This window comes from Salvia splendens, chromosome 9 (assembly GCF_004379255.2).
Source record: "Salvia splendens isolate huo1 chromosome 9, SspV2, whole genome shotgun sequence".
Classification (NCBI taxonomy): domain Eukaryota; kingdom Viridiplantae; phylum Streptophyta; class Magnoliopsida; order Lamiales; family Lamiaceae; genus Salvia; species Salvia splendens.
Window position 1 is genome coordinate 29653309 of NC_056040.1, and position 144179 is coordinate 29797487.

At 40.1% G+C, this 144179-nt stretch overlaps 4 protein-coding genes, 1 long non-coding RNA gene, 1 other non-coding gene and 1 pseudogene across 6 annotated transcripts; 3 read left to right on the forward strand and 4 right to left on the reverse strand.

Annotated features, from left to right (window-relative positions):
* Positions 1–1555: 1555 nt before the first annotated feature.
* Positions 1556–4948, reverse strand: LOC121749397 (protein BIG GRAIN 1-like B). Its single transcript, XM_042143970.1, has 3 exons — positions 4858–4948; positions 4305–4612; positions 1556–2059 (listed from the first exon to the last, which is right to left on the reverse strand). Exons 1-3 carry the CDS (start codon positions 4946–4948, stop codon positions 1556–1558), a joined length of 903 nt encoding a protein of 300 aa, XP_041999904.1.
* A 6537-nt stretch (positions 4949–11485) lies between these two features.
* Positions 11486–14074, forward strand: LOC121746595 (NADH--cytochrome b5 reductase 1-like). Its single transcript, XM_042140487.1, has 9 exons — positions 11486–11642; positions 11917–12058; positions 12135–12225; positions 12321–12398; positions 12687–12767; positions 12908–12997; positions 13459–13524; positions 13639–13725; positions 13812–14074. The coding sequence occupies exons 1-9, from the start codon at positions 11537–11539 to the stop codon at positions 13902–13904; spliced, it is 834 nt and encodes a 277-aa protein (XP_041996421.1). The 5' UTR covers positions 11486–11536; the 3' UTR covers positions 13905–14074.
* Positions 14075–51251: 37177 nt separating this feature from the next.
* Positions 51252–52855, reverse strand: LOC121747465 (LOB domain-containing protein 20-like). Its single transcript, XM_042141498.1, has 2 exons — positions 52481–52855; positions 51252–51674 (listed from the first exon to the last, which is right to left on the reverse strand). Exons 1-2 carry the CDS (start codon positions 52835–52837, stop codon positions 51420–51422), a joined length of 612 nt encoding a protein of 203 aa, XP_041997432.1. The 5' UTR covers positions 52838–52855; the 3' UTR covers positions 51252–51419.
* A 9470-nt stretch (positions 52856–62325) lies between these two features.
* On the forward strand, positions 62326–62673 carry LOC121748004. Its single transcript, XR_006039392.1, has 3 exons — positions 62326–62404; positions 62490–62555; positions 62635–62673. It is a non-coding gene; the product is annotated as an uncharacterized LOC121748004 (long non-coding RNA).
* Positions 62674–67323: 4650 nt separating this feature from the next.
* LOC121746801 (proteasome activator subunit 4-like) lies at positions 67324–87176 on the forward strand. Its single transcript, XM_042140731.1, has 36 exons — positions 67324–67342; positions 67435–67644; positions 68637–68739; positions 68821–68933; positions 70329–70451; positions 71034–71135; positions 71231–71396; positions 72065–72181; positions 72271–72338; positions 72464–72565; positions 72633–72849; positions 72942–73163; positions 73242–73369; positions 73508–73625; positions 73730–73948; positions 74026–74181; positions 74734–74810; positions 74947–75155; positions 76250–76466; positions 76542–76621; positions 76699–76816; positions 76899–77069; positions 77231–77399; positions 77487–77530; positions 77628–77670; positions 77781–77923; positions 78014–78108; positions 78254–79137; positions 80956–81234; positions 81342–81437; positions 83216–83394; positions 83752–83833; positions 83948–84072; positions 85292–85384; positions 86748–86901; positions 86981–87176. Exons 2-36 carry the CDS (start codon positions 67484–67486, stop codon positions 87020–87022), a joined length of 5415 nt encoding a protein of 1804 aa, XP_041996665.1. The 5' UTR covers positions 67324–67342; positions 67435–67483; the 3' UTR covers positions 87023–87176.
* Positions 87177–89960: 2784 nt separating this feature from the next.
* LOC121749944 lies at positions 89961–90055 on the reverse strand. The gene has a single exon (XR_006039746.1). It is a non-coding gene; the product is annotated as a small nucleolar RNA R11/Z151 (small nucleolar RNA).
* A 4179-nt stretch (positions 90056–94234) lies between these two features.
* LOC121749398 lies at positions 94235–96838 on the reverse strand (annotated as a pseudogene).
* Positions 96839–144179: the final 47341 nt, after the last annotated feature.

Here is a 144179-nt window from a genome sequence, read left to right on the forward strand (position 1 = left end):
GGCAGGATTTACCTTTTTGTAAATTATTTACCTTTTTTTATGCATTATTTATCATGTGTTAGGCATTATAAACCTGTTGTTTTACATGGGTCAATGGGTCAATGCAATAATTGCATGTTCATTATTAGATTGAATTTGTACATAATGTTGATATTTCGATGCATTATTTATCATGGTTTAGCCATTATGTGACTGCTGTTCTACATGGTGCAAAGAGTGAATGCATTATTTGTATGTTCATTACTTGATTGAATCTGTACATTATTTGGCTTTTTCTATGCATTATTTATTAGTACATCATGTATTAGTTTTTAGACATTATGTTGTATCGCTATTACATACAACATAATACCATGTTGTAACATTGTCCACCTTCCGCATCCTTTGTTTGCTTATATGAAAAACAACAGCGACGCCATATAATCAAAACCAGACAAAACGGCTAAGAAGATCAATACATGGCAGTTAACATATCATGCATTATATATTCAATACCATGCATTATCTATAAACAGTTGGTGCATTAAGTGTTGCTTACAATATGTAAACCCTTAAGGACGGACTAATACTCGCGGTCTTTCGTAGAGGTTGTGTTGCTTACAATATACTACACCCTAGCCCCCGAAATTGGGCAACCCTAGGGGAATGAATGAACCCTAAACCCCAAATAATCAAAACCAGACTAAACGACTAAAAGATCAATACATTGCAGTTAACATATCATGCATTATATATTCAATAACATGCATTATCTATTAATAATTGGTGCATTATGTGTGTCGGCTTAAACTACTACCCTAGCCACGCCAAAATCTAAACCCTTAAGGACGGACTAATACTCGCGGCCTTTCGTAGAGGTTGTGTTGCTTACACTATACTACACCCTAGCCCCCGGAATTGGGCAACCCTAGGGGAGTGAATGAACCCTAAACCCTTAACGATTGACCTATTCATGAAATTCTATAGCATATACAAACAAACCCGCTCATAAAACCTATACATTGGCGTTCGCATATCATGCATTATATAATCAATACCATCCACTATCTAATAACATTTGACGCATTACTTGTAGCGGTTTAAACTACTAACCTAGCCATACCGAAAATTAAATCGTAAAGGAATGCCTCATACTCGCAGTCCTTCGTAGAGGTTGTGTTTCTCTCAGTATACTACACACCTAGCCCCCATAATTGGGCAACCCTAGGGGAATGAATGAACCATAAACCCCACATTCAAAAACTGGCAATCATGTTTCAATATAAAGCTACGCGCTATGAATGTGCAACCCCAGATGAATTACTGCAGCTCGTGTATTTGGACAACGTTAATTAGACTTAGAACATACTACACCCTAGCCTCTAGGCTTGTTAAACCCCTAGAGAAAACAAGGCACGTGCGCTAAACATCAAAACACGGCATAAGTTAAATTAAACGGGTCAAGATAAATGTTCATTGCATATCACATATAATGCATTACAGAAACTACACTCTGCATTATACTATACAATATGTAGATTATGCATATCACATATAATGCATCGTCGTCTTCGTCTTAATCGAAATTTCGATCGACAACCTCGTGTTTGACGTGAGGATTTTGATTTTTCCTCTGATTATTCCTCAGCAGATCTCTCGCCACCTCCTCGACGCGGCGGTTTTGATCCATGACGGGCACCATGAGCTCTTCGTTGATCACGCTTCTGATGATGTTCATGTTGTTGTGATTCTTCGTGGTAACGTCGCGATTTGGTGATGATTTGTTGTTGATTTCTGATTGTAGTGATTTGTGGCGGCAATCGTCGTCGACAATCACGCTGACCGGAGATAATCTCACGGATCTCTTTGCACCGGCGGAGTGGTTGCCTCTAGACGACGGCGTTTTGCTGAGGCAGGATCGGGAGAACGACGAAGCGGAGGAGCACGTCGATGCGTTTGTGGATTTCAGCGACGGTGACAAGTCACCGCCGATTTTGCTCTTCTTCATGTTTCCGCCGGCGAAGACCGAGTTCAGGAATTCGGCGAGTTTGCCACCGGGGGAAATCGGCTGCTTCACCTTCTTCAATTAAACCCGGACGAATGGAGTAACGATTCAACGAAATCTGCAAAAAATATTTTGCTAAACTGCTGGAATACTCTACCGCTGAAATCATGGAGCATTCCATAACTAACTCCAAATGCTAATGTCTATTAAGCCCTTTACACGTTAAATATTAAGAGAATTAACTAATTTCAGCCAAATATTTTAACCATCCGATCACTACAAATCCATGGATGATATTAAGAAGGAGATTGGATTAATAAGGGGAAAAGGATTTGAATACAATCATATATATATATATATATATATATATATATATATATATATATATGAATGTGTTCATATCCTTTTTCTAATTATTGTTCAACATTCTCCTTAAATCTCAACCCCACGATTTTGTGATCTGATGGCCGAGATACATGCTCCTTTTATGAAATATATATATATAGGAATGTATTCATATCCTTTTTCTAATTATTGGTCAACATTCTCCTTAAATCTCAGCCCCACGATTTTGTGATCTGATGGCTGAGATACATGCTCCTTTTATTAATAAAATTATTATTTTAATTCAAAAAAGGGCAGATTTGGTATGAGAAATTAAGTCAGTTTCCTTCCATGTTTTACGTTATATACTGTTCCTAAATTAAAGGCTCCCATGATTTGATTTCCTTAATTAATTATCTTAATCTAAACTACATCTTTCTACAATTAAATTTTTATAGCATATTATAATTATATAGCACGTAAATCGCTGAAATTGAAAGCGTAACAAATATTAATTTTTGAGATATACTACATACTTTCTTTAATTTAGCAATCCATCATCAAAATTCGTTTAGATATCATCTCAGCTAGGGAGTAGTTTTAACTAATAAACATAATGTACATATATTACTCTGTAATGGTTTTTTTTTACTCAGTTTATGATCTGTAATGTATATGTTTGCTGAGCCGTTTTTTTTGTGATTGATCGTGTTTGATTGTTCGTCGTACGTTTCATGTATTCCCCAAGGGTTTAGCAATCCTTGGAACTAGGGTGTAGTATGGAATAAGTTACAAAATCGTCACCAATGTCCACGAGTTTCAGTCATTCATCTAGGGTTTAGATATCATCTCGGATAGGGTGTAGTTTTAATTGATAAACATAATGTACATATATTACTCTGTAATGGTTTTTTTTAATCAGTAATGGACGATTTATGATCTGTAATGTATATGTTTGCTGAGCCATTTTTTGTATTTGGCCGTGTTTGATTGTTCGGCACACGTTTCATGTATTCCTCAAGGGTTTAGCAATCCTTGGGGCTAGGGTGTAGTATGTAGTAATTAACAAAACCGTCGCCAATGTCCACGAGTTTCAGTCATTCATCGAGGGTTTAGATATTATCTCGGCTATGGAGCATGTATTCCTCAAGGGTTTAGCAATCCTTGGGGCTAGGGTGTAGTATGTAGTAATTAACAAAACCGTCGCCAATGTCCACGAGTTTCAGTCATTCATCGAGGGTTTAGATATTATCTCGGCTATGGAGTAGTTTTAATTGATAAACATATTGTACATATATTACTCTATAATGGTTATTTTTTACTCAGTAATGGACGATTTATGATCTGTAATGTATATGTTTGCTGAGCTGTTTTTTTGTGTTTGGTCGTGTTCGATTGTTCGGCGCACGTTGCATGTATTCCCCAAGGGTTTAACAATCCTTGGGGCTAGAGTGTAGTATGTAGTAAGTAACAAAACCGTCGCCAATGTCCACGAGTTTCAGTCATTCATCTCGGGTTTAAATATCATCTCGGCTAGGGAGTAGTTTTAATTGAAAAACATAATGTACATATATTACTCTGTAATGGTTTTTTTTACTCAGTAATGGAGGATTTAATTATTATTCACAAGCACTTAACTTACTGTACATTATTATTACAGTTACATTCATTAATCAGCATATTCTGTACATTATTCGGTTAATTACATCCATTATGTTTTTTAGAGTCTATGATCGCATAACTCTGTATACAATATCTATTCAGTTTGTTGTACATTATTATTAAAATCCAGTTAACTTGTTCTACACTATTTTCTACCTACATTACATTATTAAGGAGTGACGTGTCATTATTCGGTAATTTACATCAATTATAGATTTTGAGTTGACGAAATCATACACTAATACCAAAATATGATTTTGTTTGTAAGAAGCACACTACATATTGTTCAAAACATACCAAGCCACAAGTCGGCTAGATTAAATGTGTTTAGAACCCAGTAGGCTAGGTATCCCGGAATTTCCTTTATATTGAAATGCAGGATAGCTCCGAAACCTAGTTCTCGAACAGCTTCCTTCTGCCGTGGAGTTAGGCTTTTTAAACAATTAAGGAACTCGGATTGGGTCCGTCGACAATAGAGATGGTTGACTTTCTTCCCCCTTGGTTTCCTCTGCTCTGCCTCTTCATGAGCGGTACTCGTCTCGGCCCTTTGCTCAGCCAATCTCTCCCGGAATATATGCACAATCGCAATTGGAATGACATCATCGACCGCTTCGTCAATGTCCAATCTAGGCTGCTTCGCTGCTGTCCAACATACGACATCAGAACATGATTATAATCGAAGTTATCAACATTGTATCGCATTTATATTAGATAATGCATAATACTTGATAAAAAATGTACACAAGCAATCAAATAATGCACAACGGAATATTACATTCACCCATTTACAACCTCTCTATTAAACCAGCAAGCCACTGCTTACAATAATTCAAAAATGCACGTCACTACTCCAGGAATTCTAAATGCAAATGCAATAGATTGCTCACCTGCAGCCTGGGTTGGTTGGCTTTTAAAGGTCGGCCTCTCTTCGCCATACTGGATCTGTGAGACGAACCAAAAATCAAAACCCGATAACATTTCCTCCACATAATCGCCCAATACATAATTGTAAACCAGTAAATAACTACAAATTCAATAATAGACAGAACCCTAACAAAAATTAACTCGATTTTATGATTAAAGAAAATATCGAACAAAACAAGTTTGAAGACCGTGATTTTTTTGGGAGAAATTATTGAATCGACGAGTAGGTGATGTGTAGGCGGTGAAAATCGGCGATTAACAGTGGGTATTACCAAATAATTAACCATTTAAACCCTACCTTGTCGTCGCCTTCAACTGGATGGTCGCGCGCGAAGGGAGTGAGGTTTCGACTGTGAAACTGTACTGGAGGTTGATTTAGGGCGAAAATTGACGGTGTTGTTGATTTCCGGTGGCTTGTAGTTGCGGCTAGGGTTTGGAAATTAGGGTGAATTAGGGGAGACGAATTTCAGTCGTGGATTGAGGGGTGAGACGGTTGGAGTGAGAGAGAGAGTGAGTAGATGGAAGGTCTATTGAAAATTCCGCTTAATTTGCGCTCCTTCCGTTTTGAAACGTCTATGATTCAATGTTGTTTTACAATTATACCCATATAATGTACAGATTATGCATAATAATGCAACACGGATTCATTTATCAAATTTTCATTTATTCCGTCCATCCACCTAATCTAAAGGTTGATTTTAAGTAGGAGCTTAACATTAAGGGAGCAATAGGACCTTAATGCTCCCCTATATATATATATATAGATTTTGATCTATGCAAAACAATATCATACGTAGGGCACTTTTAGGTCATAGTTAGTTAATTTTTAGGTCATGCTAACAAAGCATGACCTAAAATAATCTTAGCATGACATTAAACCCAAATATTATAATATGACCTAAAATTGCTTAATTATGACCTTCCGTGTTTTTGGTTAATTATTGATCATTAGATCATCTAATCCTAGGGCCAAGAGTTGGGCTGCATTTCTGGATTTAAATACATTTTTATTTTGATCATCTCCCTATATATATATATATATATATATTCTATTAATTTTATATTTTATATTTTATAATATATATTCTATTATATAAAATAAAATATGTTATATATAGTAATATACATACTTTTATTTTGGTTTTTCGATTTTTTTTGGTTTTGTTCGGTTTTTGAAGTTCGGTTTCGGTTTTTCGGTTTCGGTTTTTTAGGTTTGGTTCGGTTCGGGTTTTGAACTAAATTTAGTTTTTCAGTTTTAGTTCGGTTTAGGTAAAAAAACCGAACCGAAACCCGATTGCTCACCTCTAATCTATATGTACAAATCCTTACATAAGATGTATCGAAATGCATAAAAATATTAAAAATAATTTCCGGGCACTTGCATTCCTTCGTTACAGAATAAGTCCACATTAACGCAGTCCAAGTAGGGCGGCATTGTTGCATGCTCATTGCTGCCATGCAATTGATTTTTAATATCTCCCTTTACTCTTATTAAGTACTATTAGTAATTGATGGCTGCATTGTTATTAATTGTAGTTGATGCTTACTAATTAATGGACGACTAACATCTGTAACTGCTTTAACACTATTAAACTAAGATATACAAATATTAAACTGCTTTAACACTATTAAAAACTAAGATATACAAATATTAACACTATTAAACCCATACCTAATCAAAAGTTCATACTATTATGGAACTAAGGACGTAGTAATAAGATCAAAAGTTTATATTATTATGGGACGGAGGAAGTAGTAATAAGAAGTTGAATAACCGAAGCTATAATTAATTACATATGCATATTTTTTAATTTACAGCACCTTTTTACTTTAGTGTTACTCGTCAATTTATTATAAGAGTAATTTAAATTTTGCAAAGTTATTTATAATTTATAAAATAAAGCGTAACATATGCTGCAACATTTACATATATACACTTTCTCAATATAGAACACTTACATATATAATCAAAATATACTTTCTATTAGTATCAATTACTTGTTCGAACCATTACTATCCATTTCGATATTTTTCGACTGACCGATAGTCACATCTTTCCATTTCGATTTATCCACAATAATAGTTTTATCAAAAAATGAAAATTATTCTTCTTACTTTATTTATTTATTTATTTTCATCTAATTTATCCACCTTTTCGAATTCTCTCCCAATTAAAAAATCAAATATGCAAATGGGAGATTATTGCAGGTTTATGATAAAACCAGGGAGACCTCAGCTTAGGTTGGTAGGTAGGTGATAAATTTCTCTCACTCGCAATTTCATTATCGCCACCTGCTCCCATGGCTATTTCATAATATTCTCATACTGTTGCATTCACACCTATTTTCATATTGTTGATTTGTTAATTCTTTTAATTGGACCGATTGAAACATTATTATCCGATTGAAACATTATTATCCGATTGAAACATTATTATTCCTCTCTGTGGCCTCAAGTCTGGTATATCTCTCCCTCTCTGCTCTAAGATAGAGATGCCCACCAGTTCCGGTTCCGGCGGTTTACGATAGAGATGCCCACCGGTTCCGGTTTTGAACCGGAACCGTGGCAATTTTCCCGAACTGGAATCGTCGCAATTCGGGTCGCGGTCCGGTTCAGGTTCAAGATATTTCGAACCGGAACCGTCACCGAACCGGCGGTTCGGGACGGTTCGGAACCGGCGGTTAACCGGCGGAACCACCGGTTCGGGCGCGTATATCAAGGCATCGGGGATGGGGCCGACGGCGGCAGCTTTTCAGCCGCAATCGGCCGGTTTTGGCGGTTTTTTTGGCGGTTAACCGCCGGTTCAGTGGTTTCCGGTGGCGACGCGAGACACGAGGAGACAAGGCGCAGCTTTTGCAGACGGTTTTGTCCCGGGAACCGGCGGTTTTTGCCCGGAAACCGGCGGTTCCGGCGGTTTTCCGCCAAAACCGCCGGTTTTTCCGAAAATTCAAAATTTTTTTTTTTTCAAATTTCAAATTCGAATTCTTCCATTTCCCCCCCCCCCCCCCATTTTTTATCTATAAATACCCCCCCTCTATCCTCATTTACATTCACCTCACTCTTGTGTTAATAAGAGTTTCTCTCTTCAATCTCTCAATTCTCTCTCTTTGTCTCCAATTTCTCATTTGTGCTATTGTGCTTCCATTTAATTACGCAAGTGCTACTCTTATTACGCATTGTTATACACTTATACTTGTTCCCGTAGTTCTATAAGTTGTCTTTCTTTCTCAATTGCTAAAAAAATATATATATATATTATTCCATATTTCTACATTTCTACATAGCAATATGTCTTCATCCCGAGAAGGTCGTGTTGATAAGGGAAAGGGAAAGTCCAAGAGGCCATCTCGGAGATCCGTTATTGATGAAATTTCTCAAATGAACATGGATGCGTGGCAGGTTAATATTTATTATCTACTAATTTAATTAGTTTTGAATTACATTACATTATTGTTCATAATTTTATTTGAAATTTACAATACAAATATTATTTTGTAGACTCGAGAAGAGCAAGATGTGGCACATGCTATTGCTCTCTCTCGCTCTCAATCCCAAGGCGATGCTTATGTTGGTACCGGTATTGGTGCTCCCGGTTGCGGTGCCTATTCTCAACAAATTCCAACCCTGTGAATGTTGATGAAGACGACGATGATGATGATGACGACGAGGAGGGGGAGGAGGTAGAAGAGGTTCAAGAAATGCCACCCCCACCACCACCAAGGAGTCGTCGTGGCCGTAGTCGTGGTCGTGGACACCCTCCTCAACCTCCTAGACCAGCTGAAAGGTCTTTAACCTCAAACATCATGGTGAAACATTTCAAGAAGGTACAAGATAGTAACGATCCTGACACTTATAATGTGTATTGCAATTAATGCGAAAACGTATACACATTCCGAAGGGGTAGAGGATACGGTACATTTACCCGTCACATGGAGAAAGCGCATCCGGTCGAGTTTGGTATCGCTCCAACCCAAACTCAACTCAACTTTCAACATGGAGTCGGGACCGGGAGTGGGACGGGTTCATCCCAAACATCAGGTATGTGTAGCAATACTCTTTTGAAATATGATCACAAAAATCCTCTTAATGTGATGTCAAGATTTGCCGTTATGAAACATTTTCCATTCAATGCTTTTGATAACGATGCTTTTGAGTCGAGTATGCGGCAAGTTTATAATGCCGCTGCAAGAAAATTGAGTCGAACTTCAATGACTCGAGCCGTTGTTCGACAATGCATGGAAAAGAAGGCGCAATTAGGTACGTTTATTATTAACTTAGGGCATAAAGTTTCTATTTGTTCTGATGTGTGGACTGATTGTTTTTGCAAAAATTCGTATATGGGCATCACTGTGCATTTCGTTGATCACTGTTGGACTTTAAACAAACGTTTGATTGCATTTCGGGAATTTCCCGCACCACACACTGCACAAGCAATTACTCAATTGATCATTCAAGTTTTGAATGAATTTCAATTGATCAATAAAATTTTTTCCATTGGTTTTGACAATGCTAGCGCTAACACTGCTAGCATAGATGAACTAATCAGTGCATGTTCTCCTGTTATTGATAGCAAATATTTTCATGTGCAATGTATTGCCCATATTTTGAATTTGTGTGTTCAAGATGCGATTGATTTGTGGCAAAAATATGTTGATCCTATTAGAACTGTTGTGAAGTTGATTCATAACAAAGCTCATATTGGTAGAGCTTGGAAGAGATATTGTCATAGTAAGCAATGCAGGTACACCAACTTTCGTTTGGATGTTTCAACTCGTTGGAACTCGACGTATGATATGTTGGAGTCGACTTTGAACCACATTGAGTATTTATGTGATTTTTTTAGAAGTTGTCCTCATGTTCCTTCTGATTTGGTTTTGATACCCGCTTGTTGGGACCACAGCATGGATTTGTTTCGATTATTCCGCGCTTTCAAAAATGCCACTGTTGAGTTATCCGGTGTTTATTATCCTACTTCTGTGCGCGTTTTGGAGCATTGCATGTATGTGGGAATTGGTTTTAAAACATGTGTGAAAAATACTCAATTCATTGAGTTGAGGGCAATTTTGTTTTATATGGTTGAAAAGTGGTTAAAATATTTTGCCCGTATTCCAAATGTGTTTTTGATTGCAAAATGCTTGGATCCAAAGTGGAAGTTGCATGGTGTTTATAAAATTTTAGACATGTACTATGGTTGTTTGTACAATTTAGATTTTTCTCAACTCCGCGAAATGGGCTTGACAAGAGGAGAATGCTTCGAACTAAGTATTCCGGATGTTGATGAAATCAAACTAAGGTTAGATAGTGCACTTCGTGCTCTCTATGCGGAATATGAAATGCGCTATAACACCGCTCACCAGGTACGTGCTCCTCCTAGTCCTTCCACATTTGATTTTGGTGGCGGGGAGTTTAGCAATGTCATGATTGACCCAGACGTAGTATCACAATTGCAAGATCTATACGGTACTACAACCAATAGGACTAGAGCGACTAGTGAGTTAGATATATATTTGGAATCGCGCTCTATTTTTCAAGATGCAGGTCCTCTTACTCAACAAATTGACGTCCTTAATTGGTGGGGAACACATGACAAAGAGTTTCCGATACTATCCATCATGGCTAAGGAGATTTTCGCCGTTCCCGCTTCCACCGTCGCCATTGAGCAAGCTTTTAGTGTCGGCGGTTGTGTCATAGACGACAAAAGGAGCAATCTCTCCGCCAAGAACCTGGAAGTCACTATGCTACTTGATGATTGGGCAAAGGCGGACATGAGAGCACAAGAGCCGGATTTCGACTTCCGTGTAGAGAGTGATGGTGAAGAATTTTCCTCCGATGGCGATGACGAGGTCAGAAGCGAGAGCACTCAACAATAGCAATGACGGGGGGCGGTGAACGGCGAGAACGGCCGACCAAATAGGTAAGCAAGGTAAGAGAACTACGTGAGCTTTGATTCCTCAATAAAATTGTGGATACGTAGGCAACTCAACTTAAATTTGAAAAGTTTAACTTTGAAAGTTTAAGTTGAGCTCAAGCCCCTTTTCAATTCCCCCCCCCTATTTCATGTTTTTTTTATTTACGTTCACGAGTCCGACGACACTTGTAAATTATATTACATTGTTGTATGTTGTATACTTGTAGTTGTAGTTGTAGATGTATATGTATTGTAAATTATAATGTATCGTTGTCCGTTACAACTCAAACTCAATAAAATTGATATCATTTTCTCCTTATTCGTGGTATTTCTATTTGAATTATACATTGTCTTGTACTCTTGTTCCAAATTGTTGTATAAATCCAAATTTCAAATTTAAAAAATAAAAAAAATAATTCGAACCGCGAAACCGCCGGTTCCGAACCGGAACCGCCTAAACCGCCGGAAAAACCGGCGGTTCCGAACCGGAACCGGAACCGCCGGTTTTCGAACCGGAACCGGAACCGGAACCGTGAAATAGCCTCACGGTCCGGTTCCAGTTCCGCCTTCGACCAAACCGGAACCGGCGGTTCCGAACCTTGGGCAACACTACTCTACGACATTTTCTGGCATCTCAATAATCAACAACCCATTTGCTTTTCTTGGTCATCTTGTATATATATGGTTCTAACTTCTAACCTTATAAGTTCTCCCCACTTTTGAAAATTGGAGCTATGGACTTCTTGGCAACATCCGAAGGACAACTAGTAGTTGGAGTTGCTGTCGGTCTCATAGCTATTGCTGCTGCCTATTTCTTGCTTTCCTCCAACAAGCCCAAAGGTTTGGTCATTCCATTTCTGTATGTGAGTGAGTGGTGTCTGCTAATTTGCATGTAGCTTAGGCCTTGGAGAAAGTAAATTTTTTTATTCCATCTAAATTATGGGTTAAAGATTCAATCTTGCCTAGTTTTAGGGGTTCAAATTTACAAATTTCTGTTTGGATTAAGGGGTTTCTGCACTTATCCACCTAATTTCTCCCTAAAGATTCTAGAATGATGTCTTCATTTACATTCAAGATTTTACACACTATTATACTGTTGTTGGGCAATTGGCAGTGTGCTTGGATGCTGAGAATTTCAAGGAATTTAAACTTGTGAAGAAAACACAAATAAGCCATAATGTGGCCAAGTTCAGATTTTCTCTCCCTACCCCAGCATTTGTATTGGGCCTTCCTATTGGACAGCACATTAGCTGCAGGTTGAATATTGTGTCGTATTGGAAGAGAAGGCATACTTAGGCTTGATTGATAATTTTGATTGCTTGTATCACACAGGGGTAAGGATAGTCAAGGTGAAGAGGTCATTAAACCATACACACCAACTACTTTGGATTCTGATGTTGGATACTTTGAATTAGTTATAAAGGTGCATTTAGGATTTTTTTTTTGTTTATTAGAGTATCATACTTATGCTTTTCTTGGGTCTCATTTGGTTTACTTTGTGATATTTTGCAATTACAGATGTATCCACAAGGGAGAATGTCTCATCATTTTAGAGAAATGAAGGAAGGTGATTTTATGGCTGTCAAAGGACCAAAGGTACATGCTTTGTATTAATAAGACAATGTGATTTCTAATTTTATCGGTGTCAACTCCCTCTGATTTCCTTTGTTACTTTTGAAACAATAAAAAGTTGAATAATTTTAGGACTCCGGTGTGTACTATGACCTATATCTTGCTAGCCAATCTATTGAGAGTTGAGCAAGTGACTGGTTATTCATTTACATTTGCTAGTGGCATTGAGTGAAATTCTGGTTATTTTATGCAATTTATTTGGTAATGCATCTGGAAGTCTACTCATACTTTTGCTTACTTTGTTGAAACTAGGGCCGTTTTAGGTATCAACCAGGCCAAGTGAGAGCATTTGGCATGCTTGCTGGAGGCTCTGGGATTACACCAATGTTCCAGGTTTGTAATATCTACATTTATATTAATATATGGGTTCAGATATGGTATCTATAGACCGATTCTTCTTTCAAATTGATGAATGTTTTTAATAACCAAATTATGATCAGTACATTTTATACATTTTTGGCTTTTCTGTATAGGTTGCTAGATCAATCCTGGAGAACCCTAATGACAAAACAAAGCTGCATCTGATCTATGCTAATGTTACGTTGGATGACATTCTACTAAAGGTAATTTGTGTAACTTTTTCTCTGTGTTAATAAAAAGCAGCCTTGGTGTGGCAGAGTTTTGGCTAAACGCCACAGGAACGACATGTTGTGTCAGTTTCCAGTGGCAGAGTGACGCCATGGCGGTTTTGATGGCCATTATCTCATATTCTACCCATAACCCGCAACCTGACCCATTAACCCAAATTCTATCTATGATCAAATCCAATTTGAGCTTCCATTATCTCACTTGCATATGGACTAAGGATGTTTCATGAATCTCTGTCGGATAAATTTGGCGAACAAAAATCTTGTTCAGGTAGCTGCTGCAGAACAGCAATATAAGGGAGAACTTAGTTGAATCATTATTGTTCTAGGTTTGGGGGATTTTCATTTTACAGATATTTGAGGGTTGTATGAAATAACATAACTTAGTTATGTACGTATTTTAACATCCATTAACAATTGTTGTTTCTTTGCTGCAGGATGAAATCAATGGTCTTGCCAAAACTTATCCTGATCAATTCCAAGTTTACTATGTGCTGAACCAGGCAAGTTTACCCTCTAAATCCTAGCAACGATACTTTTATTTATATCAATTTCTGCACTTCTCCATACTATCCCAATTAATAATGGTTATTGCTTGTCCAAAAATAATTCTTTAGCCTCCTGAAGTATGGAACGGTGGAGTCGGTTTTGTGTCGAAAGAAATGATCCAGGCTCACTGCCCTCCTCCAGCCTCCGACATTAAGGTTTGAATTTAGTTGCACAAATATATTAGAAAAGGAAAAATAGGTATCAACTTTGAAGCGCCATTTTCGTTACTGCGATTATGCAGATTCTGAGATGTGGTCCGCCTCCAATGAACAAGGCCATGGCTGCTCATCTCGAGGCACTTGAATACTCGGCTGAGATGCAGTTCCAGTTCTAACTTTCCCCCCCGGTTTTGTTGAAACATGATTTTGTCTTCTTCTTGGGGGAAATTACTTCCGATTTGCTCCTTGTAAAGATTTCCCACTAATTTTCGATTTAAAAGCTGAGAACTTGTAAGCCGTTTTTCCTTGCATTGAAATAAGATGAGCAAGTCATTAGGTCGATTCATCTGAAGTATTTTCCTATGTGAGCCTCGTTACGACAAGAACTCAGAGCCCAGGATACTAATTATAACCCGCGAGCAACACACTCAAAGTTGAATAATGAGTTGATCACAAATTATTTGCAATAGTTTCTCAAAATGATTACCAGAAATTAGTTCGAACAATAAGTTAGTGGATTGAGCATCATGACTTCGGCCATGTTGCTCTTCCGACATGGCATAGATGGGAGGGCCTTCAAGTATGTCAGTACTTGGAACAATGTTCAGGGTCTCTATGTGGGTGGCGTATCCACCCCCAAAATGGAGTACTAATACTATGTATTGAGATGATTTTGACAGAAAGCCTCTTTGGTCCAGTGGTTGTGCTACCCAACTTCATAGCTGAGGTTCCGAGTGTATGTTTAGATTTCTTTACCTTTCTTTTGCTTTGTTTTATTGTAACACACATAAAAAAGTTCTACGTATATCATCATATTACTTATTTCAATTATTTTTTGTTTTAGTTTTGTTAATACAGTTTGTTTACTTATTTCATATTTTATTTTATTCAGACAATTAAAAGTTCTATAGCCTTTTACTTCTTTTTCTATCTTTTTTATCAGAATAATGAATTTTTTTATTTACTTTTATTCAAACAATTAAAAGAGTAGGTGTTATTATCATTTTTATTTGTTAAAACAGTTGAAAAAAATAAATTTATATACTTCTTCATCAATTTCTCAAATAATCAAAAAATATACTTTAAACCTATTTTATCTATTTTGCAGCAATTATGCGCACATGTATATAAAACATTTACAACTAATAAAATATCTATAATTTTTTTAAAATAATTGACATTTTGCTTAAATTATTTATACCCACAAGTTTCAACTCTAAGATCTGTTAATCTATTAAAAAATAATTAAAAATTTTACTCAAATATTTTATGCCAAATCAAATTTATTTCCAATTTATATAATTTATGTCTATATAAGACATTTGTATTTAAGAGAACAAAAAGGATTGTTTGGATTTTTAAACTTCCATAACTGTTTTCCGTACCCCCGAATCAAAAATCTTGGATCCGCCACTGGTGGCACCCATAGCCAGTTCGTGACGTCATCCAATTACGACGAAGGCAGTGAAAGTTAGCCGCAGAAGACAGAGCAGCCAAGTGGAGCCCCAAGCTCCCCATGACGATGTGGATGCCCTAACTGCTGGGGTTTGGTGCCCCTTGCACAGCGGGAGACTTGTAAAAAACAAATAAATCAGACGTAGGATCTATTTGACAGATTATGGGATTAATCTATTCACATGTTAACACATAATTGCATGCTAGAATGCAAATAATTCATGCTTAAAGAATATAAATCCTAAAACATGAATTCTATGGTTTAGAGTTACCAATTTGATTCTCCAAATAATCGGCAATTGCTCGCGCCTTCTCCACGATGATCTTCAATACTAGACCACAGATCTTCTGACTGGTTCCCACCCTGTATCTCGATATCAGGGTGGACTGATCTTATCAAAATACTATGACTCGAATAAAGAATACACAAATTCCTCACGAAGGAGGAGAGAGAAAATTTCGTCCACTTCAGAGAGAGAAGAAGTGGACGAAAATTCCTTGCAAAATTAATTGTCTTTTCTGTCTCATTTATTCTCCTATTTATATTAAGTTCATATTGGGTCCAGTCAGTGATCTATGGAAGGTTTTGGATATGGGCTCACCCCAATTAGCTTTTTACTAATTAAATTGAACCCACAAATTAATACTCCCTCCGTCCCATGCTACTCGCACTTTTCATTTTAGGCCGTAAATTTGGGATTGATTTTTTAGTGTGATTAAATTAGAATTTTAAGTGTAATGAGACATCACTTAATAAAGGAGCTCTTAACTTAATCTAACATATTAATTAAATGCATTAATTCTAACTTAAACTATAAATAGTGTAAGGAGTTTGTGACGAGCCGAAAAGCAAAAGTGCAAGTAGCATGGGACGGAGGGAGTACAAGCTTATATTAGAATATTACGAATAGCCACTACAGAAGTAATATTGACATCCCCATCCAAATCCGAAATTACAAGTAATCCGGGTTTCCGTTTTGTTTATTATTTATTTACCGCGCTTAAGATATAAATATCCATTAATTAATTAAAGTCTGCTATGGACTCAATTAATTAACATCTTATTAATTCCAAGAGTGGACTTAGCAAGAAACACTTATTTATTATTCATGGAATAATTAAATTCCAACTGGTCAGTTTCCGAATAATAAAAACCTTGTCCAAGCTCCTCTTGAGGACATTATCAAACGAGACTCACATCGCGCACGATTCAACATAATAGCAATCCTAGCATCGCTAGATATTAATAACCACTACCCAATATATCAGGATTATTGGGTTGCGAAAAACCCGCACCTTTTGATAAGTCAAAGTAGTGCATAATCAATACCATATGCTCAATGCTAACATATGTAGATTAAGAAATAGTATTTTATCAAGACCTAGTCTTTCAGTAGATAGCATAAAGACACGTCTTGCTGTTAGATCCATTCAGTGCTCTACCACACCAACGTCATCTTATTTCAGAAAGGCTTAGAAATAATCGGACTGACATTGCAACCTTTCACGATAGGTAGTCTAAGCTTATCTGGGTTGTGAAATTCTTCTTTTTCTTTTGCAAAGCATTACAAAGAACCGGCTGTGTTACCTTAAAGTAGACGACACTCACAATCAGTCTACTAAGCAAAAGACTTAGACTATGTTTGCTTCTTATACATTTAAATGTTTATAAAATATCTTATAAATGCACAAGCAAACACAATGTAATAATATATTGATCCTATTCGTGCGATACTGCTCGAATAATACTAAATCGGGTTAAAAGTGGATTGTAGAGTTTTCCGTATACAAGCAAGATTATATTCGCGCGAACTTGCTTGAAACATGCTTTTCAGTATACCAAACCTAACAATCTCCCACTTATACTTAAAACATGCTTTCGAGTATACCCACTGCCAAAAACTCTCCTACTTATACACAAAACAGGTATTGGAGCTAGATATATCGAACTATCATTCATTTCACATCATGTTTGAAACATGTTGCCACAAAGGCATTTTCTGTGAAAAAATCTGCTTGGTTGTTCTCTGATCATATCTTTGTCACCACTATCCATGTCTTTGCTGCGTACTTAATCTTTAATTAATTTCATTTCTCTATGTGATTGCTTAGCTTATGATCTCGTGTGTCCCTTGAGTTAGCATTTGCTAGAGTAATTAAAAAAATACTCATATGCATACTCAAACTTATGATCAAAGCTACTAGGAATATACTCCTAAGGTAAACACATATAATGATGATGACTTACTCGATCACTGATTAGCCATAAGACTTAGTCAGTGTAACCCCAAGGACATTACATGAATGACTGGTAAACTAGAATATAGTGATTAGTCTTTCTCAAGTACTATGGTATATTCATTACCTCAATCAAAGTCCTTTGCTATGGTTAATATGATTTATATTTGTTATGCAAAAGCACAACTAATATCAAACTTAGTACACATCATAGCATATATGAGACATCTATCTCCGAAACTAGTCTCGTCATTCTTGATCTCACTAAGTGTCAAACGACACTTACTAGAGACAAGACAACTCCATCTTGAATGGTAAAAACCTTTTTCATGGAATTTATAATGCTAAAATGTTCCAAGCAATGTATAGATATAGGATTCCTAAGAGAATCTCAACATTCTTTCTAGCAATCTTAAAGAGTTAGATGCTTAGAATGTAATTAGTTTCTTTTAAATCCTTTATCTTAAACTGGGTAGACAATCAGTTTCCTACGCTAGATGTCAATCTTAGTTGTTTGCAACTTTTGTAGATTTCATCATCGTAGAGTACCAATAATACCATATTTAATGCACTTTCAACTTCATTGTGCTTACAACACTGTGAAGGGCACAAGTCAAATTCAAAACATTTGACAATCTTGATAAAACACATATACTTTTATTTAGATGCATGCCTAAGACCACAAAGGTCTTCATAAGCTTTTAATAATGTGTTTCTTGCCCTCTATTACATACCCATTAGGATGTTCCATGTAGATGATTTCCTCAAGACTTTTATTAATAGAAAGATGTCTTGACAATCATAATACATACATTCTAATTTATGTAAGTTCTGATAGACAGTAGGATCGGATCAATCCTGGCACAACGACAGAAGAGAGGATGATGTTTCTCTTTGGGCATAACCCATTGTCATTGTCTAGCCATTTGAGATCCACATTTACACTTGCAAATATACTAGCTCCCACTAACTGACACAGCCTGTAGGTAGTATTGCAAGTCTTGTAAAACATGTTGTCTATCTTAGATTGTAGTTTGGAATCTATCACCTTTTTAAGGATGAATATCCAAATGAATCAATGCTACATTGTAGTTAATGGGATTATATTCAAGTTAATCTAAGACCGAGTCTTGCGACACTTTTAGACCCATGAACTTGTTATGTTCCAAGGAACGCTCCCACTACGACATGGTTCTTACAATCTTAGGCACTGAAGTAGATTTTATTAGTGCAAAAGTTTCTAAAGGTATGACTCCTTGGTAATGTGGAAAATCTGATATCTCTCTTTATCTTGAGAGTTATCACGTTGTTAAGCTTGTAGTTCATCTCTTGATCTTCTTACAAGAATTCTATCTTTGAAGATTACAGAACTTATAACCTTAATCATTTGGGACAACCTTAAAACATACCACAGTACTGAACTCCAATTACTTGGAGACCTTTCCAACATGCAATGGAACAACATTACACCTTGAGATGTGCTAGACTAGAGTCGCTCTAGTCCACAAGTCGTGTTTTGTAGAAGGTACTGATGTTGGTAGTTTCTTTAAGGTGTATCTCATTGTATCTGACACTTATCCCATCAATGATAAGATTTTCATGGATACAACTCATCACTTAATCAAACTTGTCTTAGAAAGACTTTGATTCCTTCTTACATAACTATCCCATTCTTTAGAAGAATGCTTGGATTTGTCAATGGAGATTAGACTCTCACTACTGATCATAACTCATTTCTCGTCTCCTTATGGTGTAAACCATTGAGACTTGCTAGTCTTTCTATGTTGCACTTCTGTAAGCGATGCACTTCTGTAAGCGATCTGAATCAAATGATTCTAACTTATAGTGCATCAAACAGACATTCTCGACCCTCAAGCTATTTAACAAATAAATTGTTAAAATCTTGATAGTTTAGATTAGTTTGAACAATTAATAAGTATTTTCTTGGCCTTAATACTAAGAGCTATAATACTTTATCATTCATTATTTAAGAAGTTGATGTGTTGTTTGATACTTAATCTTGTTGCATTTATATTGTTTCAATACTATGATGCCTTAAACATCAACCATAAAACAATAATTGAGCATTAATAGCTCCCACTGCAACAAAAGCCTAACTGGATCAAGATCTCTTACTTAGAAGTTGCATTGTCATGTAAGTCATTGTCCTTCTCTAAAAGAAGTCAACCCAACTTACAAATCATCTTCACTTCGCTTTTAAACAAACATTGATGACAATTCAGGCTCTCCCATTTCCATATCTAGTCTTTTGTTCAAATGAACTAGGACTTAGGAAAAATGTAGCCTTTATGAATTCGTCATCTATCATGTTACTTTCCTCTAACAGTAATATAACGACTAATATTCTGAAGGTTTTCTACTTTTCAGTTAAACCTTCTTGTAGTCATTTCTTATTACTTTAGGCATTGACTTGAGTCAGAAAACTATTTGAGTGATCAAAAGATTCCTCAAAACATTATGTCCCTCTAGGATATTCCAATCGTATCATCTGGACATATTCTATCGATATCCATCTTTTATCGTTACTAACCAAGACTTGTCTCACTACTTAAAAGAAAATAGCTTGACCTTATTCCTCAAAGAGCTTGTCAAGTACATGCATAATGCATTCTCGAACAATCTTCGTGGAATTATGTCGAGGAAATGGAGGACATGAATCATTGAGTATAAACTCTAAGTTTTCAGCGATGAGAATATTAGCCATTTACGTTTCCAGTCTACATAATTTTGGCATTCGAGTTTATTTCTTTAATGATCGCAGACAAAATATTGAATGACATAATGAAGATTTGGCAAATTAACTTATTATCACATACTTATGCTCAACACATAATCGCAAATAACCACAAAACAATTATGTATCTTGCAACTGTAAAATCGAAGACAAGTACCCTCCATAAGAGGTCAATACTCATTCACAACTTTAACATTTTTACTGGTCACAACACCGACGAATAGTCCAGAGACCGCAGCACGGCATGGCCGCCAAATGTTGCCTAAGCACGACCATCAGATTTAGCATTACTTAATTTTGTTTCTACAACACACTCCCATAACAATGCTCATGTGTTGATAACAAAATCAAACTATCTCATAAATTCTGTTTGAACTTCTGAAAATTTGTAATTTCTTAAGATTATTGTCCCCACATAATTGGTGGCGATAATATTAGAAACTAATTTCTAGTTCACAGTATTTATATTTGAGAAGTCTGCTCATATGAACTTGTTATTTCTAGGATTATTGTCCCCACATAATGGGTAGCGATATTATTATAAACTGACTTCATAAAATTTGCAAATCAATCGATGGAGACCATATACAACGCACTTGTTGTAATTATCGCTTAGATATTTTATATGGTTTTTGCATAATTATCACATAAGCAGATAAGGCAGATAATCCACTTAAAAAGATAAACACCAAATAAACAGATAAATCCATTTAATGCTCAGCATTTAAACACACTGGATAATTAACGATAATTATTTAATCTAGTCAAGGGAGAATCAATTAAATAATTAAGTTTTTATCTTGGACAATGATTATCCAAATTCATTTATGATTTATCAAGATTGTGTTAACTATCTAAATCCATTTACGATTATTCTAGATTTTATTTTGATAAGATCAAATCCTACAATTCAAGATAACATTGATCTAGGATTATCATTATTTAAATCGTACTAGGATATTACTAGATAGAAACAATTCCATCAAAATCCATAAGATAAAAATAAAATTCAATCAACCAAGATTTATACAAATCTTAATTCTATTTAGAATGGACATCTAGAATACATCAGATATTACTTAGGATTTCTTAGATAAATAAATTTATCTAAATCCAATTAAATAAGGATTTTCTTATATATCATCTTTATCCTAATCTATCTAGGATATAAATCCAAAAGATAAGGATAACTTGGATTAATATTTATTTTAATCCATCTAGGATTTGTCTTAATAGAACTAAATCTATTCAAATCCAGAGGATAAAAATAAATTAATATAAATATTAATCCTAATCCATCTAGGATTTTTCTTGGAGAGTAAATCCATATAAAAATCCATAGAATTAGATAATATTATATTAACATCATTCAAATTCATCTAGAACTCATATATGAATAAACTCATATAAACTCATACGATAAGAATAAAATATTATATTATTACAATCCAAATCCGTCTAGAACTCATATATGAATAAATTCATATAAATTCATCGGATAAGAATAAAATAATATTATCATTATCTAAATCCAACTAGGATTTTTCTAGGAATAAATCCATAGAAATCCATAGGATATAGATAAAAATTAGATTGTCATTTTCCAAATATAACTAGGATTCATCTAGGAATTAAATCCATATAAATCCATAAATAAGGAAAAAATCTAATTAATTCATGATTTAAATCATAAAATAAATCTCATATAATATATAAAATCCATAAAAGATATATTCAAATCTTATTTCCAAATTCATCTTTGAATTATTTCCAAAATTGAATCCAAGGAAAAACCCTAATCAATTTTTAGAAAGTGAAGTCACGGAACGAGGCCAAGCGACGTAGAACTCGAGTATGGGAAACTGCCCGTGAAGGGCTCCCACTCGAATCACAGCCGCTGCTCTCCGTAGCCGCCGGCGCCGCTCATGGCAGACCGCCGTCCTCGGCTGCTGGAGCGCGTCATCGTCGGATCGATGGCGCTGCACAGCAGGATACTGACGCTGCTATCGTTGCGTCGTCGCACCCGCCGCTGCCCGATCGCCACTGCATCATCTCCGGCGCTGCTGCTGAGTCGTCGTCGCTACTGAGACGTCGACTTTGCCACCGCCTCGCTGCTGCGTTGCTGTCCGTCTGCTCGCGAGGATGCACCTGACGCTACGTCGTCTCTACGTTGACAACGCTGCTGCATCATCGCCCCGAGCCGGATCACCGGTGGTCTCCACTGCCGTTCCTGCCGTATCTGCAGCCGTCGGTGATGCACATGTGCAAACTACCGTCCTCGGCCACACGATGATTTGATTCATGATCATGCAATTATTATTCTTTTGAATTACATAAAATAATCAAGACTTAGTAATCATTATCTGCATGAATTTGGGAATTAGTTGATGAAGCGGCGAATTTCTGATGTTAGTGAATGCAGGAAGATGCAGATCACGACACAGAGATTTTTACGTGGTTCGATTTACTGAGGTAAATCTACGTCCACGGGAAGAAATGAGGGCAGAGTTGTATTGCTTGATCTGTTTTCTTACAGCTTACAATACAGACTTGCTATTTTGTATTTTATCTCTAGGGATCGAGAGAATGTAACCCTATCTATCTGATCTAGGTTCTATTTATACAAAGGACCAAGATCGTGGCATGCAGCTATTTACTAGGTAGTGGATGTCGTGGAGATCGTGGCGACCTTGCATGGGTCCACTATCCTGCATGAGTTAATGACTGCTTGACACCACTAAATAGATCGTGGGTGTAGTGGAGGTCGTGGAGGTTCTGCATGAGTCCACTATCTCCCAGTTCGGTCGAATACTGAGACCGAACTGCTGAATTATTGCCGAGCAGCTTTTGCCGATCTGAGAGTAGAGCTTGATGCCGACCTGAGAGCAGAGTTTGATTGGTTGGCTTTTACCGAGCTGTAGGCTGAGGCCGAACTCTTTGGTTGTGCCGAACTGAACTCTTTAGTCATGCCGAACTGATACTCTTTCTTGGGCTTTACTGCTGTTGGGCTTGTTTAGTACGTACTCCATCACTACCCCCCCCGGAAAGCGAAGTGAATCACTTCGGCATTCTGGATAAAGGTACGGGGTAAGTTGATGTTTGTCCTCGGTCTGATGAAGTGAACTCTTCTTTGACCGGACTTGGTTTGCGTCCTAATTTGGCGAGGTTTATCGCTCGGATCGAACTTTCCGTTGTCCTAATTTGGGGATCGGACTTTCCCTTGTCCTAATTCGGCGAGTTTTATCGCGTGGATCGGACTTTCCCTTGTCCTAATTCAGGCAAGTTTTATCGCGAGAATCGGACTTTCGTTGCAGTTCGTTTCAGACGAAGTGCTTGATTTTTAAGCCGAATTGTGGTCTTGTATCCTCTTTAGAAGCTTTGACTTCACAATCGTTGGCTTATTGCAGCTCGTTTCAGACGAACTGCTTGTTTAAGCTGAATTGTGGTCTTGTATCTTCTGTAGAAGCTTTGACTCACAATCGTTGGCTTGTTGCAGCTCGTTTCAGACGAACTGCTTGTTTAAGCTGAATTGTGGTCTTGTATCTTCTGTAGAAGCTTTGACTCACAATCGTTGGCTTGTTGCAGCTCGTTTCAGACGAACTGCTTGTTTAAGCTGAATTGTGGTCTTGTATCCTCTTTAGAAGCTTTGACTTCACAATCGTTGGCTTATTGCAGCTCGTTTCAGACGAACTGCTTGTTTAAGCTGAATTGTGGTCTTGTATCTTCTGTAGAAGCTTTGACTCACAATCGTTGGCTTGTATATGTTCTAAGAAGGGGATCAGCCTTCGAAGAACAAGATACTCCAGTAACATTTGTAAGAGACGACACGCACAGAGACAGACAAAACGCATATAGACAAAACGCACAGAGACAAATAAAGACCAAGTAAACCAAATAAAGCACATTGACTGAACAAGACTCAAGACTGACTGACCGGACTGTCTCTTACAAATGGAACTTTTGAGGTTGGAAATGTGCCATGTTCGGGGTACCTGTTCTCCTGACATGTGAGCCAATTTGTAAGACCCTTTGCCGAGGACTTCTGACACCCGATACGGACCTTCCCATGTGGGTTCGAGCTTGCCCAGCTTTTCTGCTCGGCTTACTTCGTTGTTTCTCAAGACGAGATCTCCCACTTGAAATTGTAGCTTCTTCACCCTTTGGTTGTAATACCGGGCTACTTGCTCCTTGTACTTGGCTGCTTTTATGCATGCCAATTCTCTTCTTTCTTCGGCAAGATCTAGCTCGGCTCTCAGTCCGTCGTCATTCATTTCTGAGGAGAAATTTAGAGTTCGGGGACTGGGTACGCCGATCTCCACCGGAATCACGGCTTCAGTGCCGTACACAAGACTGTACGGAGTTTCACCGTTGGAGGTTGTGGGTGTAGTTCGGTAGGACCATAGGACTTGAGGGAGATTTTCTACCCATTGTCCTTTGGCTTGTTCTAACCGAGCTTTTAACCCTTTCACCAGGATACGATTTGTTACCTCCGTTTGTCCGTTTGCTTGTGGATGAGAGACCGAAGTGAACCGTTGTTGAATATTCAGCTCTTGGCACCAATTCTTGAACGTCTTGTTGGTGAACTGAGTCCCGTTATCCGAGATGAGGATGTGGGGTATGCCAAATCGGCACACTATGTTCTTCCAGACGAAGTCCAATGCCTTCGAGCTCGTTATCGTAGCTAATGGTTCAGCTTCCACCCACTTCGTAAAGTAGTCCACGGCAACGATTAGGAATTTCATTTGCCGAGGAGCTTGAGGAAGTGGTCCTACTATGTCTATGCCCCATTGCATGAAAGGCCAAGGGCTTTGCATAGTGAATAGATCGGTCTGCGGCATCCTTGGGATATTTGCATGGATTTGGCACTTCGGGCATGTCTTGACGAGCTGCACTGCTTCTTGTACCAAGGTTGGCCAATAATATCCCCATCTTAGAACTTTTTTAGCTAAAGCTCTAGCTCCGATGTGGCTGCCGCACGATCCTTCATGAACTTCTCTGAGGATGTAGTCCGTCTCTTCTGGTCCTACGCACCGCAATAACGGCTGGAGGTAAGACTTTCTAAAGAGGACTCCTTCATGAAGTTCGTACCGAAGTGCTCGGCATGTGATCTTCCGAGCTTCTCTCTTATCCTCGGGCAATTGTCCTTGATCCAGATACTGCAAGATCGGCGTCATCCAGTTCGGCGAGCTGGATACTGAATGTACCTCGGCTTCATCAATGCTTCGATGCATTAATTCTTCCGCCCTTGAGCTCGGATCTGAGGCCAACTTACTTAAGGTATCTGCTCGGCTATTTTCCGCTCTGGGAACGCGGATTATCCGAAAATAGGAGAAACTTCGGCTGAGGTTTTGCGCTTTGTCCAAATACTTCTTCATTCTCTCGTCACGGGCTTCACTTGTACCCAACATGTGATTTACTATGACTTGTGAATCACAATGGACTTTGAGAGATTTGACGAGCAGACTTTGCGCTAACTGGAGTCCGGCCAGGAGGGCTTCGTACTCGGCCTCATTATTAGTAGTGGGGAATAGGAACCGAAGTGAGTAGGTTACCTCGTGTCCGTCGGGAGCGATGAGTAAAATACCAGCTCCACTTCCCATCTTGTTTGAAGCTCCATCTACGAATCCGCTCCAGCAGTCTGGCGGCTCTTCTTCGGATTCCAAGGGCTGTGCTAGTTCGGCATTGGCAGAATTTTTCTGTTCGGCAATGACAGGGATTGCTTGATCGAACTTGGCCTCTGCAAGAAAATCTGCCAAGGCTTGTCCCTTGATGGCTTTTCGAGGTAGGTACTCGATTGAGTGTTCTCCCAGCTCTATGGCCCATTTGGCGATTCTGCCTGATGCTTCTGGCTTGGTCAAAACTTGCCGAAGAGGCAGATCGGTTAAGACGCATATCTTGTGAGCATAGAAGTACGGCCGCAGTCTCCTTGCTGCATTTACTAGCGCCAGAGCAATTTTTTCCAGAGGTTGATACCTTGTTTCTGGACCTCTTAATGCTCGGCTTGTAAAGTAGATGGGAAACTGCTTTAGGCCTTCTTCTCGTACAAGCACCGCGCTGATGGTTTGATCTGAAGCCGCTAAGTATAAGAATATTACTTCGGCTTCGGTTGGAGCAGAGAGAATAGGAAGCTCGGCTAGATAACTTTTGAGCTCGTCAAAGGCCTTTTTCTGCTCGGCTCCCCACTCGAACTTTGGTGCCTTTTTCAACACCTTGAAGAACGGCAGTTGCTTTTCGGCTGCTTGGGAAAGGAATCGATTCAGTGCGGCTAGACATCCGGTTAGCCTTTGCACGTCATGTATGGACTTCGGCATTGCCATGTTCTGAACGACTTGAACTTTTGAGGGGTTTGCCTTGAGTCCGTCCTTTGAAACCCAACAACCCAGAAACTTTCCCGAATCTACCAAAAAGGTACACTTTTGGGGATTAAGTTTGAGGTTGGCTTTCTTGAGCACGTTGAGAGTGGACTTGAGGTTGTGCTCGTACTCCGAAGTGCTTTTGCTTTTGACGACGATATCGTCAACATACACTTCGACCTCCTTTCCGATCAGGTGCCGAAAAAGCTTGTCTACCATCCTTTGATAAGTGGCTCCGGCATTCTTTAAACCGAATGGCATCTTTTTATAAGCGAAAATGCCGAAATCGGTAATGAAAGCTGTTTTCGGAGCGTCACTCTCATCCATCAATACTTGGTGATATCCTTTGTACAAATCAAGAAAACAGAAAATTTCGAAGCCGATCAAAGCTTCTACTTTTTTATCTATATTCGGGAGGGGATAGCAATCTTTAGGACAGTGCTTGTTTAGATCGGTAAAATCTATGCACATCCGCCATCCTCCTTCTTTTTTCTTGATCATCACAGGATTGGCCACCCAGGAAGGATATTTCACCTCGAATAGTACATCCGCTTTTAGTAATTGGCGGACTTCGTCATGGATGACTTGGCTTCTTTCTGCCGCAAAGAGTCTTTGCTTCTGTTTTATCGGCCGGACTGAAGGATCAATATTTAACCGATGAGTGATTACCTCGGGGGGCACTCCGGTCATGTCCAACGGAGACCATGCAAAAACGTCTTTATACTCCTTGAGGAGCTGGATGGTTTTTTCCCGGAGTAGAGGCGTTCCTGCGAAGCCGATCTTGACCGCTCTGGATGGATCATCTTCGTATAACTGAACGGTCATTGAGTTCGGCTCTGAAGTGACTTCGGTCATCTTGCTTGCCTCTGACTCCGGTTGCTGTGATTGCTATGCTTGATGGTGCCGAACTGATTGCTCGGCACTTTTAAGCGCAACCTGCAGACATTCTTTTGCTCTCTTTTGATCACCTCGGATGACCGCTATCCCACCTTTAGTGGGGATCTTGATGGTGAGGTGATAAGTAGAGCAAACGGCCCGAACTGTGTTGAGCCAGTCTCTCCCCAGGATGATGTTGTACGGGGACCGAGCTTTCACCACAAAGAACTCGATCATCGTATTGGAGCTTGTAGGCGCTTTTCCCACCGTGATCGGAAGGCTGATAATACCTTCAGGGCGGGTGTCCTCCTGGGCGAAACTTTTCAGAGGAAGTGGAGCCGGACTGAGTCGAGCTGGATCCACTTCCATTTTATCGAAACATTCTTTAAAAAGAATGCTGACTGACGCTCCTGTATCCACAAATACTCTGTGGATCAGTTTGTTTGCCACTCCGGCTTGAATGACAATAGCGTCTTGGTGAGGAGAGATGGCTGGGACGGGATCGGCATCTGAAAATGTAATCACTTCGTCTTTCTTTAGCCTTTTATGTGTTGGCTCCTCTTGATTGGAACCTCTGCGTTCTGCTTTTAGGGACGACTTAGTCTTCCCGGCAGGGAGAGCATCAATAGTCAGGATTACTCCATCATATTGCGGCTCGTCGTCGTCTTCGGGATCCTCATGCCTTTTCGGATCCTGAGGATTGCAGTTCGCACCTCTCTGCCTTTTGTTCTTTTTCGGCTGCTTGCTTTGGTATTTTTTTAACGTTCCTGTTTTCACAAGAACATCAATACCTGCAGCCAAATCTCGGCACTCCTCGGTATCGTGACCGTGGGTTTGATGGAAGGAGCAATATTGATCCTGAGGTCGCCGCGCGGCTGATTTCGTCATCCGCTTTGGTCTTTCGAACATATCGGAATGTAGTTCGAAAATTTCCGCTCTTGACTTGTTCAGCGGTACGAACTGAGCGGGCGGCTTCTCGGGATTGAGACGGGGTCCCAATCTGTCTTGCACCGGAGCCCTTTGAATTCTTTCAAATGGAGTCCGGCGAGGATGCCCCTGATCGCTATGACCGGGCTTCCTTCTGTCTCCTCGGGACGATGAGCTGTCTAACGACCGTTTGCGACGGTCTGCCTCATCGGCCCGGGAGTACTGGTCCGCAATGTCCCACATCTCTTGAGCTGTTTGCGGACTGCATTCCACGAGCTTTCTGTAGAGAGCTCCGGGCTGGATTCCATTTTGGAATGCCGAAATGACAAGTAGATCGTTGAGATCATCTACTTGTAGGCATTCCTTGTGGAATCTCGTCAAGAAGTCGCTGATCTTTTCGTCGCGACCTTGACGTATAGAAAGCAGCTGAGCCGAAGTAATTCGGGCTTCCGCTTTCTGAAAGAACCTCCTGTGGAAAGCATCCATTAGATCTCGGTAGGATCTAATGCTGCCTTGAGGAAGGCTGTCGAACCACCTTCTGGCGTTCCCGATGAGCAGTTCGGGGAACAGCTTGCACATGTGGACCTCGTTGAGACCCTGGTTCGCCATGTTATATTGATAGCGTCCCAAGAAATCATGAGGATCCACGAGTCCGTCATAGGTTATCGACGGAGTTCGGTAGTTCCGCGGCAAAGGAGTTCGGGTGATATCGTCCGAGAACGGAGTCTTTAATGCTCCGTACATGGCGAACCCGACATCTCTTCGGTACGGAGGAGATGAAGTTCTCCTGTGGTTCCGGTACCGAGGAGGAACAGGAACATGTCGGGGTTGAGGATTCTTTCTCCTGGAAGACACGTCACTACTGCGGGTAGTGACTTTCATGCCTAGATGAGGAGGGAGAATCCGTCGTTGTCTTCTCCGGCTGTTGGCTCTTCTGCAGGAAGGTTAAGAACTCCTCCTGCTTCTCGGCCAAGAACAGCTTGACAGCTTCATTTAAATCGGGCTGCTGGGAAGACTCGGTGCGATGACTCCTGGAGGGGCTTGTTCCTTCTTCGTGAGAACCGGAGGTAGATGTCTCCCGAGGCCGTTTTTCAGACCTGCGAGCTGGACTAGCTTCCTCACGGTTATCACGAACGGTATTACGGGTAGTGTGTGATCTGGTATGCATTTTTTTTTTTTTTTTGGGGTGGAAAAAGGGTCAAAAATTCGCTTTTATCACAAATTTGGTTCTCTGTTTCCCACAGACGGCGCCAGTGATGAAGCGGCGAATTTCTGATGTTAGTGAATGCAGGAAGATGCAGATCACGACACAGAGATTTTTACGTGGTTCGATTTACTGAGGTAAATCTACGTCCACGGGAAGAAATGAGGGCAGAGTTGTATTGCTTGATCTGTTTTCTTACAGCTTACAATACAGACTTGCTATTTTGTATTTTATCTCTAGGGATCGAGAGAATGTAACCCTATCTATCTGATCTAGGTTCTATTTATACAAAGGACCAAGATCGTGGCATGCAGCTATTTACTAGGTAGTGGATGTCGTGGAGATCGTGGCGACCTTGCATGGGTCCACTATCCTGCATGAGTTAATGACTGCTTGACACCACTAAATAGATCGTGGGTGTAGTGGAGGTCGTGGAGGTTCTGCATGAGTCCACTATCTCCCAGTTCGGTCGAATACTGAGACCGAACTGCTGAATTATTGCCGAGCAGCTTTTGCCGATCTGAGAGTAGAGCTTGATGCCGACCTGAGAGCAGAGTTTGATTGGTTGGCTTTTACCGAGCTGTAGGCTGAGGCCGAACTCTTTGGTTGTGCCGAACTGAACTCTTTAGTCATGCCGAACTGATACTCTTTCTTGGGCTTTACTGCTGTTGGGCTTGTTTAGTACGTACTCCATCATTAGTCTATGATCAATAGACATGCCAGCTACTCTTCTTTACGAAACAAGCCCCCATAGTTGTTCAAACTTCTTCGTTCTTACATTATGATAATTTAATCGAAAATTAACAACCACGCAACGAAGAAAAACATGCATTCAAGCAATTCACATAACATGAAATTAATCCACATAATCAGAGCCAAAAATTGGCTCTGATACCAATTGCTGGGGTTAGGTGCCCCTTGCACAGCGGAAGACTTGTACAAAACAAATAAATCAAACATAGAATCTATTTGACATATTATGGGATTAATCTATTCACATGTTAACACAGAATTGCATGCTAGAATGCAAATAATTCATGCTTAAAGAATATAAATCCTAAAACACGAATTCTATGGTTTAGAGTTACCGATTTGATTCTCCAAAGAATCGACGATTGCTCGCGCCTTCTCCACAATGATCTTCAATACTAGACCACGGATCTTCTGACTGGTTCCCGAACTGTATCTCGATATTAAAATACTAGGACTCGAATAAAGAAGACATAAATTCCTCACGAAGGAGGAGAGAGAAAATTTCGTCCACTTCAGAGAGAAGAGGGGGACGAAAATTCCTTGCAAAATTAATTGTCTTTTCTGTCTCTTTTATTCTCTTATATATATTAAGCTCATATTGGGCCCAGTCAGAGATCTATGGAAGGTTTTAGATATGGGCTCACCCCAATTAGCTTTTTACTAATTAAATTGAACCCACAATTTAATACAAAATTATATTGGAATATTACGAGCAGGCACTACAGAAGTAATATTGACCTCCTCATCCAAATCCGAAATTACAAGTAATCCAGGTTTTCGTTTTGTTTATTATTATATATTTCTCGCGCTTAAGATATAAATGTCCATTAATTAATTAAAGTCAGCTATGGACTTCATTAATTAACATCCTATTAATTTCAAGAGTGGATGATAAGGCTAATTTCATGCATTAGTTAAAGGGTGGAATTCATGCATTTACGGGGTCTAACGCATTTTTTAAGCTAGGTGTGTAGAAGGTTTCGCCAGGTCCAGGAAGAAAAGAGGACAATTGCATGGCGGAAGAAAATTGGCGATAAAGTAAGCAGTATGAAGAAAAAATGAGCTGACGGAGGAGATCGCAAAGCTGAAGGGCAGAATTGAGATTTCTGCGAAGGCTTCTAGAAGATCACCTCCGCACCTATAAAAACTAAGAGAGAGGATTTTGACGAAGAGCACACATATACACTTCTACATACTTGAGAATTCCGGGGAATAGGCAGGGGTTTCGGGTTTTACTTTCCGTTAGTTGTTGCGTAACACCGTCCCCACGTGGGGCGAAGATACAATTTACTGTTTTAATTTCATTTTGCTGCTGTGAATTTCACTGAGCTTCGCTGTTCGAAGCTCGGCTCTGTTTTCCGTCGAACTATCGTGATCTATGCAATCCCTGTTTTCTGTTTTGATGCTGTTGATTTCGAGTATGGATGGTATTTGTTTTGAGTTTGTCGTTGTTTACTGATCTGGATGCTTTTCGCGCTGATCTGTAGAGTCAGAGTAGAGCAATGGTTAGTTGTTGTGATCGGAACATATTAGTAAAATAGGAGTTTATGGAGTTGATTTTGTTTGTGGTTGGGTCCGGATTGCTTGGATCCGGAGTGGATTAAGCATCCGGCAGGTGGATCTGAAACAAAGTTGATTGTAGTGATGTCTCGTTTCCGTGTTTTTGTTTCCCTTCGTCTAGTATATGTAGATCTGTTTTATTTCCGGCTAATCGCAAGTTTCCGACGTCCGAACTTTTACATTCTGTTTGAATCTGAATATTTACTATGTTTGCTTCATGTTCGCGTTTAAATCAGGTAATGAGGTGTACGCCGTTGTTAGTTAAATCCTTAGTTTGTTATCTGCAGCTTTATTTCCGTACTTGCTGTTTCTGGAAGATGGTCCCCACTGCATGTTACTTTCTGTTTAGCTAAATTAGGTAGCCGTTTACTAGGTCAAGGAAGTTCGTTGCCTGCATGATGTTTTCAATTTCCTAGGTCTAGTGTTAGATTTTATCCCTAGGTCTAGTAATAGTTGCCTTAACCCAAATTTGCGTGGCAGCAGCCATTCACCTTTCCAGAGTCTTTTGAATGCATTCTTACGCGTCCATCTTCGTGGGATCGATCCCTACTTCCCTGTACTAATTCATAGTATAGCGGGTTGAGGGTTTTTGAACGCGGAATTAGTGTGTCCGACGACCGAGACTTCCAGAATCCTCTGAGTTCCTAGACCTTGTGATCTAGCGGATTCTCTGGATCTGAGAGCTTGACCTAGCACAAAAGCACACACTGATTCCTTTGGCAGGTTTCAAATGGTGCCGTTACCGGGGATGGATGGCGTAATTTACGAGTGTGTTTAGAAGATTTTGGCGTACATATTTTTTATTTTTTTTCCTTTTTTCTTTATTTTCAGTTTATGAGCAGGGGCTCACGGTTTGGACACTGGGGTAACTCATCTGGGTGGAGGAACGATCAGTTTATTTGGCAAGTCAGAGACACAGCATCTACGGTCACCACCAGTTCGGGATTATCTACGGGAGATCCATTTCCGTTTGGTTCAGAAAGTGACGAGGATTGGAGTTCGTCAGGAAAGGAAGATCCCACGTCGTCTTCAGAAACAGAAACAGAGGAGGTGAGGATTAGAGACATGGCACACGTAGTCGATCCAGATCCATAAATCGGTTCGCTCACTGCCCATCTAGATGGTGAGCCAGCCCAGGCTATAGTTATGAATCCGCATCAGAGGGCCATCGATATTAAAACAAATGTGCTAGGCATCCTACCGACGTTCTCTGGGCGTAGGAATGAGTGTCCATATGAGTTCTTGAATGAGTTCAGCAAGCTGTGCAGCATTCAGAAAAGGCCCAACGATACAATAGAAGAGGATTATCGCCTACGTGCAATTCCATTTGCCCTCAAGAGAGAGGCTAATACATGGCTGCTGAGACTGCCTCAGGATTCCATTCGTACATGGAGAGATTTCAAGTTGGAGTTCCTGGATTACTTTTTCCCTTCGAACAAGACGAACGCCCTCAAGAAGGAAATCGTGGAGTGTAAGCAGGAGTACAACGAGTCTCTAGGTCAATATTGGTCGCGGTTTAAAGGATTGCTAGATGCTTGCCCGAATCATAGGATGATTGAGGCAGAGATTTATTATCTGTTCTATGAAGGAGCAAACCCCGAGTCAAAGGATCTGATAAATTCCTCGAGCGGGGGAAATTTTACAAACAAAAAGGGAAGTGAAGCAAGAGAGATCTTGGGAAAGCTGATAGAGGCCAAAAAGGCGTACGACAGCCCAAGCAATATTATGAGGAGAGGGTCAACAAATGCTCTGAGGGAGCAAGATGACGAAAGAATCGAGGCGAGGATAGATAGGCTCGAGAAACCACTTTTGAATGCAATCGAGAAAACCATTCCGCCAGCCTCACAAGAGAAAGAGAAATCTCCTAGCCCAGGAGATATTCCATCCCAGCAATACTACGGCCCTCAAGAAGGAGTTTACCAGACCCAGGTGAATGCGATGGGGAGTTGAAATCCAGATGGGAGTTGGAACCCCGGGAAACAGAGGGATGCACCATGGAGAAACCATCCAAATTTTAGATAGTCTGATAGCGATCCGGCCCAACCACCTCCACAACAGAACGCCCAGTTTACACATCAACCAGAGAGGCAGACTAACTGGTCTAGAAGAAATCAGGAGGGGCAGAACAATTGGAACAACCGGAACCAGGGAGATCATTCTAATTAGGGGAACAGGAATCAGAATCACCAGGGGAACCCTTATGTACCGCCGAACCAAAGAAATTATCCCGGAAATTATCAGAATCCCCAAACCAATTACCAGGGGAACCAGGGGCCAGGAAATCATTACAACAATAGTTCAGGAGGTCAGGGAAACTTTCGTCAGAACCAAGGAAGTGGACCAAATCTGGGTTCAGGATCAAGTGCGGGCCAATCAAATTCTAAGCCCCAAGGAATCTAGATGATATGGTAAATGATCTAGTCAGTTCTCAGCAACATATGCAAAACAACTTGCGGTCCAACAATGACGTGGTGCATAAGCTTCAGGACGCTCAGTTGGAGCAGAAGGCAGCGATGGACAATCTGGCCAAGCAATTGTCCCAGATTGCAACTTCCTTGAGCGAGATACGAGGAAATGAAGGAAAGATTCCTGCCTCAGTAAGGCCACCGGATAGGGCTAATATCAGTCAAATCACTTTAAGATCTGGGCGAGGTTACGAAGGTCCAGTGATGAGGAAGATTGAAGAAACACCTCCCGCGGAAGGCAAGGAAGGGAGAGACTCGGTTCCTGAATCTGAAAATTCGAAGATAGGAAGTTCCGTGCGAGGAGATTACCTTTGGGAAGGTGATCTGGGGAGACCGCTACCAAAAATAGTTGAACCATTTTTCCAAGACTCAGAGCCGGAAGTGGAAAATAAAGTAGTGAGGAAGGAATCGAGCAAACTTTTAGCTGGAGGTTCTACAAGTGCAGAGAAATAATTGAAACCGTTCCCGCACCGAGGAGAGTCTAAGAAAAAGAAGGATGAACCGGTCGATTTTATGGATATCTTTGGGAAGTTGGAGATAAACCTACCGTTCTTACAGGCTTTGAAATTGTCGGTATTCAGCAAGTTCATCAAAGAGTTTATAGCTGGAAAGACAAGGCCCCGTGGGAAGATTTTGATTGGGGAAAATGCGTCCGCGGTGATTCAGGATCGGAGGATGCCTTCGAAATGCACTGACCCAGGTATGTTCACCGTACCCATTTCCATCGGTGATGTCAGAATTGAGCATGCTATGTGTGATTTAGGGGCGTCAATAAATGTTTTACCGCTTTCCATATACAAAAAGTTGGTAGGAGTAGGGATGGTAGATACAAAAGTGGTAATCCAATTGGCGGATAGGTCGTGCATTTTTCCTGAGAGAGTATTAGAAAATGTTATCGTCAAGGTACATGATTTTCTGTATCCAGCCGATATCCATGTTATCAAAATGAGTGACAATGAATCTGCTGAGTCTAGCGGTGTACTTTTAGGAAGACCTTTCCTGCGAACCGCTAAGACCATTATCGATGTTTTTTATGGGACCATATGTCTGGATTATAATGGGGAAAAATATACATCTAGCATAGATGAGGCAATGAAGAAACCATTAGATGTTGAGAATTTGCATGCTATCGATGTTATTAATCCCCTGGTCCAGGAATATCTTGAGACCGAATTGATGCAGGAGCAGATTGACAATTCAGAGTTGAGTCACTCTATCGACAAAGAGGTAGATGGATGGTGTAAGGCAATGCACACAAGGGAATTATCGGATGAAGAGCTATCGAAGCTATTTTGGAATTCTGTGCGAATCCAGAGTCAGCCAGGTCAAGGGGATTAGTCCATGTGGCTAGTATAGAAAATTCTTCCAGATCTGGAAAGGGAATGACAACTGATGTGAAAGAGAAAAATCCCTTGCCCCAGGAAGCAAGTACCCCCGAGAAGGAATTGAAAACGCTTCCGCCAGGACTCAAGTACGCCTACCAGAAAGAAAATAAGACATTTCCAGTAATCATCAACAGCGACTTGCCCGAGGAACATGAAGGGGAGTTACTAGAGGTAATCAGAAGGAACAAGAAGGCAATAGAATGGACTCTCTCAGACCTAGTATGAATCACTCCTGATCTTTGCATGCACCACATCAGGTTGGAGGAAGGTGCGAAGGCTTATAGGGACCCGCAATGCAAGCTGAATCCAAACATGAGGGAGAAAGTTCTGAAGGAAGTCTTGAAGTTGCTATCCCTGGGTATCATCTACTCCATCCCAGATAGTGAATGGGTTAGTACGGTTCACATGGTACCCAAAAAGTCAGGAATTCAGGTAGTTAAAAATGATAACAATGAATTGGTGCCCACTCGACTTGTCACTGGGTGGAGGATGTGTATTGACTACAGGAAATTGAATGAAGCAACCAGGAAAGATCATTTTCCATTACCCTTCATTGATCAGATGCTAGAAAGGCTGGCTGGAAAACAATATTTTTGTTTCCTTGACGGATACAGTGGGTACTTTCAGACACTTTTCAACGCTGCATGATGAGTATCTTTTCAGATCAACTAGAGGATTGTATTGAGATTTTCATGGATGACTTCACCGTATATGGGAACTCTTTCGATTCTTGTTTAGCTAGCCTGGACGTAGTGTTGAGAAGATGCCAGGAGAAGAATTTGGTCCTTAACTTCGAAAAATGTCACTTCATGGTACCCAAGGGAATCGTCCTAGGGCATGTAGTCTCGGAGAAGGGCATACAGGTGGACCAAGCAAAGGTCGATATGATTTCAAAATTTCCTTACCCTACGAATCAGAACGAAGTCAGGGGATTCCTAGGGCATGCAGGTTTTTATAGGAGATTCATAAAGGACTTCGCGAAGATTGCTCAGCCGCTCACCCACTTGTTGCACAAGGATGTTGATTTCGTCTTAGACGAAGAGTGTAAGAAGGCTTTTCAATTATTGAAGGATAAACTAGTATCTGCCCCTATCAACAGGACACCCGATTGGAGTCTGCCGTTTGAAATAATGTGTGATGCAAGCGACTTCGCCGTGGGGGCGGTACTAGGCCAAAGGATCGATGGAAAAAGTTACGTGATTTTCTATGCCTCGAAGACACTCAACCAAGCTCAGAAAAACTATGACACCATGGAAAAGGAAATGTTAGCAGTCGTGTATTCATTTGAGAAATTCCGACCATACTTATTGGGGTCGAGGGTGATAGTCTTTACCGATCACGCAGCTATCAAGTACTTGCTGGCAAAGAAAGAATCCAAGCCAAGGTTAATCCGTTGGGTGTTACTCTTGCAAGAATTTGATTGGGAAGTGAGAGACAAAAAGGGGACAGAGAATAAAGTGGCCGACCATCTGAGTCGGATTTTTCAGGGAGAGACGGAGGAAGCTATACCTGACGCATTCCCGGAGGAACATCTGTACTACATAGGAAAATCTCCTAGACCTATCAGTTGGGAGGAAATAATGGCGATAACAGGTCCAGGAGATGCTGAGAAAGGAAAGTGTCAGTTGAACGCTGAACCATGGTTCGCAGACCTGGCAAATTACTTGGTCACAGGAGAGGTGCCCAGTTCACAAGAAATTTCCCGTGCCCAGAAGATGAAGCTTAAAAGCGAGGCAAAGTATTATTTTTGGGACGATCCTTACTTGTGGAGGATGGGAGCTGACCAGGTAATCAGGAGATGTATTCCCGAATGGGAGCAAAGGGATGTGCTTAATCATTGCCATGCGTTGGCGTGTGGAGGTCATTTTGGGCCAAGGAAGACTGCGAGGAAAGTCCTAGACAGTGGATTCTATTGGCCTACATTACACAATGACTCTTTTGAATTTTGTCAAAACTGCGAGAGATGCCAGCAAACTGGGGGAATTTCAAAGAGAGATGAGATGCCACAAGTCCCAGTAATCGTCTGCGAAATCTTCGACGTCTGGGGGATGGATTTCATGGGCCAATTCCCATCTTCATACGGGATTACATACATCATTGTGGCTGTAGATTATGTTTTAAAGTGGATAGAAGCCAATGCTACCATGTCTTGTGAAGCCAATGAGGTGGCTAAGTTTCTTAGAGCCAACATTTTCAACAGGTACGGTGTGCCCCAAACTATTATATCTGACCAAGGGACGCATTTTCATAACCGAACCATAGAAGCTCTCATGAGGAAATACGGAGTCCACCACAGGTTTTCTACCCCGTATCACCCTCAGTCTAATGGACAGAAGGAGATCTCAAACAGGGAGATCAAGGCAATATTGGAGAAGACGGTGAATCCGTAAAGGAATGATTGGAGCAAGAGGCTCGGCGACGCATTGTGGGCATGCAAGACAGCATACAAAACACCTATTGGAATGTCGCCCTACAGGCTGGTATTTGGCAAGATGTGTCATCTGCCCGTAGGAGTGGAGCATAGAGCGTACTGGGCGGTAAAGGAGATCAATATGAAACCCCAATCTTGCGAGGAAGAGAGGAAACTGCAGCTTCAGGAGCTGGAGGAGTTGAGGCTTGAGTCGTATGAGTCCGCGAAGTAGTATAAGGAGAAGACAAAGCTTTAGCATGACAAAAACCTCCAGTTCAAGGAACTACAAGTGGGTCAGAAGGTGCTCCTTTTTCAATCTAGGCTCAAGCTGATGCCTGGTAAGCTGAAGTCCAAGTGGATTGGGCCGTACACAATTGTTGGCCTTCGAGCGAATGGAGCTGTGGAAATCTAGGGAAGTACCTCAAACTCTATTCATTTCCTTATTAATGGTCATCGAGTGAAAGTTTTTAGGGATAATTCTAAGTTGTGTGTGGTGGAGGAAGTGCCACTACGCGCACTCTCTATTATCGCCTAATCGGTCGAGTGAGTAGTGCTCTCGACGAATTCCTGGGTTAGGTAAATGAGAATGCATTTTGAATCTATACACTGAACCAGAGGATCTCGAGATTACTCAATTGAAAATGTAAATAGGTTAATTGCTTTTCAAAAAGTAAAAAATTACCAAACAAAGAAAAAAAATCTAATCTTCCAAAAATATTTTCGAAACACCAGACTTCTTAGGGAAATTGTTTTGTCACATGTGAATCCTTGACCTGGGAGTCTGGCGTTTCATTTTTTGTTTTCTTTTCTAAGTGTGGTATTGCGGAGAGTAGCGTTTACACGGTGAGATTTTCGGTTTAGAATGTTTGGGATGGAAGTTGTGAAATTTCGAATTTCAAATTTTCACTTAAATGGGTAGGCGTACGGTTGCTTACATCACGCCTGCAACCGTTCCCATCCCTACCTAAAATATCAATTTCCCTTCTTTTCTTTTATTTTCCAAAACCCGAACTCTCTCTCTCTAACTCTAAAAATCCTCCAATTGCTCTCTCGCAATACCCACAGTTGTCTAACCCTAATCGGAAAATCCTTCCAAGTTTTGTGAAATTTACAGATTCTGAACATGGAGAACACACCGGAAACTGGACACCCCATCACCACCGCAAGTTCCGACGTTGCGGCGTTTATGGCAGATTTGACGAAGAAGTTTGGCAGTGCAGAGGAGACGATGAAAGCCTTCGGTCTCTTCACGACAATGATGGAACGGCCAAACCTTCCACAACAACAACCGCACCACCACCACCGCCGACGATTCCAGAAGAGTCGACGGCCAAACCTGCGATTTTGCAACCACCAGCGCGCCGGAGAAGGATGCAGCGGTAGGCGGAGACGAGGGGGTTGAGGCCGATCTGGCAGAGGATCTTGTGCAAATGGTGGTTGGTGACCAGAGGACAACACTGGTGTTGGAGGGGGAAACCCCTTTTTTTGCAGAAGGTGTTGATGAGGGGGAAACCCTAGTTTGTGATGATGAGGCTGTTGGGGGGAAACCCCTATTGTCGACAGAGTAGTTGCTGAGGTGGAAACCCCTGAAAAGTTTGTGGGCAGTGAAGCCCGTGTTTCTGACCAGTTAGTTGCTGAGGGAGAAACCCCTGCTTACATTGAGGGGGGACCTCTAGTCTGTCTGAGGGGGGGAGGCCCCCGTTACTGGTGCGATTTCGGTGCCCGAAGAAAGTGGGCTAAATTTGGTGGTAGATCTGGTGGAGAATCAGGAGGACGCAGACTCGCCGGTGGATAAAATGGAGGCCAGGCGTAGAGCCCGTAGGAGCTTGAGGGACGAGATCGATGTTCTCGCCCTACCCACGGAAGAGGAGTGCCTAGTCCCGGGAACAGAGGGAGAACAAGTGGAGGAAGCCCCTGGGTCTAGCGGGGAGGAGAACGAAGTAGAAGAACGCCGCCTGGCGGAGGAACGCAAAAGGAAAGGAAATCATGCAGCTACCTCCCAGACCAAGAAGCCCAAGAAGACTGCAGTGGGAAAATCTATTGAAACTCTACTCCCATCCCCTACCAAGGTTCCCTTTGCCAAGGAACAGGTCGGCCCTGCTCCGGCTACCGAGTCAGAGGAAGAAGAGATAGAGGAACAAGATGAAGAGTTGAATTTCGAGCCAGCGGAGGTCTGACTGACAAAAGGGCTGTTGGAAGCAATGGGGAAGTTTGAAGATCCGAAGAGGACAGCAACCTACAAAGAGCGGTGTGGTTCTGGCAAGCTAGCAAAATCTGGGAAACGATACGATTGTGATGAGTTACGGGAGATAGACTCAGATGAGGAGTTCCGTCAATACATCGGTGCCATTGAGTTTGATTGGCTTTTAAAACATAGTGACGCGGAGGTGCCAACAGCATTGGCACGGGAGTTTTTCTCGACTTTCCGAATGAAACCCACCACCGATCTTGACGCGGACTCGATCACCTTCCGGCTGTTTACTGAGGAGCACGAGATGAGTATTAGAGACTGGTCCCTACGGATGGGGTTGTTCACTCGCACAGAGGATGACGATGGCATTTGGAACGAGAGCGTTGTAGGAGCTCCGAAGTACACTCCAGGGTTCAAGCCGCAGTCCACTTGGGAATTTGTCACCCATCCCAAGGTGGGGCAATTCAAGACCAGCTATTCAAAAGGATTCCATATTTAAAACCGCATCCTACAATTTACCCAGACGTTTATAAGCTATAACCTGATGGGGACATCCAATTCTGCTTTGACCACGGCCGACCTCTATTTTACATGGTGCATGGCAAAAGAAGTAAAGGTACACTTGGGCTATTGGCTAGCTCAGGCTTGTCACCAGATGGCTGCCAATCCCTCCCGCCACATGTACACGTGCCACCTTCTCGGAGCTTACCTCCAGCGCAACACGATAATGAAGATAGCCAAATCCACGCCCGAGATAGTCATGTGCGAGCCCCCAGAGATCTTCAGCGTTGATTATTTCTTCAACAAGGGCCTGCTCTACATGCACGGGAAGGATGTGTGTTTCTATAAGGTGGGCAGGATGGAACCCCAAGTGAAGCCGGAGCAGGATGGTGTCGAAGTAGTGAACAGCGAAGAGTATGAAGAGATGAAAAAGGAAATGGGAAAGATGCAGAAGGAGCTCAGTGAAGTCCGGAATGAGATGGGCGAGATGAGGAAGGAACTCGGCGGAGTCCGAGAGGAGATGATGGCCCTCAGGGGCAGTATTACCGAGCTTGTAGGGAGGTCATACGCTCAGAATTAGCATATAACGGAAGCCGTAAAATTGATGATGATGATGACCCAGTGGCTGAAGGAGAAGTTTCCCGAGCCCCAGAGGAAATTGCCCTTTGGACCCAGCAGCGTGTCCAAGCAGCTAGGGCAGGGAAGCTCATCCATCCAGCAGCCCCCACCAGCGTCAAAGCCCCCGATGGCCCTGTCTGCATCGAAGCCCTTGTCTGTGAAGAAGAATGTATCGAGCCAGAGTGAGAAGGAAGAGGAGAAGCCGGCATCACCAGCCAGGAAGAAAGCGAAGGTGACCCGCCCCTATGTTCCACCCCGGTTTGGCTCCCGCGGGGGCCAACCCCCGAATTGAGACCCCCAATGACCAAGTAACTTTTACCTTTCAGTTTTTCTTTTCATTTTTTTATGTTTTTATATGTTTGCCGTTTGTGTTTATCTTTTATGTTTGTCACTCCAGCATGGTTTGTGAATGTATATATGTGTCTTCTCCCACTTAGCCCAATCTTTGGTCTAAGTGTGAGAAGTTTGTGCTTCTTTTGAGCAAGTTTTAGCTTTTGTTCTGTAGTAATTTCTCCCACTTAGCCCGTTGCTCGGTCTAAGTGTGAGAAGTTTGTTTTACTTGTGCTTGTTTGTTGTTTTGTGTTGTGTTTTTTGTGTTTGTTTAGGTCTGTTATTCCTTCCCTGTTTCCCCCCTTCACTAGGATAGCTTGGGGACAAGCTTGAGTGAAGTGGCAGGGGGGAGTTAGCGGAGTTTTTGTTGAGTTTTTGTTAATGTGAATAGGAGTCTTTAGGTCTAGGTCTTTGTGTGTCGCATGTGCTAGTGAATACAATACGGCAAGATTCCCTTAGTAAGAGCAATTGAAGATAGGATGCATGTCAACTTTGAGGCCTTTTTCCTTAATAAGTTGAATTCGGTTTGAATGAAGTAAGGACAATAGAGGATGCCTTAGATAACCTAGTTGTGAAGCTCTGCTATAAATGTGAGTTAAAAGCCTATACACTTAGAGCTAACTTGTATAAAAAGGGGCCACCACTTGATTGCTTAGAGAGAAGAGTCCGAAGAAAGAAAAAATAATAGAGGGTTTCTGGAGGTATAAGCTGGACGAAGTCAAGGGAAAGGAGGTACAAGCTGGACGAAGTCCGGGGGGAATGAAAAATATATAAAGGGAAATTCGGAGGTACAAGCTGGACGAAGTCCAGGGAAAAATATATATAAAAGGGGAATAGAAGGAAAAAATCTAAGGGCAGGAGGCAATAGTAACCTGACCCAGGAAAAAAAATAATAATAAAAGAAGGAAAAAAGGGGGACTGTTGGAAAGAGAAACTCTCATAACCCGAAGCATCAGTGGTGTGTCGTTGACTTAAGAGTGAATCGATCCTAACATCTCTGGTGAGGAATGAGCGATCGAGTGAATCCAACAATTGGGAAGTCATAGGCTATCTTGACGAACTGACAGACCAATTAGGTAGAAGAAGGAAATGGGAGGATTTTGAGACTGTAGACGAATCGGATAGACCTTAAGCTTGTGGGAACGGCTGCTTAAAAGTTGAAACTAGTTCATGCTTTTGTGAGTCTGTTAGTGTGTCTAGGTCTAGGAGTTTGTATCTTGTTTGTGTCTGTAGAGTCGGTCATAGGCTAACCATGCATTGAAATTCGTCTTATTTCTTTTTCTTGTTTTTATACTTGAGGACAAGTATGGTTTAAGTGTGAGCAGTTTGATAAGGCCAATTTCATGCATTAGTTAAAGGGTGGAATTCATGCATTTACGGGGTCTAACGCATTTTTTAAGCCAGATGTGTAGAAGGTTTCGCCAGGTCCAGGAAGAAAAGAGGACAATTGCATGGCGGAAGGAAATTGGCGATAAAGTGACCAATATGAAGGAAAAATGACCTGGCGGAGGAGATCGCAAAGCTGAAGGGAAGAATTGAGATTTCTGCGAAGGCTTCTAAAAGATCACCTCCGCACCTATAAAAACTAAGAGATAGGTTTTCGACGAAGAGCACACATATACACTTCTACATACTTGAGAATTCCGGGGAATAGGCAGGGGTTTCGGGTTTTACTTTCCGTTAGTTGTTGTGTAACACCGTCCCCACGTGGGGCGAAGATACAATTTACTGTTTTAATTTCATTTTGCTGCTGTGAATTTCACCGAGCTTCGCTGTTCGAAGCTCGGCTCTGTTTTCCGTCGAACTATCGTGATCTATGCAATCCCTGTTTTCTGTTTTGATGCTGTTGATTTCGAGTATGGATGGTATTTGTTTTGAGTTTGTCGTTGTTTACTGATCTGGATGCTTTTCGCGTTGATCTGTAGAGTCGGAGTAGAGCAATGGTTAGTTGTTGTGATCGGAACATATTAGTAAAATCGGAGTTTATGGAGTTGATTTTGTTTGTGGTTGGGTTCGGATTGCTTGGATCCGGAGTGGATTAAGCATCCGGCAGGTGGATCTGAAACAGAGTTGATCGTAGTGATGTCTCGTTTCCGTGTTTTTGTTTCTCTTCGTCTAGTATATGTAGATCTGTTTTATTTCCGGCTAATCGCAAGTTTCTGACGTCCGAACTTTTACATTCTGTTCGAATCTGAATATTTACTATGTTTGCTTCATGTTCGCGTTTAAATCAGGTAATGAGGTGTACGTCGTTGTTAGTTAAATCCTTAGTTTGATATCTGCAGCTTTATTTTCGTACTTGTTGTTTCTGGAATATGGTCCCCACTGCACGTTACTTTCTGTTTAGCTAAATTAGGTAGCCGTTTACTAGGTCAAGGAAGTTCGTTTGAGTTATTGCTATTTAAATGATAATCTGTGTCTGCATGATGTTTTCAATTTCCTAGGTCTAGTGTTAGATTTTATCCCTAGGTCTAGTAATAGTTGCCTCAACCCAAATTTGCGTGGCAGCAGCCATTTACCTTTCTAGAGTCTTTTGAATGCATTCTTACGCGTCCATCTTCGTGGGATCGATCCCTACTTCCCTGTACTAATTCATACTATAGCGGGTTGAGGGTTTTTGAACGCAGAATTAGTGTGTCCGACGACCGAGACTTCCAGAATCCTCAGGGTTCCTATACCTTGTGATCTAGCGGATTCTCTGGATCTGAGAGCTTGACCTAGCACAAAAGCACACATTGTTTCCTTAGGCATGTTTCAGTGGACTTAGCAAGAAATACTTATTTATTATTCATGGAATAATTAAATTCCAACTGGCCAGTTTCCGAATAATAAAAACCTTGTTCAAGCTCCTCTTGAGGACATTATCAAACGAGACTCACCTCGCGCACGATTCAACATAATAGCAATCCTAGCACCGCTATATATTAATCACCACTCAACATAATATCAATGCTAGCACCGCTAGATATTAATCACCACTACCCAATATATTAGGATTATTGGGTTGTGAAAAACCCGCACCTTTCGATAAGTCAAAGTAGTGCATAATCAATACCGTATGCTCGATGCTAACGTATGTAGATTAAGAAATACTCCCTCCGTCCCGCACTACTCGCACGTTTCATTTTCGGCACGGAGATTAAGGAATGAGTGTATAGCAAAGTCAAATATTACGGCTGTAGGTGAAAATTTTTACTAAAAATGAAAATAGTGCAAATTACTTGGGACGCCCAGAAAGGAAATAAGTGCAAGTAGTCCGGGACGGAGGGAGTAGTATTTTATCAAGACCTATTCTTTCAGTAGATAGCATAAAGACACGTCTTGCTGTTAGATTCATTCAGTGCTCTACCACACCAACGTCATCTTATTTCAGAAAAGCTTAGAAATAATCGGACTGACATTGCAACCTTTCACGATAGGTAGTCTAAGCCTATCTGGGTTGTGAAATTCTTCTTTTTCTTTTGCAAAGCATTACATAGAAACGACTGTGTTACCTTAAAGTGGACGACGCCCACAACCAGTCTACTAAGCAAAAGACATAGACTTTGTTTGTTTCTTATACATTTAAATGTTTATAAAACATCTTATAAATGCACAAGCAAACACAATGTAATAAGATACTGATCCTATTCATGCGATACTGCTCGAATAATACTGAATCGGGTTAAAAGTGGATTGTAGAGTTTTCCGTATACAAACAAGATTATATGTGCACGAACTTCCTCGAAACATGCTTTTTAGTATACCAAACCTAACACTAACACTTTCCCCTGACTTGGGTTGGAAGATTCAGATATTCCACGAAATTTAAATGGGCTTAGTTCTATTGAAAAACAAAACAAGTTTCTTTAGAATTGGCTTAGGCTAATTAATGCTGTAGAAATTTTTTCGAATTTATTTGTCGTCAAAAGATATCATTATGAAATTCAGTTAATAGGATTACTAACATAATTTCATTTCAATTAGTTCGTGAATGATAAATTTTCTTAATATATGTATATTTATCAGTTTGTATTCGATTTAGTGGTACTATTTTTTTGAGCGAACAAGTAATGTATACACTTCCTCTGTTCCATAAAAATATGAACATTTGAGATGACACATAAATTAATGTATAATTGGTAAAGTTAGATAGATGAGAATAGTTTAAATAATATTAGTAGATAGTGAGACTCACATTATTATTAGTGTTGAATGGTAAACCCTTTACGTTGTAAGTAAATTGATGAAGTATATGGATAATGAATTGGGGTGAACTTTTCATAAATGAAAATGAGCTATTTTATGGGACGGAAGGAAAAATAAAGTGACCATATTTTTATGGGATGTAGGAAGTATTATTAGAACTAATTATGTCATTATCTATAGATTGCAGCACCGCTGATATATATAGGCCTGCTTATTCGGCCGGTTCCGGTTCTACCCGGTCCGGTTGACCGGGTACCCAGTTGCTAATTTTCATGAATCTTGGACCCGGAACCGGAACCGGAATTGAACGGTTCCGGTTTGGAACCGGACGGGTAAGAACCGATCGATTCCAATTCCGAACCGGAACCGATTTGTAGTTTTAATATTACGTATAATAATTAAAGGTAAGTTTTTTTCTTATTTACCCTAATTTTAATCTAACACCACCGGATTTAGCTTTGTCAACAAAAATCACACCATCTCCACTAGGTAATAGTAGTATAAAGAATTTGATCCTCCTGTTAGCTCACGAGTTGCCTGTGATGTCAAACCAGAGATATGGTATTTCCTTCACATGTTTCATCGATGAGTATAATGGTATATAATAGAAGTCTTAAATGAAGTATAATATCCAAACACATAAATTGGAAAATCATATGGTCACCCCAAGCTAGCATGAATTTTAAGCAATATCAAGTGCTACCTCCGTCCCACATTCCACCAACCAATTCTACTCACATTTTATTATAAAACTAATATATATATAAGTGGGACTCATAATCCACTAACTTATTCAACCCACGTTTTTTTGCATTTCTTAATACTCGTGCCCGCACTAAATATGACACTTAATGTGGGACGGAGGTAGTAGCAGAAGAATGCATCCAGTAAAACTTAGGCATGCACACGGGTCGAAACCGGCGGTTCACGGTTCATCATCCCCATGAACCGGAACCGGCCAGCCAAGGGTCCCGGCGGTTCCAGTTCAAAAAACCGCCGGTTTACGGGGCGGTTCAAAACCGCCGGTTTTTGGCCTGAACCGCCGGTTCGGCGGTTCGTCAAAATTTTTTTTTTTTGCATTTTTTTTATTTGTTTATCTATGAAATGTGCGTAAATAAAACTAAAAAAACACGATGAAAGTTGCAATTTTATTGAGATTACAAGTTACAACAATTACAAATCACAAAAACCTTGAAGTCTTAAATAAAAATTTAAATACAACGAGACTACTAGTCAACACGGAGCTAATTACAAATTACAAAAAAGACTTAGAAGTTCTGAACAATAATTTTATAAGTATATATACTCTTAGTCGGCAAAGGAGATCTTTCTACATAACTAAATTGAGGACACCTTTAGCAATTCAACTTTAAATGTTGAGTTTAGTCTAACATTCAACAATTATAGTAGAATTGTCAAAAGTTTCTCGGATTTAGCCTTATAGAGAAATCTATTTCATCGACTAGAGTATATACAAATACAATTATTTAATTGTATTTGCATATTTTTAAAGTAGAAACAAATGGGGAAAAAAAGAAATAAAGGAAAAAGGACTTGAGCTCAACTTAAATTTAAAATTTAAGTTGAGGTGCCTACGTATCCTCAATGCTCATTTGCATTAGGAAATCAAAGCCCACGTAGTTCTCTTACCTTACTTACCTATTTGGCTTGGTCGGCGGTTGATGGTTGGCCTACGATTCATCCCCGGTGAATTCTTCTTGTGATCCCTCCTGACGATCATCCCAATCATTTTCTTGTTCTCTGACATCAGCTTTGGCCCAATCATCAAGTAACATCACAGCTTCCATATTTTTCACGGAGAGCTTACTTCTTGATTCATCTAACATACGCGAGCCAACACTAAAAGTGGACTCGACGGCGACAGTGGAAGCCGGAACAGAAAAAATCTCCTTGGCCATTGACGCAAGTATGGGAAAATCTTTCTCGTGTGTTCCCCACCAATCGAGGACGTCGATTTGGGCGGGAGGAGTAGGACATTCATCACCAAAGAAAAAGAGTGAATCGAAATATAAATCTAACTCACTTACCATACCTGAGGACCTTCCGCCGGTGTTGTAGCTGTATAGGTCGGCTAATTGGGATTGCACATCGGGGTCATCATAATCGGCTTGAAATGCGAAGCCAAAGTTATGTTGTTGAGGAGGGGGAGGTCTTCTGACTTGGTGGGTACTGTTATACTTGGTTTCATATTCGGTGTAGAGAGCACGCAAGTTAAACTCGAAGGTTTATTGGATAATTGACCGGTTCGGGAGGTTTATTTGAAATGTTTCTGAGAGGTCTACTCCGAATTCGTCACTAGTATCCGATTGCAATGCTTTAAGTGGATCAAGATCAATAGAACTCAAATTGTTATAATAAAAATCTAAAATCTTGGAGGTACCGGCTAATTTCCATTTTGGATCCAAGACCTTTGCAATCAAAAATACCGTTGGAATCTCACTGAAATACTTAAGCCATTTCTCAATCATATAATATAAAACACACATCAATTCAGGTGAAGAGTAAGCATTTTTCATTGCAGTTTTAAAACCAAGTGTTATATACATGCAATGCTCTAAAACACGAACAACGGTGCAATATTAAACACCCGATAATTCAATAGTTGCATTTTTGAAATATTTGAACAATTTAAATAAAGCCACGCTATGTTCCCAACAACTATGCGAAAGATATAAATCATGAACGGGATAGGTTCTAAAAAAATCACATAAATTATCTTTATGCGTCAAAGTAGAATTCAGACAATCATATGTCGAATTCCATCTATGAGACACATCCATAGTAAAATTCGTATATCTTACATTCTTTTGATGGCAATATTTCTTCCAAACTTTGTCAATAGCTGGCTTTTGATGGATTAATCTAACTGCCGTTCTAATAGGACTAACATGCTTTTGCCATAATTCAAGAGCATCTTGTACACATAAATTTAAAATATGACATATGCATCTTTGATGAAAATACTTACCTCCAATAACCGGAGCACAAGCCGCAATCAAATCACTAATACTTGCAGTGTTAGAAGTTGCATTATCAAAACCAACAGAAAATATCTTATTGCATAATTGAAACTCATTCAAAACTTGAATAATTAAATGAGCAATTTCGGGTGTAGTGTGTGGTGTCTCAAATTCTCTAAAACCAATTAAACGCTTGTTCAAAGTCCAACTATTGTCCACAAAGCCCATGTATGAATGCCGGTTAAAACAATCAGTCCATACATTTGAGCAAATGTTCACTTTGTGGCCAAGTTAAGTAAATAACGTGATAATTCAACTTTTTTTTCTAAACATTGTTTAACGGTAGATCGTTGAACGGTCATTCGACCTACCCTTTTGATAGCTACGTTTAAACCACTTTGCATAGTAACCTCAAATTTTTTATCATCATAAACATTAAAAGGAAAATGCTTCATTGCAGCCCATCTAGTCATAACATCAGCAAAAAAAATTTAATCATATTTAAAAAGAGGCGTACCTGACGAACCTGAGCCACCAGGTTGGAAGTTTAGTTAGGTTTGGGTAGAGGTAGTGCCACATTCTACTGGATGCTTTGTCACCAAATGACGACGGAGGGTGCCATATCCCCCACCACTCGCAAATTTGTAGACTTTATCACAATAGCTACAATATGCATGAAACGGAGATGTCTCTTCTTGAGAGTGCGGATCATGAGGACTTGGAATCACCATCGGGACCTTCTTGTAGTGTTTAACAAAATATCAGATTTCAAAGCTTTTGTAGTGTTAGTGAGTGGAGGGGGAGGAGACATCTCCTCATTTTCGCTGGTGCTAGACGGAATACGAGAATGAGATCTAACATCATTGTTGTCCGAGTCCGACGATATAGACACGTCGTACTCGTCATCTTGTTGTTGGGAACCACCGCCCCCGCCCCGGCCCCCACCTTGATGCATTTCAGCGAGTAGCATGACCATCCTATGATCTTCTTCTATCTATAAATATTATATAAGTTGAAGTTATAAGTAGGAACACAAAAAAATTTAAAAACTCAATCTTATGAAATTATGAATTGTAAAAATAATTTTTTAAAACTTACTTGCATGCGTTTAGCCGCCACTCGGGAAACCTCTTCCATAACTTCTCGACGACTAGGTCGCCTTGATTTTGAGGGACGACTACTTTGATCTTGGGCAATTCCTTTGCCCCGATCACCACGAGAAGAAGATATAGTGATAAATGAAAGTAGTATGGATGAAATATGGAGTATTGAATAAATGGTAAATTACGAACACAACAACAAATATAGTAGTAAGTAGTAACTAGTAAACAACTTTAGCAATTAGAGAGAATGAGGAGAGAATAGAGAAATGTAGATTGAGAAGGAAATCCTTGTTAACACAAGAATGGGGTGGGTAAAAATGATGGGAGAAGTGGGGTATTTATAGGAGTAAAATTGGAAGAAATTTTTTTTTCAAATTTCAAATTCGACCGGCGGTTTCTGGCCAAAAATCGGCAGTTTCTGACCGGTTTTCAGGCCTATACACTGCCACCTACGCTCTGCCACCTGAAAAAGCATCGGAACCGTCGGAAACGGGCGGTTCAAACCGGCTGTTTCTGACGAAAACCGGCGGTTAACGTCAGAAACCGCCGGTTTTTCTGCACACCTCGCCTGCAACCCTACGCCCTAGCCGGAATCTGCCTGTTGGGACCGTTGAACCGCCGGTTCAAACCGGCGAACCGCCGGTTACGGTTGGTCATATTCTCGAATCTGAACCGGCCCTCTTGAACCGCCGGTGCAGGTTCCGATTCCGGTTCATGAACCGGCGGTTCCGAACTGCCGATTAACCGCCGGGCCGGTTCGGTTTGTGCATACTTAGTAAAACTAAAGAATTAAAACCAAGCTTGACAAATATTAATAAATAATTTAGCGTTAATTACTATATTTCAATTTTAGTAAAAAAATTTAATTTTATAAAATCTAAAATGATATATTATTAGGTTTCGGGTAGAACCGGAACCATAATTTTTAAAAACATTAGAACCGGTACCGGAACCGGAAGCGGCTCTCCGGTTCCCGGTTCCTCAATTACCCGGTCGGTTCCGGTTCCGATTCCTGGTACCCGAGAACCGGAGAACCAATTAAGCGGCCTATATACACAGAAGAATTAAACTTAACATGTTTACTAGCTCTTTATTTTGTGATTTCAACCTCTTATGTTGTTTCTCTAATCTCATTTAGAAAGAAGATTAACCAACTTATTCAGTTGCACCTTATTAAACTTTATCTCAAATAATTTAAGAAAAATACAAAAAGTAAGGAAACAACTCTTTAGTGTAGTTTCGTTGACATCTAATTTGGTAGTGGCATATTAGTACAACCAGAAAAATATATAACTAATTAAAATGAGGTTACACGCATTGTAATTATTTTTGGAGGGCACAAAGATTATTGGCGATGGAGGAGTCATGGAAAGAACATTTAATTTATTTGTTACAAAATCATTGAAAAATGTTATTAGCAAATGCAATTGCAGGATCATTGCTCTCTTCCTCCTCTTCGTGGATTTCGCCAAAGTTAGGGCTGAAACTGTGCAGGCTAATGAGGTTGTTCGAAGCCGAAGAAGTGTTGGAATAACAAATATTCTGCTGCTGCTGTTGCTGTTGTGTTGAATTGTGAAATGCATTTGCCATCACATATCTGCTGTTCATTACCTGAGTTTGCACCACTGATAGCTCTGCTTGAAGTGATGCCACCTGCACTTGTATATATTTCCATTTCCATTAAGGAGATCATATTTTTTTGATCTTGTACCCCACTTATTCTTATAAAAAAAGGAAAGGATATAAAGAGACAAAATTTGCTAGTCACCAGGTCACTGAAATTATGTATGCTGATATAAAGAGAAATTAAATACTATTGTTAATAATAAACCCATCCTACAATATGTCAATATCCGATCTACAAATACGAATCTTTATCAGCTTTTCGATTTATCTGTATAAAAATCAGGTGTTTCATTAAAAATATTGATAATAATTACGATGTGCTGTATATTAGATGAGATCTTCACTAAGTTGATGTGAGACAAGATTTAGATATTTATCACACTTAGATGAGATCTTCATTAAGTTGATGTGAGACAAGATTTAGATATTTATCACACTTATAAGTTGACGTGAAACAAGATTTAGATATTTATCACACTTATATAGGTTAAATGAGATCTTCACCAAATCGATGTGGGACAAAATTTAGACATTTAACACGCCTCTGCACGTGTGAGCCGGAATGACACATCGGTCTTTCACTCATGATGTAAATAAGAAATAAGAAATATAGAAATCCATCATCGACTTGGGCCTGGTCTGATACCATATTAGAAATGGGTCACTAACCCCTTAAAATGCCTCATCATAAGGGGGAGAGTTATTCACACTTATATAGATCAGATGAGATCTTCACAGTCTAGATGTGGGACAGGATTTAGACATTTAACATTTTTTGGTGTTACTACATTAATTTAGCAAACATAAATTAAGTTAGAATAAAATGAATGAACCTGCTGCTGTAGAGCTATAATAGTGGAGACGCAGCCGTAGACGGGGTCGGAGAGCCTGGCCTGAGCCTCGTAGGAAATGGTGACGACGGCATCGTGCCTTCGGTTGGGCGGGATGTGCAGCAGAAGTTTGGACACGTTGCTGGCCCCGAACACCTTATGAACGGCCGCGAATCGGGCAGCGCCCTGGTCCGACCCGAAGTGGGGAGCAAATATGCATCCGCTTATGCACTTCCTTCTCAAGAATTTGCACGCGCCACATGGCGCGTTGGGGGCCGGGACTGCCTCCGAGTGGCTCCTCTTCCCCGGCCCCTTGCGACGGCTCTCGGATGTGCCGTCATCTTGAGCTGGCACATCCATGCAGGCTTATGGTTTGAAAGGATTAGTTTGGATGGAAAATATTAAGAATTGTGTTTATAGAAGAAAGAAAAGGGCCACGTAACTTTCGTGAAGGGTGGGCAAGATTAGAGAGAGAGAGAGATGGAAAGGTTCTAGTGTGTGAGTTGCATGCATGTGCAAAGGGAGTGTTTAGGAGAGTATCAATTGATGATTATAAATATAATTAATTAGTGGTGGGGTTTGCTAACTAATTTATTTTGTCTGATTTATATTCATATTGTGAGAAAATAAAATTAATACTCTTCAATAAGGAGTAATAATTTCATCTTAATAACCGTTTTTCTAATAATGGAGGATCTAATTACTTATATCTCGATACAAATCGTTTTTCATAGAGATAGTACTAAAAAATAAATACTTACTGTAATGACTATATAATACTAGTACTATTGCTATATAAAAGACTCACATCAATTTCCAATTAGGTACGAATCATTGGTGAAGATAACATCATTTTCCCCTTTTAAGATCTAAACAAAACTAAATATTACAAGTCCGTTAATTAATGAAGACAACGTTTTTTTGTTTTATTCCAGATCAGAAACAATCTCGGTATCTTTGATACAAAATCACTATTAATGAAAACTAATACTACTATCATTTTTTTCCCTTTTAATAGTAGTAGTACTTAGTCACCAATATATTACAATTATACGTAGATATATATGGGTGTGATGGTGTTTGTTGGGAAGGCACAACATATGTGCTGGGCGTAGCGTGTGGAATGGTGGGAGGCAGACGTATTCAGGTGTCATATCATGCACATTCTCACTCTTGTTTTCAATTCAATCTAAAGCTTACACAAATTGTGCGATCGACACATTTTTCTTGTTACAGCTGATTTTGGGACAATAATATTAATTTATTAATTACTTTAGAAGTGCTTCATTGCTCTCACGCGCTCATCAAATTGTAACGTACTGACTAGGGATGAATAGGTACGGTATACCTTATCAAAACCATCATACTAATATCTTATCGGAAATTCGGTATGCGAAAAAATCATACTTTTACCTTACCAAAATTTTCGGTGTTCCGAACTCCGGTATACCTTATTTTTGGTATGGCGAATTTTCATACCGATACCATGATCATTTTCGGTATACCGTACCGAAGTTCGCTATACCGTACTTTTGTGTTATACCTCCTTTCAACATCAATGATAATAGATAATTTGAGTTTTTAGAATATTATTTATATTTTATAATTTAAAAAATATATTAAATATATTTTATTCATAATTATATTTATATTTCACAATTGAATTTATAATTTAAAAATATATAAAATATATTTTATACTTCCTCCATCCCTTAAATTTTGTCACATTTTTCCATTTCCGTCTGTTCCACAAAATTTGTCACATTTCACTTTTTTACCATTTTTTGTAGTGGACCACATATTCCACTAACTCATTCCAACTCACATTTTATTATAAAATGAATATATAAAAGAAGGATCCACTCTCCACTAACTTTTTCAATCCACTTTCCATTACATTTCTTAAAACCCGTGCCCGGTCAAAGTGTGACAAAATTTTAAGGAACGGATGGAGTATATAATTATATTTATATTTTACGGGATCTTAATTTATGGTATATACCGAATTTCGGTATGCAACGGTATACCACAATAAATGAAAATTCATATTGTTACCTTACCAAAATCTTTCGGTAGGGTATCATATTGTACTGAAAATCACGGTATACCAAAAATTCGATAATTTCGGTATTTTTTCTATACAATAAGGCCAGTATTACGATATTTCGGTATTTTTCCCCGCCCTAGTCTAAACTTTGATTTCAATTTTATTCTAGTAACTTAGGCGGATCAATCACAGTTACATGCATGACACGATCTCAGATAAATTTAATATTTCCTCCGTCCCAAGATAGTTGAGGCATTTCTTTCGAGCACGAGATTTAAAAAATTAATGTGTTAAAAGTTAAAATGGATAGAGTAAAATAAGATATGGAATAAAGTAAGAAATATGAATGAAGTTTTTACCAAAAAGGAAAATAACTCAACTACCTTTAGATAATTCAAAAAGAAATATAACACAATAACCTTTTATTGAAATATTATTTCATGATGTTAACTATTTAATTAAGACTAGCCTATATGTCGATACAAATATAATAAGTGTTTCTTCAGTATTAAAATTAAATTAATCTAATAGTCATTATCATTTAATTAATTAATTTTAAATAAATCTTTAAATTGAGTGACACGTGATTTTAGAAGAGATGTTAGGTGGAATAAGAACATTCACAATAGGGAGTCGTCCCACTGCCGAGCGGGACGGCTCCTATTGCGAGCCTTCAGCTGTGGGACGGGCATAGCCATGGGCGGACGGCGGTCGGGAGGGCGCTCTCTCGGCGCCTATTGCGCACCGAGCGTGAGCCTTCCCAATTTTTTTATTTTTTAACTTTTTTATTTGAACTCTATATATAGAACTCATTGCACTTCATATTTTTAATATTTGATAAACGCCAACAATTAAAATGAATTAAATTGGAGGGCTTTTGGAAGGATTGTTGGGAGGGTAGTGAGAGAACGGGAGGGCTATGAGGTTGGCTGCAGTGGGCCAGTGGCACATCCAGACCTTGGAAATGGAGGGGGTGAAATTTAATATTCCATCTGTCTCACAATAAGAGTTACATTTTGTCATTTCGACTTGTCCCACAATAAGAGTCACATTTTATTTTTACCACAATAAGCCTCATTCCACTAACTCACTTCATTCACATTTAATTATCAAATCAATATAAAAAGTGGGCTTCATAGTTCACTAATTTTTACAACCCACTATTTTTTACATTTCTTAAAACCCGTGCCCACACTAAATGTGACTCCTATTGTGAGACGAATGAAGCATTTTAAATATTAATATAATTTAATATTAATTTTAATAATAAAATAAATAACATTATAGTAATATTCAAAGTATCACTAGCTTCGTTAATAAAATATAAACATGCATTAGCTTGCATATATGTATTATTCATCTAAAATATAAAATCATTATAAATATTATATACACAAGTGATATAAGTAGATAAGTAGAATTCATAAATATTTAAAATATTTATTTTGTTACATAGAGAATAAGATAATATGGATCCCAAATTGTAAATACTTTGGGGGAAAAATAAACACAATATTAAAAATGATTTTAACTAAAAAATAAATATAGCAAAAATAATATATGAAAATTAGTGAAATTTTGATTTCATAAAGTATTTGAAGGTTTTATTCTGATAATAAGAAGAAATCTGAATTGATAAAAAAAAAGTAAAGAATGAAAAAAATATGATCTTGTTGAGTATTGAACCCTAGACCTATTAGTTAAAAACCTTATAACTAAAACATTGGACTACTAGATTTTGTATGATATTTACTAAAACAAATATACTTCTATCCTCCAAAACCTTCCATAGATCCATGTCTGGGCCCAAAAGGAATTTAATATAAATAGGAGGATAAATGAGACAGAAAATATATTTTATTTTACCAAAAATTTTCGTCACCCTCTCCTACTTTGAAGAGGACGATTTTCCTCCTTCAGCTTTCCTCCGTGAGATCGATTTTTCTGTCCTATTTATTCAAGTCCTAGTATCCCGGTGAGATCAGCCCACACTGATATCAGAATACAGTTCGGCAACCAGCCAGAAGATCCGTGGTCTAGTACTCGACATCTTCACGAGGAGAAGTAGTGAGCTATCTCGATTCTTTGGAGAATCATCAAAGTATTTTTCCTACTCCGTAGAAAAGCATGTTTTAGGTTTCAATTATACTTAAGCATGTTTAATTCAAGTTAGGAGCATGATACATGTGATAATTACGTGAATAGATTTTGTCTAAATAATCTGCTAAATAGATTGCTGCTGCCAACCCCTTCAGTGATTTGATTTATCCCATCTTTAATACGTCCAGTCTTGTGGAGCATGAGTTCTTGATTCATAGTGGATTGGCTTCTCCTGTTCTGTAGGAACGGGCCATTGTGGTTTCTTTGGTTCACACTAGCACTGGAAAAATTCCTATTTGATCTCAATTGAGACTAAGCGTCTGGTGTGGGGCAAACTGGTTTCTTTCGGTTTTGGGTGGGGCTGGATCCCGATGTTCTGGGTAAAAAAAACTTTGGTTCCGATTAGCTCATTTTCAAGGGCAGTTTCTCCAAGGAAAACCGCTCTCATGACTACATGTACGATGTATACTTAATTTCTCATTGGTATCACTCAAACAATTGATGATTATTAAGTCGATTTTATGTATGCTCTACATCTCCATACAAACATCTGAAAATAAATTAGATATAACGTAAAATACTAATATAAAAAAATTTAAATAATAATTTTCGTTTACGTCCAATTATTATTAAGATTGTAAATTATAAAGATAACTTTTTAGATATATATTTACTTCTTAGTATTATCATATACTATTAAGACAAAATTGGTAAACTAAGAGAGATGAGGAGAATGGTATGGTAAAGTAAGACGGAGGAGTGGAATGATTGTTAAAGTAGTATTAGTGGATAGTGGAACTTACGTCCAATATTGAAATGCACATATTTTTGTGGGAGGGGGAGAGTACTAACTAATTGATGGTCGTTAAGTTGGTTTCTAGTATACTTTACATCTCCATGCAAAAATATTGAAAAAAGTTAGATATGATATTGAAAAATAAATTAAATTGATAAAAGTTATTCTCATTCAATTATTTTATTATTAAATTCTCCATCCTTCATAATGTGGTTGAGTCGTATTCCTTTTTGGATTGTCCCAAGGTAGTTGAGACATTTCCTTATTCAGTTAAAGTTTTTCTCTCTCATACTTTACCATGTCTTCATCTCTCTTACTTTACTCTCTCTACTTTAACCTTTCACACATTAATTTCTCAAATCTCGTGCCCAAAAGAAATACCTCAACTACCTTGGGATGAGGGGAGTAATTGTTAGGATTGTAAATTATAAAAATGACTACAAGAATATATATTTTGATTTCTCAATGTTATCATCCAACTAGTTGATGATCACTAATTCGAGTTCCTTGTATATTCAAATCCAATTATTTACTTAAATCAACACATAATAAAGAAGTACATAACATGTAAAATTAAAAGTGTAATTTATGCACACCTAATTATGACAAATATTCTGACCGCTTGCTTGATTTTTATATCCACTCCCCGTTGTACCACTTTTAGTCCTATTAACCTGATTATGATAAATAATCTAACTGCTTGCTTGATTTATAGCCTCGTTCTATGACCTTTAGTCCTATTAATTATTAATAGAACGATGTAATCAACAATATTTATATCTTATATGTGCGTGCATATACATGTGTATAATAAGAGCATCCACAATAGCATTTCCCTAGCAATAGCCCAGCCAAAAACTCCTCCTGCCACATCATCAAGCCCTTCCCACATCCTAGCCACTGCCCTAGCCAAGCAACAGCCCTAGCCGAATTAATTTGAGAAAAAAAACACCAAAACAACAACGAAATAAATTGGAGAAAAAACCTAGTTAAACTAATTCGAAAACCTTCCTTGTACTACTATTTTGAAAAAAAATACAAAGATTAAACAACCATTCAAACAAAATATAAACGATATGAATGTGTTATCCTACGTGCCCATAACTCTTCAATTATATCATGCTAGAGTCGAATACGGGCTTCTTGCTGGCGCATAGAAGCAAATGATTGGACCCTTTCAGCGTCGCTGCGAGGTATCCCCATTTGTACAGTGGCGTTGGCCACACCATGGCTTGGTCCGACACCATCTTCATTGGCCCAATCAGTGAGTTCTGGACCTTCATTGTCGACTATCATCTTATGCATGATAATACATGCGTACATGATATTAGCAATGCAGTCAGCATACCATAGGTGTGTTGGACCCCTTCACCGCAACCCATCGCGACTGGAGCACACCAAATGCCCGCTCCACATCCTTGCGCGCAACCTCTTGTCGTTGTGTAAAGTAAATTTTCTTGAGATCCGTTGGGTATCTGATAGTCTTTACAAATATGGGCCATCCAGGGCATATCCCATCAGCCAAATAGTAGCCCATATCGTGCTAGTTGTCCTTGGCTACGAAACTGATGGTTGACTGTAGGACGTTGATGCCATTGTTCAACACGGCAACCCCACAATACGCATGCCAAATCCACAGCCGGTAGTCAGCAACGGCTTCGAGAATCATTGTGGGATTCTTTCCTTTGAAGTCGGTCGTGTACATCCATTTCCAAGCGGCGGGGCAGTTTTTCAACTCCCAATGCATACAATCTATGCTGCCCAAATATTCCGAGAAAACTGTGTACCCTCCCGTGCAAATTCATCAGACCTTGGTAGTCGAGAGGGGTAGGATTTCGAAAATACGTATCCCTAAATATGTGGATGAAGCCCCGACAAAAATTCATCAGACATTTGCGGGCATTCGTTTCGATGATGTGAAGGTACTTGTCGAACATGTTGGTCGCGCTTCCATAAGCAAACTACCTAATTGCAGCGGTGCACTTCTGTATCGGCGATAGCTCGGGTCTGTCGCTTGCATCGCATCTGAACCGGAAATACTTGTACCGCGCCTCTAACGACGACACGATATGCAGAAAGAGCGGTCGGTGCATTCTAAAATGCCGATAGAAAAAATACTATCCTCACCACTGTTCCTTAGCGAAGTAGTCTCCAAACAACCGTTGGTGGGCACCGACGTGGTCCTGGGTGACAGTACATCGATGCTGGAATGGGTGAGGGACCACCGGTTGCATCTATTGCTGCAGGTGTTGGTCAACCAATCGATATCTATCTTAGCAGACGTCTGCTTCCACAACTCGTCGTCGATTCACTGCATTGGATCCTCATCACCATTATGAGCCATTTTATCTAGAGAGAATGAGAGGAGGAAAAGATACTCGTTAATACAAGTGGTGTGAATAAAATTAAGTGTAATGAGCCAATATATATGGAGTTGAAATAATAAAAAAAAATCAATTATAGGCGTTAGCCAATCGCTCGCTGCACAATAGGTGGTGAGCGATAGGCTAACGCCTTTCGTCGACGGCCGACCTCTCGTCTGCCTCGCTCTCGTCCTTACCGCTAGCCGGTTGCAATAGTGGACTAGCCAAGAGCGCCCTAGCAGCACGCCGGCTAGTCCACTATTGTGGATGCTCTAAGAAAGGACACTGGATGAGGACTTTATGCAAATAAAATCTTGTTCTACCTTCTACAATTGAGAGAACTGCAGATTTGGTCCCTGAACTATCCAATAATATCAAATGTGTTCCCTATTCTTTGCAAATATCTCAACATGACTCTGAGCTTTGATATATTATCGTTGAAAGAATTTTTTGGCGGCTAGAGCGCTCTCGGCTAGTCCACTATTGTGGATGCTCTAAGAAACGACACTGGATGAGGAATTTATGCAAATAAAATCTTGTTCTACCTTCTACGATTGAGAGAACTGCAGATTTAGTCCATGAACTATCCAATAATATCAAATGTGTTCCCCATTCTTTGCAAATATCTCAACATGACTTTGAGCTTTGATTAGGGGTGAGTAAAAAAACCAGAAACCGAATATCCGAACCGAATCAAACCGAAATTTTGAAATTCGGTTCGGTTATTTCAATTTTTCGGTTTGGTTCGGTTCGGGCGAAGAAAAAAACCAAATAACCGAGTAACCGAATTTATTTAAATATTTATATTATATATATATATATATATATGGGAGCGTTATTCTCCTATTCATCCCTTAGATCCTTTATTCTTCTTAATATGAGCCGTTAGATTTCATTCATCAACGATCCAGATGATCTGCATTATTACACTATAATGGTGCATTATTAGTCGGTGTACATTATTCAACTGAAAATCTGCATTATTACACTATAATGGTGCATTATTAGTCGGTGTGCATTATTAAATGACACATGGCACCAATCTAACCGTCGGATGACAAAATCGTGGGGCTGAGATCAAGAAGGAAAAAGGAGAAAATATGCAAAAAGGAAATGAATACATCCCTATATATATATATATATATATATATAGGGTCATGATCTATGGAAAACACTCCTTAACCAAATAACTAGAGAACAAATCATAGCCACAAGATCAAGAAAATCAAGGGCTAGTATTAAAACATGTAATTTTCTAATTTAAGGAGAAATTAGTTCCCTCAATCACAAATTTACTCCATAATAACAAGGCGGGGGTATTATGGTAATTTTGTAAAAGCTTATCTTTTTGCTGACTTCCTTCGGCTTCAAAACCTTGTCTTCTCTCTGGTTTCCAAGGTCATTGATGCGAAATTGAAGCGAAAATCAAATGGAAAGCATGCCTCTGTATTGGAGGAGGCGAAATTGCGATTCAGAGGTGTCGGCATTAAGGAAATTGGTGAAGATGGAGCGGCGGAAAGCGGATGTGGCTCTCGCAGAGATGGAGCGAGAGAGAGGGCAGCCTCTGCCACGGCGGCGGAGAAGCGATGGCGATGATTCAGCGGCTGCAGCGCGAGAAGAACTCGATCGAGACAGCAGCCAATCAGCAGTGAAAAAGTTAACAACACTGAAGAGCGATGCGTAGCTTTCTTTAGAAGATCAATGTTATTGTGAATCTTATCGTATTGTGATAGTTGTTTAAATCATGTTTTGAATATTTGTGTATGCTCACATCATATATTTGTATGTCATTTATCAGGAAAATAAGAGAGCAGAAGGGGTCAGAATGTTGATTTGTTGTTAGATTTTGTTGAGGATTATGAAACCATAATATTGAATTAAGGTTGTAACAAAAAACCGTTGTCACCATTCAAAATTGAAGCAAGAGTGATGTGTTTTGTAAACAAGAGTGAAGTAAAATCATGCTAAGAGTGATGTGTTTTGTAAACAAGAGTGAAGTAAAATCACAATAAGAGTGATGTGTTTTGTAAACAAGAGTGAAGTAAAGTCATGCTACGAGTGATGTGTTTTGTGAATAAGAGTGAAGTAAAATCTGAGTAAGAGTGATGTGTTTTGTAAACAAGAGTGAAGTAAAATCTGAGTAAAAGTGATGTGTTTTGTGAATAAGAGTGAAGTAAAATCTGAGTAAGAGTGATGTGTTTTGTGAATAAGAGTGAAGTAAAATCTGAGTAAGAGTGATGTGTTTTGTAAACAAGAGTGAAGTAAAATCTGAGTAAGAGTGATGTGTTTTGTGAACAAGAGTGAAGTAAAATTTGAGTAAGAGTGATGTGTTTTGTGAACAAGAGTGAAGTAAAATTTGAGTAAGAGTGATGTGTTTTGTGAACAAGAGTGAAGTAAAACCTGAGTAAGAGTGATGTGTTTTGTGAACAAGAGTGAAGTAAAATCTGAGTAAGAGTGATGTGTTTCGTGAACAAGAGTGAAGTAAAATCTGAGTAAGAGTGATGTGTTTTGTGAACAAGAGTGAAGTAAAATCTGAGTAGATTTCTCTTCAACAGGTCCGAAAAGAAAAACTTGGGGACAGAATCACCGCCCTACAGCAGTTGGTTTCACCTTTCGGAAAGGTCAATTTTTAAATTTTGATTCTTTTATACAAAAAAAATCAGTTCATGAATACTAAATAAGCTTTGTGATAAATTGCATTTTCAGACTGACACTGCATCCGTGCTCCACGAAGCTATCGAGTACATCAAGTTTCTCCATGATCAAGTCAATGTATGTTTCACTAGTGATTCAATTTTAAGTTCATAAGAAAATTATCAGAATTAATTATGAATCCGTGATTTAATTTCAGTCATTAAGCACGCCATACTTGAAATATGGATCTCCATCGATGCAGGTACGACTAATTAATTCGATTATGTTGTGTAAAATAATTAGTTAGTGCCAAACTTTTTTGTCATATCATGGTTTGGTGTTATTGAACAATGTAGTCCATATTTGAACGCAGGCAGGAGAAAAAGCCAAGGATGAAGAAGGGGTAACAAAGGTCCTCAAAACTCAAGGGCTGTGCCTCGTCATAATATCAATGAATGAGTGCGGCGTTGATATGGTGGAGGCGGATGTTGAGCTCGGCGGCGGAGCCTACATCGTCGCCGCCTTCATCGGTGAAGAACAGCGAGTCGCCGGAGGAGAAGGCCGAGAAAGGTGGCGCTGTGGTTTCGAGCTATTGGGGAATTTCGAGACCTAAGATTACGAGGGAGATTTGGAAGGAGATTTGAAAATCTAGAAGGAAATGAAACGTGATTTTGAATTTCATAATGTATTTTCCAAAAATACCCTTGGCCTATTTTGTATTATTAAAATAAATAATATTTGTTCCATTAAGATGTGTGGCTGAGATTTGTTCTCTAGTTATACACTTAAGATTAGTTATATCTTGATCACTCCCCTATATATATATATATATATATATATATATATTACTATTATTTAATTGTAACTGAATATAAAATCCTAAAAACTAACCCTACTTTCACTCACGCTTGCGACTCTTCTATTCTCTAAACCTAATCTCTTCACCTCCACTCCAAGCAGCCACCAGCTGTACTGTCCACCCGCCCTCCAGCATCCAGCCATCCACGCCGGTCGTCGCCGCCGCCTCCGGAAGACCCACGACAGCTCCAGCCCATCGCTCCTCCACCCTTCCACCCACGTCGTCGCCCCTCCATGCCTTCAGCTCTAGATTCACGCCATTGTTTCCAGCCTTACACACCCATCCACGACACGCCTCGAGAAAAAGATAAACTCTATCTGATATAATTTTTTTGTATGTATTTATGTTTCTGTATTTGATGAAATTGAATGTTCATTGTAATGCAAAATTGTATGATTGTTGTTTGATAGGAAATTAGGAATTGTATGTTCACTGTAATGTAAAATACTATGATTTCATTATTCAGTTACATAGATGTTGTGTAAAATTGATGATTTCTTTGATAAATGTTGTGTAAAATTGTATGATTGCAGTTTGGTTCTCGGTTTTTCATCATTTCAGTTTTTCGGTTTTAGTTCAGTTTTTGATTTTTCAGATTTCGGTTTTTCGGTTTTCGGTTTCGGTTCGGTTTTGATTTTAGCCTAAATTCGATTTTTCGGTTTCGGTTCGGTTTGGGCAAAAAATCGAACCGAAACCCGAATGCACACCCCTAGCTTTGATATATTATCGTTGTAAGAACTTTTCTACAATTTCGTGAGCATTTTGCCCCTTCGGTATTTTTTTGGACCCAAGGGGCATTTTTGTATTTTGCAATTATTATCATCACTTTCTCACCTTATATCAAACACAATTATCGATCTGATATTTCGTCGCTCCTCTCACTTCCTACTATCTCTATTACATATACATACATGATATTTATATTTGGAGGTTAATATTATAATAAAATATGTTCCCAAATATTAACTTTGTGTTTAATATTAATATTTGCGAGAATAACAATTACAAAAGTTAAAAAATATCTACAATTGTTTAGAGAATAATAATTGCAAAGAAAATACGAGATGAATACAATTGTTTGAAGATAAAGTGAGAGGAGATAGAATAATAATTGAAAACGTATAAAAATACATATAGGATAAAAAAATACTAAAAAGGCAAAAATGTCATAAAATAGTGGAAAAGTTCTTCTAGCGATATTGGATCAAAGGTTAGAGCCATGTGGAGATATTTTTAATGAATAAGGACCGCGTTTGATATTATTGAATATTTAGTTTTCTTAATGGCCAAAAATACAAAATGCACATTCGATTAAACAATACCAAAAAGAACAAAAAAATCATGAAATAGTGGAAAATAACTTCCCAGTAATATTACATCATAGATTAGACTCATCTGGGAATATTTTTAAATAATAAGAATCATGTTTGATATTAGAGTATTAACAATGCTACGACCTATCTCAAGGGCATATCTTTTTTTTTTGTCATCATTTTACCCATAATATCCCACTTCCCATTTCATTTCCACATCATCACCATTGTGTTTTAATTTTTTTGCACTTCTATATTTAATATGTTATCAAATAAATTAAATTAAAATGCAAAAATAATATAATACGCAAATCTTCATTGTATTACAATATTGGGAAAAAAACAACGAGATGCAAATTTAAATAAAATTACAATAAAGCATCAGTGCCTCTGCCTCTGTGCCCAAATTTCTTCAATCATATCGTGCTGGAGTCGAGTATGGGCGTCTTTTTGGCACATGTCAACAAATGTCTGAAGACGCTCAGCGTAGCCGTGAGGGATACCCTGACGGTGGGATTTGCTAGCAAGACCGTGGCTTGGTCCAACAGTAGGTTCAACGGGGACATTGGCGACATCTTCTCCTTCATCTTCCACTATCGTGTTATGTAAGACGATAGCGACATAGATGATATCACTGATATCACCTTGGTTGAAGAAACGAACAGGACCTTTGACCAATGCCTAATGTGATTGGAGCACACCAAAAGCTCACTCCACATTCTTTCGCACAGCCTCTTGCTGTTGGGAAAAATAAGTCCTCTCTGGCTTAATTGTGCAACTGATCGTCTTCACAAAAACGGGCCAAGTCCGGGGTATATGCCATCGGCCAAGTAATACCCATATGATATTGATTGTCGTTGGCAGTGAAGTCGACCAAGGGGCCTATTCCTTGGCATTGGTCGTTGAAGAGAGGTAAGGAAGTTAAGATCGTTGTTCGACCCGGCCACACCGAAGTACGCATGCCAAATTCATAGCTGGTGGTGGGCAATGGCTTCCAGAATGATGGTTGGGTACGCGCCTTTGAACCTAGTCGTAAACTGGCCTCTCCAAACAGTCGGACAGTTCGTCTACCTTCAATGCATATAATCTATGGTTATCAGCATCTCCAGAAAGCCATACACCCTCTCGTGCATATCGAGCAGGAATTGGCAATCTTGTGTAGTCGGCTTTCGCAAATAGTTGCGACCGAAAGTCCGGATCACGCCTTTACAAAACTTCTTCAGAAACTCACGACTAGTCGTATCTGCAACGTGAAAATACTCATCGAACATGTCGGTCGCTCCTCCGTAGGCCAGCTGCCTAATTGCAGTCGTGCACTTCTACAGCGGCGACAATCCGGGCTTGCCCGGCAGCGACCCAACGCTGCTGGAAGTCCGGGTAACGCGTCGACAACACTTTAACAACACGCAAGAATAGCTCTCCCTGCATTCTGAAACAGAGACGGAAAACCGTCGGGCCTCACCGTGGCTCCTCGACAAAGTCATCCGCGTACAACCGGCCGTGACTGATGGTGCCAGATTGGCATGGGGACCGTCTCCTAATTGGAATCACTACCGAAAGCCATTAATATTCTCAAAGAGAGAGAAAAATCAAAGAAAGTAAGAGAAGAGATGTTAGTGTTGGAAATAAAAAGAAGAATAAAGGCCATTTTCGGTCCTAAACATATGATGATTTTACGAAATTGGTCCAAAACATTATCTTTTGAATTATTCCGTCCCTTACAAATGAAAACGGGCCGGATTTAGTCTTTTTTAGACGACACCGTTTAAATTTAACAGTCAACGACTGTTTAGTCAATTTTGACTGGATTAAATTACTAATTATGTCTATTTAACGACTAATTAAAACATAATTTTGCCAAGAATAATTTAAAACTGAAAATATTTTTAACAAAACAATATCAAACAAAAAATACAACAAAACCTAAAATTAAGAATCGTCGCCCCTCTCTCTCTCACTTTGCACAAAATCAAACCAAAACTCTCACATTCGGTCTCGGACAGTGATATTGAAGAAGTCACGACGTCGTCTTCGTTAATTGGCTCACACCACTTGAAAAAACGGCAATCTTTTCTCTCACAAACAAAGTATAGCTTTCCATTGTAGGTTTCCCATGGGTGTTGACGATTTGGAGTGAAGCCCAGTTTTTGCAATGCCAAAATTCGTACAGGAATTGGAGGTCATGTCAGCTGCCACGTTCACCGGTCCCTCTGCTGTAGTTCCAACGGTTCATAGTTGACGACGTTGGGTTACTGCAGAGACATGTGGTTCTTGCAAGAACTAAGGTTTCTCTCCTCTACCTGGACCTGGACCGAGGAAGAAGATGAATGTGAAAAAAAAATTGTAAAATTAGAACTAGGGTTATAAAAGACAAGCTTTTCTTTTTAATTTGTTTGTTCGAATTAAATTAGAATATTTTTTGAAAAAATATAAAAATTCTAATATAAACACTTAATCCAGTCAAAATTCGTAAATAGTTTCATTTGTGAGGGATGAAATAATTCAAAAGATAATGTTCTGGACTAAATTCATAAAATATGTATATGTTTAGGACCACATTTGGCCTTTTATATGAAAAGAATGGTGTGTGGTATTATAAAGTAGAAAATATAGAATAAAGAAAATAATAAAAAAATGTATTTAGGAAATTTTTGAATACACGTGTATTTTAATTTTTGCAGTGGAATTCGTAGCCGTCGTCACTTCCGGTAGCAAGTCGGAATTTCTCTCTATATTTCTTGGCCAAAAAGAAAGTAAACACTAAACAAAGACTCATTTATATATATAATATCGTTATTACCCCAAAATCTCTCTCCTAATTTCATTTTCCTTTTCATACACACAGCTACAGGCGACGGATTTAACCTCTTTCTGCAATCCGATTCTGCAACACTATGCATCTCTACAACGCATGGCTTCCGCCCTCCGTCGCGGAGGATACGAAGCGCGAGAAGGAGGCATTCGCCGTAGTCGTCAAGTCCGTTAAGGAGTCTTACAATCCCGACGATTCCGAATCGGTTTACTCTACTCTTAAATGGGTCTCCATCATTGACCTGTTAAGTCTTACCACTTTTAATTCTCTTAATTTTGTTTAATTCTCAATTCATTTTGCAGTTCCAATTGTTTATGTTTGAGCTTCAAGTTCCGTAAACTAGTGTTTTCCCCCTCTTAATTTTTGAAGGACCGACTCTTATCTTTTGTTTTGATTTAGTGTTCGTGGAGTTACTTAAATCAATTTTATTCACTCAATTCCACTTCTGATTTCCGAATTGCTGTACGATTACCAAGAACTAATTTCGAGGAATGTATCTGTTTTTTGCCAGTGTGATATCATCCATTTCAGATGAACAAAATGGCCAGCAAATGAAGTTTGTAATCCATTTAGTGTTAGTCTTTGCATTTTGGAAAATAATTGCGTGAGGTTAACCCATGTATATCTAGAATTTAGAAATGAAACATTTGGTTTTCGGCATAAAATCGGCACGATATTTTATGTAATGTTGTTTTATAAGTTGATGAAGAGGGAATAAAGTAATAGAGATAAAAAGTAGAGATGATGTTGTTTCCATTTTAGGAAACGTTTAGGTGTATTATGTCTAGAGCCAAGGTTGTTTTTCACTTTTACTCAAATAATTTACATATTTTCATTTCATCCTCTCGAGTATAGACTATAGACTCAAGGAAAATGGAGTAGTCAATAACCAAAGGTAAATTCCTAGATCCACTTGGTTTTTTCCAAGACACTTAATCCAGTTGTGCTCTCACTTATCTTTTCTCTACCTACTCCAGATTGTAATATTCGTTATAATTTATATATACTGTGATTGTATATGTATCTATACAAACTATGTGTCTGTATATTTAATTTTATCCATTCTAAAACTTTCTAATCGAAACTAATAAAAGCCATTTTAATTGAGTGTACATTTCAACTTGGAGCTGCTGCAAAATCTACCTTGGGACGGATGTAGTAGTTTGTATTACTGACATGTAGTTTGTGTGGGTTTGTAAGTAATTAAGGTTTATTCTTTATCTTTTGTCGTGCAGTTTTGTGAAGGCTAAAAGTGATTTAATGGTCGAAGATGTTTCTTCCATTGTTGAAGTTGGATTGCAACTGTTTCAAATATCAGAAAACAAGCTATATGCACAGGTACATATTTGGTTTATATTGTTCCTAATGAAGTTGCCTTGTTTATATGCTCTGAGTTCTTCTAGTACATGTTGAAATTAGGTTAGATGGGGAAACATTCTAGTGAAATTGCTGAACAAGTACAGGAAAAAGTTATCCTTAAAAGTCCAGTGGAAGCCTCTATATGATATTTTGATTCACACACACTTTACAAGGTAAGGTCCATAACCCTGACTTTTCTTGTTTCTTCAATATTTTTTTTGTGCCTTTTCTTCTAAATAATTCCTGAACCTGATTTTCAATGGGTTAAACTTTAAAGTATATGTTACAAAGTGATCTAGGGGTTTCCTTGCGTAAGCTTAGCATTTTGTTTGGGCTTTCCAAGATTATGTTGTTTCTGTGTGGACCTAGCCATGGTGTTAGTAATGGCCATTAACATTCCCCAGGGTTCTGGGTTCTATAGCACCCTTTGACAAACCTTCTGCAGAATGCAGTTGAATAAAGACCACCGAGTTGCAGCAACCGGCGGTTCTTTATGCATTTATATGGTGTGGTGTGCGAAGCTGTGTGTTATATACAGTGTTGTTAAAATTGCGCCCCGAGCGCGCCTGGGTCGCGGGTCGCAAGGGTCGAGACCGACATCGCTCCGATGCGGCGGGGCGGTGCGAGATCCATGGAGCGACGGTGGGGCGCGCCTGGGTCGCCGTGGAGCGCCTGGGTCGTCTGAGTCGCCCCGATTCGTGGTGGTCGTCGGTAAAATGAGTGCTCCATTTTTAGGTTTAAATTGGGAATTGCAGAATTTGTGTTAATGGGAGGGGAGAAGAGGGGTAGGTATGCTTTGGGAAGTGAGCTATCGCACGTGGCCTTAACATAAAATAAATTCACCCACTTAGTTGAATAGTAGTGAGCTATTGTCAATCATTATTATCTAGATATATACACACATGCACCGATGCATAGGTTACCTCCTCCACTTCAATTTTTTAATTCTATTAAAATGAAATGATCAAATTAATAACTAAATATTTTAATACTCTAGTTAATTTGAGGCTCATCATAGATATAACTTGACACCCAAATTGTAGCCTCTTTATAAAAATTGCCCTGATCTATTACATCAAACAAAAAATAAAAAAATTTAAATCCATGAATGATAAGATTATAAAATCCTACACATATTATTTAATTAATTATTTTATGTTTTGCAACTTTTTTTGGAATTTTGATAATTTTTTATAATAAAATTCAGTTATTTAGTTATGTTAATGTTGTTTAAAAATTTATATTTTTCGTCTAATATTCTTTTTTAATATGGAGTAATGATGTATGTAGATTTATTTGATGTGATAAACATTCAAGCAACAAACTTATAAAATAGACACCAATATAATCATCATTCGGCTATTCTGGAGCCCCGATTCGTGGGTCTCTCGCCCCGTCGCCCCATGGCCCCGCGACCCGGGGTCCCCCCTCATCGCCCCGGAGCGCCCCGCGACCCTAACAACACTGGTTATATATACCATAGTTGTTGTATAATCTAGTGGCTTTGGGTATCAGTTCTTGTTCTTCTCCTCTATATTCATATCACTAGATGTTAATTCCTGATCCAGGAACACTGGCCCTGAAGGATGGCGAGTCAGACAACGACATTTTGAAACAGTTACTTCCCTTGTTCGATCTTGCCGAAGATTTTTCCCTGCAGGTTCTGCTTTTCAGATATGGTCCGAATTCAGGTGTCTTTCTTATTTACTAAAATTCTAGCTTTGGATACTTTTCTAAAATACCGTACTAGTCAGCTAGGCGTATAAAATATTGGAGGAAACTTCACATATTTTAACTATTAATTATTTTTTCCGTTTTCTTTCTTCAAATTGAGTTTAGGTTTGATGGTTGCATTTGGTAACAGTCAAGTACTTTCTATGTCCTGTGACTCCCGTCAACGATAGCATTTTAAGCGACTTAACTCGTGGATGTTGGGAAAAAACTGTTTTGGCCCTTTTATGAAGCTTTTCTTCCATCAACTTTGTACTCTTATATTTTTTACTATAGTTATCAACTGCACTGCAATAACAACATATACATCCAAATTCTTATTATGTGTTTTAAAATGGATATTGCAATCACTTTGATTTACTGAATGATCTGAATCAGCCAACCTTCTCAAAAAGCATACATCAATAGGATTTCCTCATGAGTCACGGGAACATATCTTCGTTCCAGTCTTTGCTAATTTTAAATATTATTTCACTTCATTTTATGGCTGTTACATCAAATTTTGATTTAATATACAACGTTCTTGTTGAAATCAATTTCAGATCTCTGATGGAGAACCCATGGCATAATGCTTCTTTTGAGGGTGCTGGGTTTGTCCGACTTTTTCTCCCTACTAACATCGAAAATATGGATTTCTTTCAAGAGTAAGGAGTGCCAGTCTTCTTTTCTATAATTTCTTTATATGATGAATGGGGTTTCATTTTGATGGTACATTTGATATCTTTCATCTTTGTTGCAGTGAATGGGTTAAAAATTGTTTAGATCATTGGGGTTCAATACCAAATTGTCAATTTTGGAACAGCCAATGGGCCTCTCTCACTGCTCGAGTTATAAAGAACTATAAGTTCATTGACTGGGAAAGTTTTCTCCCAGATCTGTTTAATATTTACTTGAACATGTTTGAGGTAACTCTGCTTCTTTACGTGTTCTAGCTATTAATTACATTGTAAAATATGACGTTCAAGGTTTCTATCATTCCATGCTGAGAATCTGTTGTACCCATTTATTGAGGATGTTGTAGAAGTTTCTGTGTACTCCCTCCGTCCCATTAGTGTTGGAGCAATTCTTTTGAGCACGGAGATTAAGAAATAAATATTTAATGAGTTAACTGGAGTGAGAATAAAGTACTAGAGAATATAAAATAGGAGACTTGTGAGATAATAAAGTAAAGAGGGATTTAGTGTATTTTATTTTGCCCGAAAAAGGAAATGACCCAACTGTAATGGGATGGCCCGAAAAGGAATATGACCCAGTAATGGGACGGATTAAACAATGCAAATTGAACTTGAATAGCGTCGTAAGCAGGTGGTAGCAGATTTCAGTATATTTGTAATTATTAATTTACAAACTTTACATATGATGCCATCTGCTTCCATGGAGTTATTTGACTCACATTATCCTTCGTGTGACTGGTAATGCCTCATGGTCTGCATACTCCATGAATGTTAGTCCTTATTCATGGTTCCTGTGGCCATCTACTTATGGAACAACAAGTCAAGCATGCAAAGAGAGCTTTTGCATTAAAGGAACTTTCACTGTGTGTGAAGTGTATATGTGATGTTTGTTTGTGCAGGTTCCTGTGGCTAATGGTACTGGATCTTATCCATTTTCTATAGATGTTCCTGGAAACACGAGATTTTTGTTTTCAAACCGGTCTGTGTCACAATCAAAGGCCATTGCTAAATCTATGGTAAGTTTTCTGTGATCTTCCTAGCAGTTGAAACAGCAGGCCAAAGTCACATGCAATATCACGGTTTGACTTATCTTGATCCAATGCAGGTGTATCTATTGAAACCTGGTGGCTCAGCCCAATGGCACTTTGCGAAATTGGCCAATCTCTTAGAGCAGTTTGTATCTATTATTATTATTATTATTATTATTATTATTATTATTATTATTATTATTATTATTATTTGTCTGACCATATCCTTCATTCTATTTTTATTAACCATATATTTTGTTATTTTTTCAGATATTACCATCCTTCAAATGGTGGGCGGTGGACTTACTCATTGGAGCGCCTTTTGTTCCACTTGGTGAATACCTTCCAGAAGCGCTTGCAACATGAGCAACTGTAAGGAATCTTCAGAACGACTAATCTGAACTATGATGACAAAATTTCTGAAAGAGTACTATTCCAGGATTAAAGATAGCAGCAAACAATCTGGACTATTCCTGACGAAGTCTGAAAGGGTTGATTTTGTGAATACCATACTGAAGTTAATTGATCGTGGCCAATATAGCAAAAATGAGCACCTATCTGAAACAGTAGCAACTGCAACATCTATCTTGTCATATGTTGAGCCATCTTTGGTTTTACCTTTTCTAGCGTCTAGGTTCCACATGGCTTTGGAGACAGTAAGTCCTACATGAGGAAGTCTATGAGAATTTCCTGCTTTACTACTCATGACTACCTTCTTTTTGTAATTTACTTGATGTGTGTCTATCAGATGACAGCAACACACCAGTTGAAGAGTGCTGTGACATCTGTAGCATTCGCCGGAAGACCACTGTTCCTTACCTCTTTAACAGCCTTTCCTATGGACCATGGATCTGATTCATTTGCTGATCTACTGATGATATCTTTATCGAATGCTCTGCTTGGCATGGATGCCAATGATCCTCCCAAAACCTTGGCCACTATGCAACTGCTTGGTTCTATATTCTCTAATGTGAGGCTCTTTACTCAAGCCTTATAGTTTAACTATGTGTAATACTTTAGTATTTATCTTGTAATCTTTCATTTGCAGATGTCGACAGTGGATGATGATATAACTGAAGGGTCACTGCTCCCATCATTTTGCTTCTCAGAGTGGCTTGATGAGTTCTTGTGCCGGCTATTTTCTCTTCTCCAACACTTGGAACCTAGTAGTGTACTGTAAGATGATATTATATATTATACCTTCTTTCTCTTATAAACAAAGTAAAAATAGTTCATTTTCATTATTTGTTAGCATTGTTTGGTGGTTTCTCTCTATCAGTGAACCTTGGGAATAAGTAGTCAGTGGTGCTGCAGGAATGAAGGCACTCACACACCATCAACTTCAGGGACTTTCCTGGTGGAGGAGGGGCCATACTACTTTTGTATGCTAGAAATATTGCTCGGGAGGCTCTCGGCTTCTCTGTACAAGCAGGTACTTGGGCTATACATGAACCTATATATTTAGTTTCAGTCTATTTAGATTTTCTTGGTCTCACCTTATCAAAAGATGCTCTGAACTTGTATTAATCTCAATAGGCTCTCAAGAAAATTTCCAAGTTTGTCACGACAAGTATTCTTCCTGGAGCAATAGCAGAAATCGGACTACTTTGCCGTGCATGTGTTCATTCTAATCCACAAGATGCAATCGTTCAACTAATCAAACCAATTTTGGAGTCAGTTACCACTTCTTTGGAAGCGACACCCAAAACAGGTTACAGAAAGAGAACAACTTCTAATGCGTCGTCCTCAAGAAAGGTTGTTATTCTATAAATGTCATTGATGGGTTTAAGTTCTGCTGTAATTCTTTATTCACGGGATTGTATTATTTCTAGGAAAAATCAATTCTATCGCCAGCTCTTGAAACTGCTATTGAGTATCAGTTAAAAGTACTCTCAGTGGCAATCAGTTATGGAGGTCCAGCACTTTTATCTTACAGAGAGCAATTCAAAGAAGTTCTTAGTTCTGCATTTGATTCGACATCTTGGAAGGTTTGTTTTAGCTTCAGTTTACTGGATTGCATGCTTATCCAAATATTTGGTTGTGCCACACCACAACACAAGTGTGCTGTCCCATAATAAACCAATATTTTCAAGCGAGAAATGAACATATTAAATGACATAACCATTGAGTTCAGGATTAGAGAAAAACGAGATACTAAATTAGGCTTAGTAGGTCTTCAAAAAGCTTTGTCAATTATCCTCGACAAGTCCCATTTGTCAAAATAGATTGTAGATGGTCCTCCGTTGTTATCCTCATCAGCACTGTCTTCCTTGACAAGTCCCATTTATTAAAATATGTTACAATGTTTGGGTGGGTGTTATATATGTCTTCAAATGCTCAGATTTGTTGATCTTCATTAGAAATGATGCAGGAAGTATATTTTTAATTAGATATATTGATGCGGTGAGATGTTATGTATTGGGCCTGTATTGAGATCTCTGATCCACAAATTTATACGTACATTTTTATATCTAATGACTCTAATTCCAATCTAGAGGAGTTATCCTCTCAATATTTAATTGGAGAGACTTATTTTGTAGGTTAATGGAGCTGGTGACCATGCCCTTCGCTCTCTTTTAGGAAGCCTTGTTCACTATTATCCTATTGATCAGTACAAGTATGTCTAACTCTTTCACATAATTTACTTAACAAGTAGCTCACAGTCCTTATGCAGTTTGTGCACGTATATATGTATGTCTACATGTATTTACTCTTCCTCTCCTTTGATGTGACTACATATCATGTCTTCTCAGGTGTATTATGCATCATCCTTCTGCTGCTTCACTAGAGGAGTGGGTTGACATGAAAGATTTTTCACTAGATAAGCCAATAATGGGGCCAAAGTGGCATGTCCCCATTGAGGATGAAATAAGTTTTGCAAATGAGCTTCTAAAGCTGCACTTTGAATCCGCTCTAGATGACCTACTGACAATATGCCGATCTAAAATCCATTCCGACCCAGGTATGCATGAATCCAGTTCTCTTATAAGTTGTAAATAAATTTATGTGTACGAGTAATGAGTTGGCAACAACTTTACATAAATGAAAATGCTCATATTTTTATGGGACAAGCAAAAATGGAAAGTGCCCATATTTTTATGGGACGGAGGGAGTTGTTTACATTTTAGTAGGACCTATTAGGGAGTGGTTCCATGGAGAACCTTTTGAAAATGAGAACTTTGAGAACTGAAAATCATATCTCATACATTAATATAGTTGGCATCACAAAACATATCATGTATTGATATTGAGTCTATTTGCGAACTGATATAGTGTTGTGTCCTGACTTTAAGATAAGTTTTGTCATGATCCATCTCCTATATATATATATATACACACACACACATATATATATATATAGGGTTTTGATCTATGCAAAATCATTCTTAATACAAAAATGCAGAACTAAGTGTACAAAAGTCATTTTTAAGTCATTGTAAGCTTATTTTTACGTCATTATAGTAAGGATGACATAAAATGATCTTAACATGACCTCAAACCCAAAGTTTATAATATGACCTAAAACTGCTTTACAATGACCCTCCGTGTTTTTGTTTAATTATTGACCATTGGATTGTCAAATCTCATGGTCAGGATTTGGTCTGGATTTTGTATTGAGATCAAGTTTTGTATTGATCATTTTCCTATATATATATATATATATATATATATATGTTATGACAGGGGTGCGTTATAATACCAACTTTTCTTAAATTGCTATCTTTCTAACTCATCAACGTAGTATCTAAAAAATGTCAACACGATGACATTGGTATGTCAACACAAATTTAGTTGACATGCTTATGCATTTGTGTTTGACTTTTAAAAATTGATGTCAACACAAAGACACAAGTATATCAACTAAATTTGTGTTGAAATTTTTTAGATACTGCATTGATGTGTTAGCAAGTTAGCAATTTAAGAAAAGTTTGCAATTGTTCAGATCTCTATTATATAATATTAAAAACAGATATCTTGTATGGGGGCTTTTCTTTGTTCTGTTTTTAGATTGCTTACTTTATACTGACGGACTTATTTGTACTTTTTAATGCCCAGGAGACGAGAAAGATCACTTTAAAATGACTCTTCTACGGGTTGACTCTTCATTACAAGGTGTTTTATCATGTTTACCTGATTTCAGGCCGTCCTCTGAGAATGGGATGGTTAAAGAGGCAGGAGCTTCTCCTTTTCTGATTGCTGGGGCAACAGGCTCATGTGTTGGCAGCACAGAGTTACGGCAAAAGGCTGCTAACGTCATCCATGAAACCTGCAAGTAAATATCTTTTCCTCTACTCTTAATGTCTTAACATTCATGTCCCTTTAAACTCACACTACCATGTTTTTACAGATATTTGTTGAAGGAGAAGTCCGATGATAGCATTTTATTGCTACTTCTCATTAGTATAATGGATACATTAGGAAATCATGGTGAGAATACCCTGTAAGGACTTGTATACTTAAGTTGGTGGTTGATTTTGTAATCATTCTTCTCTATGATCCTACAGGAAGTGCTGAATATGAAGAGTGGTCTAATCACAGGCAGGCCTGGAAACTAGAATCTACTGCTGTAGTAGAGCCTCCTATTAATTTTATCACGTCATCACATTCAAAAGGAAAACGAAGGTGGGCTTATACCATGATTTATGTACTTCGATGTTTTTACGGAAATATCATAGGCCTAATAGCTGAATGGTTTCTGTTGTAGGCCTAGGTGGGCCCTAATAGACAAAGCTTATATGCATAATACTTGGAGATCATCACAGTCATCATATCATTTGTTCCGTACCAGCAAGAACATGTTTCCATCAGAACATGTTACAGTTCTAATGGACGACCTACTTGAACTCTGTTTACATAGTTATGAAACTGTGCGAAGGTGAGTTCTGCAACTCTTTTCATTTCCTTTAATCTTATTATAATGCTATTGTCAATGTTGCCTGGCTTGAGAATACTATGTCTACTTGTGCATGGATAGATAATACATTGTTCTCCCCTTCTTGTGGCAATTTTTGAGTATATATGTGTGTTTGTTCCCAGGCTTGCTGCGAAATGTATCCTGAAGTTGATGAAAAGATGGCCATCAACAATTTCAAAGTGTGTGGTGTCTCTTTCTGAAAATCTTAAGAACTCCAGCTTGCCTGAAAATGCAGTCTTGGGTTCTTGTGCTGTACTTACATCCCAAACTGTTCTTAAGCGTTTGACAACGGTATGACTAGAAAATTGTTTGCTCAAAAATACTGTGAAAAGAGTTCTGTTAGTTCTTTTGACACTTTTCACATTTTCGTTACTCCAGGACAGGAAGGCTTTGTCATCATTCCTTCTTGGAATTTTATACAGGTATCAATGCTTTCTATATATTGTTTTTATCCCAGATTGTTTTTTGAGTAAACCATAAGTGTGGCTTATATGCTATTTTCGTGTATGTGTTTTGAAGCTCCCATAATGAATCCCAAAAGGCTCAGAAAGCAATTACTGAGGTTAGCTAGATGATACAGTTGCAGCGTGTCATTTACCATCGGGTTGTCAAATTCTGGTACACAACACCTGGATATTCCGTAATTGTTTTTTTGTTATGATATGTGTACAGCTTTTTGTCAAGTATAATATCCATTTTGCTGGATTATCAAGAAGCATTTTTCGTGGAGCCAATCATGCTGATGGAACTGAATTTGCTGATTTGGTTGCTGTAATTGGTTCTATGAGTTTTGATAGCACTAATTTGCATTGGCGGTATGTGACATTTATTGCTTCTTGTAGGACTATTATTGCTTCAATCTTTACTAAATCAAATTTAATGATACCCATGTGGCCTCTTTTTAGGTATAATTTAATGGCTAATAGAATTCTGCTGCTGCTGGCTACAGCATCCAGAAATGATCCAAATGTATCCACAAAGGTTATAGGTCAAATTGCTGGTACGTCACTAACCCTGTTACGCTAATTGAAAAAGGTGTAATTACTTCTAATAATACAAACTGTTAGTAGAATTTCTGTCAGTTATGCGAATACCAGTTTACAAGAGCAACTTGCAAATTTTTCGGCTAAGACTTTATTTTCTAGGTCATTTTTTGACGAATCTGAAGAGTCAACTTCCACAGACTAGAATTCTAGCAATCTCGGCACTAAACACTCTTTTAAAGGAGTCACCTTACAAGTTGTCAGCAGATAACACTCTCCATGACGGATATGAAGAGCCCAAGTCATCTATTGGAGAAGCTTTAACAAGTATTTTTCAGGAAGAAAGCTTTTTCAGGGAGACTTTGAATAGTCTGTCTCATGTTCATATCATCAGTGATATAGATACTGCATCTAGAGGACATGGAAATTCTATGCAGACGTTTGCAGACAAATCAATAACCCGTTTCTATTTTGAGTTTTCTGCTTCATGGCCTCGTACTCCAAGTTGGATATCTTTATTTGGAAGTGATACTTTTTACTCAAACTTTGCCAGGATCTTTAAAAGACTAATTCAAGAATGTGGTATGCCAGTTTTGCTGGCTCTGAGAAATGCACTAGAGGAGTTTGTGGTTGCTAAGGAGAGGTCAAAACAATGTGTTGCTGCTGAAGCATTAGCTGGAGTGCTGCATTCAGATGTCCATGGGATTTCAGAAGCATGGGATAGCTGGTTGGTTGTCCAGTTACAGAACATTATTTATGCTCCATCAGTGGAATCTATTCCGGAATGGGCTGCAAGTATACGTTATGCTGTCACTGGGAAGGGGAAATCTGGAACTAAGGCTCCTTTTCTAAGAGAGAAAATAATTGATTGCTTGATGAAGCCTTTACCAGAAACAGTGACTACTTCTGTGGTTGCCAAGCGCTATACTTTTCTTTCAGCTGCCCTTATAGAAGTATCTCCTCCAAGAATGTCTGAAGCAGAATCGTTGTTTCATCATGGTCTTCTGAAAGAATTATTGAGCAACATGAGCCTCTCATCTGCGCAGGTTAATGACTTTATTTCCATACATGTGCTTTAGAGAAAGAGTATGATATATGGCATTATTTGCCTCCCGATTTTTAATTATGGCTTATATTAGTGGGCCAGTACTAAGGGTGAACCTCATTTGAATACCATGGAATAAGGTTTGATCTTGATCCTATTCCATTCCAAAAAAGTAAAGTTCGACACAATTGGGATTTATGAGCAGACCGCAGCTCTCTGAATTTTGTTGTTTCTGAGATCAGTTTCCATACCAAGTGGAATATTTATTTCTTCAATCAATCTTTCTCAGTTTTCAATGTCTGCATTGATGCCGGACCAAATTATAGATTAGTGTTAAGAACATGTTTTACCTTCTTCATTTGTTTTCTGTTTCTCTACGCCCTTCCCTACAGGGTCTTTTGTTCTACTCCCTCCGTTCACGAGAAAAATAGGCACATTGTTGGACTGCACGGGTTTTAATGAGAAATTGGTAAATTAAGAGAGAGAAGGAGAAAAAGTGGGTAAAGTATGAGAGAAAGGTTCAATTTTTGGAATGGGACTATTTTTCGTGGACATACCAATATTGCAAAATGAGACTATTTCTTGGACGGAGGGAGAATTTCTTTTTCTGGGTTGGGGACAAAAAGGTTTGAACTGTAGAACAGTAAAATATAGATATAAGCAGAAAAGTAAATAGACATAGTAGAGAAAGTAGTAGTGTATTTGGTGTATTTTATTACTCAACACAAGCCACATATATATAGTACAAAACACTAAGCTAGGCTATATCACATCACCGATGTGGGACAGAATACTAATATTCTTAACACTCCCCCCCAAGCTGGAACATCTATATTGTCCAGCTTGGTACAAAGTTCTCAAAAATGTTTTTCCTCAAACATCGGCAGCAATAGTAGTAGCCGAAACTATAGGGCAGTAGTAGTTGCAGTTGTTGCATAAGTAGAGCTGCAAGGCAGAGTAGTAGTAGTTGTAGCAGAGTAGCAGCTGTAGGGCAGAAGTAGCAGATGCAGAGCAGTAGTAGCTGTAGCAGAGTACCAACAACTGTAGCAGAGTACCAGATGCATGGTAGTTAGTATCAGCTGTAGCAGAGTAGCGGGAGTAGCAGCTGTATGGCAGTTGTTGCAACTGTAGCAGAAGTAGCAGATGCAGGGCAGTGACAGTTGTAGCAGAGTAGCAACTGTAGAGCAGTAGTAGATGCAGGGTAGTAGTGACAGTTGTAGCAGAGTAGCTGTAGAGGTGTAGAGGAGTAGAATAATAACTGCCGACAAGTGTCAGAGCACAGGTAGATAAAAAGCAAGCAAGAGCGCAGGCAGATAATAGCGCAGAGCAACGGAGTAGGAGTAGAACATCAGGCAAATAAGCAACAAGCAAATAATAGCGCAGAGTGCAGCAACGTCAGAAACCCTAGTTTGGGCAGAGTAGCGGAGTAGAGGATAACAGGCAGAGTAGAGTAGAGCATAACAGAGCCGTAATTTAGGGAAGAGTGGTATAGCAGAACCATAATTTCGGGTAGAGTAGTAGAACAGAACACTCATAATTTCGGGTAGAGTAGATCAGAGTAGGAACGGAAGAGTAGGCAGTGGCAGAAACCCTAATTTCATTTTTTTTGTGGAAACCCTAATTTTCTAGAGACGGATTCGAATCCGCTCTGATACTATGTAGAACAGTAAAATATAGATATAAGCGGAAAAGTAAATAGACATAGTAGAAAAAGTTTAGGGTTTACCTGTAATTTGAATTTGTACTTTGTATTGTATTTTACCAATTCATGACTGTTTTCTGGGTGTATCCTTCATGTAATTGACTATATATTTAACAGGTGAGGGAAGCAATTGGTGTTACACTTTCTGTATTATGTTCAAACCTTCGACTTTGTCCGACCTGTGGCAGTGGTCACTTGCAAGAAGTGGGAGCCAGTACTTCAGACATGAGCACCACAGGAAGCTGGGATCAATATTTGGTGAAACGAGCTTCGGAATTGGTAATTAAGATACAGAGTATTAGTGCATCAGAAAGTTTAGAAATTCCAACAAAGCCAATAACAGAAAACGGGCTGTCAAGTGAGGATTCGAAAGACGATATTAGATGGATGGAAACGGTATCTTTTTGCTTACACACTTGTCTGATTCTTGGATAAAGTAAATCCTTCCTTTTCTTCCCATGTTGGTTGTGTGAGCAATTGATTCGAGCTTTCTCTATGTGCAGTTGTTTCATTTTATGATATCATCCTTGAAGTCTGGAAGGTCTTCAGCTTTGTTGGATGTTATAGTGGAACTTCTATATCCAGTGATATCTTTACAGGTAAATCTCTGGTCCACATTGATACCCTGACGGGGTAATTCTTTTTTTGTTCTAAGGTGTTTTTTAAATTCCATAAGTGTACTGGGCTTTTTTTAAATTCCGGCTTTGGGAGAGACGCGTGACCCTCATGCGTCACCCGTTAATGAAACGCATGACCGTGATGCGTTTTAGGGTAAGACGCATGAGCGTAATGCGTCTTCCAAATATTTTTTTAATTAAAAGACGCATGACGCACATGCGTCTTAGGGTAAAACGCATGACACACATGCGTCTCTATTTTAAACATAAAGTGGCTCTGTAGTTTAGTTGTAAGAATGCCATGTTGTGGCTGTGGAGACCTGGGTTCGAATCCCAGCAGCCACACTACAATTTTTTTTAATTAATTACGGTATTTGCACTTGCGAAAGTATTATAATAATAATAATATTTATTAATGTAGTTTGATAGTAATAGTATTTTCATAGTGCAGACATATTTTATATATTGAGTACATATACCCTATACGTCGTTGCAATCGATTTTCAGCTTCTTATTTTTAAGTTGATTGATAGGAGTATACGAATCTCAATTCTCATGTACAATTCTAATTCAATTTATTTGCTATATCATATAGACTGTGATTTGTTCGTTTGTTAAATTTCATCGTTCTTTCGAAATGTAAAAGTGTTGTGTTGTACTGTGATTTAATTATATGGTTGATAGAATCTTTCGAAATGTAAAAGTGTTGTGTTGTACTAGTAATTAATTAAAAAAAATTGTAGTGTGGCTGCTGGGATTCGAACCCAGGTCTCCACAGCCACAACATGGCATTCTTACAACTAAACTACAAGCCACTTTATGTTTAAAATAGAGACGCATGTGTGTCATGCGTTTTACCCTAAGACGCATGTGCTTCATGCGTCTTTTAATTAAAAAAAAAAATAATTGAAAGACGCATTATGCTCATGCGTCTTACCCTAAAACGCATCACGGTCATGCGTTTCATTAACGGGTGACGCATGAGGGTCATGTGTCTCTCCCAAAGCCGGAATTTAAAAAAAGCCCAGTACACTTATGGAATTTAAAAAACACCCTAGAACAAAAAAAGAATTACCCCATACCCTGATATTAAATTGATTGAACAAAAAAAAGCACTTGCATTTGCTTTTGTCTCAGTTATGCTCATATATTAATTATTGTAGCATCTCTTTTCACGAGTTAAAGAACTAGCCTTGACTTGGTCCAGCACTGTTGGCTTACGGCTGAAACTCAAAAACCTAATGGAATAATACAAGCAGCCTGAAAATTCTTAGTTCTTTTGTTTTTCTAGAGTTGTTTATAGCCTTGAAGAGACATGCATGTTCCTTATGAAGAGTTTTTCCTTTTGACATTGCAATTCAAGGCAGTTAACTGATTTTGAATAACCTAAGCTATGTGCCTTCACCACTAGAACTTTATAATATAACCCAGTTTAGTATTCTCGAAACTTAATTATGTTGACTTGATTAGGACTATTGCATTTTTTGAGTCTGTATATCTAAAGAATTAATTCAACTGGGAGCAATTGAGCTGGCCGGGTTTTCGTCTTCAAATGTATAATATTTTTCTCACGTAATAACTTAATTATGACTAATTAGCACCTGCTATATACATATTACTGTTTTACTATTATAGAGTACTAGTATTTAGTATTATAATCAAGTAAAGCTTATGGAAACTAGTTCTTTCTTTCAATTAAATGTGGCTATGATTTCATGTGCTTCATGCTCTTTATACTCCGTGGATCTTTTTTCTTGAAGGAAACATCAAACAAAGATCTATCAAATCTAGCCAAGGCGGCTTTTGAATTACTAAAATGGAGGGTGTTTGGGGAGCCTCATCTACGGAAAGCTGTGCCTATTATTGTTTCTTTAGCTAATGATCCAAATTGGAGAACTAGATCTGCAACTCTAACCTTCTTGAGAAGTTTCATGTACAGGTATGCTATAGGTTGGATATGTACATTATGTAGTATTGTCTTTATATATTTTATGTTCTCGTCATCTATGAACATTACTTGAATTCACCCCAAGGAAGTTTGGCATTTTCTTCACCTTTTTAGTTAATTTATTTATGCATTTCAGTAGGTGGTCCCCGTGCGGCCAAAATTTTATCTTTCCTAGTATCTCTAAAGAAAAGAATGTTCTGTCTGATATTGCTCTCTGAATTATGTAATTATGTAGGATATCATTATCTTGTTTTCTCATTCTTAATATCATTGGCAGTTAATCATTGGGAGGCTGTATTAACTTTTTCATCAAACAGTATGACTCAGTTCTTTTCCATCTTCTTGCAGACATGCTTTTATTCTCTCAAACACGGATAAACAACAAATCTGGCAAGCTGTGGAAAAGCTCCTAACAGACAGTCAACTTGAGGCAAGGAGTCAATGATCAATACAGTTCTTTTTTGGCTGTCCAAGGATATAAAATGCATCCTCTTCCGTGAGATGGTTACTGAAAAAATTGATCCTTCGTAATTCTTTTATTCAGGTAAGAGAGCATGCTGCTGCTGTTTTAGCAGGATTGATGAAGGGAGGGGATGTCGACTTAGTTGAAGATTTTCGCAAGAGAGCTTATGAGCAAGCTGATGCTGTACTGAAGAAAAGGAAACAAAGGTAGTTTATTGCTTGAGATTTTCACATATCTTCTGCTTGCCTCATTATATTATATGGAGTAGTTATCTATGTAATGAGACATGTCTAGAAACTTCTTCTCAGCTACGCGTAATGAAGTTTCATTATAGAAATTATTTTCGCATAACCTGCAATAGACAGCAACATGAGAGGCTGAGTCTTCCAATTGTTCTGGCTTTTTCTTATCCTATTTCATTGTTGTATGTACTTTTTTATTCTTTCTGGCATCTTTTCAGGTTTTAGATCCACTTGACTATATTGCTAAGCCCAAAGGTTCTAAACTGCTTTATACAGTTGCTTAGAACTGAACCCTCGTGTAGACTTTCAGTTTATCGCTATCCCCCTCTAGTGACCAGTCATTAGCTTGTACTCCCTCCGTCCTAGCTAAGATGAGACACTTTCCTTTTTGGTAACAATGACGTAACTTTCTCTCTCCAATTAATACACCCAACCACTTTTTTCTCTCCAATTAAAATATTCAACTCTCTTTCTCTCTTCATTTAATACTTTTACCCACCTTTTCTCTCTCCAATTAAACACATTAACCAAGAACTCCTAAAATCCCATGCCGCCTAAGAAATGTGTCAACTTAGCAAGAACATTAAGTATGGTGCCTTTCTGAAGATTAGTCGATTCACAAAAAATCTCAAGTACATTTAATCCTCTTCTTCTGCTCTCCCTCCCCCCATCTAATCTAAAGATTATTATAGCAATGTGTTAGCTTCAATATCTAACAACTGATTCTGAGGTTGAGAGTTTTACTCGTATGTCATTTTGACAGAAACTTTGTTCAGATAATCGACTTTAAAATGTATTCCTCCTCAACCTTGTTCCATTATGGGTAAGTTGACTATTGATATACTCCTGTCCCTTGTTAAGTGATGCATATTCCTTTTTAGGATGTTCCAAGCTCTGAGTCATTTCCTTTTTTGACACTATCTTTTACTTTTCCTTCTCTACTTTATCCACTCTCTTACTTTATTCCCCTCCACTTAACTAACAAAACCCCATTTTCTTAAATATCGTGCTGAAAAGAAATGCCTCACTTAGTGAGGGACGGAGGGAGTACTACTTAAGTTCTTTATGGACGGTGCCCTCCAAATAGGCAAATATTGAAATAAGTATCTTCTGCTATATCAATATCAACACATTCTGTGTATGAATATACTTTTTGGTGTAACTTATCAATTTGATATTTCAGGGGCACGGTTTCTGCATTGCCCATTGCGTCCGTACATGGTTCAATACTTGCTTTGGTAGCATGTGTACTGTCAGTTCCCTATGATATTCCCAGGTGAGTTCGACATCTGAACTGCCTAAGATTCTATTTTGGGAACTAGTTGTATATAATGAATTTGCATAGTTCTGGCTTAAACGTAAATGATGGTCATTAATAGCCACCATACCTAGATGTTTTGGTATATCCTCGTTTCTAGTCAACAACAATACAAGGAGCTTAGATTTAATCCTGGTTTTGGTTGTTTCTGGGATGGTGATGCTCTTGAGATTTTTTATGATTTGAACTTTTGTTTTGGTTTAAGATAGAAGTTCAAAAACCATTGAAACCAAACAGAAATGCGAACTCATGACTTTCTTTTTGTGTTTCCGTATGAGTATAATCTGTGTTGTTAAAATCGCGCTCGGGGCGCGCCCGGGGCGCGGATAGCCAGGGTCGAGGCCGGCTTCGCCCCAACATGAGTGAGCCGAGCGAGATACGTGGGGCGCGATCGGGGCGCACCTGGGGCGGTAGTGGCGAGTGGAGCGACAAAGGGGGCCGACAAAGGGGAGCGATTCGTTTCTCTGTAAAGAGAGAGAGGAAGTTGAAATCTTTTATTTTTATTAGTATTTTAATACTGAAGTCTTTTTTTGATAAAACCTAGGCACCCACCACCGCCTCTTTTTACCTCTAATCATTCAACTTTTTACTTTTTCACTTTTCTATAATATTAATTTATTATTACTGCCAACTTTTCATCTTTCCTCAAAATAAATTAAATATAAAATTCATTTTAATTATCAAAACAAGTAAATAGACTATAATTCCTTCAATAATTATTTTCTACCCAATGTAAACATTGAAATTTAATTTTTTTTTCTTCCTGTTATGTAAGTATAAGTATTTATATATTAGTGAATTATATTTAATCATTATTATTACTAATATATAAATGATAAATAATTTTGCGCCTCGATTCGTGGGTCCCTCGCCCCCAGCGCCCCATCGCCCCGCGACCCGGGGTCCAGCCTCAGCGCCCCGGACCGACCCGCGCCCCTAACAACACTGAGTATAATAGTGCACTACTATCAAAACCGGAATAGCATCGCATGAATTATTCACACATGTTGAATTATATGAGCAACCTAGGTGGTGTTCGGTTTGCTAGATAAAATAGTACCAAGATACAATCTAGGATTAAGTTGCGAGACTATTTTAGTTGGAGGGGTTGGCCATGACTAAATATTACATGATTATCTATCTTGGATTGAGTTGTGGGATTCAATATCATGAAACAAACACATTAATAGGGGATTATATACATAATAGCACTACACATGAACGAATTTTCCATGATCAACTTAAGATTGTTGTTATTCTGTCCTTTTATACATGTAAATTAGTAGGTGTTTTGCTTATACTTGAAATGCAAATGTTCCAGTTGGTTGCCGGAGCATGTTACTCTGCTGGCCCGTTTTGTGTCGGAGCCATCGCCTTTGAAATCCACCGTTACTAAAGCGGTTGCTGAATTCCGACGTACCCATGCAGACACTTGGAATGTACATAAAGATTCATTTACCGAAGAGCAACTAGAGGTACAACAAATCTACCTTTTGATGACTCTTGAATGGAAAACGGATCCTAATTGACAAATTTAATTATGGAATTTTGCAGGTCCTTGCTGATACATCTTCTTCATCTTCATACTTTGCTTGATCTATTGTCTTTCCCAATTATAATAGCAAATAAAATTGCCCTAGAGATTATTTGTATTGTAAACCCCATACTGTCGTAATAATAATTTTGTTATATTTGTAATCTACCTATTCTCAGGTTATATACATTTATCTTGTCTGCTTTGATACTTGTATTAGAAGTCTCTCACACTCCTTCATTTCTCCTAGTTTATCTTGAATAGCTTTAGCATGAGCATGTTGAAAAACAATCAAACAATAGATATTCAGCTATGGACATATTGAATTGGGGAGAAATAATGGAATGCTACGTACCTTATATAAACACCATTCTTGTTAGATGTACGTTCAACATTATTTATTTTATTTTTTCAATTTGATTCTTTTAAAATATTTTAATATTTTTAATTTTTAAAAAAATGTAAAAGTTATGGCACGATTTGTTTGAGTTTTGTTATTTTTATTCATTTCTTTGAAGTTACAGAGAAAAAAAAATGAGCTTTGATTTTTATCAATTTTATAAAATTAAGAATGTTAATAATCTTTTTTAATGTATTAAATTAAACTAATTTATAAAACAAAACTAAATGTGCATACACCATTAGATTTGTTGTTGCCTCCCCTCCCCATTAGATTTGCCGCTTGATCAAGCATCAAACTGAGCTCGACACTTCTCTCTCTAGCAAAACAACATCTCATTATACTCTAAAATCCACTTCTATCTTTGGTAACCTTTTCTTTATAATGAGATAAGACCCGTTCTTTACTAACAATATTTTAATTACTTTTTCTTTCTATTTTTTCAACATTTTACTAATTGTATATTAAAATTCTCGTCCCAAAGTGTCTATTTTTATGGGACATAACTCATAAGGAATGTGTTTTAATTCAAATTCATACTAGTGAATAAGTTGTCCCTTCTTTTTTTCTGAAAAAATTACTGTATTTCACTATCTCATAGTAATATATAAAAAATATTTTTTCTCTACACTTAATACATAAAAACAATAGTATCTCCTAAAATATCGTGCTATCACACAAATGTGACACGTTGGGACGAAGGAATACAATGATACAGAAGACCAACTAGTTATTACAAAATCTCCTTTGATACTACACTTGCATGGAAAATGGTTTCTAATTGACAAATTTCATTATGTAGGTCCTCACTGATATATTTTTCTCCAACTTGATAGGTTGCTCGATTTCAAAACAGCGATAGCAAAATAAAATGGCCCTAGAGGTTATTTGTCTTTCCACATTAACGGATTTGTGCCCATTTTGAGGGTTGAAAAACAAATCAATTCATTCCTGAGAAGAGAAAGAAGCAGATAAAGCAAAGGCATCCTCTTTCCATCCGCTCTTCCCTAAGTGAGCGAATTGCATGTAGAGATCCGTAAGGGCTTATAGTTTAATTGGTTGAAACGTACCGCTCATAACGGTGATATTGTAGGTTCGAGCCCTACTAAGCCTACCACCTCCCTCTCTTCACCTGATACAAGGCAGTCAAAGTACCCACCGCCCTTTTGATCTAGTCCCACCAAGGAGAAGTTGAGTTGAATTGGCATCCGCCTGAGAATGGTTCTTTTAAGATTCATGTTGATGCGGTTCTCTAACCAGGTTATCACAAAGAAAACATTGGAATGGTAGGTATAGATTGGGTTTAGAGAACAAATCATAGCCACAAGATCAAAAAAATCAAGGGCTAGCATTAATTTTTGAATTTAATGAGATATTAGTTCCCTCAATCACAAATTTACTCCACAATAACAAGGCGGGGGTATAATGGTCATTGCATATAGGTGAAGGTAGGAGGAGATCTCCGGCCACTCGCGGGATGAGGTGGATGGGAGCACGCTAGTCTGATCCCGCTGCTCATCCGCGCCATGAAGACACAAAAGCCTCAGCACGCCTACCGGTGCCTCTCAGTCTCAGAGAATTCCACCGGCAGAAGCTACCACCTTCTGCTCGCCGATGGCTCCTCACACCACCGCACGCGATTCGAATTCAATCCATCGGAGAATTGAACCACTAGAGGTGCGTCAGAGGCTTCTCCTCGTTCCAGTGCTGGAAATGGATTGAGGCATTACGGCTAAATCTCACACAGGGCTTGATCGGATGAAGATGAAATGAAAACAGTTGGAATGGTCTTGTTATTTTCTTTTTTCTTTTTTTTTTAATTAAATGTTTTTGTTATGTTACTACTCCACTCCCTATCACAATCAAGCTAAGTGTACAATTATTTATTTATCACATTTATGATTCTTCCGAGCTGTTGAAATTTAATTAAATTTTTTGTTCCGCAATGTTTAAATATAGTTGATGTGTTTTGTAAACAACAGTGAAGTAAAATAATACTAAGAGTGATGTGTTTTGTAAACAACAGTGAAGTAAAATCATGCTAATAGTGATGTGTTTTGTTAACAACAGTGAAGTAAAATCATGCTAATAGTAATGTGTTTTATTAACACCAGTGAAGTAAAATAATGCTAAGAGTGATGTGTTTTGTAAACAACAGTGAAGTAAGATCATGCTAAGAGTGATGTGTTTTGTAAACAACAATGAAGTAAAATAATGCTAAGAGTGATGTGTTTTGTAAACAACAGTGAAGTAAGATCATGCTAAGAGTGATGTGTTTTGTAAACAACAATGAAGTAAAATAATGCTAAGAGTGATGTGTTTTGTAAACAACAGTGAAGTAAGATCATGCTAAGAGTGATGTGTTTTGTAAACAACAATGAAGTAAAATAATACTAAGAGTGATGTGTTTTGTAAACAACAGTGAAGTAAAATAATGCTAAGAGTGATGTGTTTTGTAAACAACAGTGAAGTAAGATCAAGCTATGAGTAATGTGTTTTGTAAACAACAGTAAAATAAAATAATGCTAATAGTGATGTGCTTAATCTCATAATTGCAAATATCATTATTCAAACTGAACAAAGAAATTGATTGAAGAAAAAGGCTTCAGTGTGTGTAACAATCAGATTACAAATTATAATAAAATCATAATCTCACTGAAATCCGCTAAGATAATTATTTTTTCATCATAAGCCAACAAATCAAAAATCAATACTGAAAAAATTGCATCATCACCTCACACGATTTGAGAAGATAAACAAATACGAGTGATAAAAACAATTAAGAAAACAAAATTAGCCAAAATTGACAACATATTTGCATGCTCAGACAACCAAGGGTGTTTCGTCAAATGCAAGATCGAAAACTCTAGTCCAAGAAAATTTGCTTCATCTCCGCGCACAATTTCACGAAAAACAATTAAACAAAATTACACAAAATTGAGAACATAAACATTCCGTTGGAATTTGACAATTTCTCAACTTCCCTATATAAATCTATGCACTAAAAAATCCCTCCGCCGCAAAAATGGGGGTTTCCCGACGACTCCACCTCCGCGCCGCCGCCGCCGCCGTGTTCCTCACCTCCCTCGCCACACTTGGTCGCAGATTTGGAAGGAGAATCGAAGCAGATTTGATTGCAGAGAATGGAAGGAAAACCGCGTAATTTGAGTGCATATTTAAATTTCATAATGTAATTTCCAAAAATACCCTTGGCCTATTTTGTATTACTAAAATAAATAATATTTGTTCCATTAAGATGTGTGGCTGAGATTTGTTCTCTAGTTATACACTTATTAGTTATATCTTGATCACTAACCTCTATATCTTGATCACTAACCTCTATATATATATATATATATATAGAGGTTAGTGATAAAGATATAACTAATCTTAAGTGTATAACTAGAGAACAAATCTCAGCCACACATCTTAATAGAACAAATATTATTTATTTTAGTAATACAAAATAGGCCAAGGGTATTTTTGGAAGGTACATTATCAAATTTAAATCAGCGATCAAATTACGTGATTTGATCCCAACGGAGAGGAGTGGGGATTCCGGCGGTCAGCTCTGCCCCAGCGGTCACAGATTAGAGAGCGGAGGTGGTGGAGCGAGACGGCGTTAGCGGAGTGGACGTAGCTGTCGCAATTGAGGCACAGGGCGGCGCCGTCGGACTTGCAGTAAACCATCGCCATGAGTCGTGGCTGAAGGAGAGTATTTCGAATCTGGAAAAGGCGTTGGCTGAGGAGAGGGCTGCTAGCATGGAGGCGCAACTGAAGTCGCTGGCAGATATGGCAAAGGCAGAGCATGAGTTGAACGAATTGAGGGAGCGACTGAGCCAAGCTTCTCATCGCAGCTGGGAGCTTCAAGAACAGATCAATCGCAAGCCTAATTGTGTTATATTGTAATGTGATCTTCGTTCAATCAACGCTGGAGGATGGACCTTAAATGAATTGAATTATTGCTGTTCAATTCAATGTAACATGTAAAATCGAGAAACATTGAAAGATTGGTTGTTGAGAAATATATCAGTAGTTGGGTACTTGGGTTTATTGACATATTAGGTTAAATACAACATTTTGATGATAGTAATTGATAAGTATAAACCTTTCCAATGTGTTTTTGGATTATTTTATTTTCTAGGATCAGAAATATAAATCCAATTATGGATTTTTGCTCTGCCACATGAATGAGTATAAAAATTTTTACTTCACTCTTGTTTACAAAACACATCACTCTTATTGTGATTTTACTTCACTCTTGTTTACAAAACACATCACTCTTATTGTGATTTTGTTAACAAAACACATCACTCTTATTCTGATTTACTTCACTCTTGTTAACAAAACACATCACTCTTATTCTGATTTTACTTCACTCTTGTTTACAAAACACATCACTCTTATTCTGATTTTACTTCACTCTTGTTAACAAAACACATCACTCTTTTTCTGATTTTACTTCACTCTTGTTTACAAAACACATCACTCTTAGCATGATTTTACTTCACTTTTGTTTACAAAACACATCACTATTCGAATGATTTTACTTCACTCTTGTTTACAAAACACATCACTCTTATTGTGATTTTACTTCACTCTTGTTAACAAAACACATCACTCTTATTCTGATTTTACTTCACTCTTGTTAACAAAACAGATCACTCTTATTCTGATTTTACTTCACTTTTGTTTACAAAACACATCACTCTTATTGTGATTTTACTTCACTCTTGTTTACAAAACACATCACTCTTATTGTGATTTTACTTCACTCTTGTTTACAAAAGTGATTGTTGGAATGAATTTGATATTCCTTCTTCTTCTTGGCAGATTTTCGCTTCTTCGCACCTGGTGTTTTTTTATGTTTTTCATGTTTTTTTATGAATAGCTAAAGTGACTTCAATTACAATATGGTTAAGCGTATCAACAATACTATTACGATATTAATTAAAAACTAATTTGTACACAGCTTTCGCAGAAACCAAAATCAAATGGATCAGCTGAAGCCAAGTCCGCTCAATTCAAGGCCGCTGACGCCGATCAGCTTCATCGAGCGAGCCTCCACCGTCTACGCCGACTGCACCTCCATCGTCTACAGCTCCACCACCTACAGCTCGAACCGCCACTCAATCGCGGCGGATCTCGACGGAACGCTCCTGATCTCCAGCTCCTCCTTCCCTTACTTCATGCTCGTGGTGATCGAGGTCAGCAGCCTCCTCCACAGCCTCATCCTCCTACTCGCCTTCCCTCTCATCGCCGTTTCTCAATGAATTTCTCAATGAATTCAATTTTGCACCTAACATGATTTTGGATTTAATTCGATCTGCAATGACAATAATACCCCCGACTTGTTATTATGTAGTAAATTTGTGATTGAGGGAGCTAATATCTCATTAAATTCGAAAATTAATATTAGCCCTTGATTTTTTTGATCTTGTGGCTATTATTTGTTCTCTAGTTATATGGTTAAGAGGTGTTTGCCATAGATCATGACCCTATATATATATATATACACACGAATTTGGTCTAAAATATTTACTTTTTGAAAAACAGGCCCATAACAAATGAAAATGTCACCGAAGTAGTCATTTTTTGACGTTTCCATCAAAAAATTAACAGTCAACGCCAAATGCATGACCGTTAGTTTTTTTACGAAACCGTCAAAAAAAGACCACTCCGACAAAGATTTCATTTGTTATGGACCTGTTTTTAAAAAATGAATGTTTTGTACAAAATTCGTATTTTGGTCATATGTTTAGGACCGAAATTGACCTTTACTCTATATATACTCCCCCCGTCCCATAGAAATAGGTAATTTGGATTGACATGAGTTTTAATGTGTAATTGGTAAAGTAAGAGAGAAGGAGAAAAAATAGTTGAAATTGTGCAGCGGGTTGTGGGGCCCATAAATAATTAAGTAAAAGAGAAGGAGGAAATGGTTGCCATTAATGGATATGGACTATTTGTATGGGACGAACGAAAAAAAAAATGGCTTATTTCTATGGGACGGAGGGAGTATATATTTAAGCAGAAAGCTTTGTAGGTATGAGCCCTTGCACTGGGAAAGACCACGACGATGGAGATAAGAGAGCCGAAGGAGTGAATTAGTTGTTGAAGCCCCAATATTTATAATTAATATGCAGTTTAATGAAAACACTAAAAATACTACTCCCTCTGTTCCATAACATTTATATCTGACACTGAGATTTATGAAAAATTGTGTTAAGTGAGTTAAGAGGGAATAACTAGTCTAAATTTGATTCGGTTTAATTTCATGTATCTGATTTACCGAATGAGTATCGTGTTAGCCGTATGATCACCCACAACTAATCACATGTTGGGAAAATTATGAACATAGAATGAGTTGATCATGTTTCATAGGCATAGATATATTCACCCCTAAAAATGCATAGATATAATAAGACAATCCAATCATTCAATTAATCTGAATAAACTAGCCACTCTACAAAGATGGATGCAACAAGTGTAAGTACTCATGGTGGCTACAAAGCTTCAATCCTTTGTTTAGCTTTTGAGCGTAGTCTCGTTCAACACCTTTTTAGGTCTTCTTTCCACAACCGCTGAGTTTGCAGAGTGCGAACCCATCGGCTCGGCCCGCTAGGTACTTGTCAATTTTTTTTTTATTTGAACACGAATTTACAAGTGACGTGAAAACTAAAAATATTCACGCTTGCCTCTTGACTTGAGTTGACAACAAAAATGATTAGTTATGTGAACTAATCTTTACTTCTACATGAGTTAAGTTACAATTATAAGCAAATGCAAACAGAGTTGCTAGCTGAAACCAGCAGCCAAGATTCCTTGAATGGATCCACCAAAAATATACAAATTTATGAAAAAGCAAACTACACTAAAGCTCCGGAAAATGTATCGACAAGCGCCAAAAGTTTATGGTTCCTAACATTCCCAAAACCTGGTTGAAGTACGGGAAAAGTCATCTCTACTCCCATCGTCGATGCAACATATGCCTTCCTGAAAACCAGCCTCTGCACGTTTAAGCTCAAGGGCGGCAACGTGGTTTGTTGCGACAAATGAGCTTCTCAGAAACTGATCCGCCATCCACTTATCCACCATTGCAAACAGAGGTTGAGAGTACACCTGGTACCCTGGGAATGGATCCCATGCTGTGTTAAAAACACAGCAGGGGCAGCTGTGGAACTAAACGCAGCTAATTACACTCAAAACGCAGCCTCCCTTCTATTTAAAAGCATGAATATTGATTAAACTGCTGCAACTTACAGCACAATGGTGCTTTGTAATTTTCATAATATAATATTTATATTTATTGTATTGAATATAATAATATTTTCATTATTTGTATTTTTGAATTGAAAAGGTGCTGCTGTGTGGGCCACAAATGGCGTATCATTATGTTTTTTATGTTACAATTTTTTTTAATAAATGGAGTAGTATAGTTATTTTATCAATATTCATGCTTTTAAATAGAAGGGAGGCTGCGTTTTGAGTGTAATTAGCTGCGTTTAGTTCCACAGCAGCCCAACACAGCAGGGGATCCATTCCCCTGGTACCCTCCTATCAAGTGGAGAACGACGCAGGCGTTGGCGAAGTCAATGAGCCAGCGTGGCCCAAAGTCCCCGAATCCCGTCAGGAGATCACCGGGCGTCTGGTCTCCAAAGGCTGCATAGCCAAAGCCTCCACAGCTTAGGTAGAAGAATGTGGTGATGCAGATTGAAAAAGCTGATGCCTTCCTTCTTCATCGTCTTCCTCTCTGATGGAGGGGATTTTAGAGTATCCTTGACATCCATTTGCATGTTTTTCAGTGTCACCAAATAACAAATTTGTTTCTTAACTGGAATGTAGTTAGGTACCTGAATTTCGAGTACGATCATGGTGTATGGATAGGCGAAGGCGACATCGCCAACTGCTTGAGAAACTCACCATACTTTCTGCATCGCAGTGGAAGTCGAAACTCCAACAACGCTGCTCTGAATCGCTCTATTTCCTGGCATACATACGAAGAACAATGCATTATGTTTTCTGTGGTGTGCAATGGTTGGCTTATGAACGAGTAGTCGTTCCTACAACCTTCGCTGCCCCGAGCCCTAACGCGATTGAGGAATAGGCAAAAGACATGATTGCAGCAGCTATGGAAATCCACTCCATGCTATGGAAATCAGGAATCTGTGACATGAAGATTTGAACTAGTCCAAACAACAGCATGTACCATCCATTTCCTGAATCACAAGGAGCATCAGATCCATTCCCCTTGTCACAATTTGATCTCTCTATTGCTCTGTATATCATTAATGGGGAGATTCAGAGTACCTCTATATATATGGGTTGAATAACATGTATGATTTAACATAAGTAGATGTTCAACATTAACAGCTTTTCCAGTTTCAAATTTTAAAATATGATGCAGATGGTGAACATATAAATCATACTGCAATCATGTGGTAATTTTTGACAGATAAATACTACTCCCTCCCCCATCGAAGATGACTCACTTTCCTTTTTAGTTTCACCCACCCAAGATAACCATTACTAAAAATAGAAACCTCGATATCTCTACTTTATTCTATCTCTCCTACTTTATTCTCTCCACCTAACACACAAAATAAAACTACATAAAATCCTATGCCACCCGAAGAAGGGGCCATATTCCTGGGAAGGAGGGAGTATTCCCTAGTGAAGCCAAATGCAAATTTAACTGGTGATGGTGAGAAGAAGACCTCAGGCAGAGAGCAGTTGTAATCGTATGCGCAACTCCTGTTCCGTAGAGATTCATCTGTATAAGAACTCCACATATCCAAGCATTCTTCTTCCCTGCAATGCACAAATGCTCATTACTCTTATTATACTCCCTCTGTCCTATAAAAATACGTGTACTTTTCATTTCCGTTTGTCCCAAATAAATATGAGCATTTCCATTTATGGAAAGTTGTCTAAACTCATTGCTCATATACATCAATTTATTTACAACTTATACCACTGACCCACCATCACAACTTATTAAACATTAATAATAATGTAGGTCCCACTATCCCTAACACTACTTTAACAACGCTTCGCCTTCTCTCTTACTTTATCAATTGTTTATAATTTGTAGGAGAGCACGAGATCTTTAATCAAATAAATGTGATCATACAATCAATAACTAGTTCCATTCTTCATCTTGATTAGAGGCACAAATTCTAAGTAAGAAATTCACAAAACAAGCACCAAACTTCAAAAATTAGTTACCCACCCAAAATAGATTGAACAGCAGCAATGTAAGATGTATTCCTGGAAGGGCCGTAGTCAGGATCGGGAGATCTGTAGCAGTTGGAGATGAGGAAGGAAGAGAACAAGGTAACAGCGGCGAAGAGAAGCATCAAAAGAGGGCCCCAAATACAGCCCAACTGCGCCATGCTCCAAGGAGCGACAGCACCCCGGAGCCGATCACACCGGTAATGATATGCGCCGAGGCCGTGTTGCATGCATGATCATTCATGCGTAGAGATACATGCAACGAGAAATGCCGAGGGAATATGGAGTTCGTAGGCAGTTATCCAGCTGGCGATGGAGTTGGTTGAGTTAGTTATCCAGCTGGCAATTAGCTACGTGGAGTTGACGTGGTCAAATGATACGCAACGCAAGATGCTTGACGCGGAAGGAGTATAAAAGGACGTCTTAGCTCATTTTAGTAGTTGTTGATGACCTTGTTGTTCATTGTTGTTTCCTACTCTAGATCGTGGATCTATTGTAGCCTTATCCTCTTACTTACCTTCATTTTGTATTCGAGAACATTATCGTGATCAATACAATTCCTTTAGTTCATCTTAGCTCGATTTGTAATCGTATACGCAATTGTGCTGAGTATTGTGGAATTATAGTGAAGTTACGATCAACATTGGGATGTCACGAGCTCGGATCGTAACAAGTGGTATTCAGAGCAGTCGATCTCCGGAAACTGGAACGGTGACGCGAGGCGCTGAAATGGAGAAGAAAATGGCAGATTTGATGGATCAGAAGTTAAGTGAGCGTGATCAAGTCATACAAGAGCAGGAAATCCAAATTTTGGAATTGAGGCAAGCAATTGCTGCGATTAATTTGCAGAATCAGAAAAACAACGCAGCAATGGATAATGGTGAAGGAAGTATCGAAGGAAAATCAGATTGGGGAAGATCTACTCGATATGAGTTTCCTAAATTTGATGGTGAAGGATTTGAAGGTTGGATGATGAGAGCTGAATATTTTTTTCAAGTAGCAAGGGTACCGGAGGCGGAGAAAGTGAAGGTAGCAGCAATTCATATGGAAGGAAAAGCTCTCCAATGGCATAGAGGATTTTTGACTCTACATGGAGATGAGGTTTCTGTTGATTGGAGATATTACATCTCGTGCGTAGCAACTCGCTTTGGAGCTCATGCCTTTGAGGATCCGCTTGCAGATCTGAGGAATCTCAAACAAAAAGGTACGCTACACTCATACATGGATACTTTTGATGAGCTATATCCTAGAGCTGGTATTAGAGAGGATCAAGCACTTAGTTTCTTCTTATCTGGACTCATTGATGAACTACAAATGCCAGTAAGGATGTTTAGACCTAAGAGTTTGGCTGAAGCTTACTCACTAGCTAAATTGCAAGACTTAACGGTGAAGGCTCTGGGACTTAAACCTAAAGGAATGCAGAGTAATGCTTATTGATGGGGTACGTACTAAACAAGCCCAATAGCAGTGACAGCTCGGCCAGCCCAAAGCCCAAGAGTTCAGTTCGGCATTACCAAAGAGTTCGGCCTCAGCCTACAGCTCGGTAAAAGCCAACCAATCAAGCTCTGCTCTCAGGTCGGCATCAAGCTCTACTCTCAGATCGGCAACCAAAGCAGTTCGGTCTCGGTATTCGGCCGAACAAGGAGTTAGTGGACCCATACAGGATGTCCAACACACCCACTACCACGTGATGTCAGTTCAGGCCACGATCGTAGGCCATGACCTACGCTTCGCCCACGATCTTAGGCCATAACCTACACGACATCCACGACTTAGGGTGGTGATGCAAGCCATGATCTGAGTTCATTATATAAATAGAACTTAGATCTGATAGAAGAGGTTAGAATCTCTCGAGAAAAACAATCATATAGCAAGTCTGTGTTGTAAGCTGTATTTGGCAGATCAAGCAATACAAACCTGCCCCCATTTCTCCCCGTGGACGTAGATTTACCTCAGTAAATCGAACCACGTTAAATCCTCTGTGTCGTGATTTATTTTTACGAGCATTTATCATCATCAATAATTCGCGGAATCATCACTGGCGCCGTCTGTGGGAAACGAAGAACAAAATTTGTGATAAAGCGAATTTTTGATCCATTTTTTCCACCCAAAAAATGCATACCAGATCGCAGAATACCCGCATTCCTGCCCGTGAGAACCCGGAGGAAGCCAATCCATCCCATAGGTCTGGAAAACAGCCTAGGGATAAATCCACCACCAGTTCTCATGGCGAAGGAACAGGCCGCTCCAAAAATCGTCCCACGGAGTCTTCCCAGCAGCCTGATCTGAATGAGGCTGTCAAGCTGTTCTTGGCTGAGAAGCAGGATGAGTTCTTAGCCTTCCTGCAAAAGAGCCAAGAGCCGAAGACGAAAACGGAGGATTCTCCTTCCTCATCCAGACATGAAAGTCACTACCGCAGTAGTGCCGTGTCTTCCAGGAAGAAGAATCCTCAACCCCGACATATTCCTGATCTTCCTCGGTACCGGAATCACAGGAGAACTCAATCTCCTCCATACCGACGAGATATCGGATTCGCCGTGTACGGAGCACTGAAGACTCCGTTCTCGGACGACATCACCCGAACTCCCCTACCACAGAACTACCGAACTCCGTCGATGACTTACGACGGGCTCGTGGACCCTCACGATTTCCTGGGGCGCTATCAATATAACATGGCGAACCAGGGTCTCAACGAGGTCCACATGTGCAAGCTATTTCCCGAGCTGCTCATCGGGAACGCGAGAAGGTGGTTCGATAGCCTCCCCCAGGGCAGCATCAGATCTTACCGAGATCTAATGGATGCCTTCCACAGGAGGTTCTTTCAGAAAGCGGAAGCCCGAATCACTTCGGCTCAGCTGCTTTCCATTCGTCAAGGTCGCGACGAAAAAATCAGCGACTTTATGACAAGATTCCACAAGGAATGCCTGCAAGTGGACGATCTCAACGATCTGCTTGTCATCTCGGCATTCCAAAATGGAATCCTGCCCGGAGCTCTCTACAGGAAGCTCGTTGAGTGCGGTCCGCAGACAGCTCAGGAAATGTGGGACCTTGCGGACCAGTACTCCCGAGCCGATGAGGCAGACCGTCGCAAACGGTCGTTAGACAGCTCATCGTCCCGAGGAGACAGGAGGAAGCCCGATCATAGCGATCAGGGACATCCTCGCCGAACTCCTTTTGGCGATCAGGGACATCCTCGCCGAACTCCTTTTGAAAGGATTCAAAGGACTCCGGTGCAAGACAGATTGGGACCCCGTCTCAATCCCGAGAAGCCACCCGCTCAGTTCGTACCGCTGAACAAGCCGAGAGCGGAAATTTTCGAACTACACTCCGACCTGTTCGAAAAGCCAAAGCGGATGACGAAATCTGCCGCACGCCGACCCCAGGATAACTACTGCTCCTACCATCAAGACCACGGTCACGATACCGAGGAGTGCAGAAACTTGGCTGCAGGTATCGATGTTCTTGTGAGGGCAGGGACATTGAAAAAATACCAAAGCAAGCAGTCAAAGAAGAATAAGAAGCAGAGAGGTGCGAACTGCGCTCCTCAGGATCCGAAAAGGCAGCCGGATCCCGAAGACGATGACGAGCCGCAATATGATGGAGTAATCCTGACTATTGACGCTCTCCCTGCCGGGAAGACCAAGTCGTCCCTGAAGTCAGAGCGCAGGGGCTCCAATCGAGAGGAGCCAACGCATAAAAGGCTGAAGCAGGACGAAGTGATTACGTTCTCGGATGCTGATCCCGTCCCGGCCATCTCTCCTCACCAAGACGCCATTGTCATCCAAGCCGGAGTGGCAAACAAACTGATCCACAGGGTGTTTGTGGATACAGGAGCGTCAGTCAGCATTCTTTTTAAAGAGTGCTTCGACAAACTAGAAGTGGACCCAGCTCGGCTCAGCCCGGCTCCGCTTCCCCTGAAGAGCTTCGCCCAGGAGGACACCCGCCCTGAAGGTATTATCAGCCTTCCGATCACGGTGGGGAAAGCGCCTACTAGCTCCAGTACGATGATTGAGTTTTTCGTGGTAAAAGCTCGGTCCCCGTACAACGTCATCCTGGGAAGAGACTGGCTCAACACAGTTCGGGCCGTTTGCTCCACCTATCACCTCACCATCAAGATCCCTACTAAAGGAGGGATAGCGGTCATCCGAGGTGACCAAAAAAGAGCAAAGGAATGCATGCAAATTGCGCTTAGAAGTGCCGAGCAGTCAGATAGGCACCACCAAGCATAGCAATCACAGCAGCCGGAGTCAGAGGCGATGACCGAAGTCATACCGGAGCCGAACTCGATGACAGTTCAGCTGTACGAAGACGATCCATCCAGAACGGTTAAGATCGGCTTCGCGGGAACGCCTCTACTTCGGGAAAAAACCATCCAGCTCCTCAAGGAATACAAAGACGTCTTTGCATGGTCTCCGTTGGACATGACCGGAGTGCCCCCCGAGGTAATCACTCATCGTTTAAATATTGATCCTTCGGTCCGGCCGATAAAACAGAAGCAAAGACTCTTTGCGGCAGAACGAAGTCAAGTCATCCATGACGAAGTCCGTCAATTATTGAAGGCGGATGTGTTATTCGAAGTGAAGTATCCTTCGTGGGTGGCCAATCCTGTCATGATCAAGAAAAAGGAAGGAGGATGGCGGATGTGCATAGATTTCACCGATCTAAATAAGCACTGTCCCAAAGATTGCTATCCCCTTCCGAACATAGATAAAAAAGTAGAAGCTCTGATAGGCTTTGAAATTTTTTGTTTTCTTGATCTATACAAAGGATACCATCAGGTTTTAATGGATGAGATTGACGCTTCAAAAACGGCCTTCATTACTGATTTCGGCATTTTCGCTTATAAAAAGATGCCATTCGGTTTAAAGAATGCCGGAGCCACTTATCAAAGGATGGTAGACAAGCTTTTTCGGCACCTGATTGGAAAGGAAGTCGAAGTATATGTTGACGATATAGTCGTCAAGAGCAAAAGCACCTCGGAGTACGAGCACAACCTCAAGTCCACTCTCAACGTGCTCAAGAAAGCCAACCTCAAACTTAATCCCCAAAAGTGTACCTTTTTGGTAGATTCGGGAAAGTTTCTGGGTTGTTGGGTTTCAAAAGACGGACTCAAGGCAAACCCCTCAAAAGTTCAAGTCGTTCAGAACATGGCAATGCCGAAGTCCATACATGACGTGCAAAGGCTAACCGGATGTCTAGCCGCACTGAGTCGATTCCTTTCCCAAGCAGCCGAAAAGCAACTGCCGTTCTTCAAGGTGTTGAAAAAGGCACCAAAGTTCGAGTGGGGAGCCGAGCAGAAAAAGGCCTTTGACGAGCTCAAAAGTTATCTAGCCGAGCTTCCTATTCTCACTGCTCCAGCCGAAGCCGAAGTACTATTCTTATACTTAGCGGCATCGGATCAAACCATCAGCGCGGTGCTTGTACGAGAAGAAGGCCTAAAGCAGTTTCCCATCTACTTTACAAGCCGAGCATTAAGAGGTCCAGAAACAAGGTATCAACCTCTGGAAAAAATTGCTCTGGCGTTAGTAAATGCAGCAAGGAGACTGCGGCCATACTTCTATGCTCACAAGGTATGCGTCTTAACCGATCTACCTCTTCGGCAAGTTTTGACCAAGCCAGAAGCATCGGGCAGAATCGCCAAGTGGGCTATAGAGTTGGGAGAGCACACAATTGAATATCTACCTCGGAAAGCCATCAAGGGACAAGCCTTGGCAGATTTTCTTGCAGAAGCGAAGTTCGATCAAGCAATTCCTATTATTGCCGAACAGAAGAATTCTGCCAATGCCGAACAAGCACAACCCTTGGAATCCGAAGTAGAGCCGCCGGACTGCTGGAGCGGATTCGTAGATGGAGCTTCAAACAAGATGGGAAGTGGAGCTGGTATTTTACTTGTCGCTCCCGACGGACACGAGGTAACCTACTCACTTCGTTTCCTATTCCCCACTACTAATAATGAAGCCGAGTACGAAGCCCTCCTGGCCGGACTCCAGTTAGCGCAAAGTCTACTCGTCAAATCTCTCAAAGTCCATTGTGATTCACAAGTCATAGTAAATCACATGTTGGGTACAAGTGAAGCCCGTGACGAGAGAATGAAGAAGTATTTGGACAAAGCGCAAAGCATCAGCCGAAGTTTCTCCTATTTTCGGATAATCCGCATTCCCAGAGCGGAAAATAGCCGAGCAGATACCTTAAGTAAGTTGGCCTCAGATCCGAGCTCAAAGGCGGAAGAATTAATGCATCGAAGCATTGATGAAGCCGAGGTACATTCTGTATCCAGCTCGCCGAACTGGATGACGCCGATCTTGCAGTATCTGGATCATGGACAATTGCCCGAGGATAAGAGAGAAGCTCGGAAGATCACGTGCCGAGCTCTTCGGTACGAACTTCATGAAGGAGTCCTCTTTAGAAAGTCTTACCTCCAGCCGTTATTGCGGTGCGTAGGACCAGAAGAGACGGACTACATCCTCAGAGAAGTTCATGAAGGATCGTGCGGTAGCCACATCGGAGCCAGAGCTTTAGCTAAAAAAGTTCTGAGATGGGGATATTATTGGCCAACCATGGTACAAGAGGCAGTGCAGCTCGTCAAGAAGTGTACGAAGTGCCAAATTCATGCAAATGTCCCAAGGATGCCGCAGACCGATCTATACACTATGCAAAGCCCTTGGCCTTTCATGCAATGGGGCATAGACATAGTGGGACCACTTCCTCAAGCTCCTCGGCAAATGAAATTCCTTATCGTTGCCGTGGACTACTTCACGAAGTGGGTGGAGGCTGAACCATTAGCTACGATAACGAGCTCAAAGGCATTGGACTTCGTCTGGAAGAACATAGTGTGCCGATTTGGCATACCCCACATCCTCATCTCGGATAATGGGACTCAGTTCACCGACAAGACGTTCAAGAATTGGTGCCAAGAGCTGAACATACAACAGCGGTTCACTTCGGTCTCCCATCCCCAAGCAAACGGACAAACGGAAGTAACGAACCGGATTCTGGTGAAAGGGTTGAAAGCTCGGTTAGAACAAGCCAAAGGACAATGGGTAGAAAATCTCCCTCAAGTCCTATGGTCCTACCGAACTACACCCAAAACCTCCAACGGTGAAACTCCGTATAGTCTGGTGTACGGCACTGAAGCCGTAATTCCGGTGGAGATCGGCGTACCCAGTCCCCGAACTCTAAATTTCTCCTCAGAAATGAATGACGACGGACTGAGAGCAGAACTAGATCTCGCCGAAGAAAGAAGAGAATTGGCGTGCATAAAAGCAGCCAAGTATAAGGAGCAAGTAGCCCGGTATTATAACCAAAGGGTGAAAAAGCTTCAATTTCAAGTGGGAGATCTCGTCTTGAGAAACAACGAAGTAAGCCGAGCAGAAAAGCTGGGCAAACTCGAACCCACATGGGAGGGTCCATATCGGGTGTCAGAAGTCCTCGGCAAAGGGTCTTATAAATTGACTCACATGTCAGGAGAACAAGTACCCCGAACATGGCACGTCTCCAACCTCAAGAAGTTCCACTTGTAAGAGACAAGTCCGGTCAGTCCGTCTCGTGTCTAGTTCGGTCATAGGGGTATGTGTTTTTATTTGTTTGTTTTTTACTTGCACCTTTTACTTGTCGTTTTATAAAAAGTTTAAAGTTTTTTCTTTCGTCTTTTTCATTTTTTCTCTATGTGTTTTGTCCCTATGTGCTTGTCGTCTCTTACAAATGGTACCAAGGTATATCGTTCTTTAAAGACTGATCCCCTTTTTAGATCGATTATTAAAGACTATTGTGAGTCCAAGCTTCTAAGGAGGATATAAGACCACAATTCAGCTTAACAAGCAGTCCGTCTGAAACGAACTGCAATAAGCCCACGATTGCGCGTCAAAGCTTCTAAAGAGGATACAAGACCACAATTCAGCTTAAACAAGCAGTTCGTCTGAAACGAGCTGCAACAAGCCCACGATTGTGTGTCAAAGCTTCTAAAGAGGATACAAGACCACAATTCTGCTTAAGAATCAAGCACTTCGTCTGAAACGAACTGCAACAAAAGTCCGATTCTCGCGATAAAACTTGCCTGAATTAGGACAAGGGAAAGTCCAATCCACGCGATAAAACTCGCCGAATTAGGACGACCAAGTTCGGTCAAAGCAGTTTACCTCATAAGACCGAGGACGACCATGTCTAGTCAAAGAGGTTTACTGCATAAGACCACTTCGGTTAACTGGGAAAGTCCGATCCACGCGATAAAACTCGCCGAATTAGGACAAGGGAAAGTTCGATCCCGGCGACAAAAATCGCAAAATTAGAACACAAACCAAGTCCGGTCAAAGATGTTTATTTCATCAGACCAAAGACGAGTCCGGTCGAAGATGTTTATTTCATCAGACCAAAGACGAGTTCGGTCAAAGGTGTTTATTTCATCAGACCAAAGACGAGTCCGGTCAAAGATGTTTATTTCATCAGACCAAGGACCAAGTCCGGTCAAAGAAGTTTACTTCATAAGACCGAGGACAAGTACGATGAAATTTTTTCGCTAAGCTGTAAATACAGTGTTAGAAGCGAAAACAAAATTTCATTTATCAAATCTTGTTCGGCATACAACTCCGCTACCCTACAAAATGGCGTTACGCTATTACAAAGGACTATTCTACCGTCCAGGGTTGCTGAAGTTAAGCCACCTATCTGCAAAATCCTCTGGAAGCCGAGTTCGGTTGTTCCGAGCAGATGAAGAATAAGCAGGTCGACGAGATGCTATCCTCGACCCAACGCCTCTTCCCCGAGCCCGAGAAGTCCTAACACCTCGGCGATGAAGAGTCTCTGCAATAAGCATCTGCTGATCTTGCTCGCTCATAGTCACAACTCCTCGGCGAATTTCAGTCCGTCCCCGTCTTGACGATTCCGGTTGCTCCTGAGCCCGTTCTCGTCTTGACGTTTCCGGCTGTTCCGGAGTTCGTTGTTGGCTGGGAGTAGGATTTTGAACAAGGGAACCAGAGGTTTGATCTGGAGTGCGAGCATCTGTTGGCACGATATGCCGAAGGAATCTTTCTATGGAGGGGCGCCGAGAAAGGACAATGTCGTACCGAGAAGCCCAGCGCCGTAATGATTTCACAACTTGTTGGCAAGCCGAGCTCTCCAGCGCATTGTTCCTCCGGAGTACAAGATATTCCTCCCACAGTTCGTCAACTCGACTCTGAACATCTGAGATGGTCAATCCCCCGCGCACACGGATGTAATCCTCGTACGCAGTCCTCTCAGCAATGGTCGTATTCAGCTCGGCCTCCAGATCCTTCTTATCGGACTCTAAGTCCTTATTATCGGCCTCCAGCTTCACTAAACGAGCCAGAAGCTCGTCATTCTTCGTCTGATCGGCTATAGCTCTTCTCTCAGCTTCGTCTAAAGCCGAAGAGTACAGCCGTTTCCAGTGAAGTATCTCCATCTCCTTGAGTACAAAGCAGCTATATTAGTTCGGCAGCTGTACCGAGCAGATAGTAAAATACAACAGGAGTAAAGGCGAGTACGAAAAGCTATACGAAGACAAATGTAGAGAATTTTTCATTCACAAGGAAAATTTTTTACACTAGGGCTTCAAGGCCATTTTACAAGGAAGAAACTAGACTAAGAGAAGGGAGACGAAATCATACTCCGCCTGCTTCGTCTCCGGCTCCTCGGTCTGGTACAGCTTCCTTCTCCTGGGCTACCTCAGCCTCGGCCTCGCCTCCTGCCGGCCTCGCCTCCGCCTCCTGATCGGCCTCCTTCTCCGGATGCCCGGCCTGATCGACTTCGGCCTCCCGCTCCAGCGGCTCGGCCTCACCCTCTCCGTTGTAAGTCGAAGCGGGTGAAACGGGTCCCACGGAGGCAAAGATAGCCTCCAGGTTCTCGTCCCGATCAGCTCGACAACTCCGGACTCGGTCTGCAGAAAGCAGGACCGAGGATGAAGCGAGCTCCTCAAGGAGCGGCAGATTCTGAAGCCGAGCAGCTATCTCTCGGCTGTACAGAGGCAGCACGACGTCGGGCCCCTGCTCGCCCTTATCGGCAATTAGCCTTACCAGACTACCGACAAAGGCCGAGAACTGGCTGCTCAAAAAGAGTCTCTCCGTGTAGGCACGGAGACCCTCTCCTTGGGCAACCACGGCGGCAGCATCCCTCCGTTTCGTCTGCTCTCGCTGGATGACGAGCTGGTTTTTGGCAAACTGAGCTTCATCCTGGGCCGAAATCCTAGCAGCCCTGGCTTTCTCAAAGTTTGCCTCAGCCTGCTCGGCCCGGTGACAAGCAGCCGCCAATTTCCTCTGCATCTCGGCATAGTCGTTGGACGCTTTGGAGAGTTCGACGGCGACGAGCTTGGAGAGCATATCATTCCTCTGAAAATGGATAAGGAAAAAAGTTAACAGAGGGCACCAAAATACAAGACAAGCCAAGCCAAGGAATCAAGAAGACAATTCACCTCGGCGAAGTCCGTGGGCCATAAAAATGGCTCACAGATATGCTCCGAAGGAGGCGCCAAGACCACGTCTTTCTCTGGCGCCCTTGGGGGCTTCTGGGTCTTCCCCTTCTTGCTTGCCGAAGTCGACTCCGGCTTCTTTGGACCCGAAGAGGTCTTTTGCCTCTTCGGATTCTTCTCGGCATCAGGCGCCGAGCTGGTAGCCTTCTCTCTCTCCGGCTCCACAAGCTCGGAGGACTTTCTGATAGCCTTATTCAACATGAACACTGCCAAAAAGCAAGAAAGCAAAGTCAGATTTTCTTCGTTAAAGCAGTAGAGCATAAAGATAAAGAGAAATCCTCACCCTCGGCCTCTTCGTCCGAAGACGAGATGTCGAACACGACGTCGCCCTTGACGAGCTCAGACTCCGTGTATTGTTTCCTAACTATGGGAATCTTGTTGAGCTCGCCATCGAGCTCGTCCAACGGTTCAGGCCGAGGGTGACGGATAACGGACTCCGGCCCTCTCCAGGGAAAACTAGGAGCCGCGGTCCTATCATAGTAGAAGAAGCGATTTTGCCACTTCGGCCACTTCGTTTTACAAAAGGCCCTAAAGGGCTGTAAAGGGATCAAGTAAAACCAAGACCCCTTCCTCTTAAATTGAAAGAATTTAAGGATCGCCTTCAAAGACAAATCCCTTCCTAACCTACGGAGTTCGGCAGCGAAGGCCGACAAGTGCCTCCAAGAGTTCGGAGTCACCTGGCCTAAAGGAAGCTGAAAAAAATCTAGTAAATCTATAAAGGCAGAAGGGAGGGGGAAACGAAGCCCGCATTCTAAGCAGGCCTCATACACGGTGACGTAACCCTCCGGCGGGGAGTCAGCCCTGTGATCACCGTCAGGTACCACCGCCTTCCCCCCAGGAAAAGAGTATTTTTCGTAAAGGGATATCACAGTATCCTTACTCAAGATACTGTGAAAATACTCTACGGTCTTCTCCCCGGATTCTTTCCGGCTAGAAGACCCCTTACCCCCTTTCCTAACGCTACCCGACTCCGAAGAAGAAGAAGAAGACATTTTTCTTACTTTTTGAAGGTGAAGGTAGTCTGAAGAAATTTTTGAAAGCGGAAGGAAATTTTTCACGCAGAAGATAGAGAGTGCAGAAGAAGCCAATAGCAAAGGTGTTCAAATGATGAAGAAAGACGGTATTTATCAGATTTGGAAAAGATTTCAAATCATCGCACCGTTTCATATCCCACCTTTTCAGGATTCAACGGCCGGATTTTACTGTCGCATTTAATGCCGCATTTAATGCAGTCACGCGCAGGGCACGTCCCCTGACTTCAGCCTCCCCCGTACCCTTTTCCAGAATGCCGAAGTGACTCGCTTCGCCGAAGTGAATCACTTCGCTTTTCGGGGGGGGGGGTAGTGATGGGGTACGTACTAAACAAGCCCAATAGCAGTGACAGCTCGGCCAGCCCAAAGCCCAAGAGTTCAGTTCGGCATTACCAAAGAGTTCGGCCTCAGCCTACAGCTCGGTAAAAGCCAACCAATCAAGCTCTGCTCTCAGGTCGGCATCAAGCTCTACTCTCAGATCGGCAACCAAAGCAGTTCGGTCTCGGTATTCGGCCGAACAAGGAGTTAGTGGACCCATACAGGATGTCCAACACACCCACTACCACGTGATGTCAGTTCAGGCCACGATCGTAGGCCATGACCTACGCTTCGCCCACGATCTTAGGCCATAACCTACACGACATCCACGACTTAGGGTGGTGATGCAAGCCATGATCTGAGTTCATTATATAAATAGAACTTAGATCTGATAGAAGAGGTTAGAATCTCTCGAGAAAAACAATCATATAGCAAGTCTGTGTTGTAAGCTGTATTTGGCAGATCAAGCAATACAAACCTGCCCCCATTTCTCCCCGTGGACGTAGATTTACCTCAGTAAATCGAACCACGTTAAATCCTCTGTGTCGTGATTTATTTTTACGAGCATTTATCATCATCAATAATTCGCGGAATCATCACTTATCCTAATAGCAGCTATTATTCGAATAGTAAATCTATGGCAGTAACATCTACTAGTAAACCTGTGGTGAATACTAATACTTGGAATGGGGGAATTAAGGAACCTAATCGCCTAGGAGGTGTGCGAGCTAGTACAAATCTATCACCTAAAGAATTAGATGAAAAGAGAGCTAAGAAGGAGTGTTTTTGGTGCACTGAGAAATTCATTCCAAATCATCAATGCTCTAAAAGAAAGTCTTATGTTATACAATTAATAGAGCTTGAGGGAGTAGCAAGCTGTGAGGAGCACGAAATTAATGAGGATGACACAGAAACAGAAGAGCAGCTTGACCTCCAACTGTCTTTACATGCGGTTTGGGGAAAAGATGGACCTCAGGTGATGAGGATTCGAGGTGTTTGTCATAAGAAAATCTTGAAAATACTGATTGACACAGGGAGCACTCATAATTTTTTGAGTACTAAAGTGGCTAAAAAGATTAAATGTCAGCTTACTACTGTTAATTCCAAGGCTGTGGAGGTGGCTAATGGCCAACTATTGCAGTGTAATCAGAAATGTGATAAGCTAGAATGGGAAATGCAAGGGTCTCGATTCCATGCAGAGGTTTATTTGATTCCTCTGGAGACTTATGATTTAATTTTGGGTGGAGAATGGTTATCTACATTGGGTGAGATCACATGGAACTTTAATAAATTGAGTATGCAGTTAGAAGTCTGTGGAAATAAAGTGAAATTGCAAGGTGAATTATGGTCACCAAAATATGATCAGCTCCATTGTTTACATGTATTTAACCAAACTGAGGTGGATGAAGAAGAGAGAAAGCTCAGTCAGATGATACCTTCCATAGATGGTGATATTAGATGCTGTTATGGAGTAAGTACAGAGGAAATTTGGCCAAGTCTCAGCTCCATACTGTTGGAAAATGAGAACATCTTTATGGAACCAGTGACTTTACCACCTCAACGAGAACAAGATCACAAGATTGTTCTAAAAGAGGGCTCTGATGCAGTCAACATAAGACCCTATAAGTATGCTGCTAAACAGAAAGATGTGATTGAGACAATGATTGCTGAAATGCTTAACTCAGGGGTTATAAGGCATAGTGAGAGCTCTTTTGCTAGTCCTATTGTCTTGGTTAAGAAGAAAGATTCCTCATGGAGAATGTGTGTTGATTACAGAGCTTTAAATGCTATTACAGTCAAAGACAAGTATCCAATACCGGTTATAGAGGAGCTTTTGGATGAGTTGGGTGGTGCTAAATGGTTTTCTAAGATTGATTTGAGATCTGGGTACTGGCAAGTTCGAATGAGACCAGAGGATATTCATAAAACAGCTTTCAAAACACATTCGGGTCACTATGAATTTGTGGTGATGCCATTTGGTTTAACCAATGCTCCTGCCACTTTTCAAAATCTAATGAACACTGTGTTCAGAGATTACTTGAGGAAATTCATCTTGGTTTTTTTTGATGACATATTAATCTACAACCGAAGCATGGAAGATCATGAATTACATCTTAAAATTGTGATGGCTTTGATGAATGAACATAAGCTACTAGCCAAGAGATCTAAATGTACATTTGGTTGTACAAAAGTTGAGTACTTGGGCCATGTAATATCTGCAGAGGGAGTATCCACTGAGGAGGGAAAAATTGAAGCTGTGAAAAATTGGCCTAAACCAAAATCCATCAAACATGTCAGAGGCTTTCTGGGATTAACTGGGTACTACAGGCGATTTGTGTATGGTTATGGGGTCATTGCACGGCCATTGATAGATTTAACTAAAGACACAACTTTCAGATGGACTGAAAAAGCTCAGGAGGCTTTTGAGAAATTGAAGACTGCCATGGTAACTGCCCCTGTCTTAGCCTTACCTGATTTTTCTAAAGAATTTGTGATTGAAACAGATGCTTCTGGAGTGGGAATAGGAGCTGTGCTGATGCAGGAGAGGCACCCCATAGCTTTCATCAGTAGAGCTTTATCACCAAGACATCAGGTTCTTTCAGTTTATGAAAAAGAGTTGTTAGCAATATTGATGGCAGTTAAGAAGTGGTACCATTATTTGCAATGTAAGAAATTTATCATCTTGACTGATCATCAAAGTCTGAAATATCTAATAGAGCAGAAATTAACCACTCCTACTCAACAAGCTTGGATGACTAAGCTTATGCAATTCGACTATGAGATCAGGTACAAAAAAAGGCAGTGAGAACACAACAGCTGATGCCTTATCAAGGGTGCCTGAAGCCATGATATTTGCTCTAACTTCCTTTATGATTCCTCTGGAACTCATTGCAAAAATTAAGGAATCTTGGGAGAGTGATCCACAAATTCAGCTTATACTACAAGCAAAACAACAGGATTCTGCATCTCATCCTAAATTCAGCTTTGTAAATGGAGAATTGAGAAGGAAGGGCAAGCTAGTGATTGGTAATGACTTACTTTTAAAGGCTCAAATCTTATCCTTGTTCCATGAATCTGCTATGGCTGGTCACTCTGGTGTATTGGGAACCTACAAGAGAATCTCTGCTCTGTGTTATTGGCCAAAGATGAGAAAAGATATCAGAGAATTTGTGAGGGTTTCTGTTACTTGTCAACGTTATAAGCCTGGTAATACTTCTCCTGCTGGACTCCTACAGCCTCTGCCTATGCCAGCTGCTATTTTTTCTGACATTACTATGGATTTTATTGAGGCCTTACCAAATTCACAAGGAAAAGATACAATATTTGTGGTGGTTGATAGGCTCAGTAAATATGCACATTTTATGGCTCTGTCTCATCCATTTACTGCTAAGAGAGTTGCTGAAGTATTTCTGGATTCGGTTTTCAAACTTCATGGAATGCCTGCCAAGATTGTGAGTGATCGAGGTGCTATTTTTGTTAGCTCATTCTGGAAGGAACTGATGTCCTTACTGGGGGTTGAATTGCTCGTCATCCTGAAACCGATGGACAATCTGAGGTTGTAAACCGATGCCTCCAATGTTACTTGAGATGCGCTATGGGAGAAAAGCCACATTCTTGGACTCATTGGTTGGGATTAGCCGAATATTGGTACAACACTACTTACCATTCTAGCATTCAAATGACACCATTCGAGGCTCTATATGGGTTCCCACCGCCCTTATACGTCCCTTATTTACCTGGAGACTCAGAAGTCGAAGCTGTGGACTTGGCTCTGCGAGATAGGGAAGATATGATCTCTGTTCTGAAACGAAACATTCTAAAAGCAGCTGATCGGATGAAGAAGCAAGCTGATCGTCATAGGAGTGATAAGGAATTCCAAATTGGTGATTGGGTTTGGTTGAGGTTGCAAGATTATAGACAGCGCTCGATCAGAGGACGCCACCAGAAGTTTGAAGCTAAATTCTTTGGTCCGTATCAAGTTGTGGACAGGATAGGGAAGGTTGCTTACAAGTTGAACCTTCCTACATCGGCCACCATTCATGATGTGTTCCATGTATCCCTCTTAAAGCCAGCAGCTCCCCCAACAGGGCCAGCAACCGATCTACCTACCATTTCTCATATCAATGATGCAATTCCACAAGCTATTTTGGAAAGAAAAATGGTCAAGCGCCACAACCAAGGTGCGACAAAGTGGTTGATCCATTGGAAAGGTAAGTCCCCTGCGGATGCTTCTTGGGAATTTGCCGACACCATTAAGGAACGTTTTCCATGGTTCCTTGAGGACAAGGAACCTTAAGAGGGAGGTATTGTTGCATGCATGATCATTCATGCGTAGAGATACATGCAACGAGAAATGCCGAGGGAATATGGAGTTCGTAGGCAGTTATCCAGCTGGCGATGGAGTTGGTTGAGTTAGTTATCCAGCTGGCAATTAGCTGACGTGGAGTTGACGTGGTCAAATGATATGCAACGCAAGATGCTTGACGCGGAAGGAGTATAAAAGGACGTCTTAGCTCATTTTAGTAGTTGTTGATGACCTTGTTGTTCATTGTTGTTTCCTACTCTAGATCGTGGATCAATTGTAGCCTTATCCTCTTACTTACCTTCATTTTGTATTCGAGAACATTATCGTGATCAATACAATTCCTTTAGTTCATCTTAGCTCGATTTGTAATCGTATACGCAATTGTGCTGAGTATTGTGGAATTATAATGAAGTTACGATCAACATTGGGAAGTCACGAGCTCGGATCGTAACAAGCCGTCCATGTATTCCCTTCAAAACAAACAATTAATTATAAATAAATGGAAATGCGGAAGAGAGGAGAGAAGAGAGAAAGGGGAAAACCAGTTCTTTTATCTGATTGGTCGGAGTTGAACAAGTCATCCACAGCCATAGGCGGAGGCGACGCAACTCCTAATTGCAATAATGGGATTGGCTCTTCATCTGTTGCAGTTGCTCCCTTCATCTTCGGATCGGATTTTCTCAAAACAACTTTTCTCTTCGATTTATAACAAAGTCAAATCTATCTACTCTTACATTACGTGGACTAATTTTTATAGTTTATCAATTTAAAAACATTTGTCCTTAAAAGCATATTCTAAAATTCTCGTCCATTAAAATAGAAACATTTGAAAGATATAAGTTTTAATACACGGGTAGTAAACTAAGAAAGAATAATTAATAATATAAGAGGGATGAGGAAAAAATTACTCTATCCGTCCCACCTACGATGAGAGATTTCGAAATATTGGTCTCAATTCGCTGACCTTTCAAAATTAGGGATTAAATTCGCTGACTTTTCAGAATATGAGATTGATGCATGCGAATTTTTTAGAATAAGGATTTTTTTACTTTTTTATATTTTTTCTCTTCTATTTTGTTATTATTTCCCTTCCGATAATTATAAATTGACTAAACTATCCCCTCACCTTTTCACCCAAATTCTCAAAAATTCAATTGAAATTCTGCTCTACTCCAAACTGAGAGCATCCATATCCATGTTCTTCCGCAAGAGTATGGATGTGGGCCCGAACCCACATTTATTCATTTTTTACTCTCTGCTCTTCCGCAAGAGCACAACACTCACATCCATACTCTTCCGCAAGAGCATGCTCAAGAGTCCTACCATTCTATTATTCAATTTAAATAATTCAATTACTAAAAACATTTCCACACTATTAAAATGCATTAAAAATATCCGAAATACTATTACAAATTACTAAAAAAATTAAAAATACTACATAATTAAAATCCTAAAAATTAAAAATTACATAATTAAATTCATAATCAAAGAGCACCGCTGCGGATGCTCTGATAGTTCTTGCGCTCCACTCCAAAAAATTCAATCGAATTACAAAATTTCCACTTTTTGAGAAAGCACATTTAATATGATACGCAATTTCATATCTGATACACATTTAATTTGTTCAAAGTTTTCATTCATACGTAATTTCATATTGATTAGTTCTTTGTACGATGACAATTGGCCGGTACGTGAGAGGTGCCAATCTTGAGGCAAAATTTTCCATAGTATATGCTTACATACCTCTTTATAGGCTCAATAATACATCGTAAGGTAAGTTCATAACCCTAATCAAATCTCCTATACAAGGTAAGTATCAATTACTAATTTCCCATTGATTGTGATTGCAGGGAAATCGGCCTCTTGATCCTCAACAATCTTTCCTTCCAACACCCCCCCTCAAATTAAGTGATGAGATCACCAATACTTAACTTGTCCAATACGCATTGAAAAGAGTGCGAACTTACTGCCTTTGTTAAGATATCCGCCAGTTGATCCTCCGACTTAACATAAGGCAATACCACCACCTTTGCATCAATTGTGTCCTTTATGACGTGCCGATCTACCTCCACATGTTTGGTTCGATCATGTTGAACGGGATTTTCCGAAATACTGATGGCAGATTTATTATTACACAATAACCGGCATGGCTGGGTAGATTTGAGGTCAAGTTCGGTCATGAGCCTTTTAAGCCGTAGTATTTCTGTCAACCCACTCTTAATGCCTCGAAATTCTGCTTCGGCACTCGATAAGGCTACTACCTTTTGCCTCTTGCTTCTCCATGTCACCAGGTTACCCCCAACAAAGGTAAAGTACACCGCAATTGACTTTCTGTCATTTGGATTTCCTGCCCAGTCTGCATCCGTATAACCGTGTATTTCTAGATGTCCATGTTTCTTGAACTGTACTCCATGGCCCGATGTACCCTTCAAGTACCGTACTATTCTCAACACCGCCTCCCAGTGCTCTTCCTGTGGTGCATGCATAAACTGACTTACGACCCCAACGGCATAAGCGAGATCTGGCCTAGTGTGGGACAAATAAATGAGTTTCCCGACCAATCGTTGATACCTGAAAGAGCAAGTTTGTGTCAGGTGTCGTGTCGAGCACAGGATGTATCCTACTGATCAGGATGGAACCCCATCTATGCCTGAACCTGGTATCAATAATTCCTCAACTCACTTCTACTGACTAGTATAGTGGACGTAAGGGTCGAATCCCACAGAGAATGCGCTTTGGGAATTGTGGTGAAATTCTGGAAAGGTTTGGTTAGCTACCACGCTTTGGGTTGAGACTTTATCTAGGCTGGAATTTAAGATGTTACTCTACTGACTAGGAGGCGGGGAGAAAGATGATTGACATGTAGCTGTGTACGTGGAAAGTGGGGAGCATAGGGTTCAGGAAATATATGGAAAGTACGAGTTTACTATAAAAGGCTAAACGGAATATCAGAGGAAAAGAGGTAGTTAGGTGACTAGGCCTACAGATCTGAAAAGTGACAACTGAAAAGTAAAGAAAAGTAAAGGACAAAAAGCAAAAGTAGCTAAAAAGTAAAAGTGGTCCCAAATTTGGATGTGGACATTGTCTTCTCCAACAAGTATGAACACAAATCAAACAACTCAGATTCCATGAACGAGAAATGCAGAATAACAACTTCACAAGAACAGATCTAATAATTAAAACTCCAAATCAAAAGATTTAAACTAACGAAACTGAAATTACGCTTACTGGGTGACATGCAAGGTGGCAGAAGTCACGTAAACTAGTCTTTCACACTTAACCATTTCAGATCTAAAATCTAACAGCTATCTAGAGTTGCAAACTCAGGCAGGTTAACTGCAGAAATGAAAACATGCGATTCAACACTGGAAATTACCGTAACTACAGGATTTAAGCTATCTAGGCAGAAAAGAACGGGATCAACAAGAACCGATGCACAAAAACAACTTCATATCATAGAAACGTTTGGATCAACAACTAAGACTGCAAAGTAAGCAAATATTGAAAGTGCAACAAATCCAATGTAAGAAAACAAAGTGCAATTAACTAAGAAAGCAAATAAAGATTGTTTGCCACTCCGGGTGATGAAACTGTTAACACTACGAAACACGCTGACTGGAACGAAAGGATGTGGAACTCCGGCGAACTCCGGCGAACGAAAGGATGTGGAACTTCAGGTGACCATGGCTGTCGGCGAGGAACGAGAATATGAAGGATAATGCTGAAGGATTGATCTACCGAAGAGAGATTGCTAACTAAGTATAGGAGTAGATGAACTCGTCCATTCTTCTCTCTCTCCAAGTGGCTTCCTTTTATAGGGAGACCTCCCTTGATTTTTAGGGTAGACTTCAAACATGAAATGACTCTTTTGCCCTCTTGCTTGCTGCTAATCTTCCCAGCTATCCTCCTTCTCCATCTCGAGCCTTTTTAGCATGCATACTGGTCAGGATAGCAACATCCTGACGCCCTTCTCACCTGAATTCTCCTAACATTCCCATACTGGCTAGAACACTTCCCTGCACACTTTAGCAACTGTTTTGCAGATATATTCCAATTATGCACATTATACTGACCAGTAACCAATGCCTAGAATACGACTTATCAAACTGCTCACACTTACCACATGCTTGTCCTCAAGCGTGAAGAACAACAAAAGAAGTAAGTCGAATTCTAGCTTGGTTACTCCCCTGACCGACTCTATCCTAACCTAGACCCTAAACTATGTCGCAAAGAAAAACACATAAGCACGGACACATACACATAAACAGAACTAAAGACACTTAAACACATTAACACAACTCAATTGGGCTATATTTTCAACCATCTCTCCCCTTGAGATCAGGTGCAATCCGGCCTTAGACAGCCTTGAATTTCCGCCGCCCCCCCTTTCCTTCCCAGTCAGTACATCCGCCTTTCAAGATCACCCACACTCGCGGCTTAACATCAGATTCTCTCAGTCACTCACTCCTCACTGAGGATGTTAGGACTGTATTCTCTCATAACGCTGAACCACAGATGCTTCGGACTTAGATCTCACGTGCGGCTACTGATGGTCTTTTAAGCTTGTAACAGGGCTATTGGGTTATAGTGTTTGGGGTGGTTGTTCCTAAGGCTCTAAGGTTCAAAAACCATTACTTTATTCTGATACGGGGGAACTGTGTGCGCTCAGGCTTTCGGCTGCCACTTCTACTTGGCTGGACTTTTTCCGAAGTTGCTTCCCAACTGGTCAGTAGCGTCTTGTGGCTTCACCACCCTTATTCATTCTCATTCTTTTTGTGGTCAAGTATTTTCGACCATTTTCTTCGCATTTTCTCATTTTCTTCTGTGGCTTCGCCACCCTTATTCTTTCTTATCTTTTTTTGGGCCCTGGAATCTCTTCCTGGTCATTTTCTCCTTGCCTCTCTATTTCTTCCAGTTGATTTTCTTCTTGTATGTCCTGCTGGCCAGTTGCCTCCTTGCCTTATGCCTCGCACACACACAATTCCAGGGGCTAGGGGTTATATCTGGGTATATATGGCTAGAAAGTGGGGTTCTAAGGGTTGGAAAATATATATATATATATATATATATATATTACATAGGAAAATGATCAATACAAAACTTGATCTCAATACAAAATCCAGACCAAATCCTGACCATGAGATTTGACAATCCAATGGTCAATAATTAAACAAAAACACGGAGGGTCATTGTAAAGCAGTTTTAGGTCATATTATAAACTTTGGGTTTGAGGTCATGTTAAGATCATTTCATGTCATCCTTACTATAATGACGTAAAAATAAGCTTACAATGACCTAAAAATGACTTTTGTATGCTTGGTTCTGCATTTTTGTATTAAGAATGGTTTTGCTTGGATCAAAACCCTACATACATATATATATATATATATATATACATATAGAGTTGTGATCAATGTCGAACCATTCTTAAAGACCGAACTAGAGACCAAATCTCATCCACCCATTAATCACATCTAATGGAAATATTATAATATTTTTTATTGATAAAAGGGTAATTTAGGAAGATCAAATCTCTCTTTCTCCATACTTCATCTTCACTGCTGCCTTCCCTTTGCGACGCCCGCTGCTGTCTCGGAGAAGGTCTCACTGCCGCTGTTGTTGGCGTTCAGCCGCCATTGCTGTTCACTTTGTGGAACAACCATCAGTCCGTACTCCGTCGCCTCGCTCCAGGCTGTTCGTCACTGAGCAGCACTCAGAGCCACTGCTGTCACGGTGTAGTCAGCAGCTCGCCCGTCACGTTTCTGCAGCCGGAAAGCAGAAGGAAATCTTCACCGCCGACGTAATTCAGTATGCAAGCTGGGAGAGTCATTTTTCGGCTTGAATGCATAGTGCAATTTGTTGATGATTGTGCTGCGGGTCAACCACGTGGATAGATTGGTTGTGGTAAAAAATGTGTTTGATTATATACTCATTTTACGAGAGGTGGAGAAGTGGAAATCCGGTGCTGCTGCAGTTGATCGCGAAGACTGGGAAGCCGCAGTAGGATTGCTGTCTTTGTTGAGATGGAAGGAAAAACAGGTAGCTTATGTTGGGACCGTTGCCGCAACTCGCCGGCGCGCAGGCTTCGTATCGATAGTCTGCTGCATGGCAGATTTTGGAGATGATGATGATGATGAGAGATAATATGCAGGGAGAGAAAGTGTGGAGGTTGTCTGTATTCATGTCTAAATTCTTGGTAGAAAAGTGAACGTCTGTCTTCCATTTTAACTACTTGTTCGCCAAATAATCCAGCAGTACCAAATTGACTAAATCACTACTTCATTTGATTAAATCACTATTTCATTTTATTCTATTCTATTACTTCATTAAAATAGTTTTATCACTTCATTCGACTAGATTATTACTTTAAGGGATTTTTGAGCATATGGGGAAAAATGATCACTACTTCATTAATAGGATTATAACAATTATACCATTTCATCACAATATGATTTACTTCATTGAACTTCAATTGGGTTATTACTTCAGTACATTACCTTATTAAATGAGGTTATAACTTCATCAACATTGACATACATCATAATAAAGAATAAATACTTCATTTTGGAAACACTTCACACAGTCTATTTGCTTTAAATTTTGTAAAAAGGTTAAACAAATTCAAATTCAAAGTGGAATGAAGTAATAATCTACTGGAATGAAGTAATTAGATATTGGAATGAAGTAATAAATCTATTGGATGAAGTAATAAACTATAAATGTAATTTTTTCACACTTGTTGTAATAAACATATCAATATGAAGTAATTTATTTCCAGTAGGTATTACTTCATTTTTGTAGTTTTTTATTTCATTACAGTAAGTTTATTACTTCAGTTCATTATCTAATAAATTGAAAATGAAAATGTTTTTACTTCATTCAAGTAAGTTTATTACTTCATTCCAGCACGTAATATATTGAAAATGAGTAGATTTTTACTTCATTCCATATTACTTCATTTAAATGAGTCGTTATTTCATTCAAACAGGTTTTTAGTTCATTGCATGCAGTAGGTTTTCAAATGATTTAACACATGTTTCATTCGAATTCATTGAACTAGGTTTTTACTTCATTCCAGTTGTTTTTTACTTCATTTCAGTTGATTTTTACTTCATTTAAGTAAGTTTATTATTTCATACCAGCACGTAATATATTGAAAATGAACAGATTTTTACTTCATTCCATATTACTTCATTTAAATGAGTCGTTACTTCATTCAAATAGGTTTTTAGTTCATTGCATGCAGTAGGTTTTCAAATGATTTAACACATGTTTCATTCGAATTCATTGAACTAGGTTTTTACTTCATTCCAGTTGGTTTTTACTTCATTTCAGTTGATTTTTACTTCATTTAAGTAAGTTTATTAACGAACAGACTTTTAATTCATTCCATATTACTTCATTTAAATGAGTCGTTACTTCATTCAAACAGGTTTTTAGTTCATTGCATGCAGTAGGTTTTCAAATGATTTAACACATGTTTAATTCGAATTTATTGAACTAGGTTTTTACTTCATTCCAGTTGGTTTTTACTTCATTTCAGTTGATTTTTACTTCATTTAAGTAAGTTTATTATTTCATTCCAGCACGTAATATATTGAAAATGAACAGACTTTTACTTCATTCCATATTACTTCATTTAAATGAGTCGTTACTTCATTCAAACAGGTTTTTAGTTCATTGCATGCAGTAGGTTTTCAAATGATTTAACACATGTTTCATTCGAATTCATTGAACTAGATTTTTACTTCATTCCAGTTGGTTTTTACTTCATTTCAGTTGATTTTTACTTCATTTAAGTAAGTTTATTATTTCATTCCAGCACGTAATATATTGAAAATGAACAGATTTTTACTTCATTCAATATTACTTCATTTCCTTATATTAATTATTTCGTTCCAGTAGGTTTCGTTCGATTTTTTCACGCTTGTAGTAATAAACAGATCAGTATGAAGTAATAGTTTAGTTAAATGAAGTAATCACCAGAATCAATAAAGTAATATTAGCATTACTAGGTTGTATGCATAAGTAATGCTTATTTCCACAGTGGTGACTCGACAGCAGCAACGAGCACGGTGAATAGATGCAGCGCGAAGAAGAATCAAATACTTATGTACAAGAAAAACTGATATAATAACATCAAAACACCAAAACAAGGTTTGAGCAATATAGTTTCAATTATCAATTCATACTAATTTCACGTATTTATTTATTTATAAAATAAACACTAATTAAGGAGTGATTAAACGCTTAGAAGAAATCAACATCTGACCGCCGGCGTCTCCGAAATGCTCTCCAAATGAGGCCGCCACAAGCCAACGCGGCAGCGCCGCCGATCTCTCTGCATCGAGATTTTCTCCGACATAATCTCGCTCAGATAGCGATTGAAATCAGAAGATTCGCCATGGAAATACTGCATCCGGTCTTCTCCGTCGTCGTGGTGGTTCACGCGGAATCTCTCCTTTTCCTCTTCGATCGCGATTTCTCTAGCGGCGGAAGAGGCATGAGGAAGTAAATTTTGCCTCGCTTGAGCTGCGCGTCGGGCGGCACGATGACGATCCTAGGGAACATACCGGATTCCGACGTCTTTTTAAGGACGTGTTTGGGGTGGAGGTTCATGATCACAGCGGCGGTGACGGCGCCACTGATTTCCTCAATGCGGCCATTTGTGTGGACGATTCGGATGACGTCAAGCGAGCCGCACAGTAGAATACAAGAGATGTAGTAAATATTTACCTAAATACAATTTTACCTAAATATCCCTGGGATGAAGTAAATTGTGTACCTAATGAAGGAGCCAAATTAATATAACATGGTCTAATCTTATCCATTAAAAACTAGATCTAAGGGCCCTAATTTGGTCTCTAGTTCGGTGTTTAAGACTAGATTTGTGAATAATGTGACTCTATACATACATATATATATATATATATATACATATATATATATATATATATATATATATATATATTTTGGGTGGGTTCCTACTGCCTTTAGTGTTGCTACACGCGGTCACTTTACCCTAGGCACCTTGTGACAGCCACTCTTTTCTTTTCTGAATTAGTGGAAGGTGGTTCCACTTTAGGCTTTTAACTCACATTTTAAGAGGGTTTTTGTGTTTGGGCTCTAAGTGTGGGCTTTTCTCTCATACTCGCATCATCTATACTGACTAGAAGATACTAAGGGGGGTGGTTTCCATTTTCCAGCATGTCCTATCTCCCTCAATTCCCCTCACCGTCAGTTCGAGACAGTTGAGTTTTAAGCCCAATCAAATAAAAAACTTGTCACGACCGCCCTTTAGGGTTAATAAATACGGGCGATCGTGAGTAAAAGAACTTAGTAAACAGACGAAGGAAACTAGGGTTTGAATAAAGAGTTTGACTAATAATTAATATTTAATAAAAAGAGGCCAAGAGGTTGACATTATCCAAATAATTAGGTTCAAAGCTAAAAGATTTATGAGTAAGAACAATGTCTCAGCGGAAGCGTTCAAGAGAAAGAGTGACGTCATGTGTGGAGACACAACGACACTCGTAGTTCACAACTAACCAAACCATGGTTCAATTTTAAATTGCTCAACACCACCAATTGCTCGTCGCCGCTCAACCTGCACATAGGGAAAACACATGCAGGGCTGAGTACTTAATATACTCAGTGGGCTCATGCCGAAAACATTTTCAATAAAAATATTATTTATCATGCCATACATAAGTAACCATCGGGGTTTAGCTTTAGAAAGGCCCGAGGCACTCAAAATCATTTCCCATTGTAAAAGTCGACTGATCAGTCATTTTCCCATACACGTTAGCTATATCTGCCAATACATGACTTGGAATGTGGCCACAAACCAAGCCACTAGACCGGCCAGCCCGTACGCTAGCACACGATCTACCATAGGTGTACGCTAGTCCAAGTAGGGTTTGCGGCCCTACGAGGACCCGAATTCGATTTATATAACAATGGCATATAGCCACATCAGATAGGCACGTAAAATAAAACAAATCACGGCATGATAAATACAGTTTCATTTCCATCGATAAAATATTTAGGACGTTGTCCTTATTTAAAAGAAAGCCCACCTCGATTGCTTAATCCGAAACTATTTTCTTTCCTTTGCGTTCACGGTTCCCTTGCGAGATATCACCTTTAGAATTAAAATAACACATAAATCAACACACTTTCAAATTAAATAAATAAGATGCATGCATCCTAAGCGAAGTTATTTAACTCGTTTTATCTCGGTTTTCGATTATTCGGCGGCCGTTTACGCCCCTAATTCCTCCGTTGGCTCCTCGTATTTTTCCTCAACGATATCGAAATAAAATCCCCAAAATTATAAAAATGTGTAATTAAATTATCGCAACCATTTTCCCTCGAACTATATTTATTTCGGACTTAGGATATAATTATTCATTCGTTGAAATCTTCCAGAATTAATTAAATAATTCCCCACAATTAATTTAATTATCAATTCAAAGATTTAATTAATTATTGGCCCAACTAAAATATCCCCATCCTAATTTTTTTACTTAACCAAGATAAAAGGGCCCAACTCTTTCTTTAAAACCAAGGCCCAAAGAAAAAGGATACTCCCCACCCCACGTCTATTACTCTCTCTCTCTCCATCTTCTCTCTTCTCTTCTCTCTCGCCCAAATCGGTGTTTCCTCCGTTCCCGTCGGCTTCTCGAGTTCACCTCACGACGCCGGCCGCTGCTCACCGGGAAGACGACGTGTTGTCGCCGCCGTTCTGTCGGCCCAGTCGCCGGTTCAGTTTCACCCCTCCGTCGCACGAAACCTCCGCTGCCGTCGGAGTGGAGGAAGTCCGGCTAGCAGGGCTGCTGCTGTCACGCCGTCGATTTCGGAGTGGAGGAAGTCCTTCAATTTGCAGATTTGCAACTGGACGGAACAGGAACTCCCTATCCTTAGTTCTCGATTTCTGACCGGAAGAATGAATGAGTTGATTTGAAATCATGTAAAGTAGAGTAAAAATTCAGTAGGATTACCTTGAGTAGGAGTTGAAGGAATAAAGCTTGTGTTCTTGTTTGCGGAGAACGATAAGAGAGAAAAAGATAAACTGATTTGGTGATTTAAATTAGAGGGAGAGGTAGTTAAAGATGTGGGAGAGATTTAGGGAGTAAGGAGAGAGGGGAGAAACGGTTTAGACGTGTGAAATAAGGGTAGAATTCGATTTCTTCCTTATTTTGATTTAATTGAATTTATTTGGCATTTGTTTGCAGATTACGGAGGAGGAATATCTTTTCACGGAGGAGGATAATCTTTACAGAATCTTTAATTAAAAAATAATTAAAGCCGATTGATGACCAAATCAACCGGGAAAATTAATTAGCTTGGTTTAATTCACCGGCCTTTGTATTTTATTTTAAATTGTGCAGTCCCCAATTTATTTATCACGGACTGGATTTTTATATTATTGATTCAATTGATCCGATCCAACTTAATAGCATTAAATGCAAGTACTTTAGGGTTCAAAAAAATTAGGTTTAGAAAAACGGGGCGTTACATCCTACCAACCTTAACAGAAATTTCGTCCTGAAATTTGTTCAAGTAAAGAGTTCCGGTTACAATTCCATCATCTTGTTCTCATTCTCCCACGTGGCTTCTTCATGCCCATGATTTTCCCAAAGTACTTTCATACAAGCAACATGTTTATTTCTCACATTCTGGATTTTTTTCGGTCCAAAATAGATTGGGGTCTCTACTCGTAGCTCAAGTCTAGATTCAATGCGATTTCGCTAAAACGGATAACGTGCTTCGGGCCAGACACGTATTTTCATAACTGCGACACATGAAAAACGTTGTGCACATTTCCAAGGCTTGGTGGTAGCGCCAATCGATATGCAACAGGGCCCACTCCTTCAAGAATTTCATAAGGCCCAATAAATCGAGGCTTCAAATTGCCCTTGAGACCAAATCGTGTTATCCCTTTTTGACAGGGATACTTTCAGGAAAACTTTGCCGCCAGGTTGGAATTGTAAGTCGGTTCGTCGGACATCTGCGTATGATTTCTGTCTGTCTTGAGCTTCTTTTATCCTTTCACGAATTTGCCGCACGATTCCCACCATCTCTTCAACTGCATCGGGTCCAAGTATTCTTCTCTCGCCAACTTCGTCCCAGTAGAGCAACGATCTACACTTTCTTCCGTATAATGCCTCATACGGCGCCATGTTTATCGTTGCCTCAAAGCTATTGTTGTAGGCGAACTCAATCCATGGTAGTGCTGCCTCCCAACTTCCTCCTCGGTCGAGTACCACGGCTCTCAGCATATCTTTGAGATTTTTGATCGTTCTTTCGGACTGTCCATCAGTTTGCGGGTGGAACGCTGTGCTGAAGTTCAATTTGGTTCCAAGCTCTTTCTGTAGACTCATCCAAAATCTTGAGGTGAATTTCGGGTCACGGTCGGACGTGATAGTCACTGGGACTCCATGCAATCGAACTATCTCCCTTATGTAAATTTGAGCTAATTTGTTGGACCCATAGCTTATGAGAATCGGTATAAAATGCGCACTCTTGGTAAGTCGATCTATAATTACCCAAATGGCGGTGTTCCCTCTCAGAGTCCTTGGCAAACCAGTCACGAAATCCATGACGATGTGCTCCCATTTCCACTCAGGAATCTCTAGTGGTTGTAACTTCCCATACGGTCGTTGATGTAGGATCTTCACTTGCTGGCAGACCAAACATCTCTCAACGAATGACGCTATGTCCCTCTTCATACCATTCCACCAAAAGGACTCCTTCAGATCTTGATACATTTTCGTAGTTCCTGGGTGTACGGTGTAAGGAGTCTCATGCGCTTCACTCATAACCTCATTTTTTAGCCCTCGTTATCCGGCATACATATTCTTCTTTCGAAAGTAAGGGCATTGTCACCTTCTTCACTAAAATTCCCAGATTCGCCGGTTCGCACTTCTACACGAATCTTCTCCAATTTTGCATCCATCTGTTGTGCTTCAATGATTTTCGACCTTAGGTCAGGTTCAACAGCTAGAGTGGCGATTCGTGCATCCACTATTTCAGGTGCCCTTACCACTTCCAAACGCATCTTGCTGAACTCGCGAATCAGGCTTTCCTCTTTGATGAGAAAAGTTGCCTGTTGGGAATGGTCCTTTCTGCTCAAAGCAGCTGCCACTACATTTGCTTTTCCGGGGTGGTAGTTGATACCACAATCGTAGTCCTTCACCAACTCGAGCCATCTTCGTTGCCGCATGTTCAAATCTTTCTGCTCGAAGAAATACTTCAGGCTTTTATGATTCTTGAAGATTTCACATCGGACTCCGTAGAGATGATGTCTCCAAATCTTTAAGGCGTGTACTACCGCTGCTAGCTCCAAGTCGTGGGTTGGATAGTTCAACTCGTGTGGCCTCAATTGTCGTGACGCGTAAGCAATCACTTTGTTGTTTTACATCAACACACATCCAAGTCCCACCTTCGAAGCGTTCGTGTACACCACATAGTTCTCTCCAGGCTCTGGCACAGCTAGAATCGGTGCACTAGTTAGCTTTTCCTTCAATAGTTGGAAACTTGCCTCACACTCTGGGGTCCAGTTGACTTTTACCCCCTTCTTGAGTTGTTGGATCATGGGTCTCGCTATCTTGGAGAATCCCTCTATAAACCTTCGGTAGTATCCTGCCAAGCCTAGGAAACTCTGAATCTCGTTTGGTGTTGTAGGTGCTTTCCACCGTTGTACCGCCTCAACCTTAGCAGGATCCACTCGAATTCCTTCTGCCGTCACGATGTGACCAAGGAAATTTACTTCTTTAAGCAAAAAATTCGCACTTGCTGAATTTAGCGTACAATTTCTCACTCCTTAACGTCTCCAAGGTAATTCGCAGGTGCTCCTCGTGTTCCTTCTCATTCCTCGAGTAAACGAGTACATCATCTATGAATACCAAAACGAATTTATCCAAGTATGGTGAAATACTCGGTTCATCAAATCCATGAATACGGCAGGTGCATTCGTCAATCCAAATGACATTACCACGAACTCATAGTGACCATATCTTGTGCGAAAAACAGTCTTCGGTATGTCCTCTCTTCGGACCCTCAATTGATGATATCCGGACCTTAATTCCATCTTTGAGAACAAACCGGCTCCCCGAAGTTGATCGAATAGGTCATCTATTCTCGGCAGTGGATATTTGTTCTTGAGAGTCATCTTGTTCAATTCTCTATAATCGATACACAATCTCATCGATCCATCTTTCTTCTTCACAAAAAGCACAGGCGCGCCCCACGGTGACACATTGGGTCTAATGAAACCTAAGTCCATTAGCTCTTGAAGTTGTATCTTGAGTTCCTCTAACTCTTTAGGCGCCATTCGATATGGAGCCTTAGACACTGGTGCCGACCCTGGCTCTAGGTCGATCGTGAACTCCAATTGTCGATCTGGCGGTGGACCAGGCAAAGCTTCAGGAAAGACGTCTGGAAATTCTCGTACCACAGGGACATCCTCCACTTTCCTTTCTTCCTTCTCATCTCCTTGTAGATAGACCAGATAGGCAGGACGCCCTTTCCTCAACATCGTAGCGGCTTGAAGTGCGGAGATGATAGATGTTTTTCTGTTCATCGTGATCCTATGGTACACGATTGGTTCCTTTCCAGGGGCTTGTAATGTTATTTGCCTCTCCTTACATCGGATCGTAGCAAAATTCGCAGCCAACCAATCCATTCCCAAGATTACATCGACATCCTTCATGGCCATAACTCGTAAGTTGTGCGCGACTAGCCTAAGTTCTCCTATGGAAATTTCTACGTTCGAGCATGTCCGTGAAATCTCTATTAACCCTCTCACTGGTGAGGTCACCATCAGCTTATGTTCAGATTTATAAGCAGGCAAATTTAATGTGTCCACACATAGTTCTGATATGAATGAATGCGACGCGCCCGTATCAAACAACACAGCGATAGATGTATCTAGTAGTTCGCCCATACCTGACAATATTCCGCTCTCATGACTCCCTTGTTCAGTCTTGGGTTGTCTATAACTCAGCGCATATGCTCTAGCCTGGGAGGGAAGTCTCGGACGGTGAGGTTGTTGTTGTCGCGGAGGTTGATCATGATTCATCCTTGGTTTCGCCGGTGGTGCTCTCGACTACTAACGGAATCCTTGATTGTTCTACATTGACCCCTTCCCCATATTCTTGCTCGGACACTCTCTAGAGAAATGGACATTTCCCCCAAAAGCTAAAGCACTTGGTGGTATTCAGTATTTTGCACTCTCCGAAATGGTACTTGGAGCACACATTGCATTGTGGTGGTTTGGGTCGGAAGTCACCCCTCTGGTTAGAGAAATTTTGTCTACCCCCATACTGTGGTCGATTTTGGGTGGGCTGGTACCTCTTGTTTTCATAGTGGGTCCTATTCCCATCCCACTTCCTCTTCTCCCGGGAATGATGTGGTGAAGGTAAAGCCAATGTAGTGTTTCACATCGCCCTCTCCTTGGGCATAGCTTCCTCCACGTCTAGTACGCGGGTCAACGATCCTGCGTATGTAAGTCTCCTAAGGTTGGCCAATGCTATCCTATCTCATGCCTTAGGCCCGACGGAACTTCTCAGCCATCTTCTTATTGGTATCCCTTGTTCGGGTGCATGCCGAGTTATGTCGCAAGTGTGCGGCCATATTCTTTCACTGACATGCACCCTTGTTTGAGATTGTAAAACTCGATCGTCTTCACCTTTCGGTAACTTTTTGGGATATACTTGTTGTATATCTCCGCCTTAATGTCATTCCATGTCATTGTATCCACTTGCTCAGTGGTCATGATCCTTTGCTTGTCCCGCCAAAAGTCAGTGGAATCTGTGAGTGGTAGGTTACACAAATCAAACGCTCTTCCTCAGTGCACTTGAAGAATTCGAAGATGCTCTCCAATGTGCGTATCCAACTCTCACCTTTTTCCGGCTCTCCCATTCCATCGAAGACAGGTGTTTTTTTTATTTTAGGAACAACTTCACAATACTTGCGCGTGTTTCTCCTTTCGATTGTTTCCCATTTTAGTTGATTCAATTTCGCCACTTGCTGGACGATTTCCTCTCGTCTACGACCTTCGTTCGTATATCATAATCTATCAGGGTGCTCGTATTTTCATTCCAATACTACCGTACAGTGATGATCTTATGCGACGACCTTAATACTCTGACTCTAAGTTGTTATCCGTATATCCCTTGATCAACCACTTACATAAATTCTGAGCCGCAAAACGTGATCATTTGATGTGTACGGCTTCTCTCAGCTTTTTGTTTCTCAAGACCTAATGTCTGGTGTGGTATAACGTTCGATTCTTTGGCTGCTTGCTACAACTAAGCATAGATGCGAAAACATTCGACTCCTCATGTTGTTGGTGTATCATTTTGTACGTGTCTCTTGAAACTCATTCCTCATATTGTGTTTGCAGAGATCGAGCCATTGTCTTCCGTGAGAGTCTTGTATCAAGAATTTAGAAATCTATTCAACAGTCTTACTTGGATCAGAACGGGTTTCAATATGAGGAGCACTATTGAAATTGTCCTTGATTAGAATTGCTCCGGAAATAACTCAAGAGGAACAAGAATGAGTCACTACTTTCATTAAAAGAAATAAGTGATGCATCACTTGCAAATTGCAGGTCAATCAAAGGTTTTAAATGCACGAAAAGAATACCATTGTCAAGGAGCTTCATAGAAATTTATGAGAATCCAAGTAAGTACTGTCAATTAAATTCATCCATTCTAGCTACAAAGGTAGCACTCCGTCATTTCCCGAAGATAATAGAAGTGTTCTTGAAAACTCTAGATGCTAAGTCAAGATTCTCAGTGTCGTTACAACAATTAACTGTCATTGAATGTCACATCTTCATATTGTTTTTGGCACGCCATAGCGGTCATTCTCATTAAAACATGGTAAAAACCCTCATGGCCTTAACGTGTCATAAGTGTCGTCATATTTGTAACGCGTCGTCGCATTAACATGTTATGCATGATTGCATTCACTTTGTTTGATTGCAGGCACACTTTCTCGTCATTGTAGGGATACGTCACCTAACATTTCTTCTTGTCTTGATCTAGTTAGAAACTTCCTTTCGTTTTGTTCTTATCATCCAGGGAAAACAATAGGCATTTATAATAATCCGTCTAGTTCGAAGTATATGTTTTCGTTTGTCCCATCACTCAGGAAAGTGATATTGTAGTTATCAATTTACAACTATGTTGGAGCACGTTCAGCCTAGCATACTTCTTAGGCACTCTATGTTTTCCAGACATAGTTCATAGTCTCATACTTCAACATATATTCGGTCATTGCTTAATTCAAGCTTCATATGGATTCTACGTTTGCAACGAAGTTCAAAATTTCACATTTCACTTTCATAATGATTCTATACGATACCTCATACTTCATCAATCATGAATTATCACATAAAACGTCATTTATATATTGCGCAGTCAAACATGTTTATCCATATAAACCATTTGGCATTCCATATCATTTCATCCAGCATATATTAGTATTTAAAATAGTAACTCAATCAATCTTTAGTCCATGGAATCACATTTCATAAATCATACTATTCGTGTCCATCTATATCACAATCACATAATTGCAACTACACACGCGTCATACTTTGCGTTTCCGAGTTCCAAAGTCATACAATTTCAACAAATTATGCATTAGAATTTTCATCGTTCAAGTAATCAACATATATGTTCTTCAAATAAAATTCGCAGTTCAAACATGTAATAACAAGTCTTCGCCTCAAGCATGCGATTCATACTCACACTTCAATATCTATAACATTCAACACCTTCAATCACATACTCCCATAGTGTCTCACGTCTCGTATGATCACAAATATTTTCCAAAATCCATAGCTTTTACTTTAAATTTCCAATAGGCCCAAAATTGCCATTTTCGCAAGAAAGCATTTTTCCATCGAATTTCAAATTTTTTTGGTAATTTATTTAAAAAGAATCGCCAAAATATTCTTACCTCTTCTTTCGTGGTTGGGCGTGACGAGTTGTGGTGTTGAGCCTTCATTGTTTAACACTTTAGCCAATTAAGACAAGGATTGATTTTTTTTTTTTCAAAAAGACTCTTGGGTCCAGAGTGGAAAGAAACCTGGCTCTGATACCAAACTGTCACGACCGCCCTTTAGGGTTAATAAATACGGGCGATCGTGAGTAAAAAAACTTAGTAAACAAACGAAGGAAACTAGGGTTTCAGTAAAGAGTTTGACCAATAATTAATACTCCCTCCGTCCCGAACTACTCGCACATTTCCTTTTCGGCACGAAGATTAAGGAATGAGTGTATAGCAAAGTCAACAATTGCGGCTGTAGGTGATAATTTTTACTAAAAATGGAAAGATTGCAAATAACTTGGAACGTCCAGAAAGGAAATAAGTGCAAGTAGTCCGGGACAGAGGGAGTATTTAATAAAAAGGGGCCAAGAGGTTGACATTATCCAAATAATTAGGTTCAAAGCTAAAAGATTTATGAGTAAGAACAATGTCTCAGCGGAAGCGTTCAAGAGAAAGAGTGACGTCATGTGTGGAGACACAACGACACTCGTAGTTCACAACTAACCAAACCATGGTTCAATTTTAAATTGCTCAACACCACCAATTGCTCGTCGCCGCTCAACCTGCACATAGGGAAAACACATGCAGGGCTGAGTACTTAATATACTCAGTGGGCTCATGCCGAAAATATTTTCAATAAAAATATTATTTATCATGCTATACATAAGTAACCATCGGGGTTTAGCTTTAGAAAGGCCCGAGGCACTCAAAATCATTTCCCATTGTAAAAGTCGACTGATCAGTCATTTTCACATAGACGTTAGCCATATCTGCCAATACATGACTTGGAATGTGGCCACAAACCAAGCCACTAGACCGGCCAGCCCGTACGCTAGCACACGATCTACCATAGGTGTACAATAGTCCAAGTAGGGTTTGCGGCCCTACGAGGACCCGAATTCGATTTATATAACAATGGCATATAGCCACATCAGATAGGCACGTAAAAAAAACAAATCACGGCATGATAAATACAGTTTCATTTCCATCGATAAAATATTTAGGACGTTGTCCTTATTTAAAAGAAAGCCCACCTCGATTGCTTAATCCGAAACTATTTTCTTTCCTTTGCGTTCACGGTTCCCTTGCGAGATATCACCTTTAGAATTAAAATAACACATAAATCAACACACTTTCAAATTAAATAAATAAGATGCATGCATCCTAAGCGAAGTTATTTAACTCGTTTTATCTCGGTTTTCGATTATTCGGCGGCCGTTTACACCCCTAATTCCTCCGTTGGCTCCTCATATTTTTCCTCAACGATATCGAAATAAAATCCCCAAAATTATAAAAGTGTGTAATTACGCCCCTAAACCCTAATTAAATAATCGCAACCATTTTCCCTCGAACTATATTTATTTCGGACTTAGGATATAATTATTCATTCTTTGAAATATTCCAGAATTAATTAAATTATTCCCCACAATTAATTTAATTATCAATTCAAGGATTTAATTAATTATTGGCCCAACTAAAATATCCCCATCCTTATTTTATTACTTAACCAAGATAAAAGGGCCCAACTTTTTCTTTAAAACCAAGGCCCAAAGAAAAGGGATACTCCCCACCCCACGTCTATTACTCTCTCTCTCCCTCTTCTCTCTTCTCTTCTCTCTCGGCCAAATCGGTGTTTCCTCCATTCCCGTCGGCTTCTCCAGTTCACCTCATGACGCCGGCCGCTGCTCACCGGGAAGACGACGTGTTGTCGCCGCCGTTCTGTCGGCCCAGTCACCGGTTCAGTTTTGCCCCTCCGTCGCACGAAACCTCCGCTGCCGTCGTAGTGGAGGAAGTCCGGCCAGCATGGCTACTTAGGCATGCACAAACCGACCCTGCCCGGCGGTTAACCGCTGGTTCGGGCCTGCCGGTTCATGAACCGGAACCGGGCCCGGAACCGGCGGGTTGAACCGGCAGAAGGGTTGAAGGGTCAGAAGGGCCGGTTCAGGTTCGGCAATATATTGAACCTGAACCGGCGGTTCAAAACCGGCGGTTCGGCGGTTCGAACCGCCGGTTCAAAGGGTTAAATAGTGTTTCGTAGGTTAGGGGTTCGTAGGGTTCGCGTAGGGGTTTAGTATAGCCGTTGGAACCGGCGGTTCGCGGGGTAAACCGCCGGTTTGAGGGGTAAACCGCCGGTTTGTCGGGGTAAACCACCGGTTCGGGAGCCGGTTTCTGACGGTTCTGGTAACTTTTCAGAGGCTAGGCCGTAGGGTCAGTGTGTAGGCCTGCAAAACCGGTCAGAAACCGCCGGTTTTCGGTCAGAAACTGGCAGTTTTCTGACGGAAACCGTGGACAACCCGCCGGTTTAGGGTTGAACCGCCATATGTTTTTGTATATGCAAAAACAATTACATAATTGTATTTGTATATACTCTAGTCGATGAAGTATATTTCTCTATACGGCTAAATGAGGGAAACTTTTGACAATTCTACTATATTTGTTGATTGTTAGACGAAAATCAACATTTAAAGTTGAATTGCTAAAGGTGTCCTTAATTTAGTTATGTAGAAAGATCTTCTTCGCCGGTTAAGAGTATATATATAATACATTTATACGTTTAAGAACTTCAACATCGTTTCTTGTCATTTGTAATTAGTTCTTCACTAGTAGTCTCATTTGTATTTAAATTTTGTTTAAGACTTCAAGACCGCCATATGTTTTCAATTTGTAATTGTTGTAACTTGTAACATGTAATTTGTAAACATGCAATTTCAATAAAATTGCAACTTTATCCGAATTTTTTTCAATTTTATTTACTCACATTTCATACAAAAAACAAACTTGAAAAGTGTAATGTAAGTTGATTAAAATTGAAAAGTTGAAAAATGCAAAAAAAAAAAAAACAATTCGTCGAACCGTCGAACCACCCCGTAACCCGCCGGTTTTTTGAACCGGAACCGGAACCGCCGGGAGCTAGGCGGGCCGGTTCAGGTTCATACATTCCCCGACCCTTGAACCGCCGGTTCATGACCCTGAACCGGCGGTTTTCGACCCTTGTGCATGCCTAGGGCTACTGCTGTCACGCCGTCACGCCCTGAACCGACTCCAGCCCAGGCTTCGCCTCCTCCGTCCACTGCCTTCGTCGCCGTCCAGATCCGTCTGCCGTCGCTGCCCGACGCCGGGAAGACGCTCCTCGCCGGTGGTCGTGCAGCCTTCACCGGGAACCGCTGTCGGTCAGTCCCTATTCACCTCCGAACAGCCCTGATTTCGCCTCGATTTATCCCGAAGATAAGTTCTTTATTTGATTTCGTGAATTAAAATTTGTTTCTTTAGTTTAGTTTGCTTCGATTCATTCGATTAGGAGATATATCGCAGATTGTGGCAACAATAGGGTGTAATATATGGATGCAGTAGTATGAAATTAGAAATTTGGAAGGGATGGGTGTATACCTTCAATTTGCAGATTTGCAACTGGACGGAACAGGAACTCCCTATCCTTAGTTCTCGATTTCTGACCGGAAGAATGAATGAGTTGATTTGAAATCATGTAAAGTAGAGGAAAAATTCAGTAGGATTACCTTGACTAGGAGTTGAAGGAATAAAGCTTGTGTTCTTGTTTGCGGAGAACGATAGGAGAGAAAAATATAAACTGATTTGGTGATTTAAATTAGAGGGAGAGGTAGTAAAAGATGTGGGAGAGATTTAGGGAGTAAGGAGAGAGGGGAGAAACGGTTTAGACGTGTGAAATAGGGTAGAATTCGATTTCTTCCTTATTTTGATTTAATTGAATTTATTTGGCATTTGTTTGCAGATTACGGAGGAGGAATATCTTTTCACGGAGGAGGATAATCTTTACAGAATCTTTAATTAAAAAATAATTAAAGCCGATTGATGACCAAATCAACCGGGAAAATTAATTAGCTTGGTTTAATTCACCGGCCTTTGTATTTTATTTTAAATTGTGCAGTCCCCAATTTATTTATCACGGACTGGATTTTTATATTAATAGCATTAAATGCAAGTACTTTAGGGTTCAAAAAAATTAGGTTTAGAAAAACGGGGCGTTACAAAACTAGACCTAGACACTACACAAACACTTAAACACAGATAACACATATGTACACATGTCATACTGGCCAGTGCATTCCCCCTCCCACTTTACACGTGTCTGCCCTCAGATAAGGCTGTGAAGTGGAAAAAGGTAATGGCCAGTCTGGCTGACACACAGACATACCAAAATACAACAAGACATACTTATACTAAAAAGAGTTTAAAATCTAAACAGAAACCATCAAACCTAAACATATATATACAACAAACTCCTCACACTTAGACTATATAATAGGCTAAGTGTGAGTTGACATGCATACGAAAAAGAAAACAGAAAACACAAACATATGCGCCAAAAATAGCAAACCCTTTACTTCTCATACTTAGACTATTGTATAGGCTAAGTGTTATGAAAGGGGTTTGCTCACGTACTACACAGATTATACTACCTAAACAAAATAGCAAAACACAATTAAAATACGAAAAACTAAAAATAAAAAGAAAACTAACTGGTCAGTATGGTTGGTCACTTGTTCCTCCTGCTCCTTCGCGGGGCGGGTTGTGGTGCAGGTGGTTCTTTCGGTTGTTCCTCCTCATTCTCGGACTGCTTTTTCCCAGATTCTACCGACTCTTTGGCATCTCCTTCCTCTTGTTTCTTTTCTTCTGTCTCGGTCCCCATGGGTTCATCATCCTGGCCTTCATGGCTGCTTGTTCCAGCTTCTCGTACTAACTTCCCGGTTCCTAACTCTTTCAGAATTCCTTCCAGCACGTTAGTCAGGCGAGCCAATTCCGCCCTAGCTTGTCGATTCTCTTCCGCCAACTCTTCCACTGCCTTCTCTAGTTTTTCATGTCTCTGCTCCTGATCTTGTGTCCCCGGATGTGCTGCAGATCTCCCCGTCGATATAGCTTCTTCTCCCATTGCATAGAAACGCGGTATCCCCTGCCTCATGTACACAGTGTTCGTTCGGACAAAGAACGGTGTATCAAACAGACCAGGAGGATCCACCATGATCTGGTCGGATAAGTCTTCGGATTCCGTGATGATGATGTTGTTTCTGACGAACACTCCCAAGATATGGCAGAGAGTGAGGTTTCTCGCTGGGTGGGTGGCAATTAGATGGCATTGGTAAGCTATCCAGAATCCTAGATGTAATTTCCTTCCGCGCTTCGCGCACCACAGAAGGTATAACTCTGTCATTGATGTTCTTACCGCGGAGTTCGACTGCCCCAACAAATTGAAGTCCAAGTGAAGCAGGACTAGGCGTAGGATTGAGTTATTGAAATGGATGGAGCAAGAGAGAGTGGATGCAAATTCTTCAGAGGCTGGGTTAGTTAACTCCTCCCATGCCTCCTGGGGCTCAAATTCCACATGTCTGCGGGGAATTCCCCGCTCCCTACTTCTCCACTCAGGCCATATGGCCTCCTCCAAATTGCACATTCCCAGACGCACGGTCAACTCAATCAGATTCATCTGTATCTCTCCGCCAAACAGCCTAAAACTGATACATTCCTCATCTAGATCAGTGGTGACCTTAAACCTAAAGGTCGTGAAAAACTCTTTCGCTAATCTAACCGGGACACTCGGATCTCCATTCTCCAACAACCATTCGAATCCTAACGCATGCAAATAAGAGAGAAACTGCTCGCGGGCACCCAACTCCTCTAAAGAAGGAATATGAAGTACCTTTCCGCTCTTCACTTGCTTACTCCCTTCATCCTTGCTATCGAAAACGTTTTGTAGCTCCTTCGAGTCGAATAGCTTCATTTCCTCCACCAGATCATCAGTAAGGTCCATTGACCAATGCCGGTACCTCAGTCTCTCTACCGGGGGATGTACTAGCTCCCGATGATCGTGCGGAAGCTGTTGCTCACTACACTCCTCATTTTCCAAGGAAATATCACTGTCCGATTCTGACTCTTCACTGACAGCGTAGTCGCTGTCGTCTGTCTCTTGACGGTGCGGTGGGGTTCTCTGAGCTGGAACTGTGATAACGATGCCTATGTTCCCTGTGCGTGGCTTCTTATTGCGGGACTTCTTCTTCATAGGGGCCTTCCCCTTTCGTTTCCTTTCTACTTGATATCTGGCTTCCTCTCCTTCATCCTCGTCTTTCTCTTCTTCGGGTTCCTTCTCAGCTTGTGTTGAAAATTGATCCTGGGTAGTAAGACTGGTCTCCTTGTGGCCTACTGACCTGGATGCGAGGTCCAGACCCTCAACCATATCTACAATCGTCTTGGCTGTCCTAAGAAATGACCTTCCTAACAAAATACCGCTAGACTCCCTAGCTTCAGACTCACCCATCTTGATCACGTAAAAGTCAGCTGGATAAGTAAAATCATGTATTCTTATCAACACATTCTCTAACACTCCCTTAGGACTTATACACGACCTATCAGCCAGTTGGATTAATACCATAGTGCTAGATAACGTTACTCCCTTCAGCCGATTATAAACTGACAATGGCATAACATTTATAGAAGCTCCCAGATCACACATTGCATGCTCGATTTTTACATCTCCTATAGTTATAGGCAAAGTGAACATACCTGGGTCTGCTCTCTTGGGTGGTAGCTTTTCTTGCACAATTGTTGATGTTATCCCTTCCACCATGATCTTCCCATCCTTCCGGGCTTTCCCAGCTACGAATTTTTTGATAAATTTTCCAAGCGGGGGTAGCTTTACGGCTTGGAGGAATGGTATGGTGACATCCAGCTTCCCAAAAATTGACATGTAATCCACTGGGTTTTCCTTCTTCCTCTTGGTCACGAAACGATAAGGGAATGGCTTTTTCCCTTTCTCTTCTTCGACCAGCTCCCCGACAGCTTTCCCAGAGTCTTTCTCGGGCACATTCTGGGCTGGAGTTTCCTTCGTCAGTTCTTTTTCCTTAGATGAGTCCACCTTGGGCTGCCTGCTTCCGATTTCACTGTTCCTCGACGGTTCTTCTCTCAAGAAAAATGGATCTTGTGTTTGGGGTAGAGGTTTGTGTAGCTCCTCTTCCGAGACAACGTCTCTCAGTAATGTTGCTCCACTTGATTCCCACTGGACTTCTTTGGTTTGGGCCCCTCATAGGAGGTACCGGACCGCAATGTGACCTTACTCACGTTTGCTTTCTCAGGCACATGGACTGTAGATGGGAGTTTCCCTGAATTCCCTTTTAACTCACCCATCGAACTTGCCAGCTGGGCCAACTGCCTATTCATCATATCAATGTTCGCTTTATGCTCCTTCTGGGCATTCTGCATCCCCTGCACTATTTCATTATTGGACTGCAACTCACCCTTGATGCCCTGCTGTGAAGCAAGCAATTCTCCCATCATGTCCTCCATAGATCTCCTCAACCTGTTAGGATATTAGGACTGATTTGGTCCTTGGTGATGGTTATACTGGGGGGTTTTGGTTGGGTTGGTAATTTTGGAAGTTTTGCTGGTTCTGGTTAGATGGGTAGTGGTTATACTGGTCAGGAGGGTTGTACTGGTCTTGGTGATATTGGTTCTGGTTTTGGTTTTGGAACTGGTTTTGGTTCTGCTGATGTTGTGGACCCTGATTAGGCTGATTCTGGTAATTTTGAAAGTTTCTGTGGTGGGGTGGTATATAAACAGGGTTCGGGTTCTGGTTTTGTGAGTTCTGGTTATGGGTTTGTTGGTTCCTTCCTGACCAGTTGGCTTGGTGGTCAGGATTTGCTGGGCCACGGTTGGGATTCTAGTTCGGGTGGGGGTTGTATTGGTTCTGACCTTGACCTTGGCTCTGATTTTGGTTCCCGTCTCCCCATCGAAAGTTCGGATGGTCCCTCCACGGTGCGTCCTGCTGCTTTCCCTGGATCCAATTCCCATTATAATTATAGTACCCCGCAGCATTGACTTGCTCCATATTGACGAAATCATTAGGCTGATCATAGCCTGGTCCTTGATTTCCCTGCTCTGTACCCTTGTATTCCTAGTTGGGGAAGTGGGTGGTACGTTCTTCTCGATCACGCTAAGGAGTGTCTTCTTCAATTCGTCCATTTTCAAATCCATCTTCTATTCTAACTTGTGCTCCTGGTCAGTAGACAAGGCACTAGCAATCCTTTCTCTGCTGTAACCATCTCTTGAATTGTCGTACTCCTTCTTTGCACTCAATAACTTCCCTAGGACTCTTTTAGCTTCACTGACCCTTAACTGCGTGAAACTTCCTCCTGACGAGGAGTTGGCTAGGTCCTTTGTTGCCTTGTTCATCCCCTCATAAAAGGTATGATGTATTTCTATATCGGCCATATGATGATTCGGACATGCATCCAAGAGGCTCATATATTTCGCCCAATAGTCACTCAAGGGTTCATCGTAACCCTGTTTCACACTAGTGATCTCTCTCTTCAGCGCGCTCGTCTTTGATGACGGGAAGAATTCCCCTAAGAATGCCGACTTGAAATCTGCCCAACTCTCAATGGAATTGGGGGGCAATCGCATGAACCAGGTGTTAGCCTCCCCTTTTAGAACGAACGGCAAAGCCTTCAATCTATAGTCATCCTCGGTCGCCCCTGCTGGCCTTCTCTGTGCCCTACAAATCTTACAGAACTCAAGGAGGAATTCGTAAGGGCCTTCATTGCTCTTTCTTTCCACAGTACGTGGGCAGGATTGCAATAACATGGGGCTTCACATCACAGGTTGTCTGCCCCGGGGTGACTACTATAGCTTGCGGTGGTTCTCCTTCGGTATGCGCATTCAGCGTTCCGATCTCTGGATCGTCATCATCGTGGTCAGCCATTCTCCTTGGATTGCCTTCCAACTGTAGCCTTGGATTGTCTGGTATTCCTCCTTCTATGGTGTCTTGTTCTTCGTCACTACTCGAACCTAAATCAGACAAAGTTGTCGACAGGCCGAATCGAGTGGTTACGAGTATAGATCCTCGCTGAAGTATCTTCGGTCTCAACTGGTCAGGAGCCGAACTGCTTCTCATAAACTGAAATAAAAAAATAGACAAATTGTCCACAATATGTACGCCAAAGTCTCACACACAATAATAGTTAATAACGCCATTCATACCCGGCAACAGCACCATTTGAAAGAGCAGGTTTGTGTCAGGTGTCGTGTCGAGCACAGGATGTATCCTACTGATCAGGATGGAACCCTAGCTATGCCTGAACCTGGTATCAATAATTCCTCAACCCACTTCTACTGACTAGTATAGTGGACGTAAGGGTCGAATCCCACAGAGATGAATGCGCTTTGGGAATTGTGGTGAAATTCTGGAAAGGTTTGGTTAGCTACCACGCTTTGGGTTGAGACTTAATCTAGGCTGGAATTTAAGATGTTACTCTACTGACTAGGAGGCGGGGAGAAAGATGATTGATATGTAGCTGTGTACGTGGAAAGTGGGGAGCGTAGGGTTCAGGAAATATATGGAAAGTACAAGTTTACTATAAAAGGCTAAACAGAAAAGAGGTAGTTAGGTGACTAGGCCTACAGATCTGAAAAGTGACAACTGAAAAGTAAAGAAAAGTAAAGGACAAAAAGCAAAAGTAGCTAAAAAGTAAAAGTGGTCCAAATTTGGATGTGGACATTGTCTTCTCCAACAAGTATGAACACAAATCAAACAACTCAGATTCCATGAACGAGAAATGCAGAATAACAACTTCACAAGAACAGATCTAATAATTAAAACTCCAAATCAAAAGATTAAACTAACGAAACTGAAATTACGCTTACTGTGTGACATGCAAGGTGACAAAAGTCACGTAAACTAGTCTTTCACACTTAACCATTTCTGATCTAAAATCTAACAGCTATCTAGACTTGCAAACTCAGGCAGATTAACTACAGAAATGAAAACATGCGATTCAACACTGGAAATTACCGTAACTACTGGATTTAAGTTATCTAGGCAGAAAAGAACGATATCAACAAGAACCGATGCACAAAAACAACTTCATATCATAGAAACGTTTGGATCACAACTAAAATTGCAAAGTAAGAAAATATTTAAAGTGCAACAAATCCAACGTAAGAAAATAAAGTGCGATTAACTAAGAAAGCAAATAAAGATTGTTTGCCACTCCGGGTGATGAAACTGTTAACACTACGAAACACGCTGACTGGAACGAAAGGATGAGGAACTCCGGCGAACTAATGAGCTTCAGGTGACCATGGCTGTCGGCGAGGAACGAGAATATGAAGGATAATGCTGAAGGATTGATCTACCGAAGAGAGATTGACAACTAAGTGTAGGAGTGGATGAAATCGTCCATTCTTCTCTCTCTCCAAGTGGCTTCCTTTTATAGGGAGGCCTCCCTTGATTTTTAGGGTAGACTTCAAACATGAAAGGACTCTTTTGCCCCTTGCTTGCGGCTAATCTTCCCAGCTATCCTTCTTCTCCATCTCGAGTCTTTTTAGCATGCATACTGGTCAGGATAGCAACATCCTGACGCCCTTCTCACTTGAATTCTCCTAACATTCCCATACACACTTCCCTGCACACTTTAGCAACTATTTTGCAGATATATTCCAATTATGCACATTATACTGACCAGTAACCAAGGCCTAGAATACGACTTATCAATACCTCCCACGGTCAGCTAGTTTGTCCCCTTCACGAATCTGCAGACCGTGGTTCTGAACAATCGGAGTGTCTGCCGGCTTGCAGTCTATCATCCCTGTTTCTGCTAGGATATCAAGTACGTACTTCCTCTGATTGATAAAGATCTCCTTCTTTGATCTAAGCACTTCTATTCCCAAGGAGTACTTCAAGTGGCCAAGATTCTTCATTTCGAATTCCTTGGACAGATTTTTCTTTAGCTGAGCTATTTCATCTTCATCATCGCCAGTGATAATCATATCATCAACATAAATAATGAGACATGTAATCTTACATCCTTCTTCTTGAGGAACAGGGTCTGATCTGAATTGCTCTGCCGGTAGTCATATTTCTTCATTACCTCAGTGAACCTCCCGAACCATGCTCTAGGGGATTGTTTGAGGCCATACAACGTCTTTTTGAGCTTGCAGATGTCTCTATTCTAAAAAACTCCAGTGAACCCGGGTGGAGGAACCATACATACTGGTTTGGTCAATTCTCCGTGTAGGAAGGCATTTGTCACGTCGAACTGGTGTAGGGGCCAATCACGGTTGGCTGCTATCGAAAACAACACTCTCACTGTGTTGATCTTAGCCACTGGTGAGAATGTTTCTGCATAATCGATGTCGTAAGTCTGAGTATATCCTTTTGCCACTAATCTCGCCTTGTATCGGTCAATAGATCCATCGGGTCTTCTTTTGATTGTAAACACCCATCTACAGCCGACAGTAGTATCCCCCTTTGGTAGTTTGCTAACTTCTCAAGTCTTGTTCTTCAATAAAGCATCCATCTCTACAAACATCGCTTCTTTCCAATGTTTGACTTTCATTGCTTCCTCGGCTGTATAAGGAATTTCTTCTTCTTCGTAGAGAGCTGCTTCAAATGCTCTAGCCATCTTGGTTAGGGTGACAACTTTGTTCTTTCATGTTTTGGGACATGGACATAAACGGTACAGCCGAAGACTTTAGGTTGGAGATTCAGGTGTGTGGGTATTTTGGTGAGTTTGGAGAGTATATCAAGATGGGTTTTTTGTTTAGGATTTTAGTGGGAAGTCTGTTTATGAGGTAGATGGAGGTAGCAACAGCTTCGGGCCAGAAATAGGTAGGGACTTTAGAGTCAAACATCTAGGCTCGGGTGATTTCGAGTATGGTTCGGCTTTTCCTTTCTACTACCCTGTTTTGTTCTGGTGTATAGGGGCACGTGGTTTGATGGATCAGGCCTTTTTCGGTAAAGAAGTTCGTCATTCTTTGGTTTACAAATTCCCTCCCATTGTCGGATCGAAGGGTCTTAATAGTGGTCTGGAATTGGGTTTGGATAAGGTTAAAGAAAAGAATGAATTTGTCAATCACTTCAGACTTGTGTTTCATAAAATATACCCATATTTCAAGCCATTTCCCCCAATAATAGGTGCAGGCCCCTACACATCAGCATGAACAAGGGAAATAACAGAATTCATACGGGTATTCGTAGATTTAAATGATTGTCTGTGGCTCTTGGCCAAAACACAAGTCTCACATGAAAAATATTTTGGAATAGAGAGTTTAGGAAAACGTAAACTAAAATAACCAGAGGAAGGGTGTCCCAGTCGTTGGTGCCACAGCCAAATCTCTCGTTTCGTGGTCCCGTGAGCCAGCATCACACTTCCTTGGTAAGCTATCTCGTCCACGTAATAGAGCCCTTGTTCTCAGTGCCACGCCCAAGTATCTTCCTCGTCCGAATATCCTGCAAAATACAGAATTCGGGGTGCATTAGCAAGGTGCAATTCAACTCTTTCGTCACATGGCTTATAGACATCAATCTTTGGGACATCGTAGGAACATAAAGACAGTTTGACAATCTCAGGGTTGGGGAAATTTCAATAGTGCCCGCAGTCATCTTTATTGGGAGTCATAGCGTCAGTGGCTCCACAGTCAAATATCCAACCTCGTTTTTCACCACCATTATCCCTTTTTACGGTAAAAGTAGCGAAAATATGGTCCAAAGGCTCAAATTTATTTTTAAGTGGGATGGGGCTCGATTTCACATTTTCCAAACAATCAGGGGGGTTTTGACAATAATTTAGAATCTGGGTTCATCATGCAATTTATTTTAAGTTAGGTGGCTGTTATGCAGACAATGGGGTCGATTTTTTAATTTCAGCATGTTTTGGGGTGGAGTCTGTGAATACGTAAAAAAACATGATTGAAAAAGAAATATTGGGTTAGGGTTTTTAACCATAAACCCGCTACCTCCTTGGCTCCCGCCGCCGAACCCATTTTGGCTCCCCGTTTTTCCGGCAAATTTGCCGGCACCGATTACTCCACCACCATTCCCGCCTCCGCTGGGGGCTTCCGATTCCTCTTTCTGCTTTCCCCGATTGGTCACCATATCCCGATTTCCAGTCGGCATTCTCGTCGCATCACTTCCGACGGAAATTCCAACGGCCATTCGTGCCTTCGCCGTCTGTCGCTCCTCCCACCATTCGGGATACCCGTGTAGTTGGAAGCAGGTGTCCCGGGTGTGCTTTTGCATCCCACAGTGGGAACACCAAAGTTTGGATTTATCGATCGGTTTGTTTCCCGGGCGATGAGCGATGGTGGTTAGTCGTGGAGCTACGTTCCGGGATCCCTATCGTGGGCCTTGTGCCGCCAGTCCATGTCCAATTCCAGGTGATTCACCACCGCCGTGGCCTTGGGTATTCGTGTTTGGTGATTCAGGCGGCCCCAATCGTCGACAGGCCGCCTCCTCTTTAACCCACCCATAGGCGGTTTCCAGCGGTGATGGTGACACCTCTTTGAGGATATCTCGCCGGATTTCTTAGTGCTCGTCGTTCAATCCCGCCAGGAATCGAAGTAGTCTTTTGGTGTTGGTGTA

Bases quoted from the DNA above. Each gene is read 5' to 3' on its own strand.
- LOC121749397 (XM_042143970.1), bottom strand. From the start codon at position 4,948: ATGTTATCGGGTTTTGATTTTTGGTTCGTCTCACAGATCCAGTATGGC. The intron at 4,613-4,857 runs GTGAGCAATCTA...TATGTTGGACAG, and splicing joins CCAACCAACCCAGGCTGCAG to CAGCGAAGCAGCCTAGATTG. The intron at 2,060-4,304 runs GTTCTAAACACA...GTTTAATTGAAG, and splicing joins CGGGATACCTAGCCTACTGG to AAGGTGAAGCAGCCGATTTC.
- LOC121746595 (XM_042140487.1), top strand. From the start codon at position 11,537: ATGGACTTCTTGGCAACATCCGAAGGACAACTAGTAGTTGGAGTTGCT. The intron at 12,768-12,907 runs GTTTGTAATATC...TTTTCTGTATAG, and splicing joins GGATTACACCAATGTTCCAG to GTTGCTAGATCAATCCTGGA. The intron at 13,726-13,811 runs GTTTGAATTTAG...GCGATTATGCAG, and splicing joins CTCCAGCCTCCGACATTAAG to ATTCTGAGATGTGGTCCGCC.
- LOC121747465 (XM_042141498.1), bottom strand. From the start codon at position 52,837: ATGGATGTGCCAGCTCAAGATGACGGCACATCCGAGAGCCGTCGCAAG. The intron at 51,675-52,480 runs GTTCATTCATTT...ATACAAGTGCAG, and splicing joins TTATAGCTCTACAGCAGCAG to GTGGCATCACTTCAAGCAGA.
- LOC121746801 (XM_042140731.1), top strand. From the start codon at position 67,484: ATGCATCTCTACAACGCATGGCTTCCGCCCTCCGTCGCGGAGGATACG. The intron at 71,397-72,064 runs GTAACTCTGCTT...TTGTTTGTGCAG, and splicing joins TTTACTTGAACATGTTTGAG to GTTCCTGTGGCTAATGGTAC. The intron at 76,467-76,541 runs GTAAATATCTTT...ATGTTTTTACAG, and splicing joins GTCATCCATGAAACCTGCAA to ATATTTGTTGAAGGAGAAGT.